This window comes from Musa acuminata, chromosome BXJ1-9, assembly GCF_036884655.1.
Source record: "Musa acuminata AAA Group cultivar baxijiao chromosome BXJ1-9, Cavendish_Baxijiao_AAA, whole genome shotgun sequence".
NCBI classification, from domain to species: domain Eukaryota; kingdom Viridiplantae; phylum Streptophyta; class Magnoliopsida; order Zingiberales; family Musaceae; genus Musa; species Musa acuminata.
The window spans coordinates 46115344-46254677 of record NC_088335.1 but is presented as its reverse complement, the minus strand read 5'-3'; the positions used below and the strand labels follow the sequence as shown (position 1 = coordinate 46254677).

Sequence of the window (139334 nt, the reverse complement as noted above, 5' to 3'; positions counted from 1 at the left end):
AGTGAGACTCTTATGGTGGCTTCTTTCTCCATCTTGAACTTGGAAGGTCTATCTGAAACTGGTTTGCTATGTGATCAAGCCAAGCTTGAGGGAGGAATAGATGGGAAGATTGACGAGTGTTAATTAAGAAAGAAGATGAAGACCAATAATAGTCAAAGTCCAAGTCCCTGATAAGAATTTCTGTGGCTTACCTGAGAAGTATGAGGGCTATCCTCTTACATATGAGATTTCCACTTGGATAGCTCTGTTCTTGTCGAGTATTGCAAAGATAAAGACTCTAATGGTTGATTCAAAACAAAGACTTGTCTCAATATCTTAATTATGATTATTAGAAATCTTTATGTTGGATTATAATGACAAAATAAGATATCTGCAGACTGAAAAGACATTAAAAAATCTATCATTGTCAATCTAAATTGTCTGATATGGTTGTTCCGAAACCTTATTCAAATGTCTGTGACAAGTAACTATGTGGAGTTGGTAATGTATGTGACTTGCTTGAAACTTCATCCCAAGTCCGGCGGCAAGAAACTCTATCACAGTTTTGGAGTCATGCAGAAGGAGAGGCCAGCTGACGCTACAAAGAAGCTGGATATAGACTACTCTAACATGAGCATGATGGAGTCTGCTCAAAGATCAAAGCTGGATTTTGATCAAGGTAGCTAAATTCCAATGGTATTACTGCTAGTGGAGTCGGTACAAGTACGCAAACTGTAAATTATCTGCTAAAAAAAATATTTCTAATGATTATTATATTGGTAGGATGTAAATATATGGCTGAGGGATGCAGCTTCTATAATGAACTATTTTTGCAGTTGTTGATCTGCTGGTAGTTAAAAGGAGGAATCATTAGTCATTATTCGATCCTGGAGGAGTTTGATGAATCATCAAATACGAAGGCTCATGTCGATGAGCCCAGGGTATCCAAGGTTCATGTGATTGAGTTAGTGATGATCTGGAGAAGTCTTTCAGTGGACATGTTAGAACAGAGGAATTTGTTTCGAAAAAGATTAACTTAATTTATTAAGATAATATGTAATTATACAGGTTTTAAGGGAAATTTTTTTCTCAACTCTATGCTAATCAAATTAATCACTCAAATTCTGAAATATAATTTAAATATCTTGTGAGCTAGAGGCTTTACGAGAAAGTGTACTAGTTGGTCAGAAGTATAAATGTGAGAAACATATAGTTGATATATAATAACTTGATCTCTAATGAAGTGAAAGTTGATGACAATATATTTTATGCGTGAGTTTGAACACCGGATTAGTGGATAGATAGATGGCATCGACATTATCATACCATATTCTAAAAGTGAATTGAGATATGATGTCAAGTTTGTGTAGCAAATTGTGACCCAATTGAGTTCTGCAACAATTGTGGCGATAACTCGATATTCAACTTCAATAGTGGATCTTGTGACTATATTCTATTTTTTGAAACTCCAACCGATTATATTTACTTTAAGAAAGATAATATAAGATAACGTAAATGTTTTCTCATCAGTGTTGCCTACCTAATCAGCATCGATGAAGACATGAAGATGAAGTGATGAATGTTTACGAAAAAATAATATATGATCAAGAGTTCCTTTGAGATACTACATAACACATTTTAGTACAGACTAATGCATGATAGAGGCTCGATGCATAATTTATGATAGTTTATTGACTACAAATACGATATCGAGAGATAAATACAGTAAAAAATCAAGTACTTATTGGTACTATATAGGACTCTTAGTAAGGTTGCCATTATATAATTTGAGTGATTCAGTAGTGGAGAGTGGGATAGTGACTTCTTTAGCATTTTACATATTCATCTTTAATAATAGATTTTGAATATACTTCTTCTAAGACAAAAAAAGGTCAGAAGATATAATTGTTACTTCTACTCTTAAAAAATAGCTTAAGGTTTCTAGATTAGAATCAATCTATTAATTGTTTAAGAAATTATTTACTCTTCATGGAAATATTACTTATGATGATGATGTCATCCATATAAATCGATAGATATGTAGTATTTTTATTTTGTTATCATAGAAATAAAGAGATATCAAACTTGGAGTTGATGAAGCCAATTGACGTAAAAAACAAGTTAAGTTCAGTATACCTAGCTCTTGGAGCTTGGCAAAGTCTATAAATAGCTTTTATAGTTTGTAAACATGGCTTGGATACTGAGGATAAATGAAGTCAGGAAGTTACTATATAAAGATATTTTAATTAATGTCCCTAAAAGAAAGCATAATTAACATCTAGTTGGCGTATATGCCGGCCTTGAGTGATAACCAAACTCAAGATGAGCCGAATTATTATTAGTTTAATAACTAGACTGAATATTTTTATAAAATCAACATCTTATCATTAGTGAAACCTTTTGGCCACTAAACGTATTTGGTAATGGATCCATTTGGATATCACTTAATTTGAAAGATCAACTTATACTTAATGATTTTTTGTGTAAGATGAAATGGTATAAGGGTCTATATGGAATTATGAAGTAGGGCATCGTATACTTCACACATGATTTTGTGCTAGTATGAGGATTTTTAGGCATAGATAATAGTTATGAGTTTAGTAGGTTTAGGTAGAGAGCTTATGGTAGCATTGAGGTCAAGGATTTGACGTGGTTTAAAGATATCATTTTTTGAGCATGTTGTTATGTGATATTTAGGTTTGATGGTATTATTGGATCATATTAGAGATATGAGAATTAGTGAAGAGTTACTAACAATACCTGATTAGGCTAATGTACTTCGGTGTCACTTGGCTGATGAGAAGATAAAGACATCATTTTTTATACCAAGGGTGTTACTTTATCAGGCATTTCAAGGTGAGTTAGTAGAGAAATAGATGAAGAAGTTCAAAGAGGGTAAGGTGGTCCTAAACTAGAGTGATAAGAGAGTGAAAGTCTAAAAAAGAGCTGCTAGTTGATGTGGTGAGAGGTGTCTTTGAGGGAGCTTGAGATATACTCATATGAATCCAATGATATAAGGTTGTTATAGTAGTTTGCATTGTTGAAGGCATACAATTTTAGAAGCAAAATGTGGACTCAACAAAAATAGCATAACATGATATAAAGATCTTTTGAGTTTAAGGATCGTAATATTGGAAAGCATTATAGTTAAGAGAGTATCCTATGAAAATACAACACTTGAATCTTAATATTAACTTATCTGAAGCGTAGAGGTATAGTAAGGGATATCATAAATGATCAAATACTTTAAGTTTTTAAAAGTTTAAGATTTTATGAAATTATTTTTTAAATAATGATGTTGTAGGATTGGGGTGAGCATATATTTAATAAGGTATACTATAATTTGAAATGTTGCTAACAAAAAAGTTAGTGGCATTGATGCTTGGTATAGAAGGGTGTGATAAATTGTGTGTCTGGTGATGACACAAAATGTTTCAACTATATATCAATGCTTTCATTCGATAAAGTTAACTAAGATGTGTCTGGTGATGACATGAGATATTATATATCACAAGATAAGAGATAAATTGTTAAAACTTGGTATTCACCTTTTTTATTGGAGTAAACTATTTTAATGATAGATTGAAAAAAAAAATTATCTTTCTAATAGAGTAAATACTATGGTGACTTTAAATTTATATTTGAAAGAGTAAAATCATGTATATTTAGTAAATTAATCTATAAAAATAATATAAAATATAAAATTATTAATAGGAAATGGTTGGAGTGTAGATAATTTTAAATGATTTGGAGTAAGATATGAAAATTATTTCAAAAGATAATCAATGAATTTTATTATTAAGGTAAGCATCACAATGAGTTGCAGTTCTACTTGATTTAAAAGTTGGAAGAGAGTCACAAGAACACATCTATTATTGAACTGAGAATGATGAATGACTAAGACGATGATGCCACACATCAATTGGAGTAGCAATTGAGGTAAGAGCAATTAAGTGAGTGGTTTATGAAGCTGATGATTACTTGTAGATGTTATCTTTATTTTAGCCTTGGACCAAAGATGTGTTGGGCAACATCACATGCGCAGTAACAATAGAAAAATAAAATCCCAGAATTTCTCACAGAAAAAAAATCTCATTGTCATGCAAAGATTGGTGCGTAAAAACTCGTAAAATTGAAAACTATGCGTATATAAAAGATATGCTACCTAGGGAGATCGTATATCCCTAAAAACCTATAGATTTGTAGAAAATAATGAAGGAGGTCAACTGTCCTCTTCTCTAGTAGTGATCCACATGGTAGGCGTTGCGAAGATGCCCATCAAATCGCTGTATAATCCACCTTTCCACGTGCACCACACTATCAAGAAGGAGCTAGCCCTTCTTGCTATCCACACGGCCCTTAACTAGGGTTGTCGACTGAGGAGAAGAGGGAGAGAGGAGTATAGGAGGTGATAGCCAAAAAGGATCGAGCCTATAACCTTTTGATTCTCTCATATTTATATAGGTCCCTATAAACTTACCATAATAAAAAATATCTTATTGGGTACTGGATTTTCATCAAATTACCCAAGCCTCTTGGATTAATATATCTCTACCCAATAATCTCTTATTGACTTTTTATTGGATCTCATCCATAAGATCCAATAATTCAATGACTTACTAGATATCCAATAAGATATGTGTTAGGATCATAGAGACATTAAGAGGGGGTGTGAATTAGTACTTTTGAAATAACGTTCTAATTTGAAAGTTGATCGATAAATCTGTATCGAAAATATGTTTAATTTATAATATGAGTAAAGATAGTGAGTAACTAAATCAGTTAGTAATAATAAAAAAAAGTATAAAGAGAAATGTAAATCAGATTTATAGTGGTTCGGTCGTCTGGACCTATATCCACTCCTAATTCCTCTTCTCTTGAGGCCATCGACTTTCACTACTGATCCTTTTTTCAACAAACAAAGATCAACTACTCTCGTTACAACCCAACCATTTTCTCTTTTTCACAGGCTTAGGAGAGAATCTACACACTTCCCTTTTAGAACAAAATCTCATACCTCCTTTAGAATGACTTCTAATGTCAAGGAGGAAGATATAACACTTTTCAAGAGAGTTTACATTACTTGTATCCGTAAGAATTCTTACTTCATCAAACAAGCATGAGTGAGATATTTATAGACCTCAGATGGCTTAAAAAATAGAAAAAAAATTTAAATCTTTGAGTTTTCGAAGTATTGGCAGTACTATTGCTTACGCCAGGCGGTACTACCGCCCAGTCCAACTCCAAGTTACTAAATTGGCTTGATTTAGGCCCAATGGGCTACTAATCAAGTTGGCATGGTTACGCCTTAAAATCAATTTAATTAGACTATAAACAACTTCAATTAAGACTGAACAATTATAATCATGAAGGCTACGTTATCCGGCATGTTATATGTTCATCTAACACTTCGTTTGAACTTTCGACGCATCGTTCTTTCCTTCAGCGTATTGCCCGATCCGTCAATATGTTGACCTCTTACAACATCTGATTTTCTTGGCACAATACTCGATCTTTCCGGCCTAATGCCCGAACTCATGGCTCGAGGTCCATCTTTCGGCATGTCGACCAATCCTTCGACCTAACGTCTAATTTATAACATGATGCTTTCCGGCTCAACGTCTGATTCTCCTACTTTAATGGTTCGAGTCCATGATCGAAATTTTCCTATATTACTTATCTTAAACACTTATTAGTTCATAACCTCATCAATTGATTTCATCATCAAAATTCGAGATTCAACAATAAGTGCTCCAATGGATATCTCATATTTGAACCTCTACTTATCGTAACACCTACCATATGTGTGTGACTCTCTAGGCCCAATACGGTCAGATTCGATGACAAAGACGAAAGATGTTTCATGATCGAGTTTTGATGCATCGAAGATAAATAATACTTCATTATTTGATTTGATTGCATCTAAACGAAGAATGATCTAGGTCATATTCAACCATATCAAAGTCAAAGAACTTTTCAAAACTAGATTCGATCGTGACATATTCAACCAAATCAAAGTCAAAGAACTTTTCAAAACCAGATTCGATCGAAACATATTCAACCAAATCATAGTCAAAGAACTTTTCAAAACCAGATTCGATGGTAACAAAATTCGATTGTAACAAAAGTTAGAGATACTTCATTTCCGGCGGCGATCATGTCACCCGAGCACTGATCCATGTGTGGCCCGATGAAATATGTAGTGAAAATAATAAGGTCGAGCCTCAATTTCCTTTGAGAAACTGATATGTGGCGAAGAAAGCAACATTTCTTCTGGTTTAGGATGGTACGTAAATATTTCAATGTTCTGTAAATAATGGACAGTACATTACGAGAGAATGCTAATTAACACTGAAAAGCAGCAAAACTCTGCATCATTTAGACCAAGAAAGAGGGCAATTTCCTTACTGCTGCAGAATTAATATTTGGGTTCTGATTAGCACCCCTCTTTTAGCTGCTAATTCATGCTCACCAGTGAACTTAAACATAGGTTACTACTGCACGTCTACTTGCATATACAAATAAACAAATAACAGTATTGAAGCATAGACATCTATCTGACTTTGCCATCAGATAACAAACCATCCTACAATTTGGTGAATCAAAATTTTTTGTTCGATACTGAACTTGCCAGAATCAAAAGCTTGTTGTATGGCCCTCAATCTGATGAATTGATAGCCAACATTATCTCTAATTATGCCTCTCAGCATATATGTAGATGTGCAGCCGCCTTCAGAGCTGGAACTTTAAAAGATCAATCAACACTACATCAAGAAGCAGATTATAGACGAAAAGGAAACCAGATTGAAAGTTAACAGCACAGCTAAGTTGCAATATATATACACAGCTCTTCTCGATCTTGTGTTCAGTCCTCGAGAGTCAACACACTTGACTTCTCTCTGATTTTATTGCTTCATAGGACATCATTACCTCTTTAAATTTTGCCTCTGCAACATCTGCAGAAAGATGCCAGCAAGAAAATTAGGGGGCCGGTTTTGGTTGGAAGTGTGTAAGATAAATGACTTTGAAAGAAGAAAAAAAAAGCTAAAAACATTTTGGTAAGGATGATGGCTTACCTTTATTATCCTGGTTTTGATCAGGATGGTATTCCATTGCTTTTGCTCTGAAAGCATTCTGTAATTGACAATGAGAAGGTTTAACTATTTAAGTATACTTCGGAAAAAAAAAACTATTTTAAGTAGACACGCATGCTACTTTTTAATCCAGCATGAGGCACATGAATATCTAGACACGGGAGGGTGTTGAGTTTTACGGCAATAAGCAATTTAAACTCTTCATGCGAAACTAGTCCATTGGCAAGTGGTCTTGAGATCAATTTTATTTTATAGGGTATAAAACATTAACTATTTAAGTAGACATGAAAACTTGATTTGATATTAGACTTCTACATGATCACATTGTTAATTAAACAATGGGGTTTTATGCCAACATATCAGGAATGAGATTCAAAAACCAAATCATACAAATGGCAAAGTTTACCCAACCATAGAACTTCCAGTTGCATGCATAGATGTCAACTTTTTTACTTTTTTTCCCTTTACTTCTAAAAGTTCATCTAGAATAAAATACCATGATCACTACCAATTGCTTTTATGCAGTAATAAAAAAATTTCAATTTCCATCACTTCTATGAAACCACTTATGGTTTTTGCATCCTTAGCCGACATATCTAGGAGCCATAACCGCTTTACCATGTAAGAATTATACTAAATTTTAGTAAAAGCTTATAAGACAATTGTGACCCAAATTCATCACAATTAACAGTGCTATATTCGCTTTCATATTATGAAGCATAATATGTTCCAAAAAAAATGATTACCAAATAACAAGCAGATGAACAGAATGCAGTAAAGGAAATATCGAATAAGTACAAGTGACATTGAAAAGTGCACCTTGATCTCAGTATCTGAGTATGGTTCTGACCTTGACCTAGAAGAAATAACAAGAGTGATAGTTATAAAGCTAAAAATTCATTAAACATCATATGTTAGTGATAGCAAAGTAGTTATTCCATATATCATGGTTGCTACATGATATGCTGTCGATCAAACATAATTGACCAAAAAAGTGTGGATGTCACAGGTATTAAAAATGTCTCGAATCAGGATTATCTAACTTCATCTTATTCTCTGACATAAATTCAAACCATTTATAAACAGGACAGACCCATTTAACAAGTGCGATCTATTACAAGGTTCATTTAGCTCTGTGATCTTAAATCTATAAATGATAGTAAAAAATGAAGTTCTAGAATAAAATCGCAGAATTCTATCGACAATCTGCTGGTCTGATATACTTATCACATAAGGAGAAGATTCCTCTAGTTACAAACAGTTAACATTCACTAAACAAAGATAAATACTGCAAAACCTATAACAAGTTTAAATATGAATTCTCATACCTGTCAAGGCCTAAGACAGAGTAATGATGTGACATTAGATAATCCCCACTGTCCTTTGTGGCATATCTGAAATTTGTATATCGATCCTTGTAACTTGAATCTGTCTTCCAGTACCAGTCATCTCTTTGGAAAGATTGATAGGCATCAGTAGTGTTGTCTGTCCAAGACTCATATCTCTTCCTATTCTTACTTCTTTCTCTGTTGAACACGCTCTGCACACGCTTTATACGTTCCTACAAAATGCAAAGTTTCACTGCATTATGGCCAACATATTTTAAAATGGCAAAAAAAACTATATATCAGGAAGATATATGAAATTTTGTAGCTAGAAACAAAAAACGAAGAATAAAACTGACAGAAGAAGCAATATAAGGATGAGTGAGAAGCCTGATTAGAGAAGCAAAGTGAAAATGGTAATAACAAGCTTGCATAACTCAATTGAAATAAGTAGAGGACTATATTTTTAATATTAGTACAAGACAACAACAATATATGTGGTTATAAGTGAGAAGCCTTATACAACTTGTCATGTCACCAAGCAAGTGGCTTTGGACCTGTGAGCTCAATCATTTATCATAAAGCATAGTACCTAAACTCCAAGTAGTTCACCTTACATGAGGAAGAAAATGGCTGCATGATGCCTTTCTAGAAAATGGTAGGAGTTCATAGATATGAGAGGAAAAGAGATTCCTCCAAATTATTTCTAATTCTTCCTAGGGTCTGCTTTTGCAACCTGCTATAAGGGTATGGAGACACAGTTATCAAGAAAATAAAAATTGAAAATCTCCTTTTGCATAATTCAAAAGTTTTTTGTTTGCCAACTTACCTTAGAAGACTTACTTCCAATTTTGTTGAATTAAGTTTAGCCAGCTTTACATTTCAGTTTGCAGTTGTGTCAGTATAACTTCCATTTGAATCAGATGCAACAATTTTAGAAACTTTTACACTTTTTTTCTTCATTAATTTTACATAATTCTTTGTAATATTTCTAAAGCCTTGTTTTTCAATCAATTTATACAGTAAGAACTTGACATTACTTAGGCTTATTGTATTAAGCCAGAATAGTTATACATAATATCTAGTTAGAATTTCACCATTTTCATACCTTCACTAAAATCTCCATGAAAATTAAATAATGTAATATCTTTCTTTTATAGTAACTTTATAGATGAAGAAGATGATAGAATATAATAAAAATTAAGGTAACAATAATAATAATGAGGAATTTTTGGTGGATATCCACTGAGTCTCATTGCTTGGTTGAAATCTTTGGAATACAAAAAGTTAAGATGTCTGAACCTCAGTTCAGAACTATCAGAAGAGAGTTGAGTAATAGATTAGCTAAGTGCACAATCAAGGATCCTGTGGGTTTCATGATGAGTGATCATTGACTGGAGTGGGGTTAATTGGAAAAGTTAAAGTTTCAGATTTCTAGTGTTCTGAAGAACAAAGTCGACAATGACTGTAGTTGATAACTAATGTATATCGACTGATGGACGATGCTATCACATTGCATGCCATGAGTGTGGAAGTAGCAGAGAAGCAGAAGGTCTAGCTGCTCGCTGCTGATTCCAATACTAAGATATTCGTAGCTAGCGTTAGTGAAACACAAAATATATTTCAATTATTAGAGCTACGTGAATAGAGCTTTTACTGATACATGGTATTTCAGTAGACATGAGTATGTGAAATCCTTGGTCTCATCACAGAATCCTTCAGTTCATGATACATGGTGAATAGAGCTTTTACTGAGTGAAATAGAATAATGTTCCAAAAATATAACACTTCTTTCCCTTCCATCGTTTTTGTCCATAAAATGTATGGAGCGATAAAAATCTTAAATTTAGATATTTTCAAATATTCACAGCATAATAACAAAACATAATATAGTCTGAAACATCCAGATTGGTTAGTGCAATACTGCACAAGTGATAGGTTTTAGGTTAGAGTCCATGTGTGAGCGTCATATATGCTATTTGATGTAATAAAAAAAATTAAAAAATATAATATAATATAAAGATATTTTCCGGAACAAGTTTATGGCAACAAAAATATGTTTATTTTGGATACTGTAATAACCTCAGAAAGCAAAAGGTTGCTTTTAGAGGTACACACTAATTCTACATTTTAACCCCTAAAATTACCAATCTTATAAAATATTTAACTAGACTTAGTTTAAGTAAAAAATGAATAAACAAGAGAGAAGAGAAACCAACCACTCTCTCCATTTCCTCCTCATACTCTTCTTGCATACGGCGGTCGCATTTGTTCCAAGTTTTTTGCTTGTGGTTTCCGAAGCTCGAACTGCCAGCTCTCTTCCATGATGTATGGGATTGTGACTCATCAAGCTTAAGCAAAACAAGAAAGGAAAAAAAAAAAGACATTAGAGAAAGTATTTGAAAAGAATTACAATCATGAAACATTCTTGTGAGTGCCATGTGCTAACTTAGCCCAGTAAACAAAATCCTGCAGTTATCCAAATATGACATGGAGTTAAGGCGCCCAAGAAACATATGGCAACACCACAGAAAGAATTCAACTTGAAGAATTCAATGACAAGCTATATTAACTGAGTGAATAAAATGAATTCAACTTGAATTAACTAGCTCTCACCCTATATATTGATAATTTCTTCACAAACATTCATCAAAATGGACTTAGTTTTCTTATCACCTAAATTCCAATATATTCTGTTGTGTATATAAACTTCTAAAATAGTCATCTACAACATCACTCTAAATAGCACCATTTTGGACAACCAAGGTTCTATGGAGAAGAAAAAACATCTCTAAGATATTAGAACAATGAAATGATGTCATCAAGGACCAGCAGCTGACTGTACCTGAGTGGAGAACCAACGCATAGTCCTTCTCAACTGTCCAACCTACAAAGTTGCAAAAAAGGAGAGAGAAAAAGTAAAAGGTGCCAACTGGGTCACAATAACTTACCATGTCATCAGAATACTAAACAAAGACATAAGTCACACTATCACATAAATGTGTCCTAGAAATAGGCAAAAATAAAAAATCTGCATCATATACAACATGTGCAACCACAACAACAAGCCATGTTGATTCTACGAGCAAGAATGAACATTACCATCCGAATCAACAATAAATCAAAAGTATGTTATTGCAACTCCACTGAGGTGTGGAAGCATACAATACTGTGAGCTATTATATTGGCTTTTAATCTGCTTTCTGTATACGTTTAGTAACTTTTGTATTACATATCTATATTTCTTTAATCAGACCAGAAACAAATTCCAGAAAGAAAGAAATGAAACAGTGTACTAGAACCAGCTTCAATATGCTGGTCTTGAATGAGAAGTGTATCTCCAAACTTGAATTTTTAAGAAAAGAACTCTTTTAATTTTTTTTCCCACCAAGGTGACAATAAGTCCCTTTATCAAGAGAGCACTTTGAGGAAAGTCTTTGAGGACTTTCAAGCACTAACCTAAGATGTTTCTAACAAAGAATCATGATCTATTGATCAAAAGATTTTGACATTGTAGCCAGTTGATTTGTTTAGGCAATTTTAGATGAACGACTTCCGGCATCACCATTCAGGTTTTGAGTCCTTTTCATCATCATCCTTAGCAATTAGGAATTTGAGATGAAATCTATTTTATCAATCCCTTTTCAGCATTATTGATCTGTCAATCCCTTTTCTTATCTTCCCTAGGTATTCACATCTATCAAGGTTTAGGATAAAACATGGCTATAATTGATCGACTAGCTTAGGAGCAATTTATCGCAATCCATAGGTTATTCCATTTCTTTAAAACAAGCATCCACTTAGTGGAACTTATGGAAAGTTCAACGGACGAAACCTTTCTCTGTGGTATCCGCTTCTTTTCTTTTCTCTCGTCTCCTCGCTATTTTCGCCCTCCTCATCTCTCCTTATATCCCACCTTCCGTTTTCTCTTCTCCTCATTGTTATCGAAACATAGCAAATCAAAGTATTAAGGGGAAGAAACGCAGAAGTGTCAGAGGCAACCCATGATGAATCTAGAACCCTAATTCGAAAGGGTAGACACCAAAACTCCAAGAAGAGATAGGAAAAGGGAATCGCCGTTACCGCAACGGTGGCGGCAGCGGCGCCGATCAATCCGAAGAGGACGAGGCCGTACGTCAACGAGCCGTGGTCCCTTCCCGACCACGGATGATTCCCATCGCCGCTCTTCGATCCCGCGGGGATCGTCATCATCTCCCGCTACACGGACGGATCGAGAGCCCTCCCGGCGCACACGCGGGCATCACCTTCGCCAACGCCCGACGCTGTAATCCCGACGCAAGCCGCGTGTTCCTCTCTTTCCTATATTTCCATGTCGAAGCCGGTGCTTCCCGTCAGGTATGTCTACGTATAAACATATCCGCGAGACGTGACACCTTTGTATTGATACATCGACCGGCTATCAATACCAAATGCACCAATTATATCGAGCTGTATCGAACGTATTAATGTATTAATATATTAATATATGATATATAAAAATTATCGATGTATCGTTCGTATCGATCCTTTATCGAATCGATATATGCTACTCGTATCAAATGATACGACGAACTTCATATCAAATAAATTATTAATAAATAAGTCTTATTGATCCTTTATTGAATCGATATATGCTACTATTTGATACGAGCAACTTCGTGTCGAATAAATTATTAATAAATAAGTCTTATACATTGCTATCAAAACAATTTGTAATTTTTAAATAAAAGTGCATTGTATTTTAAAACTCTCGTGGAAGTTTGTCTCGTTTTAGGGGAAGAATATAAGAGATAATTAGAATAAATGGAAACTAATGATTCATAAATCTACCTAAAAAAAAACTAATTTTCCATGAATCCTACTTATGCTTTCATTACACCAAATAGCTATGATATCAACCTTAGGTATTGACGATTGAAATATACATTTCCACGATGTATATATATTGAGACACAAAAATATTAGGTTGACATTTTAATTAGATGAGCGATTGACTCCTTAAGCAATTTAAATTTGTCGCTCTAACTCAAACCTTTATCAAATTAAATAAGTTTGTATTAGATTGGTCAAGATTAGTTGAATACTAATACGAGTTAAAGATTTATGAGTCATATCCGATCTATGTAGTAATTTAAATGTCTAACAAAATTGGGTTATTCCATCTCGTATATGAATAGTTTTTAAATATCAATCACTTATTATAAAGATTTTTTATAGTCATTAATAAAATTAACCCAACCAACACATGGGCATGAAATTAGTCATAGTAAATTATAATTTCATTACAAATCTATTTATTTGGTAAGTGAAATTAGACTTTAAAATCACTAAATTTTACATGAACAAATGATTTTTTGAAAAAAAGTTCTTATTTTTAGTTTTTTCCCATATAGCACCTCTATTTTTTATAATTTTATAATACACTTCCTTCATTTTCCTATCGTTAACTCCATCTCATCGACGTCGCTCATGCTTCTCCACCTGTCGCTTTCGTTCGACTAGTGCCACCTGCTCATTGTTCTGAGATATACACTTCCTCGTCAAGCACCTCACCTCCGTGTGCACAAACCCTTCCTCGTAGGTGAGTCCTTGCCCTTCCCTACAAGAAAGGATAGGGACTCACTAGCAAGAAAGGGGTGTGACGGGGGAGGATGGATCTTGTTGCAACGAGGGATAAAAGAGTAGAGGTGGAGGTGACAAGGAGAGAAGCACAAGAGATGTCAACGATGAGGAAAAAATACATATTTTTATTTTTTAGAAAAATAAAAACAAGGAGGTTATTCGGGAAAAAAAATGAAAAAGAGAGATATTTTCATAAAACCACCTTACGATTTTTTTTTTTTTTACTTTAGTTTCCTCTCATTGAAAAGATTTTTGACTTTAATTTCTCTCATTAAAAAGGTTTTACGATCAAGTATAAGCCTTACATTAACAAGATGGTTGTTTGCTAAAAGAAACAGCGAATTGAGACAGTGACATGACTGTGATGCCCAAATTCGACTTTTAATGAACATTAGGTCCACGACACATGTTTAATCGAGTCGATATAATCTAAGTAACTCTAGATTATGCTATTTGACTTGTGACTTGTCTAAGCATATATGCCTTTGCAACAATTCTAGGAAATCATGCCATCATGGACTCTTTACTTTTGTCTTAGCCAACTTCATATTTATTTCATGGTGGACTAAGACATGCCAAAATATGGTGGTGCCTTTGCCAAACTTTCCTCTACAATTGACTTTGCATGATCTTGAACCTAAGATTATTACTAATATGATGTCTTGCATTTACTTTTATTTCTATTAGTTCATCCAACATTAAGGTTCTAAGTTTCGATCAAGAAAAAATATGTATCGACATATCGACAAATGATATATATAAAAAAAGGAGAAACAAAAATATAGATGAAAAAAAAGTAGAGAAAGAGATGACTATGTGTATATTATGAGAAAGCATTGATGGTGATGATATCAATTGATATAAGGAGATAATGATAGTATCCAAAGAAGGTGGATGTCGAGGTAGATAACCAACGCATAAAAAGTTAAATGAGTGAATTTTATTCGAAAAATATATATGAGTTTAAACACTAAGAGTACGATAAAAAGTTCAACGAACAACCCACGTATAAAAGAAATAAAATATTAAAAAATTATTCATATCCATAAGATGAAGATATAAGTTGTTTGTAAAGTTAAATAGTGATTCATCACACTAAATCGGAGATTACTTTTAGGATATCACATCAGAGATTTTCCTTTTCTTTTTTCTTCTTCTTTAAAGAGCACTGAAAATTTCAATGCTTAGAAGACCGGGTGAACAAAGACAAGGAAGAATCAAAGTCTCTCTATAGTTTCCATCATCCTCAAGAATCAAATAAGCTTTTGTAGCATATCATTGGTGGCCACCATCATCATCTTTAAGAGCATCTCCTTTAGCTGCATTCTCACATCAATTGTTGGTGTGCCTCTTTCACCCAATGACAGGTATTTGTAAAAGAGAGTGGAGTTGATGTTCAAGGAACCTCCACTCACCTTTGATGTGGTGCCATTTGACTCAATCCAAACCCACTCCTCTTGCTTTGCCTTGTTGGTTAACAACTTCTTCTCTGATCATGTCTTCTGGGTTTTGGCTAGTGGGAGTGCTCCAAAGTCAATGACAATCTTTGTCATTCTAATCACAAGTTATTCTTAGTGTTTGTCCTGTTGGGAGCACAAAAGAGTCAGCCTATAACATTTAGTATCGTAGGCCACTAATTCCAACATGACATTACACATGTCTCAATCTCTTTTTTCACAGTTTTGAGTATCATCAACTTGATCCAAAACTTGTGAGGTAATACACAAGAGATGTACAAGAAAATTCAACTATAGATTACTTGAAGGGATAGATAGAGAGATAGTGAGAGATGGAGTTGTAAAACTAAAGAGAAGAGCTTTGATAAGATAAACTTTCTTAGTACCACTAAATGATTCTATTATAGCTTATGCTAAATCTAACTCAACTTATTCATTTTTTTCAACTTGTATCAGCCTAATAACTATCACTTTTGTTTCCTATTCTACTAGGACTAATTATATATTATCTTATATACTTGAACCCTAATAACTATCATTATTCTGAAAGCGAAACAAATAATCTTATTTATCCTAACGTCGTCACCTACATTGATGAAATATATAACATGTGATACTATCGATGCGAAAGTGGTATGCAAAAGGATAATTTCAACATCTCTTTCATTTTCAGCACATGTGATGTTGAAATTAATTTTTTTATTAGTAAAGTCACTATAAATAAAATTATCTTTTTGCTCATTATTTTTATACTGATCTAACATATGGTATCATATATTATGTTTTTCACTAATGCAGTTCATAGCGTTAAGGCAAATAAGATTAAGATTATTTATTTTATTTTCAGAATTATAGGAATCTCAATATAATTTTTTGAAGTATAGATATCATGATATTAATAAGATTCAAATATAAAAGTTAATCTATAATTAGCCCATCCTATCATCCAATCCCCCATGATAAAAGGCATGGCCTTATATAGGCCCTATGTATATAGTAAACACATTGCATTTAATATGCATCTCTCTTTTCCTCTAAAAGACTTTTCATCTCACAACAAGCATACTTAAGGCTTGGTTGCATTTCCTATAAAGCCTCATACATCAATGCAATGAATTTATTGGCATAGTAAAATGAAACAACTTTACCACCTTACCAACTCACTGTGAGAAATAACACAGCCCCTCATTATATTTCAGACAAACAACACAAACTTTTGCCATTGCAGACAAGCAAACAAAGCATGAAATCTCAGTGAAAGTTGTTATTTTGCATTATCTATCCACCTCTTACTCATTCTTGGGATGCTGTTTAGGTGGGAAGTGGGAAGTGTAGACAAACACTCATGACAACTTCAGCTAGGGTTGGATTCTAACGCAGCATTTGGTCTTCCTCCAATGAAGTCCAGTCATCCATCCTGTGGTGCACTGTGGTTATCATGAAAGCAACATTTTTCTTTTGTGAGTGCATAAAAAGATTCATCACATCCCAATAGCACAAATGCTTCTTCTCCTTGTTCTTTTGACTTGAAACAAGTAATGCAATTATTGTATCGAAGGAAGAATTGACCGAGCATTATTTTACCCAACCATCCTTGATTAGAGAGGATAAAATGAGTTAAAAGAAAGAGAAAGGACTCCTAATTTTAACTGATCGTATATTATCGACTAGAATTAGTTATCTTTAGTATCTCGATCCATATGCTTTCAAAAGTTATATTAGGATTTTTATCGAAAATAAATTATTTAATTTTCCTCACGTCATCGACTCTGCGGATGAAAATGTTACATGTGCTAAGTGATAAACTAAAGTGTGATAAAATCAGCACATATTTATTGGTAAACCCTATGATATTTTTGTTAATAGAGTTGATAGCGTGAGGAGAAATGAGATTAAATATTTCATTTTCATAAGTATAGAGATCTTAATATAATTTTTAAAAGCGTAAGGACCAAGATGTTAAAGGTAGCTAATTACAGGGATAATCTATAATTAATCTCCAAATGCTTTAATGTGCTAAGAAATCAACTACATATAATAATACTTGAAGGCAGCAAACATGAGGAGCATGTCTATAAAATATAAGTCTGAATTCAATAATTATCCATTGTTGAGAATTCAAAACATCATCTAACAAATAAAAATAAGATAGATAGTTGATCGATAATTATCATAAAGTCGTAGGATCAAAATATTCCTTCATCACTTATTCTTTACAGAAATTATAAAATATTATTTTGATATTTAAGTCAGTCAGATAACCCTAACCCGAATAACCCGAATTTTATAGTACGAATTAGCAATTTAAAGGAAAAACATTAATTATCAAATAAAATAAAATATGAACTCACAAATTTCCTTGGTGGATAGACAAGTGACAATTTTTTATACATTAATAATAAGCTTCATTCATATTGCTGGCATCATCATCGTTGAAACACCCCCCATCAAATGGCATGAAACTTCCACGCAATTTTCTTTTGATCAATTCCGTTTGGTTAATAAAGACATAATTGGTGGGTTAGTTGATTGCTCGATGATGCATGAAGTTGAAAATGGCATAAAAGACAATAAATGTAGCCATATATATACAGTAAAAATAAGGAAGAAAAAGAGGTTCTTGATTCTTGAAACCACAAGCAATCCATCCTCTCTTTCTCCTTCCCTCTAATGGTTTCCATCATCTTATTTACACCGCCGTGGTTTTGCGCCTCAACTCTCCTCGCCTTTTCTTCTCTCTCTCTCTCGACCTTTCGAGGTCAACCTATGTCATGGTGCGTCATGCCTTTAAGCTTCTCCGTATCACCATCATCACTATCCCATGATTCAAATACATCTCGCATCCCTCGCTCCTCCCTTCCCTTCCTTTCTTCCTTCCTTCCTTGACAAGCTCAAGCATAATAGAGGAAGAAGAAGAAGAAGAAGATCCCCACCTATGGCCATGGATGACCATGATCGAGATGATACACCCCACACTGGCCTTTCTCTTACGCTGAGTTATGATGGGAGAAGCGATCTCTCGATCGGTAGTCGTCCCCATTCGAGCTCTGGACTCGAGCTGCAAAGATCTTCTTCGACTGCCAAGGCACTTGAGCCCTCTCTCACCCTCGCACTCCCCGGCGACGTCTGTGCCTCGGTGGAAGTTGAGATGGGTAGAGATATTGGTAGCAGGCACTCTCCTCCTCCTCCTCAGAGTCATCATCCCTGCAAGATTAAGAGGGAGGACGATGTAAGGAGCGAGGAGGTGGAAAAGGTTTCGTCCCGGATCAGCGACGAGGAGGAGGAAGACAGCGGTGCTAGGAAGAAGCTCAGGCTCACCAAGGAGCAGTCTTCCCTTTTGGAAGACAAGTTTAAGGAGCACAGCAGTCTCAATCCGGTTTGAATCAAAGACGAAATCCTGCCAAGAAAATTAAGATTGTGATCTAACTTGAATGATCTCTTTCTACTGTCAGAAACAAAAGCAAGCTCTGGCTAAGCAGCTGAACCTTCGGCCTCGGCAGGTGGAAGTGTGGTTCCAGAACAGGAGAGCGAGGTGGTGAAGATTGGTGTTCCAGAGTTGAATTAGAAGCCCTCGGTTCCTTAGAACGACTTCATATCACTTGGATCTTGTTGCAGGACCAAGCTCAAGAAAACGGAGGTGGAGCTGGAGTTCCTCAGGCGATGCTGCGAGACGCTGACCGAGGAGAAGAGGAGGCTGCAGAAGGAGCTGCAGGATCTCGAGAAGTCGCATAAGCTCTCGGCGACGAGGCACATGCAAATCCCGGCGATGTGTCCGTCGTGCAAGAAGGTCATCGGCGGCGCTGAGACTGGTTCTCCCTTGCCGGCCTCGAGGCCTCGCTTCTTCAACCCCTTCGCCCACCACGCAGCATGACTGCTGTTATATGCGATCCCCTTGTGGGAATATAATAGTATTTGGTTTTGCTTCAGGTGATACTGTTGTCATCAATTTAGATCTAGAGACCATGATGGTGAATGCTCTCTCTCTCTCTCTCTCTCTCTCTCTAAGACACAAAAACCCTATACATTGATGATTGATGTCATGTGAGTGGTTTTGAATGAGCTCATTTTCTGCTGAATGAATACTGTATTTATTTTGCTCTGCTCAAAAGATGTATTTCTTATGAATTACGTCTAAAGATCTATTTCTGCTCAAAAAATGTGTACTCAAGAGATCAATTGCTTGATATTTCTCAGTCTAGTGATCAATACACTCATGATATTTTCATAAAATAATAATGTAAATTAACAAACATCTACAACATCTTCTGTAAAATGAGTGCTCGAGCACCACTTGTCGACATACATGAGTGCAGCTTTCTCTGATATCTTATGGAATTTATCTTAAGGAAAAAATAAATTGCTTCATGTCCTGACTTAACTCACTGTTCATCAGAAGAAGCTCCTAAAATGCGTTCCGAGCTTCATAATTCCATTTGTAGAGCTTCCATTGATCCTTATGAGTGGCATACTTGTAGCTGTACAGGCAATAAAATCTCTTATTATGCGTAAAAATAATGATCGGATAATCATCATTGACGAATTGGGGATAGTTAGGAGTCTTTCTCTAGGGAAAAAAAAAATTCTTTGAATTTCATATTTTTATGTTTTTGCTTGATTAATTATGTCTAAAGATGTCTTTTTTTATGCTAGATTTCGGCATAAATATGAAAAAGAAGAGAGTTAAAAAAGGTTTGCTTCATGTTGAATTATATATTTACTCCTTTAACACACAGATATTATGCAATCATGTATACTACCATTTGTGCATACAATGTGCTAATTACTTGGATGTCTTATCTTAGATTTTAGGTATTTCTAAAGTTATAATTCTAAAAAATAGTCCTAAAAGATTCAACTTATGGGGAGTTCTTGATCTTGGGAAGAATAAAGGATAAAAAGAAGAAAAAAATCACAATCCTATATTTTCTTTCTTCTACAACCCAAACATAGGCATGATATGTCCTCAAACCATAATAGACTAACATGTGTGCCTGATCCTTGTCTTTCTAAAATAGGTGTAAATTAGTATGCAAATCAAGTAGATGAAGAGATAGCTCTCCAATAATTGATGGATGAAGAGGAAAGCTTGAGGAATAAGAAAGGAATGACAATGATTAGTCTCAAAATGCACACAAGAGGCTTATCCAAGAGGGGGCCACCTCCCACTTGATGTTCCCCAAGAGCCCAACCAGTGTGTCTATCAAAGTGATCTCTACTGCTCAAGGGTCCTACAACATGAGATTTAAATTCATTTGGTATCTTAAGCAATCAACTCCTTTGTTTTCTTCCACCCCATGCCCTACGACAATGTTTGATCATGGCATTGCTTTACTTCCATTGTTTAAAGTCCTAAAAGATGGGAAGGTCATGTCCCTTGTCATATCATTAGGTTGATTGTAGATCAGAAGTTGTACATGGACATTATTAGGAAAAAGGATATAAAAAATATATTGTGCCAAAATAGAGAGAAATAGGCACTGTTTACATGGCTTGCCTCGGATATTGTTTGATAAATTCCCCTAATGTGATGGAAATAGGTTGATAAGTCTCTAATGATTGAAAATTGGTAATCCATTGCGTAAAAACTGACAAATGAAGATTCACCTGATTGATTGAGCTGATATTTTTCTTAACAACTATTGCCGGATTGAGATTTTCTGTTAATTATGAATATATTTTACACATTAAACACTATATTATTTAGATCTTATTCATATGCCTATTTATATCCATTGAAGAATAAATGAGAATGAACCATTATTTTTCTGCAATGATTTCCTCTGAAATGTTATTATACATCAATTGTTACAAAGCTAAAACATAGACACTATCTTGTGAGAAATTTCTTACATATCTAATATCATCGTTCTTGTATGATAGAGGATGAGCCTTAGTACAAAAATAAGATTGAAAATTTTAAGCTAACTGACTATGCTAGTATTCCTAACATTTCAGGCCATGTTTATCTAGGATACAGAACATTTTTTTGACATGCATAACCAAGGAGAGATGCAAAAACTTAAATGTCATTTGTTTTCACAGATTTTTATATAGATTATATGTTTTGATCAAAACTCCTTTGACGAGACATGGATATAGCACAACTTAGGAAGTAAAAGTGTTTATGATCAATGAACTAACAAGTCATATAAATAATCTAGAGAGAGCAAGAAAAAGAGCAATCTAGAGATGTACCAAAGAAGGATTTTGCTGTGATCCTGTGAGTTGAGAGGGGAAACAATCAATGTTGGACAACTTGAACAAGAAACAATTGGACATCCATCAAGCATTGCAGTGGTGGGCTCACAGAGTTTCCATCTCCTGCATGAGGAAAGCGAAGATCAATAGATTAATATTTTTATATAGTAATACTATGACAGATTAGCAATCTTTGTCAATAAACACTCAATCATGATCTCTCGGTGCCTGATTGTGGCCCTCCACCAGACACTAAAGCTGAAATGTCTCTTTTCATTTATGCTCTGAAAGCGTGCAGTATAAAACTTCATGGTCAAATTCTGTCAGTTCAGTATATTGAAGTATTATGCATGAAAATATATTCTACAAACTACAACAAAATTTCATCGTCAACAGAAGATCCCCATACTTCAAACTTGCATGCTTCATACTTCCTAGCTCCCATTCGGCTAGGGACTGGCCTAAAAGAAAGAGAGAAAGACTGAATTCTCTCACCAAACAACAGATTGACTCAGTCGAGACTGACATCAACAGCATTTATTCTTACTAGCATGCAAAGGGTAATACACTCCCTGACAATGAAGGCTCCTCCTTGGTGATTCATAAATTTTCTGGGGCAATAGTAGTTCTAACAAATGATATAGATGGGAAAAGCTAGGAAAGAAAAAAAATCAATAACCAGCAACATGAACTCGTGTCGAGTTATAATCAAGAATGAATACTTTGGTTCTTCCAAGTTTTATAAACAGTGCCGATAGTTCTTTCAAAAAGTGACATAGACAGGAAAAGCTAGGAAAGCCAAGAAAATAAATATTAGCAACATGATGTTGTGTTGAGTTGTAATCAAGAATTACAAATCAAAATCAACAAAGAATATGTCACATCTACTTGAAACAAGATGGCTGTGAACTGATTCAGGATTTGATCTTGTACACATGACAGGATCTTGTTATTCATAAAGAGGAGAAATATTCAGTTAACAAACTAAAAAAAAAACAACATCATCACTGATTTCGAGAGGGTTAAATTAGTATTTTGTGATGATATTGCCGATGCATACCATTTGTGCAAGTTTATTTGTTGAATACATATTGTTTTGATAATGATGAGACAAGATTCAAAAGGGAAGTTTTTCTTTTCCTTCTAATATTGAACTTTCAAAAGCATACAAATTATCAGCAGAGTGATGTTTGTTAAAATATGATCAAGAAATTAATACAATCAAAATCATCAAACAATGTGTCGAGTCTAATTGATATGAGATCATTGTAATTACTTTAAAACTGACTAAACTTTCAAACACCAAATGATATATGGACAAGGCAATGGGATATGGGTCTTTTGTGTTCCCAAACAATCCAATTTTGAATTTCCATATATTGATACTCTATAGATCCTGCATTGGAAGAAACTTGATTGCTTAGAATCGATGTACAGAAATTTAAAGATTGATGCAGGATCTAGAGAGGATGATTGTTGGTTAATGATTATGTCATAAAACACATAGTAGATAATGATTGTTATTGTTAAAAAATCTCACCCCCAATGTAAAAACGGAGTAGAGATGGATGATCTTGTGTCCATTATGTCATAAAACACCTTATGTCCATCTGTTACCTAAAATCATCAAAAGCCACCTGTCACAATTCTGGCATGATTGTGGATCTACACAGCATTATGAAGACCTCATGCAAATAGGGCCTGGGGAGCCAATAGCCTATCCCATATGTAACCATAAAGGCAATATTTCAAATCCATATCAAATATAATCACTTAATCTCTCCCAATTTAGCCCATGCGAGATTTTCTGTTACAGCACCCAAAAAAAAAAGACCATAAATTCGATAAAGAAAATATCATGTACTGGTTTATTATAAAATAAGAAAATTCAACTTCACAAGCTTAGGAGAAAGCAGCACCTGGAGGGTGAAGTTGAGACTCTAGGGAGAGTGAAAAAGATGAGATAGACATAAGATTCAAAAAATGAAAGTAGCTGAAGCGGGGTTACGATGCTTAAGCTTAATTCATAGATGCCTCAGCACTGAATTTCCAGGAATCTTTATCTTGTAAGTCTTAAAAATCTTGGACAGAACTGAATGATACTTCATACTCTGTTCTTGACTGAAATAAAAACCAACAAAAATAAAGAAATATGCATTTTTGGCCATCACATAATCACCTTAATATCAGTCTACAAAAACTAGAATAAGTAATCTTTGTTTATCTCTGAGATGGCATAGAATAGAAAGACAAAAGTAACCCCATTTAAGTAGTGTGTATTATGATGTTCATTTAAGCACATGAAAAAAGACAGTTGATAAAGAAAAAACCATCACCTAGTACATTACAACAAAAATTTCCTTAAAATAATTAATTGTAAAAATTATAGATCGGTGAGAGTTAAAATACCAACATGTACAATTTTGTTGGCCCTCATTTTTAAAAGTATTATAGCAGTTAAATAAAAAAAAGGATACATGTCATATGATTATTTTCAGCCAAAATCAGAGTTGTCAAAGCCAACTCAACCTTTTTCTTAACGAAATGTATTTCCTAATTTAAATTTGTGAAGATTGATCCTTACCAGAACCCACACTTATAATACATTTACAAATTACATCAACATATCTAGTGTTGAATGTGTATCCCGAGATACCACATTTATACTGAAATTTTTAATCTACTTTCAGTGACATCAAAACTAAGGGCAATTTTCATCTTTTATTATCTTCCATGATTCAACATCTCGGTTGAACTCTTACAAATTTAGATAGAACAGCCAGTTGGAATTGACTGGCCTTTCCATCTCAGTTCAACTCAATATGGGTAATTAAGCAGTTAAAACCCAACACAAAGACCTACAGAGTCTGCTACCAGTACATGTCAGACTATCTCTATAAAATGTAGCACACAGCTCTCCAACGACTGCTTGTCAAAGAGAACAACGTGCATCGAGGCTTCACTGTAAAGCTAAACAAAACAGGCCATAGCTATCAAAGAAGGCCCACAAGCAAGATCAAGTTTCGAAAGAAATTAGCACATAAACCTACCAACATGGAACGAGGAAGGAAAAAGAGGGAAAGACACAAAAGAGGGCAGAATCATTTACACACCGCAAGAAACAACAACTACAAACATATATCGCAACCATTCGCATACCTCAAGATTCAGATAAACACTAGGAACATCAATGAAGAGAATTTAAGCGGGAGAACAAGGCATGAAGGAGAACCGAAAGGAAACCAAGAAAATCGATGGAATGAACGAAATTCCACGGAAGATTTCGTTCGAGACCGCGAAACAAGCGGAGACCGCTTGTGGGATTTGCGGATCGGGACGGAAAAGAGAGGAAATCAAATCAAGGGTTTGGGTCGGAGACGGAAGGGGGATTCACGACGGACAACGCCCCAATCATAAACTACATTTACATTACAGACTAAGAGAGCACTCGCTCGCGATGGGAAAGACGAGACGAGACGAGAGAGTATTCCCTTCCATTTATTTATTATTATTTGAATTTAACTAAATTAAAATTAAAATTAAATGTTGAAGCTTTCTTTTCTTTTTCTTTTTCTTTTCTTTTCTTTGAGAAATTTTTGGAAAAGGACCTTCATATTTCTTTTAATTTATTTATATTTATATATATAGCAAAAATTGAAAATTAGCATATGATGCATGCGTTAGTAATTAATCAAAGCCAACTGACCATGATATGATTATTAGTTAAAGATTATATATATATATATATATATTTATATTTATATTTATATATATGATATCATGTAGAAAACTAGTCTGATTGAAAAATAATAATAATAATAATAAACATATTTTAGGTAATTCATTATATACATTAACTTAAACTAGTTGATGACAATCATAATTGGTAATGGGAACAATATTAATTTCCAAATAAAATATTATTCCATCTTAGCACCTCCTCTTTCTAAAAAATATGGACACACCCTTTTGCTCCACCTTTTATTAGTCACACTATATTAGTCATCATTCTGTCTCCTCCTTAGTTTTATGTATTTTACTTCAATTATTTTGTGTAGTCATATTAAGTATAAAGATAAATAAATATATATAATAAAAGAAATGAAATTGAACAAAAGAATATTGTTTATAAAGTGTATATATATATATATATATCACATTTTTCATAGTACAATACTACATATTATTTATGCTATAATTGTAAACATTTGTTTCCTTGTAGTTGGTTCTGTGTGATTTATATCAGAAATATTTTTAAAAGCATAGAGTAGCTACTAAAACATATGGTGTAGACATACAACAGATTCCAACAATTACAGCAGCTCCTTATTGAGCATTAGGAATATAGAGGCCTTCTAATTTACTCTATATATATATATATATATATATATATATATATATATATATAAAATATAAAACAACTCATGGAAAAATCATTCAGTCCAATCAACAGATTATCCTGATAATTCTTGAGAAAAATTTATGAAATTGAGAAGCATTTCTAATTCCTGAGGACATTCTATTAACTTTCAGATGTGTAAAATTGCAGTGAGTGAGTGAGTTTCTTTTACTGTATTAGTATCAACTAGAAGATGTATTGGAGAGAGGAAGATAGGAGGCAGGGGCAAGTTTGAGAAAAAGATACTGAGAATTCATCATAGGATGTCTGTCCTCAATGCTAATCTTTTCTTGGTCAAGAAAGCCATCTTGGAGCAGACATCCAAGGACAAGTGCACCAGAACTGCAACTATTCACAGGATATAAAGTGCTCAATTATTAAGGTACCTTCTGTTTGCACTCAGTTGGGCAAATAACTTTTAAGAACATTGTGATAACTATCTCTTATATAAAAGGAGTAGTTGATGTAATTATTTATTGCCCATTCTCCTGCTAAGCACACACAGCAACAAATCTAGGGTTATCTATGACTTTGTTTTGTGTTAGGTTGAGAACATTTCATTATCATTGTTCCTTGGCTACTTACAGGAAGAATAGGATCACATATGGGGCACTTTTAAGGATGATTTCCCTCATCATCTGCCAGCCTTGTCTGCCACTAGCCAACCTGTTCACCAAAAAAGTATAATAGAACAGCAAGTGGTCATAGTCCATGTATGATTGCTTAAGAACATTCTAAAATATACTTTTAAAAGTTGTATAGACAAAACTAGGCAAGATATGCTCTCCTAACTTGTTCATGAAGCACATGGAGAGGGAGATAGTATAAGAAAAAAAAGCTGATCCTAATATTCCATATTCTTCCATGTGGAAAAATCAAGGGTGCAGCTCTGAACATGATTTATGTTATCATGAAAAGAAACCATATGATAACAAAGCATACATGGATTATATGATCAACTAAAAACCAGGAATCTCTCATTGGTGGACTTGCTTTTCAGCTAAGAAGTGAGAACAAAATGAAAAGCTTCAGCTGCATCAATAAGTTAAGAACACTATCGAGTGGCACCTTCACTTGGGAGGAAATAGAAGCATTAGGTGAGAAAGCCTGGCTTGTCACTTTCACAAGTTGCTTTAATGAATCATGCAGGCCCTGCTTAAGGACTGTACTGACTGACCAACTATTCAGTGACCGATTACTAGGACGAATGGCAGAGAACATGATTCTGATCCATCACAACAGAGTGAAAGAAAAGTTGAAATCTTGTTCCCAGTAAAGCTTAAACAATGCCATCTTTCTTACCAACTAGGCCCTAACATGGGTACTAAAAAGCATATGGTTGTCAGGTCAGACAATATGATCCAACTGATCTGTGTGATAAATAGGACAATAACATCACAAAGTTTATGACTATAAAAATAGGACAATACATAGATCTGAGTGTGAATGTGCTATAGTAGGGCAATAACATCACAAACCTTACGACTAGAATTAGCTGGAGGGAATGTCTCATAATTGTGATAATATTTTCATTTCTCCAAGAGAACCTGATGAATTATGTTGACAATAAAAATAGCTACGAGCCCATGATTTCAAGTCTCCAATCAGTTAATACACATGTACTTGGATGAAAATTTTCAATTTCTATTCCTATTTTGATACTATCACAGTTTTAAAGAAAATAATAACTGCTGATATGAAAAATGAGCCTTTGGTAAAAGATTCTTTTCTCCGGGATCACGACCAAATTTGTCTCAGCTTAATTTTTTCTCCTCTTCAACTCAAACTTTTTGCTTGATTTGTAATGACAATAAGGTTAAAATACTCCTGTTTGTATCTAATAAGATAATCTAGGAAGAGTATCAATTAATTAACTCAATGGAAGCGACTCTTTACTTCACCAAACCTTCACACAGTACCACATTTTCTAGATTCTAGAATATGACTTCCATTACAAGCATACTACTTATCAACAACAGTCTCCGACGCACCAAATATTTTGATAGCAAACCCTATATATTATGAGGTAAGAGTTTGTACATTCACCTGTACGCCTTTACCCCACGTTTTGAGAAATGCCAGCATTTATTAGCCAGAAACAGTGTGCAGCAGGATGCTGAACTGAATTCACTGGACAAAATCCTCATGGTAGCTATCACTAATCACAGATACAAACCTCTCGAGCCATGGGAGCTGGTGGAGGTCTCTCATGGTATCCATGTATGAGTCAGAACACCGAGGGGGTGATTGGGAAGGGTGGTGGTGTTCACTAAGGCTGAATCCTCCAGCAAGAAACCTTTGTATCAGAGCCAGTTGTGCTCTTTCTTGCTCCGAGTACTCATCCATAACCGTCGGCAGAGAATCAAAAGACTCCCAAGTCCACAGCTCTGACTCTTGATTCGACGTTGCAGAGGATTCCAGGCTATTCTCACCCCAAAAGGCACATTGACATGTCTGAATCCCATTCCTATATTCAGCACCACATAAATAGCAGAACTCATGCCCACACCTGACATTACCAACACGAAAATGATGTTAAACAGTTGATTACTTAAGTTGTAACTATTTGCTGTTTCAACCTGACAAACAGAAGAGCCTATGGAAGAAAACAACTATATGTCTCTGAGAAGTGAAAGGAGGCAAGTTTCAAGATAACAAGCCATTAGCAGTTTGATGTATCTATATATGATTGATCAGAACAGAAAGGACTACTAAAGAAAGAAATGGTGAAACAGACAGACTTCATATTATTGGTTTGAGAACAGTCTAGCACTAACAGGTGAAAAGTAAACTCATTAGTCAAATCTATTTGATTCCAATTATCCAAGAATATAAGTTAAAAAAATATCTTGACAATGCTTCAAGATTTTGTGCATTGGAAAAGAAAACAATTATGAAAGTCAGGCTAATATAAAGATAATTACGCTCAAAAGTTACAGATAGACAAAAGGTCTCTAAAATTAATTCACTCTAAGCAGACCTTACAGCACTTATAACATATGGAAATTTTTATAGGAAGTTCTCTGAAAGCTTACCAACCATTTCCAAAAAATTAAATAAACAAAGGAAGAATACAAGGAATAAGCATAGATCCAGATCACACATCAATTCTTCCTTGTAGCATTACAGAGATCTAGACAAATCTTTTATGATACTCAACCATGTAAGTCAACTCTACCTAATAGAAAATTTCAAAGTTCAACTATCCCATAGGACATACTCGAGTAAATTTTTTAAACTATGAACAAACCCTTGCCTCAAAGCTCATCAGACATTTATGAATACCAGGATGCACATGATAGAAGAACAATGGTCGATAACAATTATCTTCTCAAAACAAAATCAAATAGCAGTGACCATTGAAGTTTAAAATGATACGTATTTCTTCATGACTCAATAAGAAAACAAAATTTTCAAAGTTTAACAGTCTCCTACGACATACTCAAGGATGAATTTCAGACCTACAAAGATATCCTTGGCTCCAAGCTCATTAGATGTTTATAAATACTAGCATACTGATAAATAGAAGAAAATTGGTCGATAATAATTCTCTTCTCAAAACAAAATCTAATAGCAGTGACCACAGGAAGTTCAAAAAGATATTTATTTCTCCATTACTCAAGAAAAAACAATTTATCCTTTACTCCTATGCATTTACCACAGAATTCCTTTGTGCAAGCATGTGTCTGCCTGTACTTGCTGCATCTGTTTCCTTACCGGTAATTAAAATGTTCGATTGAGGTAGCAGTGTACAAATAGTAAAAAAATGAAAAGTAAAAGAAACTGGCTCCCTAAGTTTGCACTACAATAATATTTGCAACATTGACACCTCTCTATTTTGCTGTTTCGATGTTTGTACCATGTCCATGCTTTTCATATATATAAATGTTAATTTTCTAGTGATGAAATTATGCAAAGAGGTATAGAAATTTTCATTCTTCTACAATTATTATGATTTATAGAAGTTCAAAAGATCTCATTGCTGCAAACTAACAGCTCATTAGCAATTTTTGGACCAGCAGCAACCAAACAGCACAGTTGATGTACAAGGAGCATTGATACCTACCATTATGAAGCCAAAAACAATTTCCTGTTACTGACACATTGGTGACTGATTAAATCAAAGTTATCTAAATTTAGGTGCATATTAAATTAATTTCTGTGCTTCAAAGTTATATATGTTTGTAATTGTCACATTTCACAAACGACCTAAGTTGACCTTCCATACTTCCTTCTCATTTCCAGAAAATATTACCAGATTTTCCAGAAAGCCACTTTTAGGACTTCATGAAGGCACTAATACCAAACAAAAATTTAAGCCCAACTTAAAGTAAATAAAAAAATCATATCAAGTAATGTTTTTGATCTCCATTTCCAAGTTACAGTTATCACAGCTCCTAGACTGGAGACAAAAGTTTAGATATAAGTCCTAGGATAGATTGTTCCCTCAAATCAGAATTAAAGAAGACCAATGACATATATCCACCATTAAGAAGGCATTGTTTAGTTATCCATTGACATATAGATAGAATAACATAATGAGAATACCAGCTATGAAGAAAGTTTGAGGGCCGTCAGTTCTATGAGATGTACATAACTATCTATTTTGTGGCAATAAGAAATTGGTAAAATGACTCAAGAGTGCCTTTGTATAGAAGCAGTCAAATGATTTTAGACAGCAAAGATAGGATGTTGTTAGAGAACATAAATCATGTTCCAACAAGTCTAGTGCATGCATTCATACAGGAACATCAAGAAAAGGACCAGTCACAGTTAGGAAATTCAGGTATTGTATTTAAACAAACCACTAGTAAATGTATGCCATGCATGAAAGAAAGATAGGTGTTACTATATCATAATGATATGGATTAAAGAGAAGACATCTCATGTCAAAAGGCCAACAAAATTTCCTACAGTAAATAGTCTGACTGATATGCATAAATCAATAATCTTATGCAATTAAAGAACTTAAAAACTTGGTATTCATTCAACTTTGACCATTAATTCTCAGAAAATAGTTCATATCATAAAGCATAGTTGATGTACCAGCAGGTCATGTGGTAGCCCCCATCTGCGAGCTCAATCATTTGCCTGCACTGCTGGCAGCGTCTCTGCCTAGCATTTTGTGCCAATTGATGCAAAGTGATATCCCCTGCATCTCTCTCTTCTGCAGGTAGGTTCTGATACTCATCACATGACATCAAAGAATGCCATGGTACACGACAGCCAATACATATATCTCTGTGACACTCTGGGCACTCAACACAGTTGATGTCTGGCTGAGTTGATGAGCTTGCTCTAGAAGACAAATGATTGACACAATTGATCAACCCTGAACAATTCTGAAATGGGCAAAAGATTCGGTCTCCATTATGAGCATCTGCTTCTATTGCAGCTCTCTCTAGCATCTTATAACTAGCAACAGGAAGAAAGGACTTGCACTCACTGACTGAAATAAAATTTCTGCATCTCGCTTGTGGGCATCTTATAGGAACCTGTAAGGTCCTTAACTTGCGTTCAACATATATAAACATGCAATCAGAACAAAATTTGTGAGAACAATTTATCTTTATCATCTTGGAACTTATCTTTTCCTCACTACAGATAGAACAAGTGTCCATTGCACAGTCACCAATTGCTTCTTTGGCCAAGCGCAATGGCCTCTCTAGTTCAAAACTAGAAACTAGTTGTAAGTCAAAATCTTCTAGTTGATCAGCAAGTTCTAGAATTCTGTGTCCTAGAGCTACCAAAAGTTGGTCATCAAGTATTTCTGTTTCTGCTATCTGCAAAAATATTTAAACAACCAATCTCATTTATCCATCCCACAATATAGAAATATATGACACTGAAATGCAATAAAAAAACAATTTGTATAAATCTCAACACAAAAAAGGTGAGGGAAGCAGAAAATAAGAATTAGAATGTTCATTCAACTATTGTTGTGTGAGGAGTATGACAATATAAGGAGACTAACACAATTTTCTCACATGCAATACTAAACCTAAATGGAGATCAGGGAGCGGAGCACAGAAATACAAATAAATATTCTGAAAATAAGCTGTCAAACTATGGTGCAATAGAATCATATGGTGCCTGTATAAGCAAACACAAAATTCATAATTATCTTTTCCTAAACTACATCATAAGAAATACCGATACAAAATCGAGTTGCAGTCAACACAGGTTTCTCGTTTTCTTGGTTAGTCTATTCCTTGCCTGATAATAAACTTTCTCTGAATCCGTGAACGCATAGAGCCTTCGGGCACCATTCTGCAGAGCTGCCAATAGACCATCCATCAGTGCCAAGTGCTCGGCCACCAATGCTTCTACATGGAAATCGAGCTTCTTCTGCACTTGAATTAAGGGAATCCCAGGAGACCTTTCCATTACTACTCCAATTCCAGAAACCCTAGATTCTTTACTGTGCAAATCCGAGGCAGAGACACCCTTGAAGAACATCCTTAACGAGAGTTCATCGAGATCATCCTTGAACCCTTGGGCCAAAGATTCCTCCGTGTCCTGCCACTCCTCGTCCTCTGTACAACAGCTTTGGAATTCATCTTCTACATCGGAATTATCGAACAATTCTTCAAAGCTATTCGTGTTCTCCATTTTTCAGCTTCCGTGGCTTCTAAACCCTTGGAAAACACACACAAAAAATAACTTCTTTTTCGATTAAAAAAAAGAACTATTTTTCAGCGTTCATCCGTGTTGAACCAAAGAATTAACTCATAACTCACCAAATCCAACACGGAACCAAAAGCCAAATTTTCAGAGAATCTGTCAGCCACTCCTTCCAAATCAACCCAACTCTAAAATCCTTACCGGAGAAATCGCAGCTTCCTGCTCGTCCACTTAGATCTTAACACCAATTGATCCAAACCCACGATTACGAAGCCCAAAACACCCCAAATCATAGAATTCCTAAACCAAAAATCACCAAGAATCGACTACGCAAAAGGAATCGAGGGGCCCCATCCCGTCACCAGCAATCACCACAAACACCCACAACCCAAATTAACCACCAAGCACGCAAGAATCGACCCACAGAAACAGAAAAAGAAGGCTCCTTTCGCCTCTACAACCGATCGAAAACCGTATCGCAGGACGCCAAGAACCCCTCGTCCGATCCCCCAACCATCGCCTCCGGATTACGCCTTCGCGTTCGGGAGAAACTTCCCGAGGGGAACCGTAAAGAGAGGGGACTCGGGAGTCGCGTGACCCGAAAAGAGGGCCCTCTTTATTCCGCCGGTCTTCTTCGGAAAGAGACGAAAGCGTCACCGGGAATGGAATCGAAGGCAGGGCTCAGAAGGCGGCAGCTGCGGCAGCAAAAGAGCAAGAAGATTCCTTTAAAGCGACGGAGGTGGCGTTAAAGACGCGGCGTAATAATTCGGCTCAGGCGTCGGGGAGGTACAAATTTTTGGGGTGAAGAGCGGGTATTAGTTAATTAAGCTTCGGGGCCCCACCGCTCCAACGCTCGTATACACCGTCCGTTTATGTACTTTCTTGCGGGGCCCACCATCTTGCCCGTGTATCAGCCGTCCATTTGGCTTGCTGGTTATATATATATTATAGGGGCACCGACGGGCGTTTCCTTCAACCAACCCCTATCGAAGCCATCCATTTAATCTACGATTTCTTTATTAAGGAAGAGTTTATGGGGGTAATTAAAGTCGGAGAGTTTTACATGCTTAGCCTCTTTAAAGCCTTTAAAGAACATATATACCCTTCTAAATTTTGATATTATATCTACTCCTCTAAACCTTTTACATGTAATAAATAAATATATATATATATATATGGGAGAATTCTTAAAAAAATCTATAGTTTAAAAAAAAAATTTACTAAGTCTCTGACTTCTAAAAATTCTCATACAAACATCCTTTCTTATATCAAAAAATTATTTTACTCTTATCTCCTTTAAATTTATCGTAGCTTTCGTCTTGTCCTTTCCACTTACTCCTCTTCCATCACGATAAAGGAAAGGCTCTCTGGCTACATATGACTTCATGCATCGGTTGATTTGCACATTTAACAATGTTATCATCCCAAATAATCGCTTATCACTCGCTCACTCTTCCTTCACCACTCTTGCCCTCATTTTCTGCTCATGGTCCTCTTATTTTTCAATCACAAGTTTTTCTTTCCATCTTTTTTTTTTGTAAGTATGATCGGACTAACATGGGTAGCGTATAGATTCGACCAACAATAGAGATGATTAGGATTGACATGATTAATGATAAGAACGTAGATATAGTCAATGTGAAGAGACGGTCAATAACCAACGACGAAGGTAACCAAGGATAAAATCATCATTTATGAAAAAAAAAATTATAGTTTTTATTTTTAAGTTAGGATGCTTCATCAAAATTTCTCAAAATTATATATATATATTCACATGCTTGCATTGTTGATATATAACGATTTTGTAAACATTCATATTTAGTTCTCATGTATTCATTATGCTAACAACGAATTTGATGAAAAATAATTAATAATTAATAATAACATATTCCTTGCCTACAAATGTTTATATATATATATATATATATATATATATATATATATATCACATCTATGGAGATATAAAAAAAGGGAATAAAGCTGCAAACTACACACCTAAATTTGTGAGATCAGAGAGACGTGAGCAAGATTATTGTTCTTGTTGAGAAAGCACCCCTTCTCTCTATCTCCATCGTAAGAGGAAGAAGAGAAGTGACACTGATTCCATGCTACTGTGGTCTCGTGGAAAGAAGTGCAAGTACGTGCTGTAGAATCAAATGGACTCACCACTGTCACGTGCATGGCATGGCCATAGTGCATCGATCACACACTCCCATGCCACCTTGTGCTTGGGAAAACTTTATATAAATATAAATATATTAAAACCTTCATGAAAGCCATTCCAAGTCTCATATAAGTTATTTTATAATACCTCGAAACTTATAGCAACCTTGATAATCATGATTAGTAGAAAATTCAATTAATTAAAATTTAGTCATCGTGTTTTTTTTTATTAAAGTTATATATTTTTAATTTAGTGATAAAAATATTATAACCGAGAACATTTCTTATTTATTACCATTCATTATCAATAAATGAAAATAAATATTATAATTTTTTTTAGAAATACTATCTATCATACTTTATTTTGAAATATATCAAAGTATTCTAAATTTTCAATCAATATCTTATGAAATTTTAATATATAATAATAATAATATTATTATTATTAATTAAGATTTATGATAATTTCAAGTAATTAAAATTGAGTTAGCACCGAGTTTGTTTGACTGATTTGCGTTGGTTGAGATTCAATAAAAACTCAAAAAATATTATTATCAATTATTAGTCAATCTTACTTTCATCATTTATCATTTGATAGAAAGATAGATAGATAGATCATCATAAGATCTGAATCTTTTCTTCATTATTTTTTATCATAAAAATTTAGTAAGAGTATTTTTTTATTTAAAAAATTATTTTAATAAAAATAAAAAAGTATTTCTAAAAAAATAAATAAATTATTTTATTCGGAATTTACAAAAAAAGAAATAGTTTCGCGCCAGGTAGGGGTCGAACCTACGACTTTCTGCTTAGGAAACAGACGCTCTATCCACTGAGCTACAGGCGCTTATGTTATGTTTGCAATATATTTCTATTTAAACAAATGTACACTACAATCTACTTAGATTCCCACATTTCAAAATATAGTAAGATAAAAAAAGGAAAATACAATGACAAATAATTCATCACATATTGGTAGATGAAAACATAAACTCAACCTTATGTACTCCATGATGTAGGGGAGAGATGATCAACGAAGGCTTCAATTCCCAATTCACCCAAACTTGCTCAGTATCACTTGTAAATAAAATCTGATCATACACCACTCAAAGAGATGATGAAGAAACATAATGTGCATTAAACAAATAGCAGACTGAAGATGACACTGAAAGCAGAAGAATGATCACCTATGGTTTGCATCCTTTCTTAGTGTAGATATTAAGTTGATAGGAATGGGAGAACTCATAAAAGTTCTAACATCCCTTGTCTGAAAAAGTTGAAGCCCATACACAGCACAAGGGCTCCCATCAATGAGGGGTTTGTGAGGGTCAATAAAGCTGGTCTCACTCTTGGGAACAAAAAGATTGTTCCCACAATTCCAATTCTAATCATCTACATCACATGCATGAGTGAGTAGCATCGGACTCTTATACCATGACAAAATTATGAGTTGGGAGATGATCATGTCTCCTATGAACTCAAGCAGCTATGTAAAGAGGATTTGCAAATGCAGAGATTTGGACAAGATAGCCTGCATTTGCAAATACTACATTAGCATATTTATGCAAGCACAAGCATCCAGATATTACAAACTGCCAGTTAAGCATTCTACTACATGGCATGTTACATCTGACATCCTTTACTCTCTAAAACAAAGGTTGGAAAGTGACATTATGTCTTCCTTCTAATACAAAGTTTGGAAAGTAGCAGCTAACACTAACATGTTAAATACACTACAGATGATGAATGCTCATAAGAAAACCTTTTGTGTATAGGGCATAATGGCTAGCTACATTATAAGGATTGATATAATGAGTTATACATAATTTTGTAAGATAGATGCCAGAAGATTCATCCAAATAAACTTTAGGAACAAGTTTCAAGAAGACCACACACAATACCAACCTTTCATTATCATGATATCATCTCCAAAGCAAATACAAGAAAATACTGAAGGCCATTTTGCTCAAGTGTCATGATGATGGTACCATAGTTTGTTGCACAAATATCAAAGAAAAGAAAATGTAAAGATGTCATCATCTTTGATTAAAATATCGGTGGTCCAACTCTCAGAGCATACGTAGGATTGCTTGAACAATAGGGATTTTGTCGAAGATTTTATCCTGCCATATCGTAACACAATCCATATATCATTCTCATTCTCAGTCGAGCATATATATCCGAGAAGCAATATCTTGCACCAGCCAATCAAATCCCTTGAGCAAACCTTCCCCGGTATAGGCACTACATCCCACAATTTGCCAATGCCTGGTTTTGTCCATGGCATCTAAATTTAGTACCTGAACAAATGGAGATCATATTATCGAAGAGGAGCAATGACACTTGAATTTAAATATTTAATAGCTGACTTAGTGCCAGTTTTGAAGCTCAATAAGAGGATACAGCCAAAATCCTGACCAAAAAGAATACTGGAATGAGAAGAATGCATCAAGTGTAATTGAAAAAATTTAATGCCAACTTTGAAGCTCAACAAGAGAATACAGCCAGATTCTTGACCAACAAGAAATACTGGGAATGAGAAGACTGCATCAAGTATGATTTGACATTATTCAAGAAAAATAATGAGATTCAATAAACTAGACCTTGCAGTTCCACAAAGCTCATTTTCAAAAATCTATCATAATATTTCTCAAATTGAATGATCCACAAAATAAAAAATATTAGAAGAGGGAAAAGGGTAATATAAAGATGTTACAGAAGTCTTACTGATGAAATGCACAATCAGCATGTTTGATTTAACCTAGCTGTTGCTAATAGATGATAGAAAAGATACAGAAATATTGCAGTGTAAGCATATATCTTCAAGTTTCCTCAGGTAAAATTAAGGGTGGTGACGACTTCTAAAGCCAATAACCCAACGCAACTCAACACATTTAACCTTACCATTTGGTTCAAAGCTCTGGTCCAAGTCTGAAGGCTTGACCTGCCGTAATTAATTAAGGTTTTAACACAAGAAAATTCGTATTACTCAAAAATAAAGACAAAAGACTATCTAAAATTGGTACAAATGTTCCCAGACAATTCTAGAAACTTTAGAAGCTGTCTGGCAATGTGGCAGGTCTTTGGAGGACAAGCTAAGCACAGAGCTCTCAAGGCCCATATTGCTTCAGTCTGCTTGGGAAAACACATTCTCTGGGCGGAAAGCCCCTACTTAGCTCGGATAATTGCACCATGCCCTATGAGAAAAAAGGTGAAACTGCCCCCCTTTCAGAGAATTAGATCTGATTTGGATCAGCCTTATGTAGCCTTCAAATCCAACATCAACATCAATCGAAGCCGAGTCTGAACCAAAGCCGGTTTGATCTATTTTGACCTTTACAACTATATGTCATGTTTACACATTTAGAAGACCCTTCAAAGATCCAAAAGATTAAATGCCAAATGCAACACATGGATATCATCTGTAATCTTACTTTGACTATATCTGCTGGCTTGAGAGCACCTTGGATATCCTGCTTATTTGCAAAGATCAACAAAGATGCCCCTGATAACCTCTGTCAAAACCACAGAAGATTTATCCATTAGATATTTTATCCACTAAATATCCACAAAAGAAATAAGGAAACAAGCGTTGAGTTCTACTAATTTTTTGTGATAGCCGCATGAAAAATGTGTTCCAAATAGAAATTTAAATTTCTAAAGACAACATCAAGGAATAAGATACAAAGCAATCTCATGTCATTGACCTATTCTTGGAGGCACAAATTTAAGGTGTCTTGCATTTCAGCCTTCACATAAAAAAACACTTCTATGAAGTTGAATATCGATTAACATTTCATGCCCTCTATCAAACAATACAACCTTTCAAAGGCAGATTGCCTGCCTTGACAGTTGACATCATGAGCCACACTGACATCTTATGATTTGAATTGATTATTGAAATGGATTTATGTTTCATATCAGTATATTCTACAAAAGGTCTCATGTTCAACCAAATGAGATCTGGGTGATTAAATTAGACACTATATATGAAGGCTATCTTGGTTGCTATATGATAGTGGTAAGGACAAGCCTTTACGTCACAGTAAATTTGCTACTTTACAACATCTTATTATCCACATTGATTGTTGAAATGGATTTATGTTTCCAATCAGCATATTCTACAAAAGGTCTCAAGTTCAACCATATTGGAGCTGGGTGATTAAATTAGATGCTGCATATATGAAGGCTATCTTGGTTGCCATATGATAGTGGCATGGATAAGCCTTGATGTCACAGTAAATGTGCTCCTCTACGACATAGATGAGTAGGGTTCAAGCCATAGAAATAACCTCTTTATTTGCAAGGATAAGACTACTTATATCGACCCTCCTCAAATTAGCATTGGTAAGATCTTTGTACACTGTGTTGCCTTTTTAATATAATAGTGGTAAGTCAATAGGAATCTCATAGGTTATCTTTAGAATTAACAACAGTGAACAAAGATGTGATAATAATACAAGAATAAGCAAAATAAAATTGACATGGTCAGATGGACACGTGAGTAATGAAACAAGATGTTGATTAGATAATCACAACATGACGAAAGCATCAAAATATACAACAAAGCAGAAGATACCAACATTAACAAATATCTCCCACAAATACAACAGCCAACAGATGAAGCCCAAAAAAAGGCATAGAAATTGATCTAGTGGCATACTCACACCCATAAACTTAAAGTAACTAGCTATCTTGTGCATCATACAAATACTATCATGAGAAGATATGCTTCAACTTTGAATGGGCAAAGTGCTTAGAATGTTTATCAGCTTGGCTTTTCTGCTGGCACACACACAGCATGTGTCAATATTTAACACTAATATCAGGAAAAACTCGAGCGAATACAAAAGTGTAAAACAATATTTCTTCTTTTCATTGCATCAAATGTTAAGTCAATGTAAGTTCCAACTGCACAAATCACAAGTAATTACACCAAGTTAATTATATGTCTCTGCACAATTAAACCATGCTTGACTTTTTCATGTTTAGAGATATATAATGATCTCCAAGTTGACTATAGGTGAAGAATAGAAAATGGTGAAACAAGAATATCTTCAAATTAAGCTGTGCCATTGCTGACGATGGATATTTGTGGTGCCAATCTTAAGCACGGAGCATGATTCAAACCCAACACATCAACATAAAAGATTTACTGGGAGAAACAAGAGATTGACACAGCACAAAATGAAATATGAAATAATAGTGCTCATTCAGCAAAAACTAAGTATAATGATTTTGAGTTAAATTGAACATTTTAGATAAAACCTGAATAAGAAAACTAACATGATTATAGAACAACCCTTTCACACCCCTAATACTGCAGCCATGTTTTGACCATTGATTGACAAATGCAATAAATATATTTTTCATAAATAAAACTTCCATCAGGGTAAAGAGATGATAAAAGAGGAAACCAATATAATGGAAGAAATATATAGAATAATTATTAATAAACTTCTTACTTAAAAATTTCATTTAGATAACCTGTAACTATAGTGATAAGAAGTCTAATAATAATAATAACTAAAACTTGGAAAAATGAACCAACATGTTATGTGCTATGTGTGCGCCACTATCAAAAGCATTGCCTTCAATGTCAGGATGAAATTTTCTTCCCTAGGAAACAATGCCAACCCCTAGGATCAGAGTTAAAAGCCTCAAAGTAGGATCCAGAGATCCATCCTTTGCATAGACGAACTTCAATGGCCAACTTCATGTAACAAAAGCAAATCGTAGAAGCATCTGCATGTAGCCTTTGCCGACCATGTTACTTCTTTCCAATAGACTTATAATAATTAGCAGTTAAGACTAATAACAAAATGACAGATATTTAAACTTATAAACCCACTCTAAGAATCAAAAGCATAAGAAAACAAACATAATTGATATTTGAATCAATCTCGCACCTCTTCTTTCAAGAGATTCTCAAGCTCCGACCTGCAATCATCCAATCTCCGCACATCAGAGCTGTCAACGACCCACACCAGGCCATCCGTCTGCTCGAAGTAGTTCCGCCAGTAGGACCTAATAGTTTTCTGACCGCCAACATCCCATATGTTGAGGGAGTACCTGCAGGACACCAAGACCAGATCCAGATCATCTAATACCAAGTTTTGATTCTTTTTTCCTCTTTTTATGGCATTTGGAAAGGAGATAACAATATTCGTTTTAGATTCACTTTTTATTTGGAGAAACAACATCAATTCACACAAAGATGTTACTTCATTATTTATTAGTTTGCCATTTCCAAAAGGAGGGAGACGTATAGTTTCACTTCCATTATGATTTTTTGGCCAAATCAAGATCAAACAATCACATCTTGTGCATGCGTGTGTATCTGTGAGAGAGAGAGAGAGAGAGAGAGAGAGAGAGAGAGAGAGATTAGGACGGCGACTAACTTTTGGTACTTGATGGTCTTGATATTGAAGCCCAAGGTGGGGCTGATGACGCTGGTGTCCTCGCCATTGACCTTCAAGACGATGGTAGTCTTCCCGGAGTTGTCCAGTCCCCTGCGATCCAACCGCGCATCGAGGGAGAGAGAGAGAGAAAAAAAGTGAGTGAAATGTGAAGGATGGAGAGAAGCGAAAACACGTACACCATGAGGATTCGCATCTCCTTCTCTTTCTTCTTAATCTTCCTTATGATGCTAAGAAGCCCCATGATTGATCGAACGAATGAACGGGCAAAGCCGACAAGGCAGAGAAGGAAGAAGAAGAGCCGAGGGATCCGATAAGGAGCTACGATCCGAGAAACTACGGATGCCAGTCTACCCTATAACTCCGCAGCCCGACCCGAAATGTCATCTGGAGCGAATCCTGATCTTAAATCTGCTTCATTTGGGGTTTAATTGTAAAAATGCCACACATAGCACATCTCGCATCGAGACGTTCTCTAATCTCGAATCGATCGCATGGACGACTAGAAAAGAGAGAAAACCAAATATATTTTATTATTTTGCAAAATTCCTTGCTAATCTAATTTACCATTATCTGTGATTTAATTGGCAATAATATGGAAACTTGGAACAATAAAATTATTGAAATAATAATAAAATTATTGAAGAACAATAAAAGAGTAATCTCAAACCTTATTGAAGAACAATAAAATTATTGAAATATCACAATCTTCCCCACTTAAAATTGATGATACAACTAAAAGAGTCCATTTTGGGATTTAGAAATGGATCTAATTTGAATTATAATAATAGAGTAATCTATACCTTGATATCATAATAATCAAGGTTTTATATACGGGCTTGTCAGATTATACTGAATCATACATATTGAACATGTATACTTACTTGATATCATCAAGTAAAATAACAAAAAATAGTCTTCAAATGTACTGATATGGAACTCTAATTTCCAATACTGGTTTATGGTCAGATCAATGAATTTTAATAACAACTACCATATATTTGTGACAAAGAACCGGAGAAAAGATGAGCACATCTTACACGAAATGACCGACTTACTAGCATTGTGGGACAGGAAACACATTTGTCGAACCCGAGAAGTTTGTCCCCAAGGAATTCAATTCACTCTATAATTATTCCATGTTTTGGTTCAGTTTAAATAAAAATCTGCAATAACACATTTAAACTCTTGGAAAACAAAGAAAAAATAGCCTCCTGGCTTCTTCATTTCGGCAATCATACCAGTGACAGTTCTCCAGCAGCAACCGATCTTTTCATCAATTTAGCCCATGACTCGTTTGTCTCGGAAATAACCTTCAAAGCATAATCCTAAACACCAGAAAGAACAAAAGAATTCAGTAGGAATGAATGTACCCGGTGGGATAATTGCTGCTGAAAATGCAAGTGCTAACCAAAATTTTGCTAGGCTCTACATATTGACAGAAGAAGCATGTTCATTCATGTGCAGTCAGGAATGAACAGAATTAAGATGATGCTTTCTGAATCTGGGAAAGTCGAAACTTTTTAAAGATTTTTCAATCATCAGCTATATCCTTGGGTCCCATATAGACTACTTAGTAACTGGTAGATAAAGAGTTTGTTGGATGCTTGTTACTATCAATGGATGGTTTTCTGATAGAAAACCTCACAGTAGTATCACTCTTAAGATTATGCTGATACAAGTGCTGGGCCATGATGGAGATGAAAGTTGCCTGAGACTTGCATGCGTAAGTAAGATCACAACAGGAGTTGTGCACACTGTTCTGCCAATGGACCGGCACAAAATCATCAGGTGCTGGCCATATTGAGTATATGACCCTGTCAAATGGTAATACTCTGTTTCTCAATCTATTTTGGTTAAAACTAGGTTGACTTTGATAGAACCAGTTGACAATTGCTGAAGACTAACATTTGGATTGATCCAGCATTTGAGTTACTTCTAAGGCCCAACTTCAAGCAGATGTTGAAAAGTGCTCAATTAAAACTATAGGTAGATGGATCTGTTAGAACTTGTAGCCCATTCTAACAGGGCATACGTCAGGATTAGTATATCTTTTACTGCTCATCCCAAAAAAAGAAAACAAAATTTTACTCTAGTGATTTCAAGTTCAGATTTTGATAAATATAGTATGAATACAACAATCATAAGTAGTATGTGGGTCATGTTGGAACCCATTGTACATCCCAGTTAATGTTTAATCTAACAAACTTAGAAATCATGGATGGTGGCAGCAACATGGTGGACTTTGGCCTTCTGACCCATGTAAGTTGCAGGAATCCTAGTAAACCAGGAGTGAACCTAACTATAACATCAGTGATTTGAAGTGTGGAAATTATGATATAAAGATCAAATTTGTCCCTCATCGAGATCAGTATGTGAGTCATTATTCACCCCCAAAGAGCAATTACTCCTCTTGGAAGGCTTATCCACATGGTTTTGAGATTGGATACAAGATATCAGATATCAACACCAAGCAATACTATTGTAAATATCCATCCAAAGTATTACTCTGCCCCCTTCAAGGAAAGAAGTACATGACCCATATAACAGGTCTAACATAAAAGAAAAAGCCAAAAATTACCACACACAAGCTAAATATGACAAAAACAATGTCCGAGGATCCTTCAAACAATAAGTACATCATGATAAAAATATACTGCTGCATGCAACACGAATAGCAGAATCTAATACCGGGATATATAGATTATAGACCATAAGAACCATAAACTAATTACCTTGTTTGCAGCTTTGTTGCCAAGACCAAATCTATTAGCAGGCTTTCCATCCGGTATCTTGTAGTCTCTGAACCAGTCTCTTATAGCAGTAAGAGTTCCCTGAAGCAACAGCAAGCCAGTGACAAGAAATAATCAGGCACAAAATATCATGGATAACAATCATTGGTTGCATTCCACATGGTCCTAAGTATATAAACTTACCCATTAAAAATGCATAAAAGGAAAGAAGAGAAACTTACACACAACAACAGAATCACACAATCATCAATGTTTCTACAAAGTAGGTAGAATCAGCTTCCTCCAAACTAAATGAGAACTTTAATACAGAATCTAAGATTTCAGTGTAGCACTCTCTTCTTTTTAAACATGACCATAATTTGCTTTGCTGTCTCAGGAACTTGTAAATGGTATACAAACTCATGTTCAACCGAAAGTCATCAAGAAATTTCAGTACATCTTTTTTGCACTTTGTAGCATATCTCACGAAACAGCATAAAAAACTCAGCAACAACAACAACAACAATTTATGAAATAATTAAGATCCAAAAAGTTTTTAATGCAAACTATAAATAAACATTTAAATACTCCTAATTTAACTAAATATATATTTTTTTATAAATCTCAATGACGATAAAAGAACCATGTAGCCAACCCAGATAGTTAGGACTTTATGGCTTCATTGTTGTTGGTGGTGATGGTAACTCAGCAGGTATAACATAACAATATACTGTTTAATTGCTTGCATTATATCCAATCTGGAATACACAGAAAAGTATAACATGCACTTAAGCACAGAGTAATTGGCGAGATAGAATCAAGGTAGCCCTACATAAAATTCAGAAATGTGCTAAGATACTTGTTAAACACTAATACAGAATAACAGTTGATGTGGACTATGGACAAGGCATTTTCAGAAGCTCTAGAGTCCTAAACAAGTCAAAGGTCCATAATTAAACCTTAGTTGAAAATAACCATTCTGACAACTTTACACAATCTGAAAACCTTTAGTAGGTTTCCAGTGACTTGGTTACTTTACATATAGATGAATATCCTAATGTAGAATAAACAACAAAAGTGTGGTAACTTTTCTGACTCATCTCCACCAGAAGGTTCCAACAATCTTAACACATACAGAAAATAATTTGATCTGATTTTCACTTAATTACCAAAAAGGTGAATAGATTTGTGAACATGCAGATCAACTTCTCAATTCTTCTAAATCTTAGCGGGAGAATTTTTAATCTGCAAATAAATCAAAATTAGTCATTTAGTGTAAAAAATCATAAAAATTCTTTGGCTTGTATAGACCAGCCTGCCATTTGCTCAGAATTGTAGTATGCATGATCAAAGAACACCAGATGTTCAAATAGTTAAATGACCACAGTCTATGGGTGTCTAAGGACATTTCAAACTACACAACCTGCAGGATTTTAAGGCAACATATGAGACAAACCAAACCTCAACACTATTTATTTAACCATGTATCTGCAACAGAGCAAGGATGTCTGTTATCATGAATCTAGTAGCCTGACACAACAAACCACTCATGTAAGAGCTTCATAGTTTGATGTAAAGAGATATGATATATTTCAAATTTTCAAAATAAATTTACACCAAAAGAAAAGTATACCGGGAAATGTTTCTCGACATCATCAGCATCATTTACAAGTGAAGCTCGAGGATCATCCAATGAAATAGCAACAATCTTCCAGTCAAGCTCCCCTTCGTCAATCATAGCTAAAGCAGCCAAGGGCTTCACCTTGAGAATCTCACCAATCTTAGCCTGTCTTTCACCTATCTCAACAACATCAACTGGAAATTGGAGAATATCAGCAGAGGAACCAGGATCTTGCTACACTATAAAAATCAACAAGCAACATTGAACTCGAAAAATAGGAAGTGGTTCTTATGAACCTGGATCATTATCTCCCAAAGCCCCTTCGACTTCTGCATTAGCAAAAGATGGGTCTTCCCACGTCTGTGGAAGTAATCCATAGTTCCAGTTTATGTTGTACCTGAAATTGAAAATGAACAATCAAACAACTAGGCTCTCAAATTTAGAATATGTGCAAGAACCTTCATAGGTGAGGTGATATTGCCCTTTCGAGTATGATCTATTTTTTACATGATTTGGCATTTCTCGCTAAATTCTGAAGCCTGCTGAGCAAATTTGTGACCTTGTATCTGCCAAACTTTCTCACGTATTTGTATAGGTAGGCATGGCCTTGTTCATATATAAAAAAAAAGAACTCTCACAATAATGCAATTCCTATGGTCAATCTTGTCAACCCATTTCTTCCCATACCCTTATGTTATATTAAATTCAGGCATTTACATCTCTAGACTGCTCATCTAAATGCATCTAATCCACATATTTTTTAAAGTGTGTAAGTTGTAAGAGTTACTTCAGTTTAGTAAAATCATTTGATATGTGAAAGCCACAATGATTTAATTTGGAAAAACAGGACTCATACATTATACTCATTAATGTGGTTAACAGGCCTATGACAATGAACTTGTCATCTGAAGAGACAAGGATTTTAACTTCTGGTAGCACATAGCAACAAGATCTAATTCACAGACGTATGTTGACTTAAACTTAGCAGACTTTGTCTAAATTTTCACCTTTGAATAACTAAAATTCAACGTGGCAGAGTAAATTCAGCATAACTCCTGTCGGGGCAATCCTAAAGTAGATGTAGATTACATATTGGGGATTGTCATATTGGTGTTGGTAATTTGTTGGGACTAAAGCAAATATAGAATAGCCATATTGGAGATTGTCTACATTCTCGATTAACTTCATAGCAAATGCCACAATCTCTGAATAGTTCTGAAAGATAGACTATTACTATTACGATGCAATCACCAAAAACTCCACTCTTATTAGGTTTATGATTGACAGTTCATTATTTTATCTGTCTCAAATATCAAACTCTTCACTGAGCTAATCAGTTTCACAGAATTATCCCAGGCTGACGAAAAACCAAAATCCATGATATTTTCAGGTCAACATCTCGGAATTAACAGTTAAAACAAACAATAAGCAATCTAAGCGAAAAGAAAAGAAAATAAGAGAAGTGATTGAGATGTAAAATGATCTCACGGGTAGTATCGAAGCTTCCCTTTCTTGGTGTCCTGCTTTATAGGCGTGTACGGCTCGTCGGTGGCCACCTCCATCTTCGCACTCGTCTCCTTGGGGATCTCCACCACGAAGTTGAAGACCCCGTCGCCCAAGTGCAAGGGCACATCGTGCCACGGCGAGATCTTCTTGCCGGAGCCGTCGAGGAAGAAGACCCGGTAGTCGAGGGTCTCCGGCTGGCCCTCGTCCTTGGCCTGGATGTCGGCCTTGTGGAGGGCGGACGGGGCGACGAAGCGGCGCCGGTGATTGAGTGAGACGGCTCCGGGCCTCTTGGAGAATAGCAAGGCGTGATGATCCGGAGGGGAGCATCGCCACCGCAGTCCCCGGAGAGCACCGGCGGCTACGGCGGTGAAGCGGGTGGCGGATACGGTAGCCGCCATAGCTCTGGTAGTCGAGAGGTGGTCCGAACGGGAGAAGTACGGAGAGGCTGTCACCGCCGCTGCTTTAGTCACGTTAGGGATGAGGTACCGACGGACTTGTATGAATCAGCGCGTCAAATCGTCCCCAAATCAACGCACATGATTGCATTCGGGTCCATTTGAAAAAAAAGTAAAAAAAAAATGAGAATATTAATGGGTAAATTGAAAATGAGAGAATCATTTGAAAAAAAAGTCAAAAAAAAAATTCAAGCAAATTACATTTATATAATCTTTAATTACGTCTTAAATCAACAAATAAAATTTTAAATCTGAATTATTTTAATATTATGTCTACCCTTAAAAAGTATATAAGTAAAAATATAGATACTAAAATTAAAATAAAAATATTATTGTTGTGGTCGCTCGCAATCCTTACACAAGAAAGGAGGGGGCACGAGGTTCGTCACTATCTGGGAAGGTTCGATATGGTTCACGGAGATGATGATGGCCCTTATGCCTCCTCATTTTTCATGTCAGATTTACAGATAAACACAGACAAACACGATGAGAGAGAGTAGTACAAGACGACACTTTTGTTTAGGTCATGGGAGAGTACAACTATAAAAATAGTTATTGATAAAAAAAAATGTTCTATAGGAATTTTTCAAAATTAAGATGCTCTATGAAAAATTTTTAAAGCTCAAAATTTATTTTCTAGAATTCACACTTGTTCTTAATCAATTTTATGTCCATCACATCTAATTTCATCATTTTGATTAAGTGTAGTTGGATCATCATATACTTGGATTAGATAAACAAAGGGTGATGTCAGAAGCATATTTCAAACCCAATCTCTTCCATAATCCAAATGAAATGAACAGCACAAAGCTGATCAATCATGCATTAGATATCTCACACCCAAGTACAAATCAACCTAAGAAAAAGAATCAGCAACCTAAAATTAAAGCCATGTCAACCTAATAAAAGCTAAGACTGCTTGCAACAACAAACCACAGCAACAAAGGTTAGCTACTACTACTCTGCAAGTAATTAGAGTAGCATTTCATCATCTCCTCCTCCTCATGGGGAAGCAATTTGGTGGTTTCTGATCCTGCTTGATCTTCTCACTGGAGTTATCACCTCTTCATCTCTACTTCCCTACACACCACAGAAAAAAGAGAAGGCAACTTCAAGATCAATTCACCAAACATCACTTTATACACCATTAAGAAAAGTAAAAAAAGGATAATATTTAGTTACCTTCTTGGAAGAGAGCTTCTCATAGGTAGTGAAACTTCCATAAGAAATGGAAGAGGATGACACTGTGGAGTCCCTTCTCAGCCTTCTCTCATTGCTTTCAGTCTCTTCCTCCTCGCCTTTTCGGGTTGCTCTCCTCCGGCCAACAGACGTGCTGTTCTGCAAGCTACTGCTGAATTCTGAAGGACCAGAATCCATCATCAGCATGTCCACCACTGGGGTATTCTGGAAAGGAGACCCCCTGGCATGGCCATGGCTCTCACTGCTGCCTGAGACTGATTTGGTGATCACCTTCTTTGCTGGAGCTATCTGGGGATTATCCACCAAGGGAGACGTCTGCCTTTGCTTCATGAGAAGAAAGGTAAAGCATGCAACAAGCAGAACTGCTGAAGACAGCCCAGCTGCCAGCTTCATTGCATGTTTACCATCTGATCCATACATCGAAAGCTCTTGGGATTGGACGGTCTTAGAATTTCTTTCATCACCAGATGCTGAAGGACTGTCTTCATGTGTTTGAGAAGCAGAAGATGATGAACTGCTACTATCACCTTGACCTCCTGCTACTTCATCGTGTTGGGTCACAAGATCATGAGGACCAATATCCTGCATTTTCCTGAGCTCCAACTCAATATTCTTCTCGGATTCAATGCCATCAACTATTGCTTCTTCTTCCATTTCTTTGGCATCATCAGCCTCTTCAATCTTCTTCTCACTCTCAAATTCCACAAGGCTACTCTCTTTAACATCATCATCAGCCTCTGGCTCCACTGTAACATCATTTTCTTCCAGACCTTGTGTTACTTCCATTCCACTCTTCTCATCCCCAGACTCTGTATCATCTTTTAGCTCATCTCCCGAGACATCCACTTCATGTTCTTCCATGCTCTCCTGTTGCACACTTATCTCAAAAGGTTGCTCCATTTCGCTGACCTGATCAATGTGTTCATTGCTAAGCGTTGTTGCACTGTAGCTGTGATCTATGTCTACTTCATGTTCTTCCATACTCTCCTCTTGCATTTCTCCCTCAAAAGGTTGCTCCATCGCGCTGCCCTGACCAATATGTTCATTGCTTACGATCGTTCCAATATAGCTGTAATCTATGTCTTCTCTCTGCTCTATATTTGCGGCTGTCAAGTTAGGCATAAAAAAGGGACCAAATTCTTCTCTTGGCAAGGAAGTCAGAGTAGTGTAACGAGCAAAAGAATCGCATGACCATTGGCTCAATTTCCTAGCTAGTTCTTTAAGATCAAGAGCAGCAACAGCTAGATAGTCCCTTACATGGACATCATCAATGGCTGGTATTACTGGGGTTTTCAGCATGGAAGATGACAGAATAGGACATCCAAGGAAGGAGCCAAAGATGCAAGCAATGCCCAAAACTAGGAGAAGGGAAGCAAACTTGTAATGCCAAAAGGAGCGACCTTTACCCGTGGATTTGGGGTTGGATTCAGATTCAGGAACAGGGCTTTCACCTGTTTCTTCTTCCATCGCTTCCACCTCGGGGGATGAACACTCGTCATCTCCCGGTGTGGACTGTTGTTCTTCCTCGGTCTGCCCAGGTATCTCCTCGGAGCTTTCGGAGGAGAAGCTGTCCTCGAGCCGCTTCCCGTCTCCTGCATCCATCAAGTCGCCTTCTTGGTTCAGGTACTGATCGATCCGGGGATTGGGACGGTAGTGGAGGAATCGCGGCCTCGGGGAGAGGTAATTGGTGTGGGGATCGTAAGGAGGAAGAGATGGGTCAGCGTCCAAAGGAGCTATAGCCGCTGGAGAAATGTGAAAGGAGGGAAGAACACCGGAATAGCGACGGTTCTTGATCTCAGATTCGATCTTTCTTGGCTCGCTGCCGCCGCCACCGACGTACGGGGTCTCTTGAACGCCAGAGTCTTGATGAGGCCGCGCACCGAAACTGACCCTTCTCTTCGCAGGAACCTCTTCTGGCGCCGGAGATTCGTCCAAGAGCGAGGTGAGGGAAGACCGGACGACGGGCACGGTCTCGTTCCTCTCCGCGAGGATCCTCCTCTTCGGCGACGCGGCCACGGCCTTGGAGGCGGCGGAGATCGTGGGGGCCATGAAGTTCTTGGCTCCCTTGGCCGAGCAACAAGATGACGGCGCGGGGGACCTCGCCCTGACGGCCGAGGGCTTGGAGGAGGCGCTGCAGTTCAGGTCCCTCTCGTTCTCCCTTTGCTCGAGCGACGCACGCGAAGACGCCGCCAACGCCACTCCCGACTTGCCACCGGCGCTCCTCTGATGGGGCTCTGCAGGCAAGAACAAGAACCAAGAAAGGTTCAAGTCGATCGCAAAGGGGATCATCAAGAAGATGTGAGAAGGTTCTTCTTCTTGTCGATGCTTACCTGAGAAGGCCGAGGCAATGGCGGTGCAGCTCTTCCTGGCGACGCTGGCGTCGGGGGTTCTGGGTCGGGACGGGTTGGGGGAAGGCGATCTTGTTGTCGTTGTTGCCATCAGTCGGGGATCACAATGTGCTTTGATCGAAATTTGAGTCGGACGGCGAAGGGGCTTAGGAAAGATACGCGGATGCCCAATGAAGAAGCAAGCGAGGACCTAACGGCTATATTTATTTCCTTCACAGAACAAAGAAATAAAAGCTACCGCTGTGGGGCTTCCGGGTAAACTCGTTTCTCTGCAAGGGCATATGTCCCACCTGGGACCCAGCGGCGGCTTCCAATCGCGGATGCCCAAAGAAGCGACCGTTGTGGGGTGGGCGATGGGATCTATGATTTATTCTATTGGAATTTTCGAATCGGTAGAATAGGAGTCGACCGTTGTGGATTCGACCGTTCAGGACTAGTTAAAGGCGTCCCCTATTCGGTAAACCCTGTCATTTAAAATCCAACTAAAGTTTAAATCTGATGAGAAATTAAAGAAAATGGAAGTATAAATTTATAATAAAGGATCAGATAATTTCTTTCGGATTTAAATTCAGATAAAGAAAATTCAAGACACTCACAGTTGGCTTTAACTCATAAGCCGCAAGAAGAAGCTTTCACCACTACAAGCAAGCAGAGGGAGAGGAAGAGAAGTAGAGGTGCTACATACTTTGGGTTTCGGGAGAAGACGACGATGAGCAGAGCCCAAAAAACGAAGAAGCTGAATCAGATGGAGGTAAGGCGGATCGATCCCACCTTCATCCCCCCTTTTCTCTCTTACCCTGATCATGGTTCGATTCGAATGAAACTGATAAGTAGTAGGTCGATTTTGGTTTCTACGTTTACGAAATTAGAATCGTTAGCTCCAGAAATAGCGATTCAAGAACCGAAATCATCGAACCCGAAATTGATGGTTCAAGAACTGAAATTGATAGTTCAAATTATTGGTTTGAATTATTAGTTTATTTAAAAAAAATGTTCCCTCCAATCCTTCCACAAATTTGATTAAGCATTTATTGAACTTTCAAAACTCTTAAGCTTTCTCCTAATCTCTCTTTTAAGCTCTTTAAGTTCTCTTTAATAATATAATGTACACTTTAATAATATAATGTATACTTTGTCTGGTGTTCATTATCCTAGTGCACATTTTTTTAGTTATTTATATTAATATTATTGGTGCATTAAAAGAACATCAAAATAATAATGATTTAAATATGATGATAATGACTATGAAATCAAAATAGATAAATTATTTTCTTAAAATTCCACTAGTTTATTTAGTTACACGTGTTTTTAATCTTCTTATTAGATTATTTATGTATTTATTATGAATACTTTGGAGTATATGTTGATATTGGTGACAAAATTAGAGATGTTAAAAAATTGATCACTAACTTAATATGACCATTATAGACAATATGATACCCTCAAAATTTTTATATCTACCGATCAAATTAGACGAATAGTAAAATCTTTAATAGACAATATATTTCTTTTTTCTTTAATATCCTAAACGCTAATGGTCATCTATCTTTTTATTGACCCTATCATGGATGACTCTACACCACTTTGGTTGTTCACTATCATAATATAATCGTATCCGCAGGTCAATTTGTCTTCATCGTTCCTCTCGCTTGACTCTTGTGACTTATATGCTTCCATTATCATTAAGAAGAAAGGTGACGATGGATTAAGATATTAGAGAAAATAAAAAAAAAATTAAAAATTAGAATACCTTTAAGGAGAAGTTCAAAAAGATAAGTTCACAATGAGATAAATCAATGTGAATTTAATTTTTAGAAACCGAATGAGAAAAAGTCCCACCCACCACTTGCACCTCTCTTTATGCTATCATATATGTTCCATTACTCTATATTCGTTGCTATCTCTTTCAAAGCTTTTCAAGATTCTCCCCCACCAATGCCATGATCACGACATTGGAAAGTGAAGAAGACAAAATAGTTGACATGCCAATTTAAACTATGCATCGAAATTTTCAAATATGATAACTTATTTAAATTGAATCCAAATCAAAATTTTGCACTTAGAATTGGCCGACAAAATTTTCTATCCTTTTCTACTACCCTCCTCTATGACGCAAGGATTGTATGAACTTGAGAAAAAATATATATCGAAAAGGAATTTTGGTATGTTTAAGTATTTATTTGATCATGTAAAAAACCACCCAAATTGGCCTTTTTTTCTTTTATTATTTTTCTGTAAATATTTATAGTTACATTAATCATATAAATTGTGTGTGTGAGAGAGAATCGGAAGCCGCTCTCGGGAACGTAGCGCATAACGCCTACCCGTTTCGCTTACCTTCTTCTTTGTTATGATCCGATGCTGGGTCTGAGAGTCCTGGTGGGTCCTACATTCTTTTATTTGCAGTCGTGAGGTGGGTAGCCGTGCGGGTATGTTTATCTTCACCATCGACTATCACCAAAATGGGCCGCAGCCCAGCAAAGTGCCTTAAGTGCAAGCCGCTTTCTAAAGAGTGGCCCATTAGCGCTGTATGTCTTCTGCTTACCATTGTAGATGTTTGGGTACCCTTATCGAATCGTACGTGAGTCCTAGTGGGTCCCACTTTTGTTTCAGTCGTGAGGAGGTAGGTTTTCGGGTGAATTTCGCTGGCCAAGCCACGTGGTTGCGAGCTGGCCCCGTTTCGCTCTCCAGCCTCATCTTCGACTTCCTGAACCATATATAGTCATCTCCGCTTAATTTGGAAGCAAGAAATCCCTAGGCACCAAAATCTACCGTCATGGCCACCGCCGCCGCCTCTCGCCTCCTCCGCCGCGCCCTCAACCCTGCTGTCACACGACGTCGCTTCTCAACCGCCGCAGTCGCTGCGGAGACCCCTCCGTCTCCTTTGCCTTCGGCTACCGGAGAGGAGGAGGCCGGGATGGTCTCGATGAAGGGCGTCAGGATCTCTGGGCGCCCGCTTTACCTCGACATGCAGGCCACCACCCCCGTCGACCCCCGCGTCCTCGATGCGATGCTCCCCTTCTACCTCTCCCGCTTCGGCAACCCCCACTCGCGCACCCACCTCTACGGCTGGGAGTCCGAGTCCGCCGTCGAGGCCGCACGCGCCAGCGTCGCTGCCCTAGTCGCCGCCGATCCTAAGGAGATCTTTTTCACCTCCGGCGCCACCGAGTCCAACAACATCTCCGTCAAGGGCCTCATGCGCTTCCACCGCGCCCGCAAGCGCCATGTCATCACCACCCAGACCGAGCACAAGTGCGTCCTTGATTCCTGCCGGCACCTCCAGCAGGAAGGGTTCGAGATCACGTACCTCCCCGTCCGCCCCGACGGCCTCGTCGACCTCGGCCATCTAGCCGATGCCATCCGCCCGGACACCGGTCTCGTCTCTGTCATGGCCGTCAACAACGAGATCGGCGTCGTCCAGCCCCTCGAGGAGATTGGCCGCATTTGCAGCGAAAAGGGCGTCGTCTTTCACACCGACGCAGCCCAGGCCCTCGGCAAGATTCCCATCGACGTCGAGAAGATGGGAATCGGGCTCATGTCCCTCAGTGGGCACAAGATCTACGGCCCCAAGGGTGTTGGCGCTCTCTACGTTCGCCGCCGCCCCCGGGTCCGGATTGAGCCGCAGATGAACGGTGGCGGGCAGGAAAGGGGTATCCGGAGTGGGACTGTTCCCACGCCCCTCGTCGTTGGGATGGGCGCTGCATGTGAGATTGCGATGAAGGAGATGGATTACGATGGCCGCCGGATCTCCGCCCTGCAAGAGAGGCTCTTGAATGGGATCAGAGCTAAGCTGGATGGCGTAGTGGTGAATGGGAGCTTGGAGCACCGGTATCCAGGGAACTTGAACCTATCCTTTGCGTATGTGGAGGGAGAGAGTCTGCTGATGGGGTTGAAGGAGGTGGCTGTCTCAAGCGGAAGTGCTTGCACAAGTGCCAGCCTTGAGCCCTCCTATGTACTGAGGGCACTTGGGGTGGACGAGGATATGGCACATACGTCCATAAGATTTGGGATTGGGAGATTCACGACGGAGGCTGAGGTTGACAAGGCGATAGAACTGACAGTACGGCAGGTGGAGAAGCTGAGGGAGATGAGCCCACTCTATGAGATGGTCAAGGAGGGGATCGATATCAAGAGCATCCAGTGGGCGCAACACTAATTATAAGGGGATGAGTTCTAGTCCACATACTTATAGGTTGTGGGGAGAATCGAAGCTTCTGGTGCAGGAGAAGTCAAAAATGAGGGGACTGGAGTTTATTAACTGTAGCATTTATCTGTTGACACTCAGGTTCTACATCTCCTCCTCCTCATTATTGCAGGCGATAATGTGTAAAACCCGGTTATCCTGATGATGCCTTAGCACACATGTAGAACAATGCTTGTATGAATAAAATCTTGTGCAGACTAAGTATTACGGTGCTTTTATATGGCAGAAGAGATTTAAATAAAAGGTTTAATTTTATAGCGTCTTACTGTCATCCAAGGCTTTCATGGTAAGATGGCATGCCAAGATGTTTAGTTGTTTGCTACTCAGAATTGCTCTTTAATTTGATTATAATCAGGTCACTGCCACCAATTGTACTTCTAACAGAGTATATAATACCTTCTTTGCGTATACTATAAATTGAATACTAGGAATCATAGTATCTTCTTGATTATGTTGTCAAGTATAGCTACACCTTAATATTTTATTTTGTTATGTGCATATATGTTTTAAGACTAGTGATTTTTATGTGTACAGGTTTTGTAATGTTTTAGAGCTAGACATTTTTTTGTGAACAGGTGTCTATGCCCCGGTTTAGGGGCATTTGCCAATTGGGATAATTACTTATTGTTGAATGCTTAAATAAATAACATTAGAAGGGAAAGAAACTATGTACAGATGATGTATGGGTTGGAATCCATGGTCATGTGTTGATATAGAGGTCTCTTTTGTTTGCATGATATGCTGATGCAACAATAATCATTAGTTCACCTTAGATATGTTCAGCTGCATGTTTTGGTTTGAAGATTAGAAAATTCTTTAAGAAGTGTTTATTGTCATACAGATATGAAGATGAATATTGTTTTTACATAACCTGCAATTAATATGTATCTCATTGTTGGTATAATTCTCAGAAATAAATATCTTTGTCATTTTGCGGAGTAGAGATTTTATTTTTCAAAAAGAACAAGTTAATAGCTTTCTAGGTCCATGATTGAGTAGTCCTTGTTTTGGTTTTAAATGCAATTCTTCTAGAGGATCAAGATATCTTAGTACTCAAGTCTTCTTTTTAAGATACCAAAATATTGCTATTAATATGTGTTTTTACTGATGCCTTCAAGGTAAGGCTTACAGAGGTGCCAAGAGATACAAGTAGACTTGGGTTTTGTAGTTACTGAAGAGCATAATATTCATTCTGGACTGGCCTCAATTTTTTTACTATACTATAACCTGCCCTGATGGATTGGTTTACTATCAAGGTGAGAGAAAAAACATAAAAACTAGCTAATTTTTATTGGGGTAGCTGTATAATTTACATTCAGGTGCCTGATGCACATGGGTAGTCGATAGATGGTAAGATCATGAAGTTGATGAGGATCATAATTTAAAAGTGAATACTTGATTAAAGTAATTAACATAATTCACCTCTTTAGTTAGGATAAATATGTAATGCTTTAGCCTTTATGTAGGCTGTAGAAAAATAGTTGGTTTTTGGTAGATTGCAAAAACAAAAATGATCTTGAGATGTGGAAATAATGGGATCATGGGAAAAATTAGTTTAAATGTTTTACTTAATGAATTATCAGGATTAGAAACTTCGAATCGATTGAAGCAATTCCGTGACAAATTGATGCTGTGAAGGCCTTCTAGCTTTTATGAAACTCAACTCAATTGAGTTGTAATGTAAAGTAATTAAAGTGGTTTGAATGAAGAGATGAGAAAACTACCTAAATTTCTCGAGGTATAAATGGGATCACATCTATTTGGAGGAATGAATAGTGCACGGAGTTTGGCCTATTTTTTGTGTTCCGAGGAGTGGAACAGCTTGTGCTAGGTCTTTGCAGTAATATAGTTATTTTTCTTTCGAAGAAAAAAAATGGGGTCACATCATGAAGATCCACTAATTATGTCTTTCGGAGTAATATACTCAGGGATGGTCTCCTTTTTTTGTAAGGCATGGAGATTCTCATAACTAATAAGATCTCTGAGTCATGATAAAGTAGTAAAAATTATCTTTGTTTTAAGTCCCTATAATTATATTTTTAGGTTAAATTGGGATGCACCCATAAATTGAAGTATGTATATCATATGCATCAAGTGGCGAGACTGTATGTTAGATTTTCTTCAGAGTATAATTGATTAGATGTCTGTCAATATTTGATGTATAGAAATAAATACTTGTAATTTAGGATGGTAATACATTAATAGTTGACTTTGCAAGAGTTAGATTGCATTAGAGGGGGGATTTGAATTAAAGTGATGCACATAGGACGCAAGTAGCCCGCCCCTAGTTCGGAACCAGAACCGAACCATAACCATACCAACTTGGAATTGAAATGAATTGGTGCAATGGTTTGGCGGTTCCAAATTGGGGCCATATGGTTGGGTTCCGGTTTCTAGACATTCGAACTGGAATCAGAACCGGAATCGGAACCAACAGTTCTGGTTCGACTCCAAATTGGCTAAAAAAAATATAAATAGGTTTCATGGTGTAGTGGTTAGCACTTTAAACTTAAAGTCTAATGATTGGGGTTCAAATTTTGGTGGAATAATTTTATTTTTTTCTTTTTTTATCAATTAAAATCGATGGTTCAAATCAGAATCAGAACCACTTGTTCCGGAATTGAAACCGGTGATTTCGGAACCATGGTTAGGTCTGTGTGCAAGGGTGTAGACTTGTACAACAATGAAAAACGATGATGAAGTGGTAGATCCATGGGAAATTATACTAATGGTATTATGACCCTATTCATTAAATACCAAGGAGAATGCCAACTACCAGAAGCAAAGACTTTGTGCTTAGGCATTTTGACAAAGGATCCGTATAGATGATCCCACATAGTTCTGGCATTATGTCTTTGTTGTTGTTATCATTGTCATCGTAGATGGTTATTCATAGAAGGAATTGCTGAGCTTGCATGTGGAGATGTTGGTTTGGACAAGCTAAGATGATGGAAGGATTTGTGTGATCCTAACACTGGAAGTAGGGGAAATTGCTGATTTCTATTTATTATTACCAAAACAAAATGTGTAGAGCTAGAGATAAACTAGTGCTAGCCATAGCACTTTCTCTTTAAGGTAAACGATACAATTTCTTTTCAATACAATGTCTTTTTTTCTTTAACCAGAGACAAGTGCTTAAGGGGACTGCAGTAATTTGTGGTTTCTAACTAATATAGCTCAAGCGACGGAGCAATCAGAGGGCAAATAATCAAATTAAAGCATCTTTTGGTGTAGTTAGCTGCCTACTTCTGGCATTAGTCTTGGTTGAATTACTACTGTGGATTATCTTGTGCTGTGGAATATCAAACGTTAGAAAGACATATAAATACTTTGGTGTATTTTGTGTGTCAGTATGCTTGGATAGTCCAGAACAGTGTTTCTGGCTTGTAAACTTGAGTTTTTGAAATTTTGGTTTTTCTCTTTTCGGCATCTTCCACTTAATAAATAGACTTGTTGCTGAAGTTCTTTACTTATTATCAACAGACTTTTTTCAGACATATTTCGTTGACTGCTTCATGGAAGTTCTATTTTGGTGATTGAAATGATCTCTCATTATGCTCTTAGTAAGCGTATCGTTTTTTCCGTCATGGAAGTTCTATTTTGGTGATTGAAATGATCTCTCATTATGCTCTTAGTAAGTGTATTGTTTTTTATCTTTATGCACTTCGACACAATTTACATAGCTAAGGTCTGTTTGTTTGGAAAGACAGGTTAAACCTACCTCTTTGCTTCATTAGCTCTCCTTTTTCACTGTGTTGCTATACTGAGAGTTGCTATGGATGAGAGACCCTTCACATGTGGTGCATACAGCTGCATCAACACTGGGTTTTCTGCTTACATATGACTGTATTGTTAGCTGAATGAGTTATAGAACATTTTGATTCACTTGACATTTCTGTGGACTGCTAATAGGCGAGTGATATATATCAGTTCTTAGAAACCATGATTGACCCAAGAGACTGATTCTTAATGATGATTTATAGGTCCTTAGTGACATGGAAGAACTTGGCTTCCACCCACAGTTTGATGTTTGCAGGAAAAAGAATGAGCACTGAGATAGATGTCTGTAGGAGAAGATGAGTGATGGATTTAAGCTTGAAATCTTCTTCCATTGGTATGTGTTCATTAGGAATTGAGGATCGATATTTTGTGGCGAAAAATACATTCTTTGGAGCTGAAACAACTGATACAGTATTGAGTTGGAGAAGCAGAGGGGTAGAGAAGAGGTGGGGGGCGGTGGGGGAAAGGAGGCATCTTTGATTCGGTGGCGGTGTCGCTCAGGGATCACACGTCCTTGGCAATTAGCTCGCCGTTGACGAGCTCCCGGTAGGCAGCCACCGGCCAGATGAAGCCCCTCCACAGCAGCCTGGTGGCGAGCGGCACGTCGATGATGATCTCCTTCATGGTGGGCTTCTTGTCGTCGCGGATGGCGATGAGGTAGCTGCGGCCTACCCACCCGATCCAGCCGGCGATGTAGAGGAAGAGCAGGCCGGGGGTGATGAACTCGCCCCAGTGCCGCTGATCGCCGTTGACGATGAGGTGGGGCAGCCCGTCGGAGCCGCAGAGGAGACCGAACTTGCCGTAGTTCTCGAACCGCCGTTTGGTCTTCTCGATGGTGGCCTTGATGGCGAGCGCCGGCGCCGAGTCCGGCGCGTACTTATTGAGCGACGCCTCCAGCTTCTTGATCGACTGCTTCTCGCGCTTCGCGAAGGCCTTGGACTCCTTGCAGGGGGTGAGGCCGGAGATGTCGGCCGCGGCTGGGGGAGGCGCAGCGGCAGAGGTTAGGAGGAGGGAGGAGAGCGCCAGGGCTGCGGAGAACGTCTTGAGAGAAGAAGACACGGACTCTTCTCCATGCTGCTGCTGTTGCTGCTGAGGCAAAGAGGAGGAGCAAGAGATGGACAAGCGAAGCCTACAGGTGACAGCTTTGGGAAGCTTTGGGGACAGGGACTTGGAGAGGGTGGGGATGGAGGACAGAGCGGCCATTGCTGTTGCTCCTCCTTCCTTTGGTATCTCTTTCTCACTCTCTTATCACTTGCGCTCCCTCCTCTCCTGCAATTAATTCTGGTCTCCTCTTTCCAGTGCTGAGAGAGAGAGAGAGGAGAGGAGATAAGAGGTGGGAAGGGAAACGGATATGAGTGGGGAGGGGATAGATAAGGTGGGAATAAGAGGGTGAGTCGGAGGAAGGTGATTGGGTAAGGCATTGTGGTATAGAGATAGTTGCTAAGATCTTTCTTGCAAGCTTATGGTAGCAATGAGCCAACGCAAAATTCTTATATCGTTTTATTTTGTTTACACTGTAATATGTTTTTCAATAAATATTTTTTCCTGAAATGTAAATTATAGTTTATGATTAATTACCAATTTGTGGTTGTAATGAGCCAATGGAAAAAAAATCTCATCATATTTGGTTGTGTTTACAATGTAATATGTTCTCCGATAAGCATAATCTTTTTTGAAATGTGAATTAAAGTTTATGATTGATTACATATATGTGAAAAAAAATCTATGATAAATGTGATACAAACGTTCACTTTGTTAGCTTAGAAAACAATGAAACATGCACTTATTATTTCCAACTAGAAAAAAGCTATTTAGGTACTCAATAAATTAAAAAATTAATTTTTTTGGATGATTTTCTTAAGAAAGTTACTCTTTTGCGAAAGGTGATTTCAATTTTTAGTTTTTTATTTAGTGTCATTTGGTCATCACCTCCTCTACCTTTGCCTCATCATGAGACTCTGTCGGTCGACTTCGTGTGGCATTATCTAGTCCTTCAGCACCATCATCGTCATTCATCCTTTGGTCATAGCTTTCGTCTCCTTGCCACCGTCCATGATACTTACAATCTCACCCTCGACTTCCCCTCAGCTTCCATTTCCCCCTTCGAAAGTCCCTACCTCGTCCCCTCCCACGACGACAACAACCACCCCATTCCTCTCCTCCTTGCCCTCTTCGATCTCCACTCTATCTTCCTCGTCCCTTGTCTTGCTACAATCTGGTAATGACAAGACAACATATGACAAGGCCTCATAGCTAAGCGATGGGTTCTAAGGAGGGAAGAGGGTGACTAATGGAAAAAAAGCAACGATTCTTCTAGATGTTAAGGGAAGAGTTGATCAAGGTATTATCATCAACAAGAGTGAGGTTGGAGAGCACACGATGAGGCATATCGATGATAGCAAGTTGCTCCTACCACAATAGTGGAGGCACGACTACTAACTCGATAGAGAGCCGATGGTGCCAAGATTCGATAGCCTAGCTCCGTTAATGGAGGGATTAAATCTCATGGAGGCAAAGGAGGAGTACACATGGAGGGAGTGACGGTGAAAGCAACGGGTGAAGTACCAACTCTTGTGAGCACCATATGACTTGACCACTATCACATCCTATTGAAAGTAGGACCTTCGATTACTACTCCAAGTGAAGGGAGTGGGGTTGGGGCCTTATGGACCTTAGTGTCACGGATTTAACTGGTTTTGCTTAAGTCATGCGACACCTTAATATGTGTGTCTGTAAATGGTTAACTTCATCGAAACCTCTTATAGTCCCTTAAGGATCTACAAAAGAGAAGATGTGTTAGAAAAAACATTTTACTCAAGATTCATAAATAGCCATTTTAGCAAACATTTGATAGGCAATGCAAATCACAAACATAGACTTCATCTGAACGGTTGCACGACAAAGAATCCAAGGTAGTCCGTCATAGCCAAAAATCCCCACAAGTGCCCATATAAAATGATTACAAAACAAAGCAGCGAACTAGCCCTAGACACTATCCCAAAAGCCCATCCAGTCATGTATAGTCATGTACCACCTGAGTAACTCCTAGGTGTCGTGCTTATTAATACTCTTTATCACTCTATGAAGCTAGAAAAACCTCAAAATGACTACTTAAATGATCTATTTCTGGATAGTTTTGCCTTTACGCGATGACTACACATAAAATGTGTTTACAAGCTTGAAATAACCACAAAAGCTAACCAAAATAGAGCTGTCAAACCTATTATAAGCCCTCTATATATTGTGTAAAGTATGAATAAAATCGAAAGATACAAACGTACATAAATATTACATCGAGCACCCTACTTATAGCTTTGTCCGTGACATTCTTCCCCACTTATTCTTTTGACGTCATCGTCGAAGCTTTTAAGAATGCTGCATCTCCTCGTTTTTTGTTGAATCTTTAATCTTCTACTCTAGTTGCAACGCGCCTCTTGGCTCTCCACTGCTCTCCATCGCTATTGTTGAGTAGTAAACCTTTGATCTGCTATGCTACTTCAACTCGCCAATAACTCTAACTCTGGTATGAGGTTAGTAGAATTATGTTAATCCTTGATGGTTCTTACGGATCATTTATATGATAAAAAAGACATTCCTTGTTATGCACCAATCTTTTAAACGTCTCACATGACTTAAACTAGTTCGATGTCTATTGGAGTTTTATAAAGTTTTCAAAAATTTTCAAAAATTTTTAATTGTCAAAAACTAGTTCGTAGACTTTTTAAAGTTTTCAAAAATTTGCAATGATAAAATTTTCAAAAACTAGTTCGTAGACTTTATAAAGTTTTCAAAAATTTTCCTTCATAAAATTTGCCCATTGATTCCTTTTCTATTTAATTGTCACCTCCAAGTAGTTTCGTATCACTTCCACTTTCAATTAATATTTTGTTAGAAAATAAAATGAAAAATCTATTCTCGATAGCATCGATCACCGTTGACGATAATTTAACAATTATTATTTTTCACTCGATTTCTTTGAAGAATCTTAAACATGTGTAGAGCTTTTTTGTTAGACAAATAAAAAAATTAAAGTACTCAATTTGACCAATTCTCTTAAGAGTTGAGAAAACAAAGATTACTTGACTTTACCCGCCTCCTCAAGAGTTATACTCTATGTATCAAGCTAGTTACTAACTTTCATTTGTTCTTTGCTCATACTTCTGAAACACCTATGCATTCCTTACATTAAATTAGCTACTATAATTTGTCTTCTCATTATCATCAAACTTATGAAATACAAAAAATTTTATCTGAAAAACTAAAATTTTACCTTGACTTAAAATAAATCTCCAATAGTTTTAATCGTCTTCTCCATTATTTCTATCATCTACTATGAGTAAAAAAGATACAACATAATGTATTACCCACTTCATCCTTAGTCGAACATTCATGAGTCAATCCGAAATCCCTCACTTTTAACTATTTTGATGAAAAACAAGTTAGACGCCAATCTTACAAAACTCCCTAGTCTCTATCATTCAATATTATCTTAGTACTTAAAGTTTACTTTGTATTCTCTATCTCCTCAATCCCTTTGATGACCAATCACTCTCCCTCTACAAAAATAAAATCCCGCCTCTGCAACACCATAGTGCTCTATGAAAGTCCACTATAGAAGAAACACAAGTATACAAGTCAGTGTAAACTATGATCAAAATCTGAAGAGAAAGGTAGCAGCACGTCTGATATCATTGCAAACACGAAACAATATTTCAACACTAGCAAACGAGAATGTTCGTTACAGAAACATTACATAGCCTCGTAAACCATCATTCACAGCATTATACAGCTGGTCTTAAACTTACAGTCACTTCATCAAGATAATCGATGATAAAAATTTTATCAAGCAATTCCTAATAGAAGTCCACTTAAAGGCCAATTCCGGACATTTAATTAACTGCAAAAGATCAGCCAACTGTTTACTGGAAATCTGATAATTAAAAATTACGATCCAAATTTGCACAGCATGCGTACCCAGTACTCTTCTCCTCAGCCAATGCACAATTTTCACATACAGCGGACTGTACTGTTTGATACGCTGTAAACACCAAAAGCCAGTAGTTTATAACTTAGGTGGAATGATGGTAGTCAGAAGACTCGGAACCTTCAGCAAGTATCAGAAATCATGGAAGTATAGCAGCTACCATTAGGCACTAAAACATATTTTATGAAAATGAAGATTCATTTAAAACAACATAATCATTTGATAGGAGGATAGGAATCCAAAGGAAATGACAAAATTTAAATTGCTCTTAATCAGGTAATAAATAACATGGGCAACAAAGGCAAGCCTCTTAATTGTATTTCATTCTTCATGGTAGATCTGAGTTTACTCCATCTTTTTTGTCTAAAAAAGATATGAAAAAATGTTCTCTTATTTCTCCCTTCAAATATCAAATCTACTAAGAGTCCCTACTTAACAAGACACAACTGTAACAATTTCTATACATGCGAACCTGCCACAGATGAATGACAACACAAGTTCCAATCCAATGATCTCATCACTGACTAACAGGATTAACAGAGTAATAATTGTATTTGTCATAATTCAAGCTCAATCCAATCTATTTTTGTCTTAATTCAACTAAATAGTAAAGTGGTACATCAAGAACTTTTTTAACTACACATTCAACACCAAATAAATTTACAAAATCAATTTAAAATGCAACTGGCAATTTAATACATTAATTAATGATCTAAAGATATAATCAATTTGAATTGAATATACAATTGTAATGTCACATCATAATCATATAAAATACCATTTAGAATTTGAGTGGCCCATTAGACCATCAAATTACAAAAAAAATCCTGAATATGTTTCATTTGCACCCTGTTGAAGCTAACTTGGTGATACTATCAGTAAGAATCTCAGCCCATGTTATATTATTTTTCTTATTTATTTTTTAATAAAGATATTGTTAAGGAGAGATTTACAATAGAAGGCTAGAACACATCATTTTTAACTTATAAAAAAAATTGTGGGAATATATAATGGTTAAAAGATTAAAAAGGGAGTTCAAAGATCTTCATGGTTGGAAGAGGAAGTAATTCAAGAGGATAAAATACAACTAGTAACATGGAGCTTATGGAAAAATAAAATAACCAGAGATAAAAAGAAGAAATGTTTCTTCTCTCTTCTTGCCTCTTCTTTCTATGTTGGCATAGCATTATATATAGATACGAGAGATAAAGCAAAAGGGAGAGGAAGAAAAAGAGAACCTGTAAGGAGCCCACACACTTTGTTCCACTATAATATCTAGGGCTGTTGGTTTCTGTTAAGTAAACCTTGAAAAGACAAGTAAAGATCCTTGTTTTCAGTTCCAAATATCTCATCTGCCTTTCTGAGGGTTTCCTGCACAGAAAAACAAGGTAGAGAATGAACAGTATAAAAACTGTAGATTCACATAATTAACCATTAGCAATGATCATTTACACCAGTGCCCACCTCACGTGATTGTCTGTGAGCATTAAGCTCCTTAATGTTAGCTAAAAAGGCACCAAACTGTTCATATGAGAGTCGGCTCCTGAAATAGACAAGCTTAAAGTAGGTGGAAAATTTAGCATTATTTGATTCTGTACAGCATGTCCAGGAGCATCTACTTACCTAGCCTGGCGGAAGAATTCTTTTCCATCTACTCGAGGCATACGTCCTGAAAATTGATAGAAAATACTAAGAAAATTTTCATTATGCTGCAAGATGATGACTAAACAGGACAGTTTCAGGACTGAAAAATTGAAAACTCATTCAAAAGGCCTATAGTATTGACTTTTCTAAATAAATAGGATGGTAAAAATTGTAGAACTGTCTCAAACCAATTTAACCACATTAGGTTCATGGGGTAACCGCATCTGGAACTTGTTGACTCAAAGTATTTACTGTGAATACATGATTTGTGAATAGTACTCTTAAATATTGCTATTATCAGTGATCTAGATAGTAATGCTCCAAGCTATTAAGCTTCAAACAAATTTATGAACCATAATTATTATTACATACCAAGATATTAAAAAAATTAGAAATGAAATATCCACCATAAGGAAGCCCTTTGTGACATTGGTTATCTTTATATAGTTGTTATATACAATTCTCCCAATTTTGGGACATTAGTAAGGCACTATTCTAAAAATGATCTTAAATCAACCAAAAAAAAAACAGAAAAACAGACCTGGAATAGAGCGCCCACGAGGAGGAGAGTTAGCAGCTGATGATTGCTTACTTGATGGGTACCATGGTGACAGAGTCAGACCTTCAAAGTGAGTTTTTGTTGGAGAACTGGCACCAGATGCATATTTTGGCAACAATGCAACAGAAGACCTTTTAGGAGAACCAGCAGTAGATGTTACTTTTGGTGTAGCTGTTGGGGTGAGCCGAGGAGGAAGAGGAGGAGTCTTTGAGATTTTCTGTCCATATGGTCTAGTCACTGTTCCAAATATATGACAAACAAAATGATCATCAATGATTCAGCTTCTAAGTACTAAAAAAGACAAAAGAATTTGCATACCATCTAGTGTCATGTTTCCCATGTCTGTAGATGTACTGGTAGGATATGAATCAGATGATGCAGAGCGGCTGATGGAAACTTCATCTTCAACACCATAATAATGAAAAATCATAATAAAAGAAACTAGCATTAAAAAAAGGTAAGAATAACACAAGGCTAACAAATGAACATCAAGCTAAAGCATGCCTTTCCAAGAAGATGCTTGGGCAGTTGATGAATCACAGGCCCTTATGTCCACAGGATCTTGTTGCTTCTAAGACAATATATAAGAAGAAAATAAAATCATTGAGGACTTTCAAATTTCTGTATTGTAGTTCCAAGAGTTACCATGATGATCATCTTGGGGAAGAAAACTGGATACTGAAGTATGTTAAGTTTTATAGTATATTTACTTACAGGTGTGTTATCCTCATTAAGTGACTGCAACAGATGTTTCTTGAATGCCTCCAACTGCCCCAAAAAGTCTCATGATTCAGACAGTTTTATAGCGGACAAATAAAAATAATTTTAAAAACAAATGGGCACAACATCATCAGGAAAGAAAAATCATTCGTCTTCAGATGTCATGCAGATGATTATGAGAATTGCATCATAAAACTGTGGATTCCAGGATTCGTAATCAAACAACAGAAAAGACCAAATTTACTCAAGAAATCACATGCATGACATGACATGGGGTCAGTCAACGAAGGATCTATATTACCATGTATCATACCAATTTTGCATTGAGAATAATGAAAATACGCGTGAGGTTAAATTTTGTCATAGACCAAATGATACCCTGTTGGTTAGGATGAAGATAAACTGTTAAAATTAGTTTTCGCTGTACAATATTCCAAGAATCAAGAATCCACAAGATTTAAATAATAAGCAGTTTCAGATATATCAAGATCAAACATATAAATCATTTATCTTCAGATAACAGAACTTTTATGGCCAAGAAGACCTAATCCCATTTCCTGCATGGCCAGTCAGAACTTATTATTCTCAACTATAGAAGTTGTCTTTTAGATTGAGGACCAAAGTTTTGGTTAAAGTAAACAATGTCCAAAAGCATGAATACCAACTAAATATGTGACCACTCGAGGCACAACCTAGGCTCATATTACATTTATGTAAACAAAAAACTTGATTGACGATAAGATCAAAATTTCCTAGACTATCAAATGTATTTTGCTAACTTTTGAGCAATATAACAGAACAAAACAACACAATGAAGAATTCATTATGCTAACCTTATGAAACTATATCCAGCTGGACCTCTCACTTCTTTTTTTTCTTTTTCTTCGTTCTTAAATGGGAAGTAAGAACTTTCTCAACCCTACTCCAAGAAAAGTTAACATAAAAGTGCAAAAGCAGCACACTTTCTGATTCCTATCTTGGTGCCACAATTTTCTGCCCCAAGCTATCCCTAATCATTATGCCATTTTATTCCAAATAGGCTTATCTCACAAGTTCAATAACTTTCTAACTTTCAACCATCACCATTAATTCCCTAGCTCAGTTAACAAAAACACGATAAAATAATTAGCAATATGAGTTGAATATTACAAGCGATCAATTGTCATATGAATTTCTACTAAATAGTCGGCTTTTTTTAGAACAATGATAACCCTGTAACTCTTTCGACCAACGCAACCCAGCTTCAACATACCATAGCTAATAAGAATAGATAGCATTAACAATAACCTTCATAGGAATGACCTCAAAGAAAAAAAAGCGCCCATTTAAGAAGGGAAAGAGAACAGGAATGTAAAGGGAAAGAAAACCACACCTTTGTTAAATCTCGAGTTAATTTCTTTGAAGTCTGCGCCAATGAATCACGTTCCTTTGCCAGCTTAACCTTCACTCGAGAAAGAAAACACAGATATATTTTGTGAAAAATAAAAGATAAACCTAGTATTCGATCAATCGCGACGCGCATAGCTTAGGAGCTCACATTCTCTTCGAGGGCGGCCCTGAGGCGGGAATCGGTCTGCTGGAACACGCGATCGAACTGGGCGAGCTTCTCCTGCAGGTCGGCGATGGTCCGGTCCTTCTCCGCGACGCTCTGCCTCAGCCGCCCGGCCTCGAGTTCCAGCTTCGAGACGCGGGACGCGATCGCCATCGAGGTGATCTTTCTCGCCAGGTCCAGCTGCTCGTACGGGTCGGTCGGCATCACCGCCAGGATCTCGTCAGGCAGGTGAAAGTCCGATCCTCCTCCACCGCCGCCCTGCGTCATCCCCGCAAAGTAACCCTCCCACCAAAACCCTCTCCCTCGATCGAAGCACGCCCGAGAAAACCCTAGCGAAACAACACTAGCTGGAACTCGATTTCAAATCGCTTAAGGAAGCGTATCAACGAAATCGCCGATTAAATGGCGCTCAGTACACGTCGGCGGAGAAAGCAAAGAGAGCTACCACATCGGGCCCACTGATTCGGCCGATCACAAAGAAGGTACATCGGCAGGTAACCCAAACCACGGTGAAGAAAATCTTGACGAGAATAAAGAAAAGGGGTACGTCACCAACGTGGAATTCCTAAACCTCTACCCCGTGTCTGCCGTCTCACCTAATTAGATCGGGCCCCGCAATGGGCCCTATTTATGTCTGGTCCGGAGGAATGTACATGTTTGGGTACGTAGTTGGCTGTTAAAGAAAGTGCTGCTCGTGGGAAAATGGGGTTGCGTGTGCTGTCATCGTGCTACGATGATTGTTGTCGGGACGCAGAGTTTGGCGCTTCTCTTTTCGCCTCTTTTTTGGGAAACGTATTTTTGCCCGCCCAAAGCTTTCAAATTTTGGCGTATTTAAGGAAATCATATTAGAATATCTGAAACACTTACATGTAGAAAATAAATACTATAATAAAAATAATTATTACAACCTTACCATTGTACTTAAATTATTACAACCTCAATATAAATATTTTTTTAATATAATAATTAATAATATTTTATATTTAAAAAATATTAAATTAATAGTATGATAGATTGATAAATCAGATACCCTAAATATTTTTATTTGAGATGAATACTAGTCATAGAAAGATCCTTTGTTTGATTAGAATACATTCAATGCATTAAATGCTTATACCATTAAATGTCTTGGATAGATATATTATGCTGAAGAGATGATTTGAGTTAGAGCATAATAAGTCCTTTAATACTTCTCATGTCTTGGATACATTATGGACTAGGAAGATGATGCATCGTGTGATTAAATATTTTGCTTGATTAAGGTGATTCGAGCAAAACTTGTGTCACAGGTGGACATATTCTTTATCTAATTAATTAGTTATCTAATTAATTAGGGTACACCATGCCTTTCGTTGCATGATTAGGATTTATCGTTCAAACTTTTTTTTCTAAGATATATAAATAAAATATAAGAAGAATCTTTTCGATGTATTAGGCGTTTCAAATGTTTGTCTTCATCCCATGTATACTTACGATGTATCAAATACTTTAATATTTATGTATAGATGATGTTTTATGTGTGACATAAGATTCCTTTATATCTAAAATGAATGTGCTATGTCAATTATGATATGTTGAACGTTTTTGTGAAAGATTTGGGTAAAGTTAATTAGATTATAATTATATTATAAATATACTAAAAACATGTTCTTACTATGTTATATCGATGAAGGTTACATTCGACTAGTATTTGGATCGAGTTACCCACTTACTATGCCTTTGTAAGTCCTAAACGATGGTATTGTTTGGGTCTACAAACAATACAAATGATGATAGTAATACTCGGAATGATAAGGATACCATCATTATTCTTTTTTTTAGGTTTTTTTTATTTTTAATTTACTGATTTTTTAACCAAGATTTCAAGAAGGATCACAAATAGACATTTGTGGTAAAGATTGAAGCACTGTGAGGACTTACATCTCCTTTATTGTATTCTTACTTATTTAAACACTTGCTTATGTTATTTTTTTTACATATTTATTTAATTAGTTTCTTAAAAAAATTAAATATAGTTGCATTAATCCACTCCCTCCCATTCCAATAAGATCCATGACAATCAAACATAGAGGAATATAGTTATTTCTAATCTAGCAAAAGGTGGGTTACAATGATGACTTGAGATGTGAAGTTGGCAAGGCTTTGTTATCTCTACCTGGAGTGGAGCAAGGAGGCAAACACCCTTTAAAACGACACCTAAAGGAGGAAGATATATCTAAAGTGGTAGATGCTCATACAGATGTGGATTATCCATAACCAAGTATAAAAATCATAGTATATTATTATTATTATCAAGTAGAAGAAATTTAATATAAAAAAAATCGAAATCAAATAATAATATATCGATGTGTATCTTTCGATATTGTTTAGAAAAGATCTAACGAGTGTATCATTATCAAATCTAAGTTCAATAGTGATATCGATCTATAAGAAGAACTATATTCGTCTTCTACTCTTTTCCTATCCATCTATAATATTTCATTAACTGGTTCATATAATCAAAAAAAAAAGAGAAAAGTTCTGAAATCTCTTAATTATATCATGAATCCAGACACTCACGTACACGCATATTCATATATATCTGCATATTCAATTATTATGTGCTTATGTGTGTTGTATTGAGTCCCTGTAAAATCCTATCTATTTTTAAGCTAGAGCAAAGGATCTAAAATAAGTAATTAGAAGAGTTCCTCCTGTCTCTTATAAAATTCTATTATGATTGGACTTCCTTTTTTATTGGCTTATAATAATAATCATAATCCAATCATATTCATAATATATCTTACGTAATTAGATAGGATCATATAATTTGACAAAAATTCCTTACCGTAAGAGTTTTCTCTTTTTTCTTCTATGATTGTGATAACAACAAACTTAATTCTTCTTCCTCCTTTGATCGTGGAGGAGGATCTATAAGTCTCTTTCATAATTTTCTCTTACTAAAGAGAAAATGGTTCTGAGAAACAATACATATAAAAAAATCTTCATCTTTATTTTACTTTATATTTTTTTTCTTTTATCATTAATTTATGAAGCTCATGTTCCAATGAAACATAAGAGGGGACTTATAAAGCCCTGAAGCATCTAAATGGGCGTAGTTGATTTTTCCTATAATCATATAGATAACAACATAAATTTAATGGACTATAACGACTATATATATATATATATATGTATATTCTTATAATATTTTAAAAAAATTTATAGAAGTTGATCATAACAACTACAACTTGGTTAAATTAGAAAGGACAAATATGCTATTTTAAAATTTGTAAAGATAATATTTTTTAAATTTTGAGAAGATAGACATCAAGAAACTAAAGAATAATTGGTTAAAGTCTATGGAAGCTTCCTCAACATTCAATCATCAAATTCCCTCCAATATTCTTTCAATGTGCACTACATACCAAGTCAACTTTGCAATCAGCAATGGCAAGAAAGATTTTGTTTCTGGTGCAGACTAACTCAAGGATCCTACTGCTTACACCACAAAAGTGGTCAACATCCAATATAGAATTATTGGTCAACATCTTATAGCTGTAGAGTTTGCACTGTAAAATACTCCACCAAGACAACAACAACAACAACAATTTATCTCTCCAACTTCTTTGCTTTGGTGGTCACCATCTCCATCCCCAAGACATCAAGAAGGCATGAACACCAACACCAAGTCACAAATGGATGGATGGTGACAAGGCAAGCACCAATGGCCAATCGAAGGAGGAACACAAGTGAGAAGACAACATCCAACATAAAAAAGATATAGAGTTCCAAGCCTCCATATTTTGGACCCTTTATGACCAAATTTAGACAAATTTTATTTATTTATTTAAGAAGTAGAGATGTGTCCAATTTCACCAAAATTATATAATATTCATATAATTATCCTCAATTTGATGGTACATTAATTATTCTGTTCTTAGCGAGAGTGACTAATAACCAATCCATCCTTGTATTGATCTCTCTCTCTCTCTCTCTCTCTCTCTCTTTATTATTGAAAGGACATTGGCCATTAATTAGATCCTTAAGAGCAATACAACCACTCACTCCCTTACATTAAAAATATAAGAAATTTTATGATCATTATCCAAAAATCCTAACCTAACCCAAACATATCGGATTCGGATCCTGATCGATCCGGCCCGAATCAGACCCCCAAACTCCACTGTTCTTTGTCGTACCTTTCGTGACACGTTGACCGCGCCACGAGAGGTTGACACGCGTAACACGGAGGCATCAGTTTTATGTTTTGGTGCTTTGAGATTGTAACCTCACCAACTCCAGATTGAGATCAGAGCCGTCCGTTTTCGTGATCCACCTGGGATTCCCACAGTCTCTCTGACACCGCGCGAACGCGCTTCATCTTTATGTTATATCGCGTCAGCCCGTCACCGCCCCGAACGATTCACGCGAGTCGTCACCGCATTCGTTCTCTGTCTGTCTATTTTGTGCAAATTCGATTTGGTTGGAGGGGTTAGGTGTAAAAATAAAGCGGCTTTGTCGGCGAAAGTATGTATTACTTTTGTATAAAATGTAATGTTCGGTGGGGCTAATTGTAAAGTTGGACACCGTTTCGGGCGGCGAGGAAACCAAACCACGTGACCGGGAGAAATAAAGCATGCGATCCTTTATTGCCGAGTAGATCGCCGACTCTTTGCCCCCTCCATGATCGCCGGTTGGCCCGATGCCGAACCCGTGGAAGAAGTTCCGGGCGGGCGGTGGCGGCGGCGGGGGCGGCGGAGTGTCCCGGCTCCTCGCCGAACTCCGGCCTCCCGAGCGAGGTGGCTCGCTCGTCGTCCAGACCGGCTTCCCGACCTCCCTCGCCGACCTCGTCGTCAAGAACCGCGGCCGCTTGAAGAAGCCCTCGCGGAAGAAGAAGCTGTCTCCGTCCGACCTCGAATCCTCCGCTTCTGGTCCCGTCGCAACCCCCGTCGTAGCGACACCGTCGGACGATGGAGCTCGACCCGGCGCCGCCTTTGTAAACAGCCCCGTTCCGGTGACTGAGGATGTCTGTTCGTCGTCGCTCATTTCTACTGAGACGGATAGGAAGAGGTTAAAGACAGGGTTGGGGTTTCTTTTGGCAATGATGTCGGTTTTGGTGCTTCTGGCTATCGAAAGAAAGAAGCTTGTCGTGGGGATCACAGTCTCCGCCTTTGCACTTCGGCTGCTTGATTCCATGAGCTTTCAAATGCTTGGATTCTTGAAGCCGTGTCCGGAGGCACAGAGCAGATTGAATTCGGTCGTCGTCGGGGGATGTGATTTAGAAGGGAGAGGAGTGGTCTCCCCTATTAGGGAAGTTGGCATCAGTAGCTCTTCGGATACAGTAAGATCAGAAAGGAACTCGGTGGAATCGGTTGATTTGGATCCGAGGAGGGAGGCTTTGTTGGAAAGGAGGGATCTTGTCGGAGCTGGGAAGGCTTGCCATGAGCATGATCATCGTTCGAAGGGTAATTCGAAGGTGAAGAAGCTTTTCAGGAAGTTCGTTCCGAAGAAATTTCGCCGACGAAGTGACAAGAAGAACGCGGAAGAGCTGATTTCTGATTTGAGTAGAAGAAGAGCCTGTGATGGCATTACAGAAATAGAAGAAGATGAAGCAGTCAATGGAGATGATGATAGTGATGCAGTGCTCGGTAGTGGATATGTTCTAAGCATCAATGCCTTCAACAAGGTGACCGATCATGACAGAAAGGATGTTGAATTTAGTCGAGAAAACTTGTATGAATCTAAATCAGGGAGCTCGCATCAATTGTGTTTTTGTGCAGTTGTCCTTTTGGGACTTCTGGGTGGCAAGAGTGTAGCCCTTGTTCTAACCGTGTCATGGTTTCTATTTCACAAGTCAATCAAGACCCTGTGGAGGAAAGGAACGGATTTGTTTGTTTGATTGTACAAAAAAAATTTTGGTTTCCCAAGTGATGGAGCTTTTTGTGTATCGCCTTACTCCGGATGTTCGTGTTGGTCGTTCGAGTAAGTGAACAAATATATGGTAAAGGTGAAATGAAATTATAGATGTTTGTTACGACTAATTCTAGCTGCTTTCCTTTTTCTGATTTAGTTCCTTTGGAAATTTACTACATTTCATTACTTTATGTATGCTTTTGATCATTGATTCTGAAGTGCAAGAACCTTTCCTTTGAAGAATTAACATTTTTGCAGCCTATTTTTAGATTTTCTGCTTTTTGGTTTTAAAGCCAAACATCTTTGACTCTGTTTCTAGATGGTAATTGTCGGAAAGTTTCTCTCTTGCATCTTACTTATGTTCTCTTCTCAATGTTTCAGTAATTAAGGAAAAAAAGCTCCTAATAATCTTGAATGAATTAACTTGGTATCCACTTACCATAATTATTGTCCTATTAGTAAAAATATATGTGTATTAATGATGCAAAGAGGATGCTTCTTATGAACTAGGTTCTTTTTCCCACCTATTAATGAGTGACTAGGTCTTCTTACAGAAGATACTTCTAGAATCAAATTAGTCACATTTTAAAGCATCAAGTCAGTAGTTGAGCATGTTATATATCTTTGTCTCCAGCAAAACCATGGTGTACTGACCATACTGATGGTATTTACTGGTTCAAGCAGCAGGCTGGTCGGGGGTTATAGTGATGCAAAAGTGTTGGTAGCATACATTGATCTATTTTTTTAATTCTTGCAATGGACAATTTTAATATCTGAACCAGTCTGACACTCATAAAATAGAACCGGTCAAACATTTTGAGACCCTTGAACGGTGAAAACAGCCATCAGTGGGACCTCGATGATACGCAGGGAGGATGTTATGTTTATATATCTTAATATCTATTTGTATGGATCCCACCTACCACCTTCTTTCTTTTTTTCCTTTGTCTGTTTGTACCGATGTACCATATCAGTTTGTGACCTCGCCACTAGACGTGGCTTTACTCAAGTTTTAGGACCTTGATGCTATTATAGTTTGAAGTGCAGAAAGAAAGATGAAACTTGATGACGGTGTATCTGTTGGATGCTTATATTTGTAAATCTGAAGAAGTACGGTATAATCATAAGGTAATAGTCATCAAGTCGCATTTGATGGTCAATTTTGTGAGAGATACATGTGACGGTCAGCCATGATGTAGCTACACATTCTCTTGGCCACATCCCACTGCTCTGGAAAATTATATTAAACTAAGTACTATTATTGATGTAATCTTTCCACTTAAGTTCCATTTAGATTATCTTTTTGATCTGTCTCCCTCCATGTTCCTTTCTGATCTTTTAATCAAATAACTAAACAGATTGGCTGATCTGTACTTTATTATGCATGTTCACTCAGAATCTACAATAACTAAATTAAGAACTCATTTGATAACATATATTGACTGCTTGAAGTCAACCTAAAAAATTCACAAAAGGGTACTGATTTTACTCCCTTGAACACATCTTCTACAGGTTAACCTTAAAGTTCTTGATTCTCAAACTTAACCCGATAATGCCATTGCAAGCAGAGATATGCTAGATAGCTTGTTTCTATATGGTTTTACCGCATTTCTTGCTTCTTACTGTGTGACTCATTTTTATTCTTTTGGGGTGCTGGTGCTGGTGCTGGTCCGTAACATGCCCTGTGATTGGATCTGCTACTGGAAATATCTCTGGAATTCCAAGTATACTTCATATCCTTACTGGTAGCTGCTACACATTCAATTTGTATTATCGAGCTAGATTGATTTTCTTCTGCCGTTTAAAATATATTGCAGAGTTGTGAAAGGTTATGCAAATCATTGGCCGAGAAAGGACAAGTTCTATTCAAGGATGCCATGTTAAGGACCAAAACTTGTTTATGGCTTGATCTTTCCTGTAGGTATTTTCATTTACTTCTATTGCACTGATTTCTATATTTTTTTAATGGAAATTTATTGATTTGATAAGCACATGACTTGCAGTACAAGCGTGTGATGACTACATCGTAGAATGCCTTGTTCACTTGAAAATGCTGACCATGCTAGGTGTTGTTTGATAATCACTGGTTAGACTTGTAACTAAGATTTTTAAATGGCAGGTGGTATATTTAGTATTCTATGCACAACATGGATTAGCATCCAAAGGTCCTATTACCGACATCAAAGTAGTAGGAAGTACATAATTACAGATGCCACTATCATGGACAAACATATTGTTTGATCAAACCAAATACTTCTCTGTCCCGGATGTCTATCATTAGCGGTCATCTTGGAATCAGTTCTAGTTTTATGATGTTGAATATCTTAGCTTATATTCGCAATCTAGACTGATGGAGACCTTGGAATGTCATCCTGTTTTTTGTCATTTATTTTTGCAATTTGTGGCTAGATTGTAAACATGTGGTTATGAACTAATGTCAATCCAGTTATTCGTTCACATATAGGTATCATCAATATCAGCTACAACCAATCTCTACTTGATTGCAAATTTGTTTTTGCCTTCTTCTTCCTTCTCCTTACTGGTTGCTTCAAAATGGGTACTACCGAAAGCTAATTGTAAATGTTCCCCTGCATTCTAAAATCCTTTCACAATTCTGTTCATACTGATAATACAGCCATCAAATTTGAAGAACTTAGCCTGGCTAGAGATTGTGGCTCCCATATCAGTGCTCTTCATTTTTATCTTCAAACATCATATGTACAAGATGATGCTTTTGGCATTATTGTAGGTACTCTTCGCCATTCCAGGATTTCTCTTGAGATTTCAGTGCTCTCCAGATATGCCGATGCTCCAATTCAGTCAAACGAGGTGTGCAATGCTATGGTTTTCCGGTGCTGCTTCTCTGGTTATTTGCAACTTTCTTGCAAGGGCTGCATCTTGAACATAGAAGCTTCTTTCATCTTCCTCTTTGATACCACATGGTCTCACTCATAGTCATATGAACAAAGTGGCTATTCCAAACTTCAGCAACTCGTGCACTACAAGGAGATCTGTGATGACACCTAAGCTATCAAACTGCTTGTTGTTGGATCTATGACCTGAACTCATGTCACTTGATGGCATCCAAATTAATGTGGATTCTCTAAGCCAGGCAAAGGCTGAAAGAGTTCAAGGCCTCAGTTCTTCATGCACTGTTCAGGAAATAAGTATACATAGATACAAGGAGACCTGTGATGACTTCTAAGTTATCAACCTGCTTGTTGTCATGATCTATGGCCTCAACTCATGTCACTCGATGGCATCAAATTAATTTGGATTCCCTCAGCCAGACAAAGACTGAAAGAGTTACAGGCTTCAGTAATTCATGCACTGTTCAGGACACAACAAGATATATGGTCTCAGAGATCTGTGATGGCATCCAAGACATCAGATTGCTTGTCATGATCTGTAACCTCAGCTCATGTCACTTTGTGCCATCAAAATAATCTAGATTTCCTGAGCTATGCAAGAACAGTAAAATTGTACTGATGCTTCAAATGTTTTTGGAGTCTGATGAGAAAACTGAAGTGTGGCAGGAAGACCTATGCCTGAGCCTTTTGTCTAGTTTCCCATGGAATGGAGTTCTGTTAATCTAAAGATACAGTGTCATGAATACATTTAAAGGTAAGATTATGGAGTCATCGAAATAACCTCTTTTTAGTAAATGTTTTCCAGATGAGTTTTTTTATTAAAAAATATTAATATAAATTCTGTTACTTATTGATGACCAAAAGATCTTTTTTTAGTAAATCATTTAGGTGGTATTTTTTCAGTGCTTCTCTATTTCTCAGTTCTTTTTCTCATTTCTTCTGTATCATTTCACAATTGTTCACATGCTCAAACATTTTTTTCTCTTCTTCACTTTTATCAAAGACATTAGGAAGGAGTCGCAAAGTCAAAGTCAAAGTCAAACTTGGACGATTTGGTAGTGTACAAAAAAGTCTGCATCTTCCCTTTCCCCACGGCAGCGCTCAAATCCAGCACACAAATCCGAGGCGCGAAACCTCTTACGTCCTTGGAGCCTTTGGGATCACAAATCTCACAGCGATACGGCCGAACCTCGTGGGGTAGTCATCGGCCGACAACGACGAACCGGAGGGGCAGAAGATGACCTTGTAGCCGCCGCCGCCACTGGGGCAAGTGAAGGTCCAGGTGGCGTCGTCCTTCGGGTGGCTGTAGGCGTCGGGGCAGTTGCTCTTGAAGAACTTGGAGTAGGTGGTCGGCCCGCAGCTGCCGGAGTTGCAGCAGTACTCGTCCGTCTTGAACACCGTGCATGGATTGTTGCAGCCGCCCGGCGTCCACAGCTCGGCGGGGCACCGCCCATTGATGTCCGCTGAGCACCGGATCGCGCTGCAGTTCCCTGTGATGGGGCTGAACTCCATGGGCACGTTGAAGCCGTCAACGAGGGAGACGTCGAAGTAGTCGATGTTGTTGAACTGGTTGACCGCGAACTCCGCGAGGGTGTTGGGTGGGCTGCCGTACGCCTTGCAGTCCAAGACGCCGCCGCAGTCCCCAGTCTGGCACCTTCCATGGCCACTGCCGTCGAAGGAGCAGCCGGTGCGAGCCCAGATGCGGCTGCCGGTGAACGACGTCCCGTTGTTGTTCACATCGATGACATCGATGACCCAGGTCTGGCCTTGGTCAAGCTGGAGGCCGCCACCGGGGATGGCTGCAGCCCAGACGGTGAAAGGGCACCCGTTGACGATCTCGAACCTGGCGGCATGGGAGAGGGTGAGGAGGAGAGCGAGGAGGAAGGGTGTTAGCGTAAACAACCTTAAGCCGTGGCCTCGGGGCCGACGCGGCTCGGTTCGGGCCCGGATGACGGGGGGATCTCCCCGAGGCGGTCTTCGAGTCCGTCTCGGTGGTCGCGTGTGGTGTCGTCGCCTCCTCCGGGAGGTGGCTCCACGCCTGGGGGCCTAGCGGGAGGTCGTTGTCCTCGTACCTGCACAAAGGTCGGGTCGGAGGGGTCGGGACGTCCCGACCCCTCCGACGATTAAGTGAGTTGATGTGGAATAGGTTTTGGATAGAGAAGTAGAAGTCCAAGTCCAAGTCGAAGTCCCCTTTCCGTTCAGAATGTAAGGGTATTTATAGGGAAGCTTACTGTTTCCTGATGTGCCCGCTTGCATGGGGCAGGCTGGTAGCGTCTGACCTTGGTGTTGGCGTGGCGTGAAGAACGGAGCTTGAGCAGGGCGTTAATGTGCCTTGGTCGGTGCCCCGGTCTGCGTTGACCTCGGGGTGTGAGGCGTTATTTAGGACGACTGACGTCATGTGCGTCTTGTCGCGTTTATTACCCTTATCATATTCTCCCCCGGAAAGAAGTTATGCGTTGGTTCTTGTACTGGGAGTCTGATGCATGGCTTTAGCTCTGAGATCGTCTGTTGGCTTGCCGCAGGGGGCACGGGTATCGTGGAGGTTTCCACAGTAGAAAGCGAGGGGGGTGGTGCGTGCGGCGGTGGTCGCGAGTTAGGTGCTCGGTCGAGTAGGCCGGGACGGGGCCGGGGTCTCGAGTGATTACGTGATTGTGGAGCGCGACGTAGGCGGGTGGACCATGCGGATGTGGTCTCGGGAGCTGGAGGCCGAGGAGCACGACGCAGGCGGGTGAACCGCGCAGGTGTGTCTTGGGAGCAAGGGGCCGAGGAGCACGACGCAGGCGGGCTGGCCGCGCAGGTGTGGTCCCGGGAGCCGGATGCCGAGGAGCACGACGCAGGCGGGTGAACCGCGCAGGTGTGTCTCGGGAGCTGGAGGCCGAGGAGCACGACGCAGGCGGGTTGGCCGCGCAAGTGTGGTCCTGGGAGCCGGATGCCGAGGAGCACGACCCAGGCGGGTGAACTGCGCAGGTGTGTCTCGGGAGCAGGGGGCCGAGGAGCACGACGCAAGCGGGCTAGCCGCGCAGGTGTGGTCCCGGGAGCCGGATGCTGAGGAGCACGACGCAGGCGGGTGAACCGCGCAGGTGTGTCTCGGGAGCAGGGGGCCGAGGAGCACGACGCAGGCGAGTTGGCCGCGCATGTGTGGTCCCGGGAGCCGGATGCCGAGGAGCACGACGCAGGCGGGTGAACTGCGCAGGTGTGTCTCGGGAGCAAGGGGCCGAGGAGCACGACGCAGGCGGGTGAACTGCGCAGGTGTGTCTCGGGAGCAAGGGGCCGAGGAGCACGACGCAGGCAGGCTGGCCGCGCAGGTGTGGTCCTGGGAGCCGGATGCCGAGGAGCACAACGCAGGCGGGTGAACCGCGCAGGTGTGTCTCGGGAGCAAGGAGCCGAGGAGCACGACGCAGGCGAGCTGGCCGCGCAGGTGTGTCCCGGGAGCTGGAGGCCGAGGAGCACGACGCAAGCGGGGCTGGCCGCGCAGGTGTGGTCTCGGGAGCAGGAAGCCGAGGAGCACGACGCAGGCGGGGCTGGCCGCGCAGGTGTGGTCTCGGGAGCAGGAAACCGAGGAGCACGACGCAGGCGGGTGAACCGCGCAGGTGTGTCTCGGGAGTAGGAAGCCGAGGAGCACGACGCAGGCGGGTGAACTGCGTAGGTGTGTCTCGGGATCAGGAAGCCGAACGACGCAAGTGGGCCGCACAGGTGTGTCTCGGGAGCAGGAAGCCGAGGAGCACGACGCAGGCGGGCTGGCCGTGCAGGTGTGGTCTCAGGCATCGTGCGACCGAGTAGCACGACGTAGGCGGACAAACCGCGCAGGTGAGGTCTCGAGCAACGTGCGACCGAGTAGCACGACGCAGGTGAGCTAACCGCGCAGGCGTGGTCTCGAGCATCGTGCGACCGAGTAGCATGACGCAGGCGGGCAGACCGCATAGGTGTGGCCTCGGGCATCTCGCGGTCGAGGAATAAGACAAAGGCCGAGGGATATGGCTCAGGCTGGCAGGCCGCGCTGAGGTGGAACTCAGTAGTCTACGTCCGAGGGACACGACTCGAGCCGAAGGATATGGCTCAAGCCGTGGGATACAACTCAGGCGGGAAGGCCGCGCTGAGGTAGGACTCGGCGGTCTGCGGCCGAGGGATATGGCTCAAGCCGAAGGATACGACTCGAGGCTGTCTCTGTTGAATCTCATATTTTGATGATGAAACCACTTGATATGTGTTTATGTTTTAATTTGCGTTTTGAGTGACGCAAGATGCTTCGATCAGGATGAGACAATTAAAGCAGAAAAAATCATGTTGTGCCGGAGGAACATGTCAGAAGATTGGACGTCGAGCTAGTGGATCGATCGACGTATCGACAGAAGGCTTCGGGCCGTGGACTTGGGCATCAGGCCAAGAAGAGCGGGTATTGTACCAAGGATATCGGAGTTGCAGAGTCAATTGGCCGATTGGGCAATAGGCCGCAGGAGAGGACGATGCGCCGAAGAATCGGACGAAGCGTCGAGGGACCAATGACATGCCGGACAACTTGGTTAATTGCTTAGGATTATTTATCTCGATCGAAGTTTTGTTTTAAGTGTGCAGGATTAACTACGATGGAAGTAAGACATGCAGTAGGAGTTGTGCCGGAGTCCAGACTATGATCACGTTGGGAGTTCGAGAGCTCAACGGAAGTCCGGACGGTCGTCGGAGGTTCTGCGGGAACAAATCCGAGAAATCCAGGAGCTTGCCAAAAGAAGCTCGTCGGAACTCGCCAAGTGGATCGTCGCACGTCCAGGAGTTTTGCCAGAAGTCCGCAGAAGCATCACCGAGGGTTCATCAGATGATCGACGGAAGTTCACCGGAAGCTCACCGGAAGAAGCGATTGACGCACCGAAGCAAGCTGTCCTTCGAATTGTCGTAGTTAGCACGATGATTAAGTTAGAAATGGGAGGTGATCTCATTAACTTAATCTTGGGGCAATTGGGCCCTTGAAAGACCCAATTGGGCCGAATGGATCAGCCCATTCGGACCCAGATGACTTGGCCAGAGGTGGCACCGCCCAGGGCTCGGTCTCCGAGTTTTAGTTGGGCGGTGCAACCGCCCCTGACAGGCGGTGGAACCGCCTGAGCTCGGTCTCCGAGCTCTGGCTGGGCGGTGCAACCGCCCCAGTCAGGCGGTGGCACCGCTTGAGCTCGGTCTCCGAGCTCTGCTAGGCGGTGCAACCGCCCTTGACAAGCGGTTGCTAGTCATAGGTGCCCAACAAGCCAATCACGTGAGTGATGACACGTGTGACTTAATATAGAATCTTTTTGCTTATTATATTATGACATATATCACTTTATAACTATTGCATAAATGCATACATATATTGTGATGTCCTTGGATTTGTGCAATGGGAATCGGATCGTGATGAGATCACGATAGTGAGATCGATTCACCTTTAAACACATATCATAAATAATCCCGATCATATGTTACTCGAGAGGGATATCGTGATAACCGGACAGACTGGTGTGCTGTATACCCGTCCATATGATGGATGCAGCTGGTCTCATAGCTGCTTGTGTAGGGACACCAGGGATACAGTACAGGTGCTCATTGGAGAATGAGTTCACTGATTGATCCGCTTACGGAATGCTGGATGGTTGATGATGCCTTATTGTCAGACAGCGATTCCGTAGTCCTAGTGTTGTATCTGGTCCTTAGACTTGAGACACCAAGGATGTCCTGTATGAGTGCTCCACTCTTTGATACCAGACTTATAGGTTTTGTTGTCCCAGATCTAGTACAACTGGTCATTGGGAGTGGTAGTTGACCTTACGAGGGCTATTGAGTGTCAATAGAGGATCATCCACTCTTGGCATCATGAGAGGAATATCTCATGTGTTCTTGCTCAGACAAATCCCTGGCCAGGGTCATTCGGGTTGAGAGAGAAAGAGTTCTCCGAGAGAATCCGATTAGAGCGAGACTCGAGAAGAAACCGTATGGGTCTGACAACACCATGCTCGATATACGGTCTCTGGGATATTAAATGGATGAGGGACTATAGGTACACGGTAACTGAGGATAGACAGGTCCAATGGATTGGATTCCCCTGTATCGTCTGGGGACTACGGCATAGTGGCCTAGTACGTCCGTAGTCGATGAGTCGAGTGAATTATTACAGAGATAATAATTCACTGAGTTAGAAGGAGTTCTGACAGGTATGACTCACGGCCAGCTCTATACTAGGCCTAGAGGGTCACACACATATGGTATGCATTGCGATAAATAGAGGTTCAGATATGAGATATCCGACGGAGCCCTTGTCTTATTGGATGCAGATCCAATACCCACTAGGGGAGGACCCATTAGGGTTTGACATGGGACCTCTATAAATAGGAGGGATTCAGAGCCCCATAGGCTAGAGAGCTTTTGTTTGCCTTTTCCTATTCTCCTCTCTATCTCCACCTCTGAGTAGGCCTAGAGTTTTGAGGAGCATCGTCGCAACCCTGTTGTGTGGATCACCGCTAGAGAGGAGGACGTTTGACCTCCTTCACCCTCTCCTAAGGATCTGTAAGGAAACAGGGATATACGATCTCCCTAGGTAACACAATCTACTCTATACGCGGTTTCATGTTTCGCGGATTTTTGCGTACCAATCTTCGCACGACGACGAACATCTCTTTGGGAATCGGGGATTTTGTTTTCTTGTTCTTCCGCTGCGCATGTGATGTCGCCCCAAGGATTTCCCAACAGTGGTATCAGAGCTAGGTTGTTCGTGCGAATGATTGGTTTTGAACTGCGTGTGTTGTGTTTAGAAAGAATTTTGACGTCAAAATTGTTGACGCAAAAACAAGGAAGGGCAGCAACAGTTGCTGCCCTCGATCTGCGTGCGTGCAACGCAAACGAAGGCGGGCAGCACAGGGGCTGCGTCTGCTGCAGTCGGCCGGCGGCCTGCTTGCAGCAGACTTGCTGCCAGCGGGGCTGGCAGCCCACGGGCAAAGGTGCCGCAGGGCAGCGGCGCCCGCCACCACTGCTCCCGTGGGCGAAACCCCCCCCATAGGGGCGGTCGCCCGGCGGGACAACACCGCCTGCGGAGGTGGCGGCGCCCGAAAGGGGCGCCCACCCGCAACGGCAGCGCTGCCAGCGGGCGTGCCGCTTGTAGGCGAGGGCAGTGCCCTCGCCCCGTCGCACAGGTCGCCGTCGGCAGGGTGGCGGCGGCGACAGTAGCAAAAAGGGGAAAGGGCATTAGGGTTTTCTAGGTAAAAGATAGTTTTGCCCCTCGGAATTTGAGAAATTCCAGTTTCTGTCTTTTTGTCCAAATTACGAAAATACCCCTATGAATTCAGAAATTCCCTATAATGTCCTTGATTTCAGAAAATATTAATTAATTAAAAGGTTTTGTTGATTATTTTTTTATTATTATTATCTAGTAGTCCTACATGATGATGATTATTTATACATGTGATGTATGATGTGTGGACGGATGATCATGGACCGTGTGATGTGTGTACTTGTGATTATTATTATTGAGGTCTGCGAGCCTCCATTATATTTCTCGTTTATTGTCGGGGCTACGTGCCTATGATTAAGTTGTAATTACATGAGGAGGCCTAGCGGGAGCGTGGATGCGATAGCGGGACCCACGAGACGGACGATCGTGATGCATGAAGATGCATCAAGATATTGACGGAACCGACAAGGACGAGATGAACGATCACAGGGCATGGAGATTCACCGTTGCATACATAGATCTTGATGTGAGTGATTAGGCCTATTGACTCGGGCCTAATCATATTAGGTTGTGGTCCATGATCATCTGGTGTAATTGCTTATACACACACTAGATATGTATATATATTTGCATGCGATGTAGATATATATTAAATATGTATGTGTGACATGTCATATTAGGAGACCAAATCATAGAAACATCTCTCGATAATATTAAGTCGGTAAACGTGAGACAATTAGATTGACCCACGTGGCCTTCCATCGTTATAAGTAGGAACCGATTCCCGGTGTAGGTTGAGTTGGTCGAGTCCCTCGAGACTCACCTATATCGCGATTCGCTATCTTGCTTACGACATAGAGATGTCACCGGTGACCTGACGGCATGGTATACTTAGTCGAGTCCCTCAAGGGTATATCGTCAAATCAGACTCATCTTGTAACGAAGGTGTTGACTTAACCGAGCATCATGGTTGGTCGAGTCCCTCGAGGCCATGGTGATTCGGAGGCCGAACAGGACGGGAATCACAAGGAGTTGTGATCGACAAGAGTTGCCTACCTTTTAGGCTTAGTGTGATTGGTCGAGTCCCTCGAGGTTACACTAAGACGCTGATTGGATCCTGATCCCCACTAGAAGTCTGCCGGAGACTTCCGTTTCACGTGCTGAGGGTGTCGCGTGACTCGTTAGTAAAATAGTGAGAGCATATTAAGATAGAAGTTCATATCTTGATAGTTTATTTCTTGCAAAATCTGCATGTTATTCATTTCCGCTGCATCTTTATTTTCAGAAAATGTCGCTTTCAAATCCCTTACGTGGCATACTTGATGTCAACCGCCTCACTGGTCCAAATTATACGGATTGGCTCCGTAACTTGAGAATTGTTCTCACTGCGGAGAAAATCGTGTACGTCCTTGATACAGTGATGCCTGCACCCGAAGAAGGGGCAAACGAGGATGAGATCGCTCGCTACGTGAAGTACATTGATGACTCCACTCTTGCTCAGTGCTATATGTTGGGCTCTATGACTCCTGAGTTACAGAGACAACATGAAAAGATGGATGCCAGATCCATTCTCCTACATGTCCGTAAATTGTTTGAGGAACAGGGAAGGACTCAGCGATATGAGATATCTAAGAGCCTCTTCCGCGCTAGGATGACTGAGGGGACATCGGTTCAGAACCATGTCCTAAAGATGATTGAGTGGATAGAGAAACTCACAGGTCTAGGAATGGTCCTAGAGGATAACTTGTGTGTGGACATTGTGCTTCAATCCCTACCAGATTCCTTTTCACAGTTCATAATGAATTTTAATATGAACAAGCTTGAAGTGACTCTCCCAGAGCTTCTCAATATGTTGAGGGAGGCAGAGAGTACTATCAAGAAAGAGAAGCCAGTTCTCTACACTGGTGAGACCAAAAGGAAAAGGAAAGCAGAAAGGTCCCTTAAGAAGGGAAAGGGCAAGGTCAAACCAGGTAAAGCAAAGGTTGCTAAGAAAGACCCAACAAAGGACAAAGGCCAGTGCTTCCACTGTGGTAAAGATGGGCACTGGAAGAGAAACTGCAAAGAGTACCTTGCAGAAAGGGCGAAACAAAAGCTTGATGAAGCTTCAGGTACATTCATGATCAGTCTTCATTTGTCAGACTCTTATGATAACATATGAGTATTGGATACCGGTAGTGCTTATCATATATTCAATTCGTTGCAGGTTCTAGCAAGGCCTAGGAGACTAGAGAGAGGCGAGATGGACCTTAAGATGGGTAATGGAGCAAGCGTTGCTGTAGTAGCTGTTGGCGAGGTCGCCCTACATTTGCCTAGTGGAGCTTTTATTGCATTAGATGCATGTTATTTTGTTCCTTCTATTATCAAAAACATTATCTCCATTTCATGTTTAACAGTTAGTGGATATAAATTTGTTTTTGAGAACAATGGTTGTTCGATATTATTAGATGATAAGATCATCATGAAAGGAACATTGTATAATGGTTTATTTATATTAGACATCACTCCACATATCATCAATGTAAATGTGTCCAAAAGGAAACGAGATGAGTTGAACAGTGCATACCTGTGGCATTGTAGGTTAGGTCACATCCATGAAAGAAGGATTCAAAAGTTGCTAAATGATGAATATCTAGATCCATTCGACTATGTGTCATATGCAACTTGTGAGCCTTGCATTCGTGGAAAACTGACCAACTCTTCATTTAGTGGAACTGGAGAGAGAGTCACTGAGTTGTTGGAACTCATACATAGTGATGTATGTGGACCCATGTCAACTCATGCCATTGGAGGTTACTCCTACTTCATTACATTTACTGATGATTTCTCAAGGTATGGATATGTGTACTTAATGAAGTACAAGTCCGAGGCCTTTGAGAAATTCAGAGAGTATAAGAATGAGATGGAGAACCAGACTGGAAAGAGTATCAAAATCTTCGATCAGATCGAGGAGGTGAGTACTTAAGTACAGAGTTCACTCAGTTCTTCAAGGACCATGGGATATTATCCCAATGGACACCTCCTTATACACCTCAGCTCAATGGTGTCTCTGAAAGGAGAAATCGTACATTATTAGATATGGTACGGTCCATGATGAGTTTCGCTGACCTAACTATCTCATTCTGGGGATATGTCATAGAAACCGCAGCTTACCTTCTGAACAGAGTTCCAACTAAGTCGGTAGTGTCTACACCATATGAGATATAGAAAGGGAAGAAGCCTGATCTTAAGATTGTTAAGATTTGGGGCTGCCCTGCACATGTTAAAAGACACAACCCCGATAAGTTATAATCAAGGACAGAGCGATGCAAATTTGTGGGATACCCCAAGGAAACTTGTGGGTATTATTTCTATCATCTCGAGGACCAAAAGATCTTTGTAGCTAAGAGAGCAATGTTCCTTGAGAAGGAACACATTCTTGGCGGAGATAGTGGGAGAATGATAGAATTGAGCGAGGTTGGAGAACCAAGCTCAAGTACCACTCTACAGCCTGAGTCTGTTCAGGTACCTAATACACAAGTTTCAACTTTACGCAGGTCTAATAGAGTATCCCATCCTCTTGAGAGATATGTGGGACATATTAGAGGAGAGGATGCAAAGGATATTGATCCTCAGACCTACGAGGAGGCTATTATGAGTATAGACTCCAGGAAGTGGCAAGAAGCCATGAATTCTGAGATGGATTCTATGTACTCCAATAAGGTTTGGAACCTAGTTGATGCACCCGAAGGTATTGTACCCATCAGTTGCAAGTGGATCTTTAAGAAAAAGATCGGAGTAGATGGAAAGGTAGAGACCTATAAAGCAAGGCTAGTGGTTAAGGAGTATCGTCAAAGGCAAGGTGTTGACTATGACGAAACCTTCTCACCCGTAGCAATGCTAAAATCCATCAGAATTCTATTGGCTATTGCAGCACACTATGATTATGAAATCTGGCAGATGGATGTGAAAACCACATTCCTCAATGGGAACCTCGAGGAGGAGGTGTATATGATGCAACCTGAGGGATACGTGTCCAAGAACTGTCCAGATAAGGTGTGTAGGTTGCTTAGATCCATTTATGGATTAAAGCAAGCTTCCCGAAGTTGGAACATAAGATTTGATGAGGCAATCAGATCTTATGACTTCGTTAAGAACGAAGATGAACCTTGTGTATACAGAAAGGTAAGTGGGAGCGCTATCACCTTTTTGGTGTTATATGTGGATGACATCCTGATCATTGGGAAAGACGTAGGAATGTTATCCACAGTAAAGGCTTGGTTATCTAGACACTTCTCCATAAATGACTTAGGGGAAGCATCCTATATTTTGGGGATTAGAATCTATAGAGATAGATCCAAGAGGATGCTTGGCTTGTCCCAGTCCAGGTACATAGAAACCATTGTCAAAAGGTTTGGCATGGAAAATTCCAAGAGAGGTCTCATGCCGATGAGACATGGGATATCGCTTTCTACGAGTATGTCCCCAAAGACTCCAGAAGAAAGGGCGAACATGGATATAATACCTTATGCCTTAGCAATATGGTCTATCATGTATGCCATGCTATGTACTAGGCCTGATATAACGCATGCTCTTAGTGTCACGAGCAGGTATCAGGTGGATCCAGGCTTGGAGCACTGGAAAGCAGTAAAGTTTATCCTTAAGTACTTGAGAATGACTAAGGATCTTTTACTAGTATATGGAGGTAATAGCCTTAAGGTTGAAGGCTACACTGACTCAAGTTTTCAGTCTGATGTCGATGATAGCAAGTCGAATTCAGGGTATGTGTATACCTTGAATGGAGGAGCAGTGTGTTGGAAGAGTTCCAAGCAAGATACCACTGCTGACTCGACCACAGAGGCGGAGTACATTGCTGCATCAGATGCAACAAAGGAGGGAGTTTGGGTGAAGAAGTTCATCACAGATTTGGGAGTCGTGCCGGGTAGCGAAGAGCCGATCTCCCTATATTGCGACAACAACGGGGCGATTGCTCAAGCAAAGGAACCTAGGTCTCATCAGAAATCTAAGCATGTTCTGAGGAGGTTCCACCTTATCAGAGAGATCGTGACCCGAGGAGATGTAGTAGTGGAAAGAGTTCCATCCGAAGATAACATTGCAGATCTACTAACAAAGCCGTTGTCTCAGATTTGTTTTGAGCGTCACAGGGGTCTGATGGGGATCAGACACATAGGTGATTGGCTTTAGGTCAAGTGGGAGATTGCAAGTCATAGGTGCCCAGCAAGCCAATCACGTGAGTGATGACACGTGTGACTTAATATAGAATCTTTTTCTTATTATATTTTGACATATATCACTTTATAACTATTGCATAAATGCATACATATATTGTGATGTCCTTGGATTTGTGCAATGGGAATCAGATCATGATGAGATCACGATAGTGAGATCGATTCACATTTAAACACATATCCTAAATAATCCTGGTCATAGGTTACTCGAGAGGGATATCGTGATAACCGGACAGACTTGTATGCTGTATACCCGTCCATATGATAGATGCAGCTGGTCTCATAGCTGCTTGTGTAGGGACACTAGAGATACAGTACAGGTGCTCATTGGAGAATGAGTTCACTGATTGATCCGCTTACGGAATGCTGGATGGTTGATGATGCCTTATTGTCAGACAGCGATTCCGTAGTCCTAGTGTTGTATCTGGTCCTTAGACTTGAGACATCAAGGATGTCCTGTATGAGTGCTCCACTCTTTGATACTAGACTTATAGGTTTGGTTGTCCCAGATCTAGTACAACTGGTCATTGGGAGTGGTAGTTGACCTTACGAGGGCTATTGAGTGTCAATAGAGGATCATCCACTCTTGGCGTCATGAGAGGAATATCTCATGTGTTCTTGCTCAGACAAATCCCTGGCCAGGGTCATTCGGGTTGAGAGAGAAAGAGTTCTCCGAGAGAATCCGATTAGAGCGAGACTCGAGAAGAAACCGTATGGGTCTGACAACACCATGCTCGATATACGGTCTCTGGGATATTAAATGGATGAGAGACTATAGGTACACGGTAACTGAGGACAGACAGGTCTAATGGATTGGATCCCCCTGTATCATTTGGGGACTACGGCGTAGTGGCCTAGTACGTCCGTAGTCGATGAGTCGAGTGAATTATTACAGAGATAATAATTCACTGAGTTAGAAGGAGTTCTGACAGGTATGACTCATGGCCAGCTCGATATTGGTCCTAGAGGGTCACACACATATGGTAGGCATTGCGATGAATAGAGGTTCAGATATGAGATATCCGACGAAGCCCTTGTTTTATTAGATGCAGATCCCATACCCACTATGGGAGGACCCATTAGGGTTTGACAGGGGACCTCTATAAATAGGAGGGATTCAGAGCCCCATAGGCTAGAGAGCTTTTGTTTGCCTTTTCCTATTCTCCTCTCCATCTCCACCTCTGAGTAGGCCTGGAGTTTTGAGGATCGTCGTCGCAATCCTGCTGTGTGGATCACCGCTAGAGAGGAGGACGCTTGACCTCCTTCACCCTCTCCTAAGGATCTGCAAGGAAACAGGGATATACGATCTCCTTAGGTAACACAATCTACTCTATACGCAGTTTCAGGTTTCGTAGATTTTTACGTACCAATCTTCGCACGACGACGAACATCTCTTTAGGAATCGGGGATTTTGTTTTCTTGTTCTTCCGCTGCGCATGTGATGTCGCCCCAAGGATTTCCCAACATATAGGCCACGAAGTGGAGCTCGAAGTCCTTGACGAGCTAGTCGAAGGACGCGATCGTTCCGGTCTTTAAGCCGCCATACCATGCGTGGGCTAGCCCTCTTAGAGTGGTAGGGAATACTCTGCACATCAATGCATCAGAAGTCCCGTATAGCGCCATCTTGGCACGAAAAGCAGCTACATGGTTCGCTGGGTCGGTGGAGCCATCGTAAGCGTTCAGAGAGGGGAGCTGGAAGTCCAGGGGGACTGTCAGATCTCGTATCTCGGGCGTGAAGGGAGACCCTTGGTGTATGTCCTCCCTTAGCTCTCCCCTGAACCTGTGGACCTCTTTTTGCACCTCGTCGAGTCGCTGGCTGACGAGCCGCAACTGGGCCCACAGAGATTCCAAAGAGAGTGCCTCGGGTTCCGGGCAGCCGCTCAGGTTTGCCATCACTCGATCCCCGAGTGGTAATAATGGGACCCAAGGCGAACTGGGAAGCTCCAGGGGCGGCGTGCGAGCTTGAACGGGTGGCTCCTCTTGCCGCAGTGATTGAGCGACGGACAAGATGATGGATTGCACCATGTCAGTTAGAGCTTGGACTTGATGAGCGAGGGCCTGAAAGGCCTCGGATGACACGGGCGTCGAGTCGACTGGGACGCCGTCGGGTGGTGACAAGCCCAGTTCGTTGAATATTTGCCAATATCGTCCTGAGGTCGTGGCGAGGTGTTCGTCACGATGGTCTCCGTGCGGGAGATGTTCCCGCGTGGCTTCGGTCGGGTGTGACCTCTCCGTCGTAGGCTCATCTGAGCCGCTCGGGTGATCACCCGACATTCCGGGCCCTCCTTCTAGCGCCAAAATGTTAGTGTAAACAACCTTAAGCCGTGGCCTCGGGCCCGACGCGGCTCGGTTCGGGCCTGGATGATGGGGGGATCTCCCTGAGGCGGCCTTCGAGTCCGTCTCAGTGGTCGCGTGTGGTGTCGTCGCCTCCTTCGGAAGGTGGCTCCATGCCTGGGGGCCTAGCGGGAGGTCGTTGTCCTCATACTTTCACAAAGGTCGGGTCGGAGTGCTCGTCCCGACCCCTTCGACGATCGAGTGAGTTGATGTGGAATGGGTTTTGGATGGAAAAGTAGAAGTCGAAGTCGAAGTCCAAGTCCAAGTTGAAGTCCAAGTCGAAGTCCCCTTTCCGTTCAGAATGTAAGGGTATTTATAGGGAAGCTTACTGTTTCCTGATGTGCCCGCTTGCAGGGGGCAGGCTGGTAGCGTCTGACCTTAGTGTAGGCGTGGTGTGAAGAACAAAACTTGAGCAGGGCGTTAATATGCCTTGGTCGGTGCCCCGATCTACGTTGACCTGGGAGTGTGAGGCGTTATTTAGGACGACTGACGTCATGTGCGTCTTATCGCGTTTATTACCCTTATCAAAGGGGAGAATGTTGATGGAGCCATTGAGATAGATAGATACAAACGAGCTCATATGGTCATCCCTTATCAAAGGGGAGAGGCTGCAAAGAGGTCAAACAAGCTCATATGGTCATCCCAAACGAGCAGATAGATACAAAGAGGATCACTCAAGGGATCTACAATAAGTGCGATCTTGACTTCATGTGGACCGTGACTTCGCGCAGTCAAGTCAAGCTGCTACTCCCCGGCAACTCCGCGTCCAGCTGTCGCTGATCTTTACGGGGTCGACGTGGAGCGCCCAGGTGTCGCCGGGGCCAGATGGTGTAGGGGGGCCACTGGTTGATGTCGTGGAAGGTGGCGGCGGCTTTTAGGATTATAATGTAAATTATCTAAAATATTTCCTGATATTATTAGGGTTAGAATATTCCTAAAAGTCAAAATTAATGTGGATTCTCTAAGCCAGGCAAAGGCTGAAAGAGGAAAAGGCCTCAGTTCCTCATGCACTGTTCAGGAAATAAGTATCTATAGATACAGGGAGATCTGTGATGACTTCTAAGGTATCAACCTGACCTGCTTGTTGTCATGATCTATGGCCTCAACTCATGTCACTCGATGGCATTCAATTAATTTGGATTCCCTCAGCCAGACAAAGACTGAAAGAGTTTAAAGGCTTCAGTAATTCATGCACTGTTCAGGACACAACAAAGATATATGGTCTCAGAGATCTGTGATGGCATCCAAGACATCAGATTGCTTGTCATGATCTGTAACCTCAGCTCATGTCACTTGGTGCCATCGAAATAATCTAGATTTCCTGAGCTAGGCAAGAACAGTAAAATTGTACTGATGCTTCAAATGTTATTGGAATCTGATGAGAAAACACAAGTGTGGCAGGAAGACCTATGCCTGAGCCTTTGTCTAGTTTCCCATGGAACGGAGTTCTGTTAATCTAAGATACAGTGTCATGAATACATTTAAAGGTAAGATTATTCAGTCATGAAAATATCCTCTTTAAATATTTAAAAATAAAATTATGTACATAAATGTTTTCCAGATGAGTTTTTTTTATTAAAAAATATTAAATTGATATAGGTTTTATTACTTATTGATGACCAAAAGATTTTTATTTAGTATATCATTTTGGTGGTATTTTTTCAGTGTCTTCTCTATTTCTCATTTCTTCTGTATCATTTCACAATTGTCTGATGCTTAAACATTTTTTTCTCTTCACTTTCATCAAAGACATAACGAAGGAGTCGCAAAGTCAAAGTCAAACTTGGACGATTTGGTAGTGTACCAAAAAAGTCTGCATCTTCCCTTTCCCCACGGCAGCGCTCAATTCAGCACACAAATCCGAGGCACAAAACCTCTTACGTCCCTGAAGCCTTTGGGATCACAAAACTCACAGCGATCCGGCCGAACCTCGTGGGGTACCCATCGGCCGGCAACGACGAGACGGAGGGGCAGAAAATGACCTTGTAGTCGCCGTTACCGGGGCAAGTGAAGGTCGAGGTGGCGTCGTCCTTCGGGTAGCTGTAGGCGTCGGGGCAGTTGCTCTTGAAGAACTTGGAGTAGGTGGTCGGCCCGCAGCTGCCGGAGGTGCAGCAGTACTCGTCCGTCTTGAACACCGTGCATGGATTGTTGCAGCCGCCCGGGGTCCTCAGCTCGGCGGGGCACCGCCCATTGATGTCCGCCGAGCACCGGATCGCCCTGCAGCTACCGAACTCCATGGGCACGTTGAAGCCGTCAACGAGGGAGACGTCGAAGTTGTTGAACTGGCCGACCGCGAACTCCGCGACGGTGTTGGGTGGGCTGCCGTACCCCTTGCAGTCCAAGACGCCGCCGCAGTCCCCGGTCTGGCAACTTCCACTGCCGCTTCCGTCGAAGGAGCAGCCGGTGCGAGCCCAGATGCGGCCACCGGTCGTCCCGGGGTTCACATCGAGGACCCAGGTCTGGCCTTGGTCAAGCTGAAGGCCGCCACCCGGCACGGCTGCAGGCCAGACGGTGAAAGGGCACCCGTTGACGATCTCGAAAGTGACGGCACGGGAGAGGGCGAGGAGGAGAGCGAAGAGGAGGAAGGAGAGAATGGTTGATGAAACCATTGAGATCAGGAGAGGCTGCAAAGAGGTGAAACAAGCTCATATGGTCATCCCAAACGAGCAGATAGATACAAAGAGGATCACTGAAGGGATGTACAATAAGTGCGATCTTGACTTCATGTGGACGGTGACTTCGAGCAGTCAAGTCAGGCCGCTACTCTACGGCAACTCCGCGTCCAGCTGTCGCTGATCTTTTCGGGGTCGACGTGGAGCGCCCAGGTGTCGCCGGGGCCAGATGGTGGGCCACTGGTTGTTGACGTGGCAGGTGGCGGCTTTTAGGATTATAATGGAAATTATCTAAAATATTTCCTGATATTATTAGGGTTAGAATATTCTTAAAAATCAATAAAACAAAACTTATAAAATGAGACACAAATACGATCGCGATGGGACTCGAACCCACAATCTCCCGCTCCGGAGGCGAGCGCCTTATCCATTAGGCCACGCGATCCCAATGTTGTTTTGTTTTAAATAAAAACATATTTATATAAATTCCATCAACATTCGTGACAATACCCATCAATTTGATTGTCGGAATATTTTTATAAAATAAAAACAAAATGTATTCAATATCATCATGATTAAATTTTTAAAGATCATTAATATCAACTAAAATTTACACATCTTATATATAAACACGTAAATTTTTAGGGGTAAAAGCTAAGCTTTATATATATATATATATATATATATATATATATATATATATATATATATATATATATATATATATATATATATAGATAGATATAGATATATATTGAGCTCTTCATTTCTGTAGGTCAACTCTCTGTCAAATTGTCAAACATTATCGTTTGTGTGTGTTGACAATAACATGGACTTCAGGAGGATACAAAGGAAACTTCATCTGGACTTTGTTTCTACCACATCAATTATGGCCATGATTTACTCTGAAAAGCATGTCATCAAACAGAATTCAACTACAAAACCCTAAAATATCCAGCCTGTTCAGAGTAGGTGCATCAATGACAGCTTAAAAAGAAACAGTAACGGAGTAATGCATACATGAGTTGTCAAGATGAACAACAGCAGACATTCGTTAAGATGAAACATGGGGTTCTTACCAACCAGAGGTGATGCTGATTTATCGATTCATCCTCCATTTGAGGATTATAGGTACTATTTAATAACTAAAGGACATTGCTTTATTACCAATAACGTGTTCAAAATTTTCGCAATTATCTCATGTACAAATAAATAAGCATGTCCTCCCTCTCATGATCTGCTATCAGAATGATAGATGGTTCCATCCAAACATCTAAGAATTCAAGCAGTGGTGACAGGGGTGTCAGGTTGTGATCCCCACTCGGTCCAGGATCCATCGTAGACTGCGACATCAGTCTTTCCAAGCCGATGCAAACCCTAAAATTCCATGAATTTGATTGATTATCACTATGCCAATGTCAAATTTTGTAGATAATCATTTTTTAACTGAAATGAAGTAACTTACTAAAGCAAGTATGCAAGCAGTCACACCAGTACCGCAGGAGGCAACCACAGGTCGGTCCATTGTGATTCCTGCAAGGATGAAAGAAAGATATGACTTCCCAGTGCAGCGAGGAAGCAATTCTCTATCTTACAAAAGGTGCAAAGTTCTTTTTTCCAAGATCATTGTTGACTCGAGAAGTACAAGTGACCCTGATAAATTACCATATGCAAGATTTACATTTGGATATTTACATGAAAATATTAAAACTTACCTGCTTCCTCGAATCTTTTGGTAAGTTCATTTGCAGGCAAGAGCATTTGTGAGCTATCCAGCATCTGCAGAAAAGGTACACTGTCTCATTGAAATCCCACAGTAAAAGATTTATTATTGAATTTCTGCAGAGGTCAGTCAAAAAGAAAATAGTTTAAAGCTAGGCAAGGACCCCATTTGTTGTAATACAGTTCCTAGTTAAAACAAGGTGTAGGTTTTGCTCTTAACAAATGGCAAAGTCTTTTGGCGGCATCCCTTCATGTAACAAATAAATTTTTAGATCATACAGAACTCTGGTGTAAAAATAGTTAGGGTCCATAAATCAGTAAAATGCATTATGATAAGGTTTTATCAACCATCATACCCAGTTGGGGAACACAAGTATCCAGAAGGTTAAAATGAATAATTATAAGATGAATGACGAATCTGTGCCTCAACAGAAAAACTTGTCTCGGGTCTAAGGCCAATCATTTGCATCAAAATAAATGCTTATTTAAAATATAATTCCAGTTCTGTAACAAGAGGTGATGGAACTGGTGAAGATATCATGTCAACCCATAAGAAAGAAAACATAGTAAACGACAAAAAAGTGAAACTTATAAATTCCTACCTGGCCAAAAGGAATGCATTTGCTGCCAGGAACATGACCAGCTCTGATTCCCTTCCGTGGCTCAGGAGCTGCACCGTCAAATCTGGCATGCATTCAAGACATCTTTTTTATTAAATCACTTCTCAGTATGTGGTGGTTTATATTTTGATCAAAAGCTTTATGTACCACTCTGAGAAGAAACAGGTCAAGGAAAAATTAGGGACAGTATTATAGTGGGGATCTGAAGGCACAAAATATTATAATTAGAAGGAAAAAATCTCCATGTATGAGACCCACTCTCAAAAAATGTCACAAAGTCTCTCATCTTTGTTGTCTTCCAGGTTGTTCTGATTGACCCATAAGACTGCTGATCATCTTCAATTTCCAACACTTGCATCCGATGATTTGACAAACGTTTAAGGAGTAGGTTTCGTTGGTAGTTCATGGATTTGATATTGGTTCTTGGCTTGCGAATAAACATCCTATTGGGCATCAGGTCTTCAACATCTTAATAAGATCAAGTCCTTTATAATTTTTCAGAATAAAGAATTGTAGATTCCAACTATAGATAACAAAAGAAATAAGATTAGAGCAGAATGTCAATGATGTCCAATACGTGTGCAATGGGCACAGACATATAAGCAAGTTAGGTTCAATGTAACTGAATTCAATGATTTCATGTTTATTTGATTGGAGCATTAATTTGATAGGATAATGAAAAGTTGAACACAGTTGAATCAAAAAATTTCAACCAAAAAAAATATATATCTAAATTTCTTACAGAAATCACAAAAACATCATAGGGCTGTAGATTTCCAGAAAGTCCTCTGGCCAATCTGACAATAAATCAAAATTTATGATCCAACGTTCAAAGGAAGGACTAGAGTATAATGTGTCAAAAAAAAATCAAGGATGATTTACAGCATGTCAAAGTATTAAGCTAAAAGCAATTATATTGAAATATTATGACTTAAACAAGACAATATATTAAGAAGTTACCTCGCCTTTGAACGTGCATCTATATGCTGATATGCTTGTCCTTCTATGTTTTGCTTAACCTGAAACAAGTAATTACATTTGCTTTGTGCTAAAGGCCATTACCAACAACAATGTACAGAAAGAACTATTGTCCAGCCCACAAAGAAAAAGAGAAATCTTCACAAACTTTTCCATATACATTAGAACTTAAGCTAAAGATAGAAGCATCGATACCAATGAAAACTGTACGAGGACAGAAGGGTAATAAACACCAGCATTTGGGTTCTGAATACTACAAAGCACCTAATTATTTTAATAGGTTCCTCCAAGACAGCCAGAATCAATTATAACTTGGACAAAACATGGACTACACTCTTATGTTATAATATTTGCAACAAGTACATCTGAAAGTCCGAAAGTTTGGAAAATAGTAAAACTTATTCCCAGGAAGATACAAACAATATGAAATTAATGCCTAAAGAAAAGCCTAAACTATACTAGTTAACAAAATTATTTAATCTAACTTATATAGTTGTTAAGTCCTAATCCAGCCATAGCACTTTTCAGCCCAAGGAATACCGTTTCTCCAAAGCAGTATGAAACGAATTGCATGTACCAGTCTGCAGTGAGCTGGTATGTGGACCTCTCCCATTACAAGTAGTCTGGTGGTCTGGCCATATGAAAAAAACACACGTCGCATCGCGAGAACCTCCACTGCACACCACCCAATGCAAAGCCACTGCCTACTCAGTACGTGTCTCTTCTCCTCTTCCTCCATTGCCTCCACTCCTTCCTCTACCTTTTTCCTCCTATTCCTCCACCACCTCCTCTTCTTCCTGTCTCTTCCTTTTCTGCTTTCTCCGCTGCCTCCTCTTCTTCCTTCCACCTTCCTTCTCTTCCTCCACTGCCATTTGTTCCTTCCTCTTCTCCTCCTTCCTCTTCAAGTCACACCATTACATAATGGTCCGACCAAAGACCTAGACGAGTTTGGTACCCCGAAGCAATGTTCCTTGTTTCAGCCACAATAACTTGTCAAGATGAATTAGATTTGTCCATCTAATGTGTTCAACATGTTCTCAAAGAAGCCGTGAATCAAGTGTAGCATGCCCTTGAAAAGAATCCCATCCAAATCTAACAATAAAACATTCCAACATTTAAGCAGTAAAGAATATAAGCATAGTTACAATCTCAGTTTCCTCACATCTGCATGGGATTAAATTATAGAAAAGGCTTTTTTCCTAGAATGAGATCACATATCAGCCACCAACTAGGAAATTTCAAAAGTATATCCTATCAGAACATAACAGTCGACACCAACTTACAAAAATTACGTCTAAGTCTAAGCCTACAAGCTAACTCAAATCACTAGAAAGGGAAACGATTATCTGAAATAATTAATTTACAAATGGGCTTGAGTGCAAGCCTAACAGTTAAGTTGAGACCACTATAAATGGTTGGAACCAAGGAATGGAGCAGACAAGACATGGCTGGCAGCAGGATACAGAAATATCATTGGGTCAGAGCAGACAGATAAAACTATATGGAGCAGCAAATGGAGGCACAACGAAAGGGTAAAGTGGCCCAGTAGCAGGGAATTGTACAAACAACAGATGATGTACACAGAGAGAGAAACCATGAAGATTATCATAGGACAGATGCAAATCTCTCACAACAAAAAAAGTGAAGAGCAGTTATAAGGAATAAATAAATGTTGTAAACAAAGAAGATGGAGGGGGAAGTCAAGAATCAAATACACTCCAATCCATTAATTTTCTGAAACTTAGCATTAACTCCCATAGGACCCCATTTCATCTCTCCTTCTATTCCTCAATCCATTAGTTTGGTCAACAATTGTACTGCATATTATTTTTTTGTTTTTTGCTTTAAGACATCCAATCTGGGAGCACATGATTATCCTGTTATAATTAGTAGTTTTATCATTAGTTTTATTAGCTTTTCTTTAAAGCCAGGAATAGTCTCTGTTTGCAAAGATTAGGTTGTGTATATTGATCCTTTGCAGATTCCATGTAACATTGTATGTGCATGAACAGGCACTTATATCTGTCTATTCATTCTTCTGTTGGATGACAATTTCCTAGCAGAGCAAGTGTCTGGATGCAATTTACGTAGTTTGAAAAATATGTAGTGGAAACAAATAGTACTTACCTGTTCAAGCTTCCATACAAGATGAGGCTGAAACTTTGCTTCAAATGTTGAAGATCCAACCTGCATAGGATAACTTAGAGTTGTACAGTATCACAATTCCGTATCAAAACGAGACACTCGGTTAAAATAAATAGCTAATATCAAACATTCTCATATTTTGGCACAGGAACAAATGTTAGGCATTTGACTGTTGTCATTAGCAGATAAAGATAAACATTTCACAAAATATGACTTGTTCTGAAGATTTTGTGAATTAGTCAGTTTTAAGACCAAAATCACTAGTAATAGGAAAAATTCCTTTAACTTCATTTGTCTTTTTTTTAACAGATTATCTTTTCCTTTTTGCTATTATATAAAACATAAAGAACCAACATGCAGATATAGCTTCCACGAATGAAGATGCAAATATGGAGAACTCAGAGAAATGTACAAGATAAATTTATTAACCTCTAGCCTCCATTTTGATAATGTTTCCCTCCCACACCCAGACAAACACACAAATTCATTTGCTTTTGTATTATAAGTGATTAAATGATTTATGACTAAACTGATTCACAAATTGCAAAGTTTAAACATAAATACTAAATCATTGTCCAAATAATCAAGTGGATTTAAAAGGCCAAATCAACATGGCACATAGGGAACAACAAAGAAATTATGAACAAGCTTGAGATAATGGAGACAATATGCGGTCCACAAAGCAAACAAAACATTGCAACAGACAATTATATTTTAGAAACAAATATAAATATGAAAACCAACAAATTGACTAATAATATTCTTTAAAAGGCTTAGATTAGTAAACATACCACCTTTCCATGATAAACCTTTTCAATTACTTCACTAGCTGCACTAGCTTTTAAAATTGCATCTCCAGAGGCACTGGACTCGACATCATATCCGGAAGCACGCCACTGCGGCAAGCCTCCATCCAGCACCCAAACCTTATCATGTCCAAAAACTCTGAACATCCTGCAGTCAATGTTATAAATCTGTAAATATAACTTGGCTCAGATAAAGAGAAGAATAAGTTGATCAATAAGTTAATATTAGAAGTTTCCCAGTTGGTAGATGCTATTGACCCAAAAATATTAATTACATATTACTAAATAACTATTTAAACTTAAACTATTATTCTCTCAGTTTTAGATGAATATCTACTTTTGGGCCAATAACACGAGAACCAGTAAATCTACAAGCATCATTCTTTTTTCTGTTATTTGTTTGCTTAACTTCTCAATCATAAATTAATCAGTTAGTACAAAAGTTGAACAAAATAATTATAAAAATTGTTGAAGCCTGACCAACTGATCCATATCATCTGATCCCACTGATGCAATCTGATCCCAGAAAATTTTCATATGACTAATCCTATTTCCATTCCTGAATTCTAAAAACCTTGAGCACCACCATATGGCCGAATCTCATGTAATCTATTTGTTTAATATAAAACACGAAACTTATTTTGCAATAATTATCTTCACAAACAAATATTTGTAAAATTTATAAATAACTAATAAAGTTGAGTAAATATTTCAAATACAATTGCATAATTTATCAAAGTTCTGCAATATGATACTTACCCAATAGTATAAACATCCTCTTGCTTATCAGCTTTAGATAAAACTATTTTATCCAAAACAAACACAAACTAATTTCCATGTTAATATATATCTTACCACCACACACGAGCAGCACTGAATATTCCCTTTCCATCATAAACAACCACCCCATCTGTGTTATAAATCCCAAGTGCAGAAACTGCAGCAGCAAAAGCTTCTTCTGATGGCAACATATGTGGCAACTGATTCATATTACTAGTGTTAGTTGCTATCCATGTTATAAGTACTAATCAATGGAGGAAAAAAACAAGTGATATCTACTGAACCAAACATTTGACTCAGGACAACTGAAAAGATGCACTATATAGATGGGTATAGCATAATCTTTACCTTCTTTTACAGATCATGTTGCGAAACGATGAAAAAGATATTAAAAGTTCATTGTCATTAGTATATATAATCATTGCAACTTTATCTTTCTTTAATTGCTTATGTCCAACTTTATGATAAAATGGATTATTCTTTAATCTGGAACCGATCAGAAGCCATTTTATATCTATCTATTACGAAACAGATATTTCGTGGGCAATCCAAAATAATTAAAAGAGAATGATAAGTTTATAGCAAAAGTCATGTTCTTTTTTAAAAATTACCAGTACCAAAATTATGAAGCTAGAGTTGGCTATAAGAAACACGAGCTCCCAAATGAAAGAAAATGGAACTGGATGAACTGGAAATGAATAATTTGTTTACAAGTTATTATCAAGAAAATACAGGTTAATTTACTGATGAAAGTTAAAAGGTGGAGAAAGGATCAAAAGAATGACCAAAATGAAACACTGTAAGATAACTGCTAGCTGCAATTAAACAGGGAAGAGATAATATAAGAACTTTTCATCATAAGGACATTAAATCTTGATAATTTAAAAAAGATATCTTGTTACAGAATATTTCTTCCATACGATTGAATTAAAATAAATCTGGATCCTACAGTAGCCATTGATACACCAAGATTTGCCTGAGATCACCACCATCCTGACATATCCATTACATTTAGGAAATTTTCATACTTATCCCTCAATAATTAAAGAACAACAAAAACATCCATCAAGTTGGTTTCACATATATATCCTCCCAAATTTCAACATTAACAAATATATACCTGATGTTAAATAATATGGATAGGCTGTTAGAAACAAGTCATTAGTTGTCAGAGTGACCAAAATGCCCTTTCTAAAAAGAGAACCTGCATAAAATAGTACATGTCCAACCTAACCAAGGACAATTCCAAGGATTAGGTTCGGTTGATTGATTTGGTTAAATTTTATCCGTCCCATTTCAAATCATCATACATGTCTTATTTCAAAAATTTTCCTGCTTCAAGGTATATTCATCATTCCCTACTCTCAAGGAATATGTATGAAAGTTTCCCTTACAATTACACATGTAGAGCAACTGGGTGTTCCATGTATACGATACAGCCATTTCACATTTTTAAGTCACTTTCTGGACAGTTCTACTGAAACATAGGATGAAAGCAGGTCAGCTAAGATCTGTCCAAAACTGTAAAATATGCCTCAAATGGAAATCTATTACTAAAAGGTCATGGAGAAGCTCTCTTAGATTACATTTGATAAGGTCCATTTAATTTGACCTCATTCATATATATCAAAGGAGTCATGTTTCTCTTTTTCTTGTCACTTTTCTTCCTGCTTATTTCCACTGCTCTGTCCATGATTTCCGTTGTGAATATGTCCTTTCTTGGTTTAAGTATGGCCTCTTTATGGTCTACACTATAGTCACTATCCCACTTATTGTCTTTTATCATTCATGTATAATGGCGGAAAGCCAGTGCAGAATTACTGTTTAATGCCAAAACATCTGCTACCTACTGTAAGGACCAATAGCACGCTGATAATTAGATAAAACTTGTGGTTTTGATCTAAAGGATGTAAACACTATAAAAAAAGTGTTCTTAGTTCATATATCCACATAACATATATACATATCTGACATACACGTATACGTGGACAAATATATATTAAACATTATATTGATCATATTTGTGGATATACACATCTACATATATGATTATAACATACAAGAAGTTCGGGAAAAGAAAACCTTTGGTCAAGATCACAACAACAAACAAGAAAATATGCACTTGTATTCACCTATGTTTATAAGCATGCAAGTATTACCATAATCCACAGAAGGAAAAGCTAGGGGCAGTTGCACGGGCAGGATTTGTGTTACCAAGAGAAATTACTCGTGTGCATGTATAATTTGCAAGGACTAATTTTCAGTATTTGCCCAAAACAAGCACTTATCAAATCTAAACCACAAGAAAATCAATGTAAAAATCAGGAAATTTCATCTTACATTAGATGTTCTGTCTGATATTCCATCAACATCGAAAAACAATGCACCAGGTATATGAGCCATCTGAAAAAGAAAAGATGAAAAAATTATAATACTAAAAAACCCTGAAAGTAAACAAATAAGGCACAGAAATATACTCCAAGCTTGTATAGAGAAGCTGAAGAAGATCACATTGCCAACAGGATGAATGGACCATTGACACTAAAAACAACTGGCACTTATACTGACTGAACCTTAATAATTTTCCATGATAACTTTAACCTTATTCACCCACAACCCCTAATTTATAGACAATACAATCCTTTAAACCATAGCTAACAAGGATTTAAATCTCAGCCTGATACCAGTTTAGGTAACTACCAGACCAGTATGGACAGGTATACCATGCAATACAATTACTTATACCACATGATATCATGAATAAAATAACAAAAAATGAATAGCAATAAAATGGTACCAAGCTATGTGTTTTGACAATGGCACTTGATACTTGATAGGATTGGTAAACACTGGTCTGTACCAATTGGTACAGCTGAGCTTCGAGACCTTGATTATTACATTATCTTCAATCCAATAATCAGAAGAAGAAAAAAAAACCCATTTTGATTCCCTGTTAACTTAGGGGGTTGTAGAAAAAAGCGGAATTTAATGAGTTTACATGGCAGTTGACCGATATTACAAAGTGTGTCCATCTGGGCATCATGCTTATAATTTTTCAGCCAGTTGCAGTGCTCAGCTGGCTGTACTGCTTCGCAGACAATGGTTATACCGCATAAGGGCCATGAGGTCCCATATGCATTTTGCCTAAATTTAGATCGAGACATCCCAGATCTGATAGATACAAGTGAAGGAAACAGATGCAAAGTATCTGCTTAAAAAACTATCATGTATGGGCTGATGAGGTATGAAATATTGTTAGGAACTCCTAATATCCTAAACAAAAAAAAAAACAGTTTATGGCAAATATTAATAGTCACACCCAGTCAAAGTAGTATATTGGCTTAAATACTATATATCATTGATATAAATTTGTACGAGAAAAAAACCAATGCTATCAATCTAACAGGTTCTTTGATAGACATTAGCACTAAGATTAAAAAGGATGCATGAACACCAAACACATTCATCATATATATCTAACAGTGCAACATCACAGCAACGAAAAATAAAAGTTGACTGCTGGTCATAGAATCAAATAAACCAATATGTAAAAAACCAAAAATCCAAATGTAAAAGAACTAAGAACAATAGCAATTTTTAATCAATTATTTCATGCTCCAGAAATAGAAAGTTGAAAACCAATTATCATGCAACTATATGAGTAATACGACCACTACAAACAAGTTTTATGTTGCTTCATACGTCAGATTTATACTTATCCTCAGGCACTACAAGGGCTTAACCATGATCAAGCTTATTATAAGAAGCAATAACAATATATAGACTGTTAAACAGAGCCGAGAAGAGAAAAAATCGCTAACCATAAACAAACCTGATATTCTTGGAAAGGATTCCTTTGCTCATCAGGCATGTACCAAGAGGCATCTAGTATCTGAAAATAAAAAACATGACAACCAAACAAAGATCAGATCAAATAGCATAAATTGCAAATACGTATTAACATGAGTAGCCATACGTATTTACTTACACATAAAATTATGTACACTAAATACATATGCTTATTAATTAAACTGAAGCTGATGACAATAAGAAGACCTGGTTGACAGAGACATGTTGATTGATAAGAAAGAAGAGCTGTGTATGTTATTGTAACATTAAAACTTGAATATCACTTGTAAATCTCAGTAAACACAAACCAAGTCAAGAGATAATAAAATACATGGGAAAAAGACTTACTAATAATGGCTGCCAATCAGTTTGCCATATAAACAATGTAGTTCTCATCAAGCAAAATATCAAGAGGCTCATGTGCGAGATTAAATAGTTTTTTGGCAGTATAGCGCCTCAAATTTCCACATGGATAAGGCAATAATGGTTAGCAGACTCTGGGTTGATAAATTGCCCAGTGATCTCAACATACAACACAAAAAGGAATACCCAAATAAAAGCAAGCAAGAAAGAATTATGATAACGAACATCCATGTAAGGAAAAACTATCATGGGACAGAAACCAAGATATAAAGCAAAGCTCTTCTACAAATTGATTATTGAGTAGAGATAATGAAAGCATATTAATGGAGTCAAGTTTTCACTATAGTTTACTTTAGTCTACTTACGATAACAGAGGTGAACCAAAGAATTGTTTGGCCTAGTTGGGGTTATGTTTACCTTACTTTAAACTTTAAAGGCATCTAGAAGATTGTGTTTTAACTTGTATTTGCCATTCTGAGAGAATACTTGCATTTGAATTGGAATCGATGTTGACTGATGGGAAATCAGTTAGAAATTACTTGAGGTTCTCATTTGATGACCTTTGCCGAGTTTCAGCATGGCGCAGCTCATCAGCATCACTGTTCCAGCAGCTGGGCAGCACTGTTTGTGCTACCAAGAGTGGTCCTTACAAGCAGCAACTATTTATTGGAAAGCTGCTTGGCACGGCAAAGCTGATGCCAAGTAGGCACTCAGCTGGCACTGGTTGTGCCAACAAGAATGGAGTCCTTAAAAATAAATGGTTGTGAAGCTCGGCAATGGGGATGCACTCAGCTGGCACTGGTTGCGCTAACAAGAATGGAGTCCTTAAAAATAACTGGTTGTGCGGCTTGGCACAGTGCCAAGCCGCACTGTCTGATGCCAAGAAAGCAGCCCTCTAAAACAGCAAATATTTGCGGGAAAACAGTTTGGCATGGCACAGCTCGTTGGCGCCGGTGCCAAGACGGCACTCAACTGGCACTGATAGTGCTGGCGAGAACGTAGTCCTCAGACAGCAACTTTGTACAGCAGAACTGTTTGGCAGAAAACACAATTGTAAATGGAAAAAACTGATGTTAGGAAAGCACCTTAACATCAGGCTGTCTAAGATTAGCAAGAAGCCAATCGGCAGAAACAACCGGCTCACAATGCGCTACTGTATGAATCGCAGACGTAGTCGCCCTCAGGCTCGTGGAAGCAAATTCAAAGCGCCGGACGGACCGAGTAGATGGACTAACCAGAGATGACAAGCCGGAGCGGCCACTACTCACTATTCTCTGCGAGCAAAAAAAAACTCGCGAATCAAGAACAACCAGAACCGAGAACAAGAGATGGAAGACCAAGGCGATCAAGAATCGCCGCAAGAATCAACCTTGGAGAAAGCGTTGAAAATCTTTCTCGAATCGTGGGCAGCGCAAGCCGAAGAACGGATCGGTCGAAGCACGGCGAGTGTTCTACTCAACAGAGACGATGCCATCGCGGGGAGCGAGAGCGAGAGAGAGAGAGGGAGCACGCGGGGGCCGATCTCGAGCGTTATCTGTCGAGGGTTTGGAAGAACCCCTGCCTTGATAGATGGAAAAGAAGAAGAGGAGTAATATTGGGCAATTTATCATAAAAATCCTCTACTATTAGGCTTTTATCAAATGTGCCCCGTAATTCGTTTTTAACGAGGGATAATTCTTTTAAAATTAGTTTGATAAATAATATCTTTGAATCGGACCGTTTCAAGCTATAGATCCATTCGGATCATTACGATTCAGGTCAGATCCATTCGGATCAGTTTAAATTGGATCGGGTCGAACTTTGTTAAATTTACGAACGAGTGTAACTAATGTATTTTCATCAAATTAATTTAATTTTTTTTAAAACATGATACTAAGATACTAATATTATTTTTTTTTAATTTTTTATGATTTTAGAATGAATAAATTTTAAATAAGATATTTTTAAGTTGAAGTGATGATCGAATTTAACTTGTTAAATTTTCATCAAATCTTCCTAAACTTTTCTTGAATTGCTAGGGTGACATCAAATCTTCCTAAACTTATTACATTTCTCATGTAATGTTTTCATCTTTTAGAGCAATATTGTTGAGGGAGATCTGTTTGGCAGAAAACACAATTGTAAACTGGTACCTAGGAGCAGCAGTTGTAATGAGATTGTAGCAACAAAGTAGAAGAAACCAAATAGTTATATTGAGAATAATCACATAATAATCATTAGTGGATTTTTATCCCTCAACAATATTGCTCTATGAAAGATGAAAACATTACATGAGAAATGTAATAAGTATATATTTGTTATACAGGTGCACATTCTGAGAATAAACAACTCCAACATAAATGATCAAGAACACTATCAGTTAGTTATTGATTTCTTGTCATCGGCTAACAGAAACAAGTTGTAAGCAACACTTGGAAGATTGAATACAACAATCGATCATTGAGAAAAAAGGATATATGTCAAGTTCGTTAGAGGGAGACTGAGATCATTAATTACAACGGGGACCAATCTACCAGGGAATCTCCTGACCATCCCATGCGAAAAACTTCCCGTTGTCGCTGCTTTTAGCATTGTCTATGATGCTCAATAGATTTTGGACCGAGAACTCTTTTGTGAAGAGTTTACCCTTTGGGACATTTCTTTGGAATGGCCGGGAAAGGTCTGTGTCCACGGTTCCTGGATGCAACAGGATGCAAACGATTGGATCTTTCTTCCGAGCAAATTCCACTGATATAGTCTTTGTCACTGCATATATTGACACATTGGTTTTAGTTATCTAACAAATAAGCAAGCAACCAGCAAGTAATGCATATGGCTTCAATGCGAAGATGCCATGATGTAAAATACATGTGAAAGCATTTGCTAATACATGCAATGCAACATTGCAAAACCACATATTACCTGGATGAGATTTCAACATTGTAGCAGAATCTGAGCAAACAGACATATCGTTTGACAAAAAAAAAAAAAATACCGAGACCTCAGTCACTAAGAGCGCCTCCCTGATCAGTGCAATGGGATGCATTGCAACATTGCAAAACCACACATTACCCGGATCAGATTTCAACATTGTTGCAGAATCTGAGCAAAAAGACATTTCTTTTGAAAAAAATACCAAGACCTCAGTCACTACGAGCGCTTCCCTGGTCAGTGCAATTGGATGTGTATATTTATTATCTCTCGACCCAAAATAGCAATGTCTGAAAGGTGGTCAACGGGCTTTGTGCCTTTCCTCACTAACCTAAAATTCAATTGGGCACTTCTTAAAACAAATGTCAATGACAAAGAAATGCAGGAGCACACGTAAGCTTTCTCACCTTTGTGTGTAAATTGAGAACTGCACCTGTTAGAACTCCCTACCGGCTGTTCCTCTTTTTTGCCTGTTTCTTTATAGTATAGTAATCTAAGCCAGAATGTTGTTTTCCTGGTATTACACTCCATCTCTGTGGCTCTGGACTTCAAAAACTCCTAAAGCCTCTAAAAAGGCGAACGAATATCAAGAGACAGTAAGAGGAAGACTCCAGAGAGTCAAAACCTCTGCCATACTGGCACTACTAACATTGAAATTTGCAGTAACTTTTAACTCCAGTTCTAAAATAACAACCAACGAAAATCAATCTAGAAGAGAAGATATAACTTGAGAATTCATTCTCAATCTATGAGAACTGTATTCATGTAGCTGTACCATTCAAAACACACTTTTCCTTAGCAATATGGTAAGATTGGTTCCCTGTGACCTGGGTGATCTAAGCTTTGATCACAAAAATAGCCTCTATGTTTGCTGGGGTAAGGCTGAGCTTTCTTTTCTGCATTGGTAGGAGTTTCATAAACTATGCAGGCCCTTTGACAAGGATAACTTGAGAAGTCAGGAGAAGATATTGCCTAAAAATTTCTTAGGTTAAGATGATGATCTTGCGATGTGTTGCTTCTACTTTATATTTATACATACAAGTTTCAAGTAAAGTTTCTTGGTTTCCATCAAGTGGATTGATCTGCTCAAGACTTAATTTCAGCACAAACAAGCTTTACGAGCCTACAAGTATATTTGCCATGGTAGATCAATAAATGGATATGAAACATTGTTTATCACTGAATCTCACTATCAGGAATCTTTTTTTGGCATGTCAAACCAATATCCAGATGTCTTCCATCTTCAGAAATCTATTTCTTGTCACAAAAAATTATGTTTAATATTCATCATACAATTACACACCAAGAAGACTAGAACAGTTGATCTCTCAGCATTATATACAACTTGAACCTCAAACAATCATGTTCAGAAACAAGATGTATTTAAAGCTCATATGAGATATCAAAGTAGGCAAGAAGTCATTAAAAAAATCTAGTGCACGGAGTTAGACAATGATAATTGGCATTGCAGTAAGAAAGTATGCCGCATACATTGATTTAATGCTGTTTTAGAAGCTCGATAAGAATGCCATCCTCCCAATCCATTATCTCCAATTGAGCCCACTCTAGCACTTAAACTTGCAACAACAGCATGTTTTCTTTCAGTTCCAGAGCCACCTCCAACCTTCAACAGTGGCCACATGTGCTAACAGAACAGTTTCTAGCAGAAGTTAGACTTATAGTTCTGGATTTAAGAAACATAATTTATAAACAGAGCTACGGAGTACAAACAGTAAGTCATATTATAAGATAAATAACCCACCTTGATCACTAAAATAGGACCAATAGCATTAACTTCATATGCAAGAAGCAGAGATGACTTTTCTACTTTAGTTAATGTTGTTTCTGCCAAATAAAATTTGAAATGAGTTTCATACACCAGAGAAGGATCAGTTCATTAACTATTGCAAGGAACATGAGGTCATATTTATCATTCATGTAGAGCTTTAAATGAAGTTATTTCAAGACCAAGAAAGTAAATGATCAAACCACAAGCATAAGCTTTATTAATCAGCAGGTAGTTACAAGCTCACATAGCTGGTAGTTACAAGCAAAACCTGGTTGTAGTACATCTGGTATTGAAAGAATGCCAGACGCATTAATCAGCAGGTTCAGACTGCCATAGCTTTCTCTTACAGAGGTTGCTGCTGCCTGCCATGGTCTATAATGTTCAAACTTCAAACAGATTGAATGGTAGCATTCAAGTTGCAATTTAAGTAGCAAAGACTAGCAAAAGTAACACATAGAAGGACAGAAATTGCTGGAGTCCAAGCAAAAGATCAGAATTGAAAAATGTGTAGTAAACAGCAGGGTTCAGACTGCCATAGCTTTCTCTCACAGAGGTTGCTGCTGCCTGCCATGGCCTATAATGTTCAAAGAGATTGATTGACAGAGTAGCAAAGACTAACAAAAGTAACATTTAGAAGGACAGAAATTGCGGGAGTGCAAGCAAAAGATCAAAATTGAAAAATGTGTAGTAAACAGCAGGGTTTTGATCATAATATGTTTTAACTCCAAGCAACTTGTTTCTTGATCAACCTGATAACAACCATCCAAGAGTAAGCATTCTAACATGTAGTTTGGCTTTACAAATCCCAAGATTCAGTAAGTATTAGGTAAAAAATATATTACGAGAAGACCTAGTAAATTCTTTGGTTCTCTTATAAGTTAAGCCGACTAAAAAAGTGTCTCACAACAATCAAGAATGATCAGGTACTTTACACCTACCTTGCCATGTTCTATGCAGATTGCCTGACATGATTTCTAGAACCTGTTAATTCTTATCTGTTCCATAACACACCCACCTAAACAAACTAAGTCAAAACTCCAAAGGTCAACGTGTTTATACTATAAGAAGTTCGAGTCCGTGGAAGAATTGAAGTTTATTTTGGTGAATAAGATAACCCATTAAGAAAAAAAAAAGCTGGAAGAAGCTTATTGCATGCAAACGACCTAAACAGGGAACCTTTCTCACTTTCTTACTTCCTTCATCCTACATAGATATAATCATATCACATAAACGCATGCTTCAAGCATTCTTAGAATAGTTGATGTCAAATTGTTTACTTAGCTATAGAGATGAATTGATCAATGATAGTTTTGCCAATTCCACATCCTTTTGCAAATTGCCAAGTAATAGATTGTTTTTGAGCTTCTAGTGACTAGTTAGCATATTTAAGAGCAAAGAATATATGAATGAATAACATCTTGGAAAGAATCTTGTACCTCTATGGTGCTTTCCTTTGTTACATCCAATTGCAATAAATTAAGACGTTCCATAAATTTCTTTTTCAAGTCAAGAAGGCCTGTTGCTCCATCAGGATTCCGACAGGTAGCAATGACATGTCCTTTATCATTCTTTTCCAATAGTTGCCTAACCTAAACATGCACCACATAAGAATGATTAATATGCCCTTATACTATGAGATTTAAGCAGAAAATTAAACAATAAGTTTGCATTGATGTAATAACCATCAAATAACTATTATTTGTTTGGAAGCATACTTCACATAAGATTTCAAATGGTTTCCACAAGCATATCATAGTACAATCATTTGAAGAAGTTCTTCAAGGATCATGCGACAACATCGAACTGACCAAAAAGTTTCAAAGGATATATACATATAAGCTGTCTTCAATATAAATAACACCTAGAGCTTCAGAAAACATTGTCCTTCCTTAATTGACTAGACAAAGAAATGACAATCTATAAGAGTTTATAGACAGTGTGAAAAAATGCATGGAAATCAACAATATTCAATTAGATGCATTTCAATCCATTTGATGTAACATATCTTGAACACCTTACTCATGTAACATAGGGATCCAGCTAGCATATGGGGGTATAACAAGCACCAAGTATCGCAATTCTGATATGAGTCTCTAGCTTCTTTTTTTCACTAGAGACGAGTAATGAATCATAAGAATATGTTTTGAAACTCATTCACATTTTTGGTGGAAGCCAGTTTTGTCACCACATGTTGGCTATTTTCTCTTCTCCTTTGTGATCCAGGTGCCTAGGATTTGAGCTGCGACAGTTTCGTTGCTTGCAAGGGCAAAGCTACTTACATCTATCCTCCTTGGACTTTTACTGGCAGGATCCTTGTGCACTGGGCCACCACATTAATATGTGGCATCAAGACCAGAAAGCACAGCTAAAGCCCCTATGCCAATAAATAAATAAATTATGGATTCCAATTAATAATGAAGATTGTGTAAGGAACTGAACATAGTCTTGATTTCATTGATAAACAAATGGACTCGTAGCTCAGCTCCTCCCATTTTATAATGAATTATCTACAATGATAAGTGAAAATGATATCCAAGATTGTCTAGGACATGCAGATATAGAAAGGGCTATTGCATGAGAAATGCAAAGAGAAACCTTTCCCTCATCCCTTTGAGATATCCAGAACTTGTGACAGGAGAGTTAGCAATACAGAATCTAAATTTGGCTATCAGCAGAGGCATCTAACCAAGCATCAACTTCCAATATACTCGAAGCCAAATTTTCTTTCTTGCCAATGGAAGGAGCTCTTACATCACAGTGGATCCTCTCCATGTCCTAGGTTCGTTAGTGTATTAACATCATAAAGAACATGAAGAGCATTAAAACACACTACTAGAGCAACAAAATATAAATGACAAAGTTCTTGAGTGAATGTGTTCGCTATAATCACATGCCTAAAACTCCATAACCAAATTCATAAAAAGGGGAAAAAGTTACCTTCCCATATAAGAGCCCAAATAAATAAACTTGAACACCAGCCATAACAAACTGAAGCATTTATTTGGTAGCATGGATTATATTTTACTTTTTCCCCTTTTCTTGAATGCTAGAGCTACAAAATATAAACGTCAAAGTTCTTGGGCGAATGTGTTCAATATAATCACACAACTAAAATTTCAGAACCAAATGTAGAACTTATAAAAGGGGGAAGAAATTATCTTCCCACATAAGAGCCCAAATAAATAAACTTGAATACAAGCTATAACAAACAGAAGCATTTAAGGTAGCATGGATTATATTTTACAATATCCCCCTTTCTTAAACGTAACATAAAAAACCCACAGAATATTCGGAAGAATACTAGTGAAGTGAAGGATATTTAGTATGCACTAGGAAAGTTGATATCAATAACAGCCTATTAATAATGTTTGACTCATATGCCAAAATATAATGAAGCAAATTTTTTTTCCAGAAACGTTTCTTGGTGGATCCCAAACTGTTCTATTTCTGGTGGTTATTTGGTAATAGGTTCTTTGTTTGCCAAACACAGACTCTCTAACCAAATCAATTTCTCTGTTGAAACGTCACTCAAGAAAAGATCAAACTTATGTTGACTCAGCAAGTTTATTGACATGTATCTTCTCCCTCTCATCATCGCAACTCAAAGAAAGATAAAATTTATGTTGTCACAGCAATTTAACTGACATATATCTTTTCCCTCTTATCATCGCATGACACTGTCTGTCCAATTCAAGACCACATATGCATTCCAAAATAAGCACAAATTTCCAGACTACTAATCTGCCCATTTGCAGATATCCAGTTATCCACATCAAAGACACCGTTTTTTATTCCTGTATCCACCGAGCTAGACATACACATAACCAGAAATAAATCAGAAGAAGTTTTTGACGAACCTGGATGTACATTCAAACTTAAGATCTACGCTAATGATCTGCCACGAGACTCGAAACAAAGGGAGGAGACGAGTGAAGTGGGTAGAGATCTTCAGCTTACGAATTCAAGGCCGATTCCCCTTGAAGCGCCCTGCACCATGGAAACCCCACCTTCCCACCTGAGCGTAGCGCTGCTGCAGAAGAAACCCCTTCTCATTGATCTCATCATGGACGACGAAGATAAAAATGAAAGGCACATAGCAATCCTCCAATTCTCCCAATTCCTCAATTGCCCATTTGCCTCCCCTTTATGCCATAAAAATGGCGTAGAGGAATTGAATTTTTAATAGTATATATATATATATATATATATATATATATATATATATATATATATATATATATATATATATATATATATATATATATATATATGTATATATATATATATATATATATGTATATATATATATATATATATATATGTATATATATATATATATATGTATATATATATATATGTATATGTATATATATATATGTATATGTATATATATATATGTATATGTATATATATATATATGTATATATATATATGTATATATATATATGTATATATATATATGTATATATATATAATTTATTTATTTTTGTTACACTTAGGTAGTATGTAACACCTAAATTTTATCCCATAATAAATAAAATAAATTATAAATTATGAGGGCTATATATAATCATACTAGTATTGATTTTAATTCAATCAAAACATCGACATCTCCCGCCAACCTTATGTCGTACGGGTTGTACGGATCGACATCGCATCAATGATAAGGTGACCTACGTCATTGGGAGCTGTATGAGTTAATTACCTGCATGAATGCATCCCAGGAAGTATGGGTGCCTTTTGCTATCGCAGTTTCCTCCCGTCAACTTTACAGGTATAAAAATTGATTCTGACACTAAGAAGAGAGGATTGATCTTAGAAAAAATCACATGATATAAATTTGATTCCCTTTGGCTAATTTAAGTTTTGGAGGGATCATGTCGAAAATTTCACTCCACATCGACCTATCGTGCAGAGCCTCGATGGAAATCAAACATACTCCAGCCTCACCTCGAGATAACTACAAATCATCCTCTCTAGCTCGAATCCAACCTCAACAACTCCTCTCTTTTTGGAGAAGATTCATCGAGCTAATCAAGTCGGACCAACTCCCAATCGATCGCATCAAGTTGGTAACATCCGATGAAGATGAGTACATCATGGAGCTATGGTTGGACCTCCACGACAATTAAACCTAAGTGGAGCGGATCATCTCGACACAAGAGTGGCACATTATGAACTAGTATTATTTATCTCATTCGTCATGATCCACTTCAATCTCTTTAAGCATGCTTAGTCTTGTAATCTCTTTGGTCAATGCCATGGCAGTGCTATGTTGATTGGAAGCACAAATGATGTTACCACATCATATCAAATCATTTGATCATGGAGTCAACTTCGATGCTAGAACAAGCCAATGATGGTGTTCCACATCAGCATCTTTGACTGGGCCCACGACGGTGAGGAGTGGCATGCACGGGTCAACAGAGACGACGACGGCACGCCCGAGGCTTCCCTCACGTCCGTCTCCGTGCATGGATGGCTTCGTCACGCGACGTCGCCTTCTTCGCCGCGAACGAACGCGCCTCGCTTCCCCAGGGAGACGCAACGTACGCCGATCACGGGCTGGGCTTTGAGGAGTGAGTACCTCTTCCTCAGAACCGCTGCTGAACCGATGGATTGGATTCTCCCACCAGCTCAGGTGTTTCCAGCTCGAAAGAGCCGATCCGTTCATCTTTACTTCGTCGCCTATCTCCTTTACGATTCATGTGTAAGAGATATTATGGCAGAACCAATACAGAAATTAGTGTGAGAAGCAAAGCTGCAGACATGATTATGAGGGGAATAAAGTGCGGAGACCTTTCAGTGTCAGCATAAGGTGATATGTTTATTATCTCAAGGAAGAAGAAGCTTTCCCTGCTTTTGTTCCTTCACCAGAGAGCTGTGTGCACATGGAGGAGTGCAGCTGTTCTTAAATGCCATTGGCAGTCTGCCATTACTTCTGCTTTCTCTGACAAAGGTAGTCAAAAGCCTTCAAAAGCGAAAGGTCAAAAGAGCACTGTGCAGTACCCCAGTATGCATGTGGTCGCATGCATTAATTATGCTTGCAGCAGCCTGCACCCATGGGTGGGCTTCAAGCCACTGTATAAATGGGCAATCTTGGAAGCTTTTATGAGCTTGTATTTAACTTATCTGCTGTTAAAAAGCTGATGTAAATAAGCTTTGAGAATGATGAAGAAGTGGTCCTCAATGTTTGACACAGTACCCAATGATTTCAATCACTACATGCATGCAATCTGAGAGCATTCTTCTCTAAGCTCATAGTCACACTAATCACTGCACTTATAACAAGAGTTTGCTAACAATGGTGGACTGGCACAGTAAGGCATGCTCACCAACTCCACAGAAAATTGCAACCTTGGGAAGAACACAGAGTCATTGGGAGGGACTCCACCTCGAAGCCCCCTCTGTTTGACACTGTATCCAATGATTTCAATCACTAGTTATAATCCAGCAGTAATTATTCTCAATGGTTATTGTTAATTACTGCGCTAATCACAAGACTTTCACTATCATGGTGGTCTTGCACAGTTCCACCTTGGGAAGAACCCAGAGGCACCGTGATGGACTTCACCCAACAACCCCAGGCCATCATCTTCCCGGTAGATCTCTCGCTTTTTCTCTCTCTCGGCTTTTCTTCCTCTTTCTTTGGTAGCAGTAGCTAGCTGACGCTCACCAACCCAACAGTCAAATGTATTACACCCAGAACACATGTATAAAAAGTTCTGCATCCCACACCAACCGAAAGCTAAAGAAGAAAGCTTCAGATGCTTCCTTTCTCCTCCCTTCTTTTCTTTTATGCATCTACTAACTGGCATTGTTTATCCTTTAGCTGAGCAGCAGTGAGTGAGGTCTTGTGCCATCCTCTCCTTGTGAAAGAGTGAAGCATTAGAGAGGGAAGGGTACGGTTCAAGGTTAGAGCATGCTTTCCTTTACCGTGTCAACTGCACTGAGTTCGGGTTGTATGGGGGAGTCGAAGATTTCTCGGTTGGAGTTTTGAGGAGTCCTGCGCTGCTTGGTGTGTAACCAAATGGAAGGACTTCTGGTGCATTTCTTCGTGCTTTCTCTATCGAGTCTTTTGTTAGGAGGCCTATGCCAAGAGGATGCTGCTGTGTACATTGTGACCATGAAGCAGCCCCCTGCAGTCCATTACATTGATGAGCTGAAGACGTTTGCAAGCAGTGGGGTCAGTTATGGGGGCTCTCAGACCTTCAATATCCTCAATAAAACAAGGTAATGCCTTCTTTTAATTTATATCTTTGGAAACTTGCAGATATTGTAGCATTCAATCTTTAACATAACTAAGGTCTGTTTTATCAGGTGGGTAAAATAGTGCTTGATTTTCTCTGATCTTTTACTTGTATGTTGATCTTGGACTTTTGGGTTATCAATTTCATTGGCAGAAGTCATTGATTGTTAGTGCTGTAAAATTAGGGTTTGACTTGTGGGTCATGATGACTGGTCACTGCTGTAAAGTGAGTTTGACCTAGGAGACATGATAAGTGGTCACTATTGGTTCGCTCATGTCAACTACAGACTTGGGCTTCTTCGTAAAAAATCATATGATTAATATGCGTAACAGTTCTTACCTGTTTTTATGATTGTCTTTTATGTGCATTTGAAGATTAGATCTGTTCTACATAGCTATGTTTTAGAGTTTGACTTATGGGACTTGATGACTGGTCACTGCTGTAAAATTAGAGTTTGACTTATGAGACAGATGACTGGTCACGATTCGTTCACTCAAGAGGACTACAGATTCGGGTTTCGTCGTCAAAAAATGTATTATATATGCCTAAAAGTTTTGTGTTTGTTTTTGTGATCGTCTTTGATGTGCATTTCAAGATTGGGACTGTTCTATATAGCTATAGAGTGTGAATATGTGATATAGTGCATTTATTTATGTATTGTACTGGTTTAAGTTTTATATCAGATCATTCTAAGATGGTGGTGCCTCATCGTTCAATGCGTATTTTATTCTAGTCGATCTAGATCATGGGGTAGAAAATTATGCACCCTAATTTTGACTGGTTTTGATGTTTCCATGGTACAAAGAAATTCTCAAGGCCATGGTTTGCCACTGCAGCATCGATTGGCATAAGATCCTGAAGTTATAGGCAGGCACGGCCTAAATAACAAAGAATATTTCAAAGCATTAGTATATTTTATCAATTTAATTAAGAACAAATTTACTTCAGTTCACATTTTTTCTGTTTCTGTGAAGCAATAATGTCTTTCCACAATCCATTAATTTTTTTTTATTACATAACAGAATTTTCTTTACACTTAACATCCCATAGGCCAAACTTCTATTGTCATGTCATGGTCTAATAGATCTGCTAACCCAATAACTTTCAGGCTTAACACATGGTTTAAAAATACTTAATCCGAATTAGTAACAGATAGATCTAGGCTTATATACCATCACAAATGAAAATGCTTATGCCTTAGCTATTTATGGTAGATCCATCTAGCTTTATAAACCATCACAATCCTCTCTTCCTTTTGATGTGATACATGTCACAAAAGCTTGACATCATTGTCAAGGTGCAAGGTCTAACATGAAGTCAAGGATCAAGCTTGACATCTATAGCATGTGATTTGTGAAGCATATAGTGTAATGCACTCTTGGCTTATCCACATTTAGTTGTTTGCTCTCTGGAACCCTTAAACTTCATATGCCTAGTTTTAATTCAAATTTAATACCAGTTATTATGACCTGCAGCTCAAGTTATCAGTAGTAAGTTCATCTAGTCTTATATACCATCGTGACTCTTGTCCTACTTCAAATGTGAGACTAATTGGAGTGTCATATTTCTATCTAGTTGATTGTCACTCTGGTTTTTTCGTTGTAGATGGCAATACACCTGTCCATTGTAGGTGAAATCTTATCCATTTATTTGTTCCTTAATTGATGCTCCTCATCCGAGTTCCCTTGTTCGAAATCTCCTGTCTAAGTTGTTTCATGAATCATAGTGATCAACTTATTTGAACTGTCTGAACTGCAGGAATTATTCAAGGACAAATACAAATTACAGCTCATATCTGATTCGCCTTCAGAATTCTCTGTTGAGAAGGGCATTTAAGGGGGAAAGATATCTCAAACTCTATAGTTATCATTACTTAATCAATGGCTTTTCTGTTCTTATAACTTCTCAACAGGTACTTGACACGACTACGCTTGTTCATCTACTGTTTATTTTTAGTTCCATTAGGTTGATAGACTAGATAATTGAAGGTTGTTTGGGCCAAACCAATAAGTTATAATTAGAGTTCTCAAACTTATGTGAAATAGTTGATGCTAAAGAGTACAATACAGGTGTCTAGTTAATAATATGTGATAAGATGCCATGGGTGTGATATTACATTGATTTATGAGTTTCCAAAGTTGCATTTTATTAAACTTAGCTAGTTTATATACTGCCTATCCTCTCCTCTATGCCTATATGATCTTGTGGTTTGGTTTGATAGGCATTTTTCTCAATTTTGCTTTGGAGCATTGGCATGAATTAATTACTTCATGATGAAAACTAAAATTCTTGTGTCCAAGGTTATCAAACATTGTCACTTTCCAAAATGAGCCATAGATTAAGCTTCTGTTGTCCCATTCCTAAGAGGTATACAAGAGCTTTGTGATTTTCTCAAACAATTCTTACTGATGTTTTTCAGTCAAAAGCTGGAAACTTGTATTTTTCAATTAACTAAATGTAAAATTACAAGGCTCATTTAGCCATATATCTTAAATTAGTAAAATTTTATGCCATGTTTAAATTTTTAAAAGTAGATAGTGTTTGTAAAGTCATTCTCCTTCCAAATTTAGTCCAGTGGTGATACACTTACTCCTTTTGCCTTCAATAAAAGGTGAAATAATAAGACTATCTTGATCAGAAAGCTGACAAGTACTATTTTTATTTGAATATTTCATTTGAGTCCTGGCTTGGATTTCTATGCCTCATGCACATTCTTATAATATTCAAACCATGATTTTTGTTTTTATAACTGTAATTATTTATTTCAAAATTAATTTAGTTACACGGGTTGCATTTTCAGTTTCCTATCTGATATAAAGTGTTCTTGTTGGATGGAAAAGGCAGAAAAACTTTCAAGGAGGCATGAAGTAGCAAATGTATTGTTAGATTTTTCAGTTAGAACTGCAACCACCCACACTCCAGAATTTTTAGGTCTGCCTCAAGGAGCATGGGTTCAAGAAGGAGGGCCTGAAGTCGCTGGAGAAGGAATTGTTATTGGGTTCATTGATACAGGGATAGATCCAACTCACCCCAGCTTCTCTGATTATCTATCTGTCAATCGTTACCCAATTCCACATCATTTTTCTGGCATTTGTGAAGTCACAAAAGATTTTCCAGCTGGATCATGTAACAGAAAACTAGTCGGAGCTCGACATTTTGCTGCTTCTGCAATAACCAGGGGGATTTTCAATGCTACCCTGGACCATGCTTCACCATTGGATGGTGATGGACATGGAACGTAAGTGGCTTTCACTTCCACTAGATGTACAATATAGAAATTACATATATATATATATATATATGTTGTTTCTTTGGTGTCTTCTCTTTCTTGAGTTTCATAGAATTTGTCCTTCACTAATTTATGGTACATTTTAGTGATATTGTAATCTTTGTAACTTTAGCTTTGTTAAGCTGGAATAACAATAATAGAATTCCGAATCTATGTATGATCCATGATATATTTCTTGCTTGTCAAAATCGAGATTAGGTGAATTCTATTTTATTCTAAAAATCCTTTTTTTGTATAGTAAAATGATTGTCGATAAATGCAGGCACACAGCATCCATTGCAGCTGGTAACCATGGGATTCCTGTTGTTGTGTCTGGACATCATTTTGGAAATGCAAGTGGCATGGCCCCTCGTGCGCAGTAAGCCACTACTTCTTTTTAGTCTATGATAGACCATAGATGGTGTCCTTTTCACTTCAAGATTGATTTTAACCACTCGAATTTTTTCAGTATTGCAGTGTATAAAGCTTTGTACAAAAGTTTTGGAGGCTTTGCAGCTGATGTTGTCGCTGCTATAGACCAGGTACGCAGGTGTCAATTCCATCTCTGAAGAAAGTAAAGAAAGAAACAAGAGATCTAAAGAAAGTAAATCAAGAGGAGAAAAAATATACCAAAAAGGAGGAAGAGAAAATTATATGCCTTAATTCAGTGAATTAAATCCAAGTCCAGATTTGTACACAGCAAGTAGTTTACATTTTCATAATTCTCAGTTAGGCTTCACTGTACAATTTTTCTGACATTTGTAATCGTTTGCATTCACAGGCAGCTCAAGATGGTGTTGACATCATAAGTTTATCCATCACTCCCAACAGGCGCCCTCTTGGTGTAGCAACCTTTTTCAATCCCATAGATATGTCGTTGCTGAATGCTGTAAAAGCTGGAATATTTGTTGTTCAAGCTGCAGGCAATACTGGACCTTCACCGAAGAGCGTGTCTTCCTTTAGCCCTTGGATTTTTACTGTTGGTGCATCTGCTCATGATAGAATCTACAGTAACCATCTTGTACTTGGGAACAACCTGAAAATTTCAGGAGTAGGACTTGCACGTAAGTTTAAACTCTGCACTTCAGCAATAGATGATAAATGTGAATCTTCAATTTGCCTTGTTTTGCATTCTATTTGTCTCTCGTAGCTAAGTTTTATCAATAATAGAGTTATGTGAAACTTGATAACCTAACTTTCTGAATTGCATTAACTTAAACTCTTTTCTCATTTTCCAATATACTTCTACCACATGCCGAGTGGATGCATATAGCTTTGAGCTAACGATTCTTAAAACTTGCAGCTGGAACAGATGGTGACTTAATGTATCCTCTCATTGCTGCTACTCATGCCTTGACAAATGAGACAGCAGATGCAAATGATATGTATTTGGCAGAATGCCAGGATTCAAGTCTTCTAAACAAAGATTTAACTAAAGGAAAACTTTTGGTTTGCAGTTATTCCATCCGATTTGTGCTGGGCTTGTCCTCTATCAAGCAAGCATTACAGTCAGCAAAGAATGTGAGTGCAGTTGGAGTTATATTTTACATGGATCCATTTGTTATTGGGTTCCAGCTCAACCCAACTCCTATGCATATGCCTGGTCTTATAATTCCTTCACCTGATGATTCCAAGGTATGCCCATTAAGAACTATCTTAATCTTATATGTGTTGCTATACTGAAGAAACCAAGTAGGCCGCAAAGTCCCAACTAGGATCTTTTTGGGATCAGGGTTACATGGATCTTTTGTCACCATTGGAAAAGATATATCTTTAGTTAAGTTGAAATTATTTTAATTTTTAGTTATAATTTCTAGTTAAATTAAGAAACCTAGTAGAGTAGCAGGAGGAGAATATTTACCTTTATGCATTTTTTTTACTATTCAATAACTTACAACTTGGAGTATTAGCTCAAATTTGCAGGTTGTCCTGTATTTTATGCAAACACCCCTTATTTCTGTTTTTAATTTTTCATCAGTTGTTGCAACTGTTCCCAAAGTGCTAGTCTTGGTGTTTTAATTACTTTTATTTTGTTTCTGATTTAGGATTACATGCTCGTGTTTTCCACAACAAAGATCTACCAAGGAACTTGTTTCCCTTCAAATATCTATTTCTGTATATCAATATCAAAGTTTGAGACTTGGGTTATTCTTGAGTTTTGATGACTGAATGCCTGCAAAATATGAACTTGTATTTTGTTGTCTCCTTTTTCATCATCTTATTCGTTTTCTCGTTCCATTCTCACTCCAACAAGGCATCCTAGTAGTTGCTTTGAAGCTTTCTTGCATCATGTGATCATTTCTTTGATGGTACTAATTCTTGATCTTTGGCTTGTTTAAGATATTCCTAAAATATTACAACAGCTCCTTAATGAGAGACAAAGACTCAAAAACCATTATCAAGTTTCGTGGTGTTGCAAAAATATTAGGAGGTCTTAAAGCTAACTACAGCATCTCTGCCCCAAAAGTAATGTATTATTCAGCTAGAGGACCGGACCCAGAAGACAATTCATTGGTTGATGCTGACATACTGAAACCCAATCTAATCGCTCCTGGCAATTTCATCTGGAGTGCTTGGAGTTCCCTGGGCACAGATTCTGCTGAATTTGAAGGTACTATCATATTCTTTGACAAACACTGCAACAAAATTTTGTACATTTGTGATGCATGATGCATGGAGGCTAGCACTTAACTCTGACATACTTAATGGTTATCATGACTTGAGTCACAGACACGTAAGCAGATTTTATGTAAAGTCATGTAGCCTTTTACCAACAAGTCCTTTGTTATCGATATGAATCCGGGCTTTGCTGATATAATATGATCCATACATTTTCAGAAACATGTTAGAGGACTTTAAACTGATATCAACTATTTGAATTGCTGATAAGTATCTAACAACTGTAACTCCATGTGGAGGGGGTCCATGAGATATTGTCTAAATAATCAATTTGTTTAGTGAGTATACTATACACAACTACGTAGCAAAATAAAACTCATGAAACCAAGTAGTGGTGTAAGAAGTTTCATGAAGAACTGAAAAGGATGATGGATATGTCAACCCATGCTTAAGCCATAAAAAGTTCTAAATGCAGGAAAACCCCTTGTCATCTGAATCAAGTATCTGTAATGATTCTTACATGTTATTCTTCCTTTGAATAGAGTTGCTTCATCTCAGGGTTACTAAAGATGTTTCGATATTGAAAGTTGAAACATATGCTTGTAGGTGAGAAATTTGCAATGATATCTGGGACAAGTATGGCGGCTCCACATGTTGCTGGGCTTGCTGCTCTGATCAAGCAGAAATATCCAAATTTTAGTCCTTCAGCCATTGGTTCTGCTTTATCCACAACCGCCACAGTCTATGGCAAGCAGGGTTCACCGATCATGGCCCAACGAGCTTACAGCAATCCAGATTCCAACATGTCACCTGCAACACCATTTGACATGGGCAGTGGCTTTGTCAACGCAACTGCTGCTTTAAATCCAGGACTAATTCTCGATTCAGGTTACTTATACACCATTAGCTTCAATAATTAGTAGAAGTATGCATTCACCATGAACTTGTGGCAAAAACTTGCATGATTTGTTGCCTTGTAACTGTGGTTGGTTGCATGTTTTTTGCAGGCTACGACAACTTCCTCTCCTTTCTTTGTGGCATCAATGGATCTGCTCCAGTAGTACTGAACTACACTGGCCACAACTGTAAGATCTCCACAATGATGGGCTCAGACCTGAATTTACCTTCGGTGACCATATCATTGCTCAATCAATCAAGAACCATCATGAGAAGAGTTACCAACATTGCAAACGATGAGCATTACAGTGTCAGCTGGAGTGCTCCTTATGGAGCCTCAGTTTCTGTATCACCAACACGGTTTTTTATAGTGAGCGGCCAGCAACAAAACCTAACTATTGTCCTGGGTTCAACCATGAACAGCACCTCTGCCAGCTTTGGGGGGATTGGCCTTTATGGAAACCTAGGCCACAAGTTGTTCATTCCCTTGTCTGTCATCTCGAAGACCAAGCATAAAGCCACCTTAACCAGAAAGAGGTGCTGACTTTTTCCTTTACTTTGCCGCTTACGTCGACCTCATTCTTTATTCAATTTGTATACATTTTGAAGCATCTGGATGTAATCAGAGGAATGAGTGACAAATAATGTTAAAAACACATCTTTTTATCATCAAGTATCAGTAAGCAGATTTACTGAGCTGTGAATGAAGAACATGAACAGACTAATTTATGTGGCTCAAAAATGAACTCTTTGAGCTTGTTCTAGCTGCATTGTTCTAGGTAAGTTGAAGAACAACATATATTCTCCTTTCCACTGGATATCATGGACATCCTTATGACCGATGTATTCAATTGTTTCTGTAATGAAAAACTATGCAGAAAATGTAAATTTGACATGTTGCTTAAGAAAAAATTGTGCAGCCTCTGTTTTTAGTGAAATTCATGCTGACCTGAGCTTTATGAAACTTTGGTCTGATTAGATTTAGAACACTTTTTTTTTATAGAACTTTTCTGGCCAATTGATGAAGGCAACTCCTTCAGGGAAATGCAGGCTTCTCTACTTATAATCTAGTTTTAGTTCATGGAACATGTACATCATAGACAAGAGAACTTAGAGAAACAAAATGGAGGACAGACAACAGTCATGAACACTAAAGCTCATCCACAGCAGGAGAAACACACAGCCCGCCATTCTCTCAGGCAACATTGAAGGAACTGGCTGCGCTCTCCACAAACTTCCGGGCTCCCTTGAACCATCTCTTGTCCCCAGCTTGCGCCTTGCAGATGTAGAGCTTCCCGTCGGAAACAGTGGCTGTTATCAGCTGGTGCTTGCCACCTTCGTCCCCATCCGCCGTCCTCGTCAGAACCGAGACGAAGTAGTACTTCTTCCCGCGGCTCTCCTGCGTGGTGGTCTCCAGTATGTTGGCTGTTGCCACAGCATCAGAATCGAACCCACCCTACCAAATCCATGCCTTGTTCAGTGTCCAAATCGATCACATTCAAGTACGTGAGATGCTTGCTGTCATCTTCATTTACCTACCTCTGAGTCTGTCTTGCCGAAGTAGGCTTGTTTTCCTAGCAAGTAATCAACCTGTGGCAGATACACATCCAAGTTGGTCATGCATGTCTCTTGTCATTTAGTCGAACATGTGATCCCATCATGGATTTGATTCAAGACGACTGATAGAGACGGAAGAAGAGGAAGGAGAAGAGTCGGTTACTTGAGAGAGGAACTCCTCCGGGGTGCCGTAGCCTGTGATGGAGCTCTTGGTGGTCGGCGTCACCATGACGGTGACGTTGCTGTTGGAATCGAAGTTGTCCTCGTACCGGAGCACCTGGCCGGGGTACTCCACCTCTTTGCTCGGGTTCCACTTCGACGGGATCATCAGCTTGAACCCGTCGCCGGCGTACGGCAGGAAGTCGGTGTTCGTCTTCGGCTTACCGAACACGTTGGCTGCGTTCGACATGAACAGTAGCTCGAAGTATCCGCAACAACGACGACAGGCGTGGGAGAGACTGCAGGGGAAGACTTACCAGCTTCGCCGTAGGCCGCGTCGGCCGGGGCGACCTTGGCGCCGAGGGCCGCGGCACCGAGGAGCACCGTCAGCGCCATGCGACGTGACACGGCGGCGCTGTTCTCGTCGGCGGCGGCCTGCTTCTGAGCCTTGCAGACGATCAGGTTGGGCTTGTTGATCGGCACAAGGCGCGTGGATTGGATCCTGTTGGCGGTCGAGGGTGCGTGGTGGTGGAGGAAGCATGCAGTTGAGGCCATCTCTTCCTCTCTTCGACACTCACACACACTCACTCTTACTGCTCTCCTCTCATCAATCTTGCTTTAATGTGAATTTTGGTGTCAGTGAAAGGAGGAGGAGGTCTTCTGCGTATCGAGTGTGTGTGGCAGTGGATCAAGGCAGGATGAGAAGTTGGGATTGGATAGGGTGATTGAAGCTTTGATTGGGCCACATCGGACGGATGGTCTTCTTCCTCGAGTCTTCCACCTGTCTTCTTCATGTTTGTATGTATGACTATGATTGCATGCCTATGTGTTCCTTCATACATGTACTTGGATCCCTAGCATGTTAATTCAACATTTTGATCGAATTTATGATGCTACTGATGATAATAATACTAATTATTATTTGAGAGAAGGAGGGGAATTGATCATATGATGGATATTCCTTTTATTTTCTGTATTTTGTGAGGAATTTTGGGACTTCTTTATCATCAAATTAAAGCCAATTTCCTATATATATATATATATATATATATATATATATCATTGACAACTATATTGTATTATTGATGAGTATAATGTTAAATTATTAATCATTATTATTTCATTTAAAAGCTTAAATCCATTAATAAGATATGATCTTTGAATTAGTACATATACTTAAAATATTTTATTATTATTAAGTGAGATATTGTGAGCTCCCAACTTCGTCTTTATTCCCAATAAAATAACACTAAATCGGAAAATGAAAACTATTTTAGATGAGTTGACCTTTTGGGTCAAACCTGACTTGGGACGGTTTGACTGCCTATGAGGCGGAGCCAGCTCGCGGTGATGGGGATGGCAGCCCGCCTTCTGCTACAGGTTCGGATCCGCTGTCGCCGATCGCCGGTCGGGTCTTCAAACTCTCTGCAAGGTTTTCCTCGAAACCCTAGCTTCCATCTCAATTAGCTTCAGAAACCCGTGGCTCGTCCTGGGTTCTATGCCTGTGGAATGAGGTGGTCGAGAATCTTTAGGATTTGCCTTCTCGATCTGTTCTTGGACGCCCTTTCCAATGTATTCGATTTTTTCTTGTTTGCACCGTGAAATGAGATTACTTGGTTCAAGCCTCATGTGTTTTTGCTTGTGCATTAGTGGCTGGAATTATCTGTCGAAAACCTAAATTATTGTCCGATTCACATCCCTGTTCTTTCAGTTTCAGCTATGGCGATGTCGACCTCCACGTTTTTCTTTTAACCCAAATAAGATCATCTCATTTTAGTTTCTATGATGACCTCAGTCTACATCGTTGCTTTTTACTCGATTAATATCTCATTTTAGGTTCTTAATGCATTCTTTGTGAAGTCCTAACATCAATGCCGCGGTCATTTGCTCGATGCTTTCACTTATCAATGGGAACCTCAGCATTAGTGGTGGTTGCTTTCAAGAACTTCATTTTCTTTTCTGGTCTCTCACCTGACGTGGACTCCCATTTACGTAGTTTACTTTTTGTGTTTGATGAATTTCTTCGCCCTTGGGTTCTTCATAAGTGCTTTAGTTGTGGTTGGCAAGCAAAAGTCTATTTCTAGTACTTCATCTGAAAAGAAAATTACTCTCTGTTTACAAAGAGCAATGTTTCTATTTCCTTTTTCTCTTGTGAGGTTAAGGAGTACTGTACTGCTAAATCTCGTGCAGGATCAAATCAAAGTGATGAATTGATTTACCATGATTTAGCACCTAGAGGTTTCAAAATCTTTATTATATAAATTTTCACATTTGATAGATTCCTGCATGATTATGATATATCTGCTCAGGAAAAATTTTGCATGAAGATTTTGTAGTATGTGAAAATGTAATTTGATCTTCACAGTTGGAGGATCTTAGGATTACTTGGGTACTCTAGGCTCACTTAAGCTGTGGAAATCTTAGAGGCCTCTATACAGAAAAAGACAGATTTTTTTTTTTTTGAAGAATTTCTTGAGTCTGGAAGTTGTCTCGATTGTGGATTTCCCGAAGATTCTCATCTTCTTGAAAAAAAAGGCAGAAATTTTTTTAGCTCATGTTTTTGCATCCTTCCTTTTAATGTGTCTTCAGTTCTCAGTAAAATGTCTTATTTCTTTAGTTGGTGGGCCACCAACATGATCAAAATTTTCATTTGGGACTTAGTTTTAGCTCCATTTAAAGAGTTTCTGTTTTTCTAGTTTAGGGATTTTGGCTGTGTTTTGGCCTTTGCACACATAATTAAAGTCAGCATAAGTGGAAAACTAGTAAAATATATATTAGTAAGTAAAGATGTAGTTCAATTCTTTATTAATTAAAGAATCAATTTCAGGTTTCAAAATTGGAAACATTCTCTCTATTTGCAGGTAAGATTGTGCGCATTGACTATCTTCAGATATCTCATGCACTAGCCTGCCCTCTTTTTTATTATGCTCATTGGCTTGCTTCTTATTCTAAATTTTCTAAGGAATCTTTATGGAGATATCCATTACCTTCTCAGCTTATGGCTTTTGAGCTCAGATCAGCTGAGCACTGGGTGTATCTGACCTTTGACTTAATAGAAAATTTGCTTTTATGAAAAAACAAAAACCAAATAAAGAGAGATGAATTTTCTGTACAGTAGAAAACAAGTAATGCTCTTGACTTGATAGTAGCAGAACGGATTTGTTTCTTATATCATTAGAAATAGTGGCATAACATTTATTTTTGTGTGTTGGAATACACCACTTCTGTTGCTGATGAATATCATACTATCATTGAACTTACATGGCTAGGTTCATACAACTTGGCATTTCATGGGTACTTATTCAGAATATAAGGTAGTTAAACTAACACATAGAATTCCTGCCTCAGGCAATTATGGACATTTTTGAACTTCTGTTTTTCTTTTGGATCAAATTCTTCTTGTCTGTTTTATCCACTGGTTGCTAGTGGTCTCTTCAGTCTTCTTTATTTCACTTTTCTGTACAGTGTTTGCCAGAAATTGAGTATTTTGGTTTGGAATGCTGCATTTTGTTAAATCGCAGTCTTCAAAATCTGTTGGCTGCATACTCTCCATCAATTTATTATCAAGAAGCACAATGTTGACTGTGATTGTGATTCCTTCAATCTTGTGAGTTCTTACATCTGAGCCGTGAAATGGTAGGTTCATGATTTGTGTGTTTGACTGTTTTTGAGCAACGAAGCAACATATATTTGTAGGTTTACATAGCAAAGTTTTTGCCACTTCTCAATTTTTCATACTGAAGACTTAAGACACAATCTATTTATCCATCTGACATGTCAAATAAATGAAAGTATCAACTACTATGGGAACAGGAAAATCATGTCCAAAAGTCAGATTCTGCTAAAATCTTAGATCAACTCAACAAGGATTTTTTTTCATCATAAATTTCAAGATAAGAGATTATTTTGTAGCAAACATATACTCATGCTTTCTGACTGACAAGAATACTTTTCGTGAAAGATTTTAGCATTTACAACAAAATATTGTTTTGTTAGCCAACATACTTTTAGGATTTCTAACCTTGACACACAGATAAGTCTCTAATCACTTAATTCATTCTTGATGGTTTCTTGAATTATTATGGGAATCTGAATCTTTGATGGGCAACCCTAAAACAAACAGCTTGAAAACTAAAGAAAATTAGAAGCTTTCCTTCTCTGTTTCTTCCTTTTACAAGGCTTAGCCATTACAAATTCAATAATGAAGGTTTGTCAGCATCACACTTGTTGATAATCTCATGGAATAAAGAAAAACAAATTTCTTCTCTATTTCTTCCTTTTAGAAGGCTTAGCCATTACAAATTCAATAATGAAGGTTTGTCGGCATCACACTTGCTGATAATCTCATGGAATGAATTGTATTTTCTTATATGTATATGTATATTATTCTTTGATGGATATAAGAAAGAACAAAATTGCTTTATCAACAACATGTGCTGAAGCATTAGCTCAGATCACTCCAACTTCATTTTTCTTACTTCTATTTTATATCACATGACATTTATATTTCATCTATGCACAACCACTTGTCAGTGTTTCTAAAATGTTGGATTTTGTAGATCTCATTAGAAGTTTAGTCTTCAAGAGTTATTAAACCAAGATGTGCCTTCCCAATTTTCTTCTCTGATAATCATCAAAGTCTATGCCACTGATGCTTATGGTAGTGATGGGCTTCGTACTGATAATGACTTGGATAATGTATAAAAAACATGCGGTAGGAAACAGAACATTAACTTTTTTTTGGTCGCATGTTCACATGTAGCTGGACCTGCCCTTTTGTAACTGAACTTATTTGTATTTTGTATAGACACTTCCAAGCCTGATGAACCAAAACAATATTGAATTCCTAGCCTTCCTTAATGACATTGGACAGGTCTTCTAAAGCTCCTTGCATTTCTCAGTTGTGGTGAAGGTCACATTGCATTTGCAGTCTTAGATAACTTGTTAGAATATATCGGAGTTGTTACCTTACCTCTTTTGTCCTCTATCTTCCCTTATGGAGTTTTTTCATCATGGATACTCTGAATATTATTAGCATAGTTTATTTGTTGATACCAATGGTTTTGAAAGAAGATATATTAAAAAATAACTGCACATTCGGTGCTAACTAATATCTGACTGTGGAAGAAGCGTTTTGAATTGTTTTTCCAATGATAAGGTTTACGTCTTTATCTCTCTTAAGATGGAAACTCTGACTCAACTCTCAGAGTTTGCAAAACAAGTATATAAAGCCACAGCTTGGTGGGTTGGATGAGAGTGACTTTTATGTTCTCATCTAGTTGAGTTACTAATCACCTTGACTTTTCATAACAGCTACTGCATCCTACACTACTGAAGAAAAAACTACATACCGCCATACAAACTATCTAATGCATTGAATAACCTTGGAAGTTTGGCCTATATTCTGTATTTAACACATATTCTATGTTTTTCTGATGAAACTAAATTTCATATCTATACAGTGGGATGAGAAGGTGATGTGCATCTCACATTAGAGCTAACTGGTTATCCTTGTACCTCATTATTATCCTTGTTTTGGCTTATATACAGAGATCATGGCTGCTCCAGCCTGCTGAGCTTTTATTTTGCAAGTCTCTAGTTGGGGTTTGGCAACTATCCCTTCTCATTTTCTTTGTTTTTATAATTGTCACTGTAACTTTGTATTTGACTAGTGCAATTTGAATGAGATTTAATGGTAGTTTTTCTGACAATGTGCTTCAGTGATGATTCACCACATATATATATATATATATATTTATTTATTTATATATTTATATACATATATTTATATATAAATATATATACATATACATACATACATACATACATATATGTATATGTATATATATGTATGTATATATGTATCTATATACATATATATATACATACATACATACATATATATATATATATATATATATATATATATATAAGGAAGTAGACTTCATTAGTTATAGGATAGATGCAATAGATGAGAGTGAAAATATCTACTAGATTATTAGGGATTCGATTTTCCTGAGTGGAACCAGATGTCCTAAAAAAATTGGTTGATACATCAGCAACTTTATTGTTCGCTGGAGCTATTGATCTCTCTATAAAAGTCGAGCATACTCAAGTGCCAAGTGAGGCAAGCAAATCCAAAGTAGAAATCTTGCCCCGTAAGGTTTTTAATAGGTAAAAGTTGTGATATGCATGATAGATCTAAGGAATCATCTTAAAAGTTGATTTAAAGTAATGGTGAAGTGTGGGTATATTTTTCTGAAATTTTGATTACTTATGGGAAGGTAACTGAAAAGTCTCTCTGACTAGTGGCTGATGACAGGTTTGACCAGGACCTGGAGCGCATTTTCTATGGTCTGATTCCTAGCAAGCTGTTAATGTGGTTGCCCATCCGATAGGCTGCACTAGGTAAATCTTTCACCATCCAATAATGGTTTTGGCAAATCAGGGTCTTTTTGATTGGCCATGTTACCTTCACTACTACCTGACAGCAATGGAGCTATCATAGGGATGGGAGAAAGGACTGGCAGCTATTGTTTTGGAGACTATTCAAACTGACCGAACACTACCAAGGTAAGAATCACCTCAAACCTTATCTCTTTGCGAGCTGGAGTCATCTTCTCATCACTTTTGTGTAACAGAGACTACACTTGGACTGATCTCATCCCAGCTGACATGGGCATGGACACTCTTCTTTCTCTTCCAAGTTGATACTGCTCCTGGAACCGCTCTTCGCTTTCTGGAGATGCCTTCACTGACGCCTGAAACCGTTGGATCGATGCTGTCTTCTGTTTGTGTGTCACTGATCTTGATCGGTTAATCAGGCCGGGGATGGATGATGGCTGGCTGGTGCAGGCCACCTGTCCTCGTGCCATTGCTGTGCCATGTGATTGGAGCATCATGGATTTTTATGCAGAGCCATGGCCACAAGCATCAGACATTGTCCAAACTGCTTAGGTTCATCTTCCACCTCTGCTGGATGGGTGATGGCCCCTTTCATCTTCCATTAGACGACAACACTGAGGACAGGTGTGCTCGAATGCCAAAGTCACGACAACACACAATTTCTTGAAATCAAAACTGGATTCTACTTTCTGATGGATTGTAACTTGTGACTTATCCTTAAAAATCATTCTGAATGTGTGATTGACATTTTTCATTCCACTGCTTAACCATTCAAATCTGTGTCTGTGAATGCGATGTAGTGAGAATTCTAGTGGTTCAACTGCTAGTGGTGATGTTGAACCCAGAAGCAAGCAAGCAAGCAAATTGAGCAACTACTCCTGTGTCATATCCCACTATGCAGGATGACAATTATGAATGGCCACTTTCCTTCTTTCAATTATCAAAAAAATAATTGTGGGTTGCATTGATTTCATGATACTATTTAATTTAGCCGATAAAGATCTTGATAGTAAAATCTTTTTCTTTTCTTTTTTTCCGAGAAACAAAGTGTCGCGGGCCATGTCAGCATGCCAAGTAAGAAGGATGAGTTTTTTGTTTTTTTTCTTGAGAAGAAAAAAATAAGAAAAAGAGAAAAAAAAAAGATTAAGGCTGCATTCATTCCCCTTGAAAAGTTGACTTATTGCCCATATTAATTAATACATTACCCAATCTTCTTCCCCCCCCCCTGGACTAATATATATACCCCATGGTTGCAGTCTATGAGCTCCCTATCATCGACGCCACCATGAGCATCTTGAGCATGGTGGAGGCGAAGCTACCTCCGGGCTTCAGATTCCACCCGAGGGACGAAGAGCTCATCTGCGACTACCTCGCGGCCAAGCTCGCCGGAGACGGCGGCGTCGGCTTCCGTGGCTGGCCCATCATGGTGGAGGATGTCGACCTCAACAAGTGCGAACCTTGGGATCTCCCCGGTCAGTTGTCATCCCTCGGCATCATATTCCATATGGTCCTGTCGAAATTGGTGTTGCATGATCATGTTTTAGCCGTCATGAAGTGCTTGGATCTTCTTCATCTTCTTCTACCCTCCCATGGCTGCCATGCTTGCATGCAGGAGTCTGTGTTCCGTTTCCCTTCACCTTGCTCTCCATGGCTGTCCTTTTTGGCCTTCCCAACAACGGAAATTGTTCTTGCACGAAGCTTTCCCCCTTACCTTCCAACCTTTTCATGTGTTCTGTTGCTTCATGTTGACCGCCATCTCTTTATGGATTATTCCTTCTGCCCATATCGTGATGAGAGATGATTCAGAAGCTTAGACAAGGAGGAGAACAGAAAGAGAAAGCTTCCACCACTTGTTAACCTCCTCATGCCTTTTATTCCTTCTTTCCACATCTCGACTTCGCTTTTGGGAGAGAAGAGAGGAAACAAGGCGTTGGCTTTCTCACCTTAACCTGCTGCAAAATCTGGTCTTTTAGCTGAAAGAATGCTTTCTGAGCACGTCCATGGATTCACGGCACTAAATGTCCATTCGAGAGAGTGTGTTCGTCGACCTCCAGTGGACCACACACGTGTTCGTCCACCCCGCTTGATGCTGACACATCGACGCTTCTATGGGACGTCGATGTGCCAATCCACCAGCCGTCGGGACGCCATGATGAGCGATCTCTCTCTGTCATGGAGTTTGATCCCACTGCAACTTGCCTTTTCATTCCCATCCTCAAGCTCCTCACTTGGTGAATTTTTCTGGTGGATCAGCTACTGCATGTGTCGGGGGCAAGGAGTGGTACTTCTTCAGTCTCCGAGATCGAAAGTACGCGACGGGGCAGCGAACCAATCGCGCCACCATGTCAGGCTACTGGAAAGCGACCGGGAAGGATCGATCGGTGGCTCGGAAGGGATTCCTTGTGGGGATGAGGAAGACTTTGGTGTTCTATCAAGGAAGAGCTCCCAAGGGCAAGAAGACGGAGTGGGTCATGCATGAATACCGCATGGAAGAATCTGCTGCGACTCCAAACTTGCCCTTCAAGGTGACCTTTTGATCTCGACTCTTTAGACCTTATCACTTTTCTGCAGCGAGCACAATCTATCCTCTCTCTCTCTCTCTCTCTCTCTAATTAATTATCTTGTTAGATAAATTGATCTTTTGGCTTAAAGAAAATTAGTAGACAGGGAGAATCTCCAAAGACATCTCTCTGCTATATGTACTGTTCTTACTGTAATTGTTTTTGGTGCTTTCTAATCACTGGTCTTGTTGGATGAATTGATCTTTTGGCTTAATAGAAAATTGGTTTTTGACAGGGAGGATGATCATTCTGTGGGTTGTTTTAGCTAGTAAGAGATGCTAGACATACAATAGATCTTTGTGGAATCCCCTGTTAGGAGCTTAGATTCTTAACCAAACAATCTAAAAGCTTTTTTTGCACATAAATTAAAATATGACAACAAGATTAAGATATTTACATTGATTAGATCGTGCATCTCTTCTGCCCAATGAATCTAATTAGATTTGGAACGGTGGGATGAATTATAAGACACTAGTGGAGTTAAAGAACAAGAAAAATGAAAAGGAAGCAGATCACAAATTGGCACAATTGTTTTTTACTGTATTCTGGAAGTTTGAGTCAGTACTTTCAGCACATGCTAATTCTGTTTCCCCTAGTAAATTGGCACAATCATCTCAAAGCTTCAAGAATCAGTTTCCCCTAATAAATCTCTGACTTGAGTTCTGGAGTAGAACAAGTTGCTAATTTTTATTCACCATGCTAATTCTGTTTCATCTTCAACACAATATCTGAATGGAAGGAGGTCGACTGAAGTGCTCGACTACCAAAATAGATAATTCTATACACTGTTCATCACAAAGCTTTGAGATTTCTCAAGTTTGAGTCAGTATTTTCAGCACATGGACTATGACACTTCTTTTTTTATTGTGCAAGCAGGAAGATTGGGTCCTATGTAGAGTGTTCTACAAGAGCAGAGGGATGTCCACCAAGCCAAGCATGGAGACAAGCCATGATGATTCAAGCCCCCAATCCCTCCCTGCTCTGCTGGACAACTACATCACCCTTGACCAAACCCCACTCAACTTGGAGGGGTTTGAGCAGGTGCCCTGCTTCTCCAGCACAGCCCCAAACTTGGTCCCACACCTGCCCCCAGTGGAGAGGGACATGCCCCTACCAAGATGCTTGGCACAAACAGGTGGCTTGCCTGACCCAAGCTCTGGATTGAATCATCTCACTGGTGACAGGAAGGTCCTGAGATCAGTTCTGAACAACCTCACCAAGCTGGAGGATGACCCAAAGGGAGAGGTGGTGCCAAATTTTGGTGAAGGGAGTTTGGGGGCTTACTTAACACAGAGGTCTCTGGCATCAACATGGAATCCTTTTTGAGGTTTTGATGAGGTTGGTGAGCAATTAGAACAAGAATATACCTCCTATTTATATCACTCATTCCAAGTTGCCCACATACATGTCCAGTTATTATAAGTTCCTGTTCCATGCAATATAGGAAGCTTTCTTTTTTGTTTATGGTGGATAAGCTTAATGGGCATCTCAACACAAATGTTACTGAGACAGAAGAAGTGTGAGGTTGATGATTAATGGGAAATGACACCAGCTGGCACAGGTTTAATGGAAAGGCTACCAAGGTCAGATGCAGAAAGCCTCCTCTTGATTCTGTGTTACATATAAATTATTTGTATGTTTGTTTACATACACTGGACTTGTAATTTGGTTGTCATGTCAAAATTTAGTGTGATCAATTATGGTTGTTTTGCAGAATTGGAACTGCATACCAAATTTACATGTGCTCTAAGTATACTGGATTGATGTACTTGAAGTTACCTCACAAAGAAAAAATGACTTGATCCAGATGGATTATCCCTTTACATTTTGACACATTTTCTGCTTGTCACCAAATAATTCAGAGACAACAAATGTAAGAGAATTACTATGAATTGAGTATTATCTTTGTCAATTCAAATATACTTCAAAGAACACAGTGTTATAAACAACCAATAGTTACAAAGGTTACAGCATTTTAATTCTCTGCCAATGATGCAGCAAATTTTTTCCTTACAGATTATTCATACCACAAATCTTTGAGGTTTCCTCTGTTTTTAGATCTAACCTGTTTAAGTGAGATGAACCACATGCTCACTTCTAAAAGAGGACAATATATGTTATGTTCTAAGCTTCTAAGACTAGATATGGTCTAAGCTTAATACCATAGTCTAATGCAGCAAATACTTTCTAATACCTTCTAACAGTGACATCAACAAGGGAGTTGCAATCATATAGGGTGAGAACAAAACAAGCAGATAATGAAATATTATAGCCTTAGATTATCTATCATTGGGCCTCACCATTTAATGCATTTATGATGATGTATCAATCAACTACTTAATGTTATTGTGATATCTGAATGCAGATTTGCTGACATTAAAAGCCTGATGAGATGGTCCAGCTCAATTGGTTCTCACCATCTTCCTCAACAGCCTATTTGTTTTCATTTGTTTGTGATTATGTGCAGGTTTTCCTCAATCATCCACAAGCTCACAGCTAAAGAATATGTTGAAATTGGTGTCACCCAAATCCTACTTGCCTCATATTTAATGGACTGAGATTAATGAAAGCTGCTGAAGGCCAACTTCTAAGCTGTGAACTTTCTCTGTAGGTAATAGAACAGTGCCAGAAATAACATTAAGAAGTTTTGGGAAATTCTACATAATTGACCTACCATGTTAAAGAAGATTGATTCTGCAATAGACTAGTGAGGTGATGAATCCAAGCAAACTGTGCCAAACCATCCAAAGAGAAGAAGATTCCAATCATTGAAGGAGATTCCACAAGTTCCATCTTGGTCAAAATAGTAACTAGGTTGTGATTTATGCCTCTGATTATAGTAGAACCATGGACCTCAGCAAACATGATGTGAATCATGTTAAACTGTATGGCTCTTCAATGATCCAAATGGAAGATCTGAATGAAGCTCAAGATGTGAATCATGTCAAGTTTTATCCACTATCAAATGCTTTAAAAGCTTAAAGCTTCCACCAAAACCTGCTGACAGAATTAGAGGATACATACATAATCTTCTACTATGACACCATGTCAAACTTGGATGACTGCCAAACCATGTGAAAAATTGTTGGTAGGTTTATTTATTTAATGCAAATCTATCATAGATTGGAATCCATCTTGCTTGCAAGTGACCAGTGTAGCCAAACTAGTGCCAACATCACCTGTCCAACTACCCATGTCTATAAACCACTGCTCTTTAGTGAACTTTCAGGATGATTCCATGTATCAGTTCACTTTGAGGCTGTGACATAAAGCTTGAATATGGACAAACCTACTGGAAGATTGGCCACTCTTTCAAGCTGGAATACGATTCTGGTGTTTGGCCTAACAGTGACCTTTTCAAATTTTTGTTAGAACCAACTATTCAGTGGAGGGAGTAGTCCTATTCAAGCCATCCTAATCTACATGACAGTCTAAACCTAACTCGTTAACTAGTCCAAGCAGAAGCGAATCAGTCGGGGGAAGGAGAAAGAAGATTGTTGCACTGCTAAGAGCAAATAGAAGGAACATTGACATCATTCTAGCATCAAAAGAAGCATGCTTGGGACAAAGGCTAGGCTGCAAGTTTGGCATGGTGAGATTACATGTTTTGGGAATTCAACTGATAGGTTCAGGAGGAAAGTCATGGCCTGATAGGTGAAAACTGAGGTCTAAGAAGGGAGTTGCACTTGGTTTTCCCTACTATGACAAGTGCTACTGTTTCCCCATTTCTTTTTGAGTTTTATAAGCATCAGTAGCTGTCGCTGGATCTAATATATCCACCAACAACACAAGCAAGAGACAGATCGATGGAATGGTGATGTGTTCATGGGCCTTTTACTTTTCCAATTAAAAGATTTAGTAGCAGCAAAGCATGAGAGGTTCCAATCCTGACCAACTAGCACAGAACACCCACATCAATTAGAAGAAGCTACCTCCTCTGCCATACTAG

The 139334-nt window shown here is 38.5% G+C and overlaps 17 protein-coding genes, 1 long non-coding RNA gene and 2 other non-coding genes across 33 annotated transcripts; 6 read left to right on the top strand and 14 right to left on the bottom strand.

Moving 5' to 3' along the window:
* Positions 1–6370: 6370 nt before the first annotated feature.
* On the bottom strand, positions 6371–12769 carry LOC135593838 (uncharacterized). 2 transcript variants are annotated; one of them, XM_065084145.1, is made up of 7 exons: positions 12482–12766; positions 11244–11285; positions 10618–10749; positions 8402–8634; positions 7893–7929; positions 7056–7113; positions 6371–6935 (listed from the first exon to the last, which is right to left on the bottom strand). In XM_065084145.1, the coding sequence occupies exons 1-7, from the start codon at positions 12608–12610 to the stop codon at positions 6859–6861; spliced, it is 708 nt and encodes a 235-aa protein (XP_064940217.1). In that variant the 5' UTR covers positions 12611–12766; the 3' UTR covers positions 6371–6858. The 2 variants fall into 2 exon arrangements, with proteins under 2 accessions (XP_064940217.1, XP_064940218.1); XM_065084146.1 differs by lacking the exon at positions 11244–11285 and having other exon boundaries at positions 12482–12769.
* A 5341-nt stretch (positions 12770–18110) lies between these two features.
* Positions 18111–19557, top strand: LOC135593837 (homeobox-leucine zipper protein HAT22-like). Its single transcript, XM_065084144.1, has 3 exons — positions 18111–18853; positions 18930–19009; positions 19093–19557. The coding sequence occupies exons 1-3, from the start codon at positions 18299–18301 to the stop codon at positions 19346–19348; spliced, it is 891 nt and encodes a 296-aa protein (XP_064940216.1). The 5' UTR covers positions 18111–18298; the 3' UTR covers positions 19349–19557.
* Positions 19558–27944: 8387 nt separating this feature from the next.
* On the bottom strand, positions 27945–33461 carry LOC135593835 (E3 ubiquitin-protein ligase RSL1-like). Its single transcript, XM_065084143.1, has 3 exons — positions 32291–33461; positions 31121–31857; positions 27945–28583 (listed from the first exon to the last, which is right to left on the bottom strand). Exons 1-3 carry the CDS (start codon positions 32684–32686, stop codon positions 28202–28204), a joined length of 1515 nt encoding a protein of 504 aa, XP_064940215.1. The 5' UTR covers positions 32687–33461; the 3' UTR covers positions 27945–28201.
* Positions 33462–35635: 2174 nt separating this feature from the next.
* Positions 35636–35708, bottom strand: TRNAR-CCU (transfer RNA arginine (anticodon CCU)). Its single transcript has one exon. It is a non-coding gene; the product is annotated as a tRNA-Arg (tRNA).
* Positions 35709–36738: 1030 nt separating this feature from the next.
* On the bottom strand, positions 36739–41618 carry LOC103999093 (ADP-ribosylation factor-like protein 2). Its single transcript, XM_009420749.3, has 5 exons — positions 41460–41618; positions 41263–41373; positions 40771–40933; positions 38296–38376; positions 36739–37161 (listed from the first exon to the last, which is right to left on the bottom strand). Exons 1-5 carry the CDS (start codon positions 41522–41524, stop codon positions 37024–37026), a joined length of 558 nt encoding a protein of 185 aa, XP_009419024.2. The 5' UTR covers positions 41525–41618; the 3' UTR covers positions 36739–37023.
* A 636-nt stretch (positions 41619–42254) lies between these two features.
* LOC135593834 (soluble inorganic pyrophosphatase 6, chloroplastic-like) lies at positions 42255–47620 on the bottom strand. Its single transcript, XM_065084142.1, has 5 exons — positions 47122–47620; positions 45930–46030; positions 45646–45827; positions 44016–44114; positions 42255–42608 (listed from the first exon to the last, which is right to left on the bottom strand). The coding sequence occupies exons 1-5, from the start codon at positions 47535–47537 to the stop codon at positions 42516–42518; spliced, it is 891 nt and encodes a 296-aa protein (XP_064940214.1). The 5' UTR covers positions 47538–47620; the 3' UTR covers positions 42255–42515.
* A 765-nt stretch (positions 47621–48385) lies between these two features.
* On the bottom strand, positions 48386–51469 carry LOC135593833 (uncharacterized). The gene is made up of 3 exons (XM_065084141.1): positions 51125–51469; positions 48777–51028; positions 48386–48674 (listed from the first exon to the last, which is right to left on the bottom strand). Exons 1-3 carry the CDS (start codon positions 51231–51233, stop codon positions 48597–48599), a joined length of 2439 nt encoding a protein of 812 aa, XP_064940213.1. The 5' UTR covers positions 51234–51469; the 3' UTR covers positions 48386–48596.
* A 2400-nt stretch (positions 51470–53869) lies between these two features.
* On the top strand, positions 53870–55603 carry LOC103999090 (cysteine desulfurase, mitochondrial). Its single transcript, XM_009420744.3, has one exon. The coding sequence runs from the start codon at positions 53919–53921 to the stop codon at positions 55296–55298; it is 1380 nt and encodes a 459-aa protein (XP_009419019.2). The 5' UTR covers positions 53870–53918; the 3' UTR covers positions 55299–55603.
* A 3827-nt stretch (positions 55604–59430) lies between these two features.
* Positions 59431–60476, bottom strand: LOC135593832 (photosystem I reaction center subunit III, chloroplastic-like). The gene has a single exon (XM_065084140.1). It carries the CDS (start codon positions 60327–60329, stop codon positions 59631–59633), a length of 699 nt encoding a protein of 232 aa, XP_064940212.1. The 5' UTR covers positions 60330–60476; the 3' UTR covers positions 59431–59630.
* A 3338-nt stretch (positions 60477–63814) lies between these two features.
* Positions 63815–68964, bottom strand: LOC135593831 (uncharacterized protein At4g15545-like). The gene is made up of 10 exons (XM_065084139.1): positions 68571–68964; positions 68406–68474; positions 67028–67081; positions 66818–66884; positions 66632–66715; positions 66296–66550; positions 65734–65779; positions 65575–65653; positions 65349–65481; positions 63815–64164 (listed from the first exon to the last, which is right to left on the bottom strand). The coding sequence occupies exons 1-9, from the start codon at positions 68850–68852 to the stop codon at positions 65386–65388; spliced, it is 1032 nt and encodes a 343-aa protein (XP_064940211.1). The 5' UTR covers positions 68853–68964; the 3' UTR covers positions 63815–64164; positions 65349–65385.
* Positions 68965–73134: 4170 nt separating this feature from the next.
* Positions 73135–78145, top strand: LOC103999086 (uncharacterized). Of its 6 annotated transcripts, none has more exons than XM_065084137.1 (3): positions 73135–74549; positions 76300–76397; positions 77230–78044. In XM_065084137.1, exon 1 carries the CDS (start codon positions 73270–73272, stop codon positions 74464–74466), a length of 1197 nt encoding a protein of 398 aa, XP_064940209.1. In that variant the 5' UTR covers positions 73135–73269; the 3' UTR covers positions 74467–74549; positions 76300–76397; positions 77230–78044. The 6 variants fall into 6 exon arrangements, with proteins under 6 accessions (XP_064940209.1, XP_064940208.1, XP_064940206.1 ...); XM_065084136.1 differs by having other exon boundaries at positions 76300–76401; XM_065084134.1 differs by having other exon boundaries at positions 73135–76204; positions 76298–76397.
* A 174-nt stretch (positions 78146–78319) lies between these two features.
* On the bottom strand, positions 78320–81289 carry LOC135594153 (protein P21-like). The gene is made up of 2 exons (XM_065084563.1): positions 81209–81289; positions 78320–79396 (listed from the first exon to the last, which is right to left on the bottom strand). Exons 1-2 carry the CDS (start codon positions 81287–81289, stop codon positions 78488–78490), a joined length of 990 nt encoding a protein of 329 aa, XP_064940635.1. The 3' UTR covers positions 78320–78487.
* A 12577-nt stretch (positions 81290–93866) lies between these two features.
* LOC103999409 (protein P21-like) lies at positions 93867–94775 on the bottom strand. The gene has a single exon (XM_009421165.3). The coding sequence runs from the start codon at positions 94702–94704 to the stop codon at positions 93973–93975; it is 732 nt and encodes a 243-aa protein (XP_009419440.2). The 5' UTR covers positions 94705–94775; the 3' UTR covers positions 93867–93972.
* Positions 94776–95079: 304 nt separating this feature from the next.
* TRNAR-CCG (transfer RNA arginine (anticodon CCG)) lies at positions 95080–95152 on the bottom strand. Its single transcript has one exon. It is a non-coding gene; the product is annotated as a tRNA-Arg (tRNA).
* A 692-nt stretch (positions 95153–95844) lies between these two features.
* LOC135593828 (thiosulfate/3-mercaptopyruvate sulfurtransferase 1, mitochondrial-like) lies at positions 95845–107547 on the bottom strand. Of its 5 annotated transcripts, none has more exons than XM_065084129.1 (13): positions 107340–107547; positions 107056–107244; positions 105591–105650; positions 104099–104161; positions 101834–101958; positions 100967–101126; positions 100155–100214; positions 98010–98068; positions 97308–97492; positions 97032–97113; positions 96423–96486; positions 96173–96240; positions 95845–96084 (listed from the first exon to the last, which is right to left on the bottom strand). In XM_065084129.1, exons 1-12 carry the CDS (start codon positions 107442–107444, stop codon positions 96193–96195), a joined length of 1200 nt encoding a protein of 399 aa, XP_064940201.1. In that variant the 5' UTR covers positions 107445–107547; the 3' UTR covers positions 95845–96084; positions 96173–96192. The 5 variants fall into 5 exon arrangements, with proteins under 5 accessions (XP_064940201.1, XP_064940200.1, XP_064940203.1 ...); XM_065084128.1 differs by having other exon boundaries at positions 100964–101126; positions 107340–107545; XM_065084131.1 differs by lacking the exon at positions 97308–97492 and having other exon boundaries at positions 107340–107545.
* Positions 107548–108310: 763 nt separating this feature from the next.
* Positions 108311–114816, bottom strand: LOC103999084 (uncharacterized). 3 transcript variants are annotated; one of them, XM_009420738.3, is made up of 7 exons: positions 114627–114762; positions 113607–113721; positions 112106–112258; positions 110938–111031; positions 110643–110725; positions 110372–110525; positions 108311–108715 (listed from the first exon to the last, which is right to left on the bottom strand). In XM_009420738.3, the coding sequence occupies exons 2-7, from the start codon at positions 113664–113666 to the stop codon at positions 108480–108482; spliced, it is 780 nt and encodes a 259-aa protein (XP_009419013.2). In that variant the 5' UTR covers positions 113667–113721; positions 114627–114762; the 3' UTR covers positions 108311–108479. The 3 variants fall into 3 exon arrangements, with proteins under 3 accessions (XP_009419013.2, XP_009419012.2, XP_064940199.1); XM_009420737.3 differs by lacking the exon at positions 113607–113721 and having other exon boundaries at positions 114627–114816; XM_065084127.1 differs by lacking the exons at positions 113607–113721; positions 114627–114762 and adding an exon at positions 114527–114553.
* A 2415-nt stretch (positions 114817–117231) lies between these two features.
* LOC135593827 (subtilisin-like protease SBT2.3) lies at positions 117232–125611 on the top strand. The gene is made up of 10 exons (XM_065084126.1): positions 117232–117902; positions 119678–119831; positions 120760–121157; positions 121471–121566; positions 121657–121729; positions 121969–122251; positions 122491–122822; positions 123528–123798; positions 124413–124694; positions 124814–125611. Exons 1-10 carry the CDS (start codon positions 117700–117702, stop codon positions 125245–125247), a joined length of 2526 nt encoding a protein of 841 aa, XP_064940198.1. The 5' UTR covers positions 117232–117699; the 3' UTR covers positions 125248–125611.
* Positions 125612–125738: 127 nt separating this feature from the next.
* On the bottom strand, positions 125739–127048 carry LOC103999082 (oxygen-evolving enhancer protein 2, chloroplastic-like). Its single transcript, XM_009420735.3, has 4 exons — positions 126737–127048; positions 126424–126656; positions 126243–126293; positions 125739–126159 (listed from the first exon to the last, which is right to left on the bottom strand). Exons 1-4 carry the CDS (start codon positions 126972–126974, stop codon positions 125899–125901), a joined length of 783 nt encoding a protein of 260 aa, XP_009419010.2. The 5' UTR covers positions 126975–127048; the 3' UTR covers positions 125739–125898.
* Positions 127049–127729: 681 nt separating this feature from the next.
* LOC103999081 (uncharacterized) lies at positions 127730–133578 on the top strand. 2 transcript variants are annotated; one of them, XR_672761.3, is made up of 5 exons: positions 127734–127851; positions 131970–132023; positions 132742–132827; positions 132911–132992; positions 133061–133578. It is a non-coding gene; the product is annotated as an uncharacterized LOC103999081 (long non-coding RNA). The 2 variants fall into 2 exon arrangements; XR_010479839.1 differs by lacking the exon at positions 131970–132023 and having other exon boundaries at positions 127730–127851.
* A 477-nt stretch (positions 133579–134055) lies between these two features.
* On the top strand, positions 134056–137208 carry LOC135586813 (NAC domain-containing protein 21/22-like). Its single transcript, XM_065084125.1, has 3 exons — positions 134056–134296; positions 135078–135349; positions 136262–137208. Exons 1-3 carry the CDS (start codon positions 134071–134073, stop codon positions 136709–136711), a joined length of 948 nt encoding a protein of 315 aa, XP_064940197.1. The 5' UTR covers positions 134056–134070; the 3' UTR covers positions 136712–137208.
* Positions 137209–139334: the final 2126 nt, after the last annotated feature.

What these genes read in the sequence shown, in the direction of transcription:
- LOC135593838 (XM_065084145.1), bottom strand. Translation starts at nt 12,610, where the DNA reads ATGATGACGATCCCCGCGGGATCGAAGAGCGGCGATGGGAATCATCCG. An exon ending in CCGCTGCCGCCACCGTTGCG is followed by an intron (nt 11,286 to 12,481) that starts GTAACGGCGATT and finishes GCAACTTTGTAG; the next exon opens with GTTGGACAGTTGAGAAGGAC. An exon ending in AGGAGGAAATGGAGAGAGTG is followed by an intron (nt 8,635 to 10,617) that starts GTTGGTTTCTCT and finishes TGCATTTTGTAG; the next exon opens with GAACGTATAAAGCGTGTGCA.
- LOC135593837 (XM_065084144.1), top strand. Translation starts at nt 18,299, where the DNA reads ATGATTCAAATACATCTCGCATCCCTCGCTCCTCCCTTCCCTTCCTTT. An exon ending in AGCACAGCAGTCTCAATCCG is followed by an intron (nt 18,854 to 18,929) that starts GTTTGAATCAAA and finishes TTCTACTGTCAG; the next exon opens with AAACAAAAGCAAGCTCTGGC. An exon ending in TTCCAGAACAGGAGAGCGAG is followed by an intron (nt 19,010 to 19,092) that starts GTGGTGAAGATT and finishes ATCTTGTTGCAG; the next exon opens with GACCAAGCTCAAGAAAACGG.
- LOC135593835 (XM_065084143.1), bottom strand. Translation starts at nt 32,686, where the DNA reads ATGGAGAACACGAATAGCTTTGAAGAATTGTTCGATAATTCCGATGTA. An exon ending in CAGAGAAAGTTTATTATCAG is followed by an intron (nt 31,858 to 32,290) that starts GCAAGGAATAGA and finishes ATATTTTTGCAG; the next exon opens with ATAGCAGAAACAGAAATACT. An exon ending in GGCTACCACATGACCTGCTG is followed by an intron (nt 28,584 to 31,120) that starts GTACATCAACTA and finishes TGGTAATGTCAG; the next exon opens with GTGTGGGCATGAGTTCTGCT.
- LOC103999093 (XM_009420749.3), bottom strand. Translation starts at nt 41,524, where the DNA reads ATGGGGCTTCTTAGCATCATAAGGAAGATTAAGAAGAAAGAGAAGGAG. An exon ending in GAGATGCGAATCCTCATGGT is followed by an intron (nt 41,374 to 41,459) that starts GTACGTGTTTTC and finishes GTTGGATCGCAG; the next exon opens with GGGACTGGACAACTCCGGGA. An exon ending in AGCCAGCAGATATAGTCAAA is followed by an intron (nt 37,162 to 38,295) that starts GTAAGATTACAG and finishes CCATTTGTTCAG; the next exon opens with GTACTAAATTTAGATGCCAT.
- LOC135593834 (XM_065084142.1), bottom strand. Translation starts at nt 47,537, where the DNA reads ATGGCGGCTACCGTATCCGCCACCCGCTTCACCGCCGTAGCCGCCGGT. An exon ending in GGGAAGCTTCGATACTACCC is followed by an intron (nt 46,031 to 47,121) that starts GTGAGATCATTT and finishes TTTCAATTTCAG; the next exon opens with GTACAACATAAACTGGAACT. An exon ending in ATGTCGAGAAACATTTCCCG is followed by an intron (nt 44,115 to 45,645) that starts GTATACTTTTCT and finishes CTGTTGCTTCAG; the next exon opens with GGAACTCTTACTGCTATAAG.
- LOC135593833 (XM_065084141.1), bottom strand. Translation starts at nt 51,233, where the DNA reads ATGGCAACAACGACAACAAGATCGCCTTCCCCCAACCCGTCCCGACCC. An exon ending in CATTGCCTCGGCCTTCTCAG is followed by an intron (nt 51,029 to 51,124) that starts GTAAGCATCGAC and finishes TCTTGCCTGCAG; the next exon opens with AGCCCCATCAGAGGAGCGCC. An exon ending in AGAAGCTCTCTTCCAAGAAG is followed by an intron (nt 48,675 to 48,776) that starts GTAACTAAATAT and finishes TGTGGTGTGTAG; the next exon opens with GGAAGTAGAGATGAAGAGGT.
- LOC103999090 (XM_009420744.3), top strand. Translation starts at nt 53,919, where the DNA reads ATGGCCACCGCCGCCGCCTCTCGCCTCCTCCGCCGCGCCCTCAACCCT.
- LOC135593832 (XM_065084140.1), bottom strand. Translation starts at nt 60,329, where the DNA reads ATGGCCGCTCTGTCCTCCATCCCCACCCTCTCCAAGTCCCTGTCCCCA.
- LOC135593831 (XM_065084139.1), bottom strand. Translation starts at nt 68,852, where the DNA reads ATGACGCAGGGCGGCGGTGGAGGAGGATCGGACTTTCACCTGCCTGAC. An exon ending in TAACTCGAGATTTAACAAAG is followed by an intron (nt 67,082 to 68,405) that starts GTGTGGTTTTCT and finishes TTTTTGGGGCAG; the next exon opens with TTGGAGGCATTCAAGAAACA. An exon ending in TTAATGAGGATAACACACCT is followed by an intron (nt 66,885 to 67,027) that starts GTAAGTAAATAT and finishes ATATTGTCTTAG; the next exon opens with AAGCAACAAGATCCTGTGGA.
- LOC103999086 (XM_065084133.1), top strand. Translation starts at nt 73,270, where the DNA reads ATGCCGAACCCGTGGAAGAAGTTCCGGGCGGGCGGTGGCGGCGGCGGG.
- LOC135594153 (XM_065084563.1), bottom strand. Translation starts at nt 81,289, where the DNA reads ATGCCCGAGGCCACACCTATGCGGTCTGCCCGCCTGCGTCATGCTACT. An exon ending in CTCGAGACCACGCCTGCGCG is followed by an intron (nt 79,397 to 81,208) that starts GTTAGCTCACCT and finishes ACCTCCCGCTAG; the next exon opens with GCCCCCAGGCGTGGAGCCAC.
- LOC103999409 (XM_009421165.3), bottom strand. Translation starts at nt 94,704, where the DNA reads ATGGTTTCATCAACCATTCTCTCCTTCCTCCTCTTCGCTCTCCTCCTC.
- LOC135593828 (XM_065084128.1), bottom strand. Translation starts at nt 107,444, where the DNA reads ATGGCATCGTCTCTGTTGAGTAGAACACTCGCCGTGCTTCGACCGATC. An exon ending in TTAGACAGCCTGATGTTAAG is followed by an intron (nt 105,651 to 107,055) that starts GTGCTTTCCTAA and finishes TTTTATTTTCAG; the next exon opens with ATACTAGATGCCTCTTGGTA. An exon ending in CTTTGTGACATTTTTTGAGA is followed by an intron (nt 97,114 to 97,307) that starts GTGGGTCTCATA and finishes AATGCATGCCAG; the next exon opens with ATTTGACGGTGCAGCTCCTG.
- LOC103999084 (XM_009420737.3), bottom strand. Translation starts at nt 114,764, where the DNA reads ATGTGCCTTTCATTTTTATCTTCGTCGTCCATGATGAGATCAATGAGA. An exon ending in CAAAGGAAAGCACCATAGAG is followed by an intron (nt 111,032 to 112,105) that starts GTACAAGATTCT and finishes AGACCATGGCAG; the next exon opens with GCAGCAGCAACCTCTGTAAG. An exon ending in TAAAACAGCATTAAATCAAT is followed by an intron (nt 108,716 to 110,371) that starts GTATGCGGCATA and finishes CAATATATGCAG; the next exon opens with TGACAAAGACTATATCAGTG.
- LOC135593827 (XM_065084126.1), top strand. Translation starts at nt 117,700, where the DNA reads ATGGAAGGACTTCTGGTGCATTTCTTCGTGCTTTCTCTATCGAGTCTT. An exon ending in AATATCCTCAATAAAACAAG is followed by an intron (nt 117,903 to 119,677) that starts GTAATGCCTTCT and finishes TCTGAACTGCAG; the next exon opens with GAATTATTCAAGGACAAATA. An exon ending in TTCAGGAGTAGGACTTGCAC is followed by an intron (nt 122,252 to 122,490) that starts GTAAGTTTAAAC and finishes TAAAACTTGCAG; the next exon opens with CTGGAACAGATGGTGACTTA.
- LOC103999082 (XM_009420735.3), bottom strand. Translation starts at nt 126,974, where the DNA reads ATGGCCTCAACTGCATGCTTCCTCCACCACCACGCACCCTCGACCGCC. An exon ending in CGCGGCCTACGGCGAAGCTG is followed by an intron (nt 126,657 to 126,736) that starts GTAAGTCTTCCC and finishes TGTCGAACGCAG; the next exon opens with CCAACGTGTTCGGTAAGCCG. An exon ending in CGGAGGAGTTCCTCTCTCAA is followed by an intron (nt 126,294 to 126,423) that starts GTAACCGACTCT and finishes TATCTGCCACAG; the next exon opens with GTTGATTACTTGCTAGGAAA.
- LOC135586813 (XM_065084125.1), top strand. Translation starts at nt 134,071, where the DNA reads ATGGTTGCAGTCTATGAGCTCCCTATCATCGACGCCACCATGAGCATC. An exon ending in CGAACCTTGGGATCTCCCCG is followed by an intron (nt 134,297 to 135,077) that starts GTCAGTTGTCAT and finishes CTGGTGGATCAG; the next exon opens with CTACTGCATGTGTCGGGGGC. An exon ending in CTCCAAACTTGCCCTTCAAG is followed by an intron (nt 135,350 to 136,261) that starts GTGACCTTTTGA and finishes TTGTGCAAGCAG; the next exon opens with GAAGATTGGGTCCTATGTAG.